This window comes from Epinephelus lanceolatus, chromosome 4 (genome assembly GCF_041903045.1).
Source record: "Epinephelus lanceolatus isolate andai-2023 chromosome 4, ASM4190304v1, whole genome shotgun sequence".
NCBI classification, from domain to species: Eukaryota; Metazoa; Chordata; class Actinopteri; order Perciformes; family Serranidae; genus Epinephelus; species Epinephelus lanceolatus.
The window spans coordinates 35,592,540-35,714,435 of record NC_135737.1 but is presented as its reverse complement, the minus strand read 5'-3'; the positions used below and the strand labels follow the sequence as shown (position 1 = coordinate 35,714,435).

The 121,896-nt window shown below is 41.7% G+C and overlaps 4 protein-coding genes across 5 annotated transcripts; 2 read left to right on the top strand and 2 right to left on the bottom strand.

Moving 5' to 3' along the window:
* Positions 1-1,632: 1,632 nt before the first annotated feature.
* On the bottom strand, positions 1,633-9,007 carry LOC117260273 (uncharacterized). The gene is made up of 7 exons (XM_033632231.2): positions 8,837-9,007; positions 8,271-8,400; positions 6,443-6,536; positions 5,714-5,844; positions 4,987-5,129; positions 2,174-2,371; positions 1,633-2,075 (listed from the first exon to the last, which is right to left on the bottom strand). Exons 1-7 carry the CDS (start codon positions 8,845-8,847, stop codon positions 1,958-1,960), a joined length of 825 nt encoding a protein of 274 aa, XP_033488122.2. The 5' UTR covers positions 8,848-9,007; the 3' UTR covers positions 1,633-1,957.
* Positions 9,008-14,704: 5,697 nt separating this feature from the next.
* Positions 14,705-47,563, bottom strand: serpini1 (serpin peptidase inhibitor, clade I (neuroserpin), member 1). The gene is made up of 9 exons (XM_033630387.2): positions 47,470-47,563; positions 31,600-31,888; positions 28,417-28,647; positions 27,943-28,137; positions 19,389-19,593; positions 18,691-18,788; positions 15,948-16,034; positions 15,739-15,828; positions 14,705-15,649 (listed from the first exon to the last, which is right to left on the bottom strand). Exons 2-9 carry the CDS (start codon positions 31,865-31,867, stop codon positions 15,573-15,575), a joined length of 1,251 nt encoding a protein of 416 aa, XP_033486278.1. The 5' UTR covers positions 31,868-31,888; positions 47,470-47,563; the 3' UTR covers positions 14,705-15,572.
* Positions 47,564-50,251: 2,688 nt separating this feature from the next.
* On the top strand, positions 50,252-64,733 carry pdcd10a (programmed cell death 10a). 2 transcript variants are annotated; one of them, XM_033630417.2, is made up of 8 exons: positions 50,252-50,405; positions 53,674-53,867; positions 57,906-57,959; positions 58,146-58,263; positions 58,838-58,964; positions 61,361-61,439; positions 61,535-61,617; positions 62,008-64,733. In XM_033630417.2, exons 2-8 carry the CDS (start codon positions 53,784-53,786, stop codon positions 62,087-62,089), a joined length of 627 nt encoding a protein of 208 aa, XP_033486308.1. In that variant the 5' UTR covers positions 50,252-50,405; positions 53,674-53,783; the 3' UTR covers positions 62,090-64,733. The 2 variants fall into 2 exon arrangements, with proteins under 2 accessions (XP_033486308.1, XP_033486309.1); XM_033630418.2 differs by having other exon boundaries at positions 50,391-50,530.
* A 982-nt stretch (positions 64,734-65,715) lies between these two features.
* On the top strand, positions 65,716-106,281 carry LOC117259221 (cilia- and flagella-associated protein 337-like). Its single transcript, XM_078167173.1, has 18 exons — positions 65,716-66,403; positions 69,130-69,240; positions 69,462-69,770; positions 72,867-73,040; positions 73,534-73,617; positions 73,768-73,860; positions 75,057-75,228; positions 79,253-79,420; positions 80,106-80,254; positions 80,895-81,128; positions 83,569-83,733; positions 88,637-88,752; positions 91,439-91,569; positions 97,804-97,939; positions 98,080-98,156; positions 100,658-100,848; positions 104,162-104,359; positions 105,344-106,281. Exons 2-18 carry the CDS (start codon positions 69,160-69,162, stop codon positions 105,548-105,550), a joined length of 2,685 nt encoding a protein of 894 aa, XP_078023299.1. The 5' UTR covers positions 65,716-66,403; positions 69,130-69,159; the 3' UTR covers positions 105,551-106,281.
* The last annotated feature ends 15,615 nt before the right edge of the window (positions 106,282-121,896 follow it).

Sequence of the window (121,896 nt, the reverse complement as noted above, 5' to 3'; positions counted from 1 at the left end):
TACAGTGACAAGCAATGGCAGAGATGATAACTCCTCCACATTGCTCACATTCTTGTGCTCCCTCTCTCTCAGTCATCATTTCATGGGTGAATTACCAGGCATGAATAATTTGAACGTGTCGAAGCCTAGAGCCGAGTCTATCTTGAGACGCATGCCCACACGACTCCTGCCACCAATTCTCAAATTTTCCATTTAACACCAGTGCAAGATTTACTTGAAAGCTGAGGCTCCGAGCTATGAAAAGATTTTTTTTTTTCCACCCACGATTTTTGGGAAAATCAACTCAAACTCCTCTCCTATTACCGCCTCACTGGCAGAGATCACAGCATCGAAATGTGCTGCAAAGATAATTGACGACATCTTGAAACCATCACTGAAAGACACCAGCTTCTCTTTGTGACCCTGGATCCTGTCTGCGGTACATGAGGATCCAGTGAGCTCATTATACTGTCTCTCTGCAGCGGTAATGATCCCTCATTCATCAGCCGCAGACTAACTTCTGTCTCTATCTCCACACACACACATACACACACACACACACACACACACACGTAACACGCAATTGCACAGACAATCTTCCACACTTAAATGAATCCCAATGAGGCATGTAACTGGCAGTTTGTGCCTGGCTGTATGCTTGTTAGAGAGATATCGTCTGCTTAAATTGTGTTTCTCCGCATTACTGTGAGGGAAGAGAAAGTGAGCGCTCTGTGTGTGTGTGTGTGTGTGTGTGTGTGTGTGTGTGTGTGTTTGCAAATGTGCCTTGTTCATACTTGAGACGTGTACGTGCATGGATGCTTGCTTGAGGACACGTGTGGCAGTATTCGTGCTTCTGTTCTGCGGCATCAGATAACAAAGTGTGTTTATGTTTAAGGTTGCAGGCTGAAAATGAAACTGTTATTAAAGAATACACTGCTGCAATGTATGAATAAATTAACTCCAGCAGACAGGAGGGGGCAATGTGTGTAACCCCCACAACTCTGCTCTTTGTATAACAGCATGCATGACACTATATGGACGCCATTTGGTTTATTTTTTTTACCCAAAGCACTTTACAAAACAACACGTACTTTTAGGTGGTATTAAGTTGTGCAGATGTGAGTGCTTTCCAAGCTACCAGGGATTACTCTTTATGTCCATGCATTGTGTGTGTGTGTGTGTGACCTGCTGCATGAGGCTCACGGGTCATTACCCAGTCAGTCAGAGGACACAAGAGGCCATTATCCCGGGCAGTCTGGACACTAAATGTTTGATAAGCCTCGAAAGCGGATGTCCTGTTTCTCTTCTCATATATTACAGATGTACACGAAAGATGCAGTGACAGATTAAACTCTCAGGAATCCATGAAAAAAATTGTAGGCTGTGTGGATTGTTATTCTGCTCAGCAAGACAAAGTTCTCCTATGTATGTCTGGTGCAGCTGGTAGCAGATAGAGAGTGTGAATGTGTTGGCTCAGCGGAGTCCTGAGAGATGTCGAGCTGCTGGAGATGAGTCATGTAGCAATCTGATTATCCGTCTCTCTCTCTCCCCTCCCATCAAAGCAAGAGTTCGTCATAACAATTCGATCTCTGGGCTGCTTGGCATTCAAGAACTGAACACAAAAGGATCCAAAACACAGCCAAAGAACTGCAATATATTTCTATTTATTATCAAAATATGGAGATAGGATGCATATAAAAAAATCTTACTCAAAGATATCAATAATGGTAACAACATGCAACTGATACTACATATAAAAAGCATTTTGCATGGCCTTGGAGCAAATTACCACTGTATTTCGTGTGACTGCATTGTCAGTGTTTTCGGCAACCGTTGTGACACAGTGTGAGTGAATAAATTCAACAGCTCTATTAAACCTTTAGTGCAACTTCAGAGTCCTTTGCTGAAGCCTTGTCATCGCTTCAAGTGTTTTAGGATGGATAACTGACTCCACACACATCCACCCGTGGAGAGAGGGTCATAAAATGTTGCACATCCTGGTGGTTTCTGGGAACTGTAGTCTGGTGGGCAGAGAGTCTTCTGGCAGCTTGGGGATTCCATCCAGGATCTCTAGCTTTGGCAAACAGAGGAAAACACTGCACAAAGACAAAAGCAGAATGACAAAGATGACACTTTCTACTGTGGCTGTCCCTTGCTTTGATGCACTCTCTCTTAACCATCTTCATCTCCTCACCGTGCACGGTAGTCCTGAGTGAAGGTCACTGGATTGCGGGTCAGGTTGAGGGAGCGGAGCGGGCTGTTCCCCAGAGCTCCCAGTCCCCCCAGGGAGCCAATGGCATTCTCAGACAGACAAAGGTGCTCCACTGCTGGGAGCTTTGGCAGCTGACGCAGACACACCAGGTGGTTACGGTGCAGGTTTAGCATTCTGCACCTGCTCAAAGGAAGCACAAAGAGGGCTTTTTGTGGTAACTGATTAAAAAAAAAACATTATATTGGATAAAGGAGGCATTTAAGGAACTATGTATCACATTCACAGCATTAATATAGCAGCAAACAGCTATTTGCTATGTAAAGATGTAGTGGAGTAATGGCGTCCCGAGCTGGAAAGGCTTTCTCTGTATGAATGTTAGTGTATGTGAGGCCCTGCAGTAACTGTCTAACCCCCCAGTTTTATTGCAGAAGCAAAGTACCCATCCTCTAGTTCCACCCAGGTTAACACCGTTAGCTCCATTAGCATTGTTTGCACTGTTAGCACAGTTAGCTGCTAGCTGCCAGCTCAGTCACCTCCATGTTGAAAACCTCATGCAGACAAGTTGGATAGAACTTTTTCACAGCAGACATTTTGACCTGTCATAGTAAGAGAAGCACAGGTGAAACTGATAACATTAACGATGGCTCAGTTCCAATTAGAGTGAGCAAACAAATACAATGTCAAAGCCTCCCATAAGTGGAATGCAGCTATTACTGATGTCATTAAATACACCTGTGTTTTTCCTACTCTGACAAGTCAAAATGTCTGCCGTGAAAAAGGTCTGTCAGACTCCTCTAAAGGAGCTCCTTTAAAGGAAGAAAAAAAGCTGCTTCAATAATTGCCTAATATCCAATTTGTGGTAAGATTTAAAAAGTAAACTTAACTATGGGTTCATGGTTTTTGTCACTGCTTCCTGAACAAGCAGGAGTATACAGTGGGGACACAATAACAGAGGATATAAACATTATTTCTTAACTAAATCTTACCTGTAGCGTATCACCCTTAACAGTCTGAATTTTCCCACGATTACATGAGCCAGTAAAGAGTGCTCAAAAGTTACTTAAACGTAAGAAAAAAACAAACAAACTCATAATTATTTCATGCGGAAACTGAAGGAAATAAAACAAGAAAATAAAGACAACATAAACCAAATACCAGGTAAGCACTCTTGTCAAAGGAACTGCTTTCACACCCCACTACAGTCGTGTTACCGGCTGACCTCTCTTCCCCTTTAAGTGCAGTGGCCTTGTGGGTAACCTGTGAGCGTGTGACATGTGCTTCACTGTGTATGTGGAGGGAAGCAGCCCTGCGTTCCAAATCGCATACTTCTACTATATACTTTTAGTATGTACTGCAGCTGCCCTTAAAAAGTATGTAGTGTAGTATGCAGTATGCATGCAGTATGCATACTATTGGGACACACTACATCCGCCATCACATCACTCCCTGAACTCCGACCCTCTTGCTCACTTCCGCCGCCGTCCCTAGCGCCACATTTGAATATTTTGTGTTGTTGTACTTCAGAGATGCAGCAAATCTCCTCTCGTCGAGCTCGCCAGAGTCGTGCATACCGTCGGAGGTGCTGGAGAGCTCTGTTGCGGTTATGTCGTAATGTATGTTGTTGTTTCTAATAAACTGACATGTTCACGTAAACAGTCCCAAGCCTATTATTAGTGACCTGTCTATTGAACTAGTCACCATTAGGCATATTAACCCCCTTCACACACAGCTCTCTGTTGCTGGCAGATGTTTGTTGTTAAATATATTTACAGCTATGCAGCTGCTGGCACTATATTCTGTCTGCACGTGAAGCAGCCTTACAGTCACATTACTTTTATTTGTAGTGTAACATACCTGCACATTCTTACTACATTACTTAATATGTATTTGACTTTTACTATTTATATATTTACTAGTCTATACTGCTCATACCTGGCCCATAGTGTATTCATATTTAGTCATATTCATTCATTATTTATACCACATTTACACCACTGCCTATACTGGTAGAATCTTCTATATTGTAGTCATAGTTGAACCCTAACACTGATTATACTATAATCACAATAAAGTTGAACGTTGTATCTGTGTTCTTGCAAAACTGTATGATATGTGACAGTATATAATCAGACCATTGTAGTCCTAATATGTAGTGTCTTAGTATCTAAAATTAAATAAACCATGTACGTAAGGAAGTGTGGGCGTTGGTTGTACACGCAGCTCAGTAAGTGTGACGTAACTTCCGCTGTGCAGAGGATTGTGGGTCAGAATGGCTAAAGAAGCATGCTGACATGCATACTGCGAAATATGGCTGGATGTAGTAGAACATCCTGGTACTTTTGGCATACTGCATCTGACATACTATGTATTGGGACACACTAATTCTTTTTCTGGCATACTAAATAGTATGGTAGTATGGGTATTGGAATGCAGGGCTGCTCTCTCAGGGTGTCATGGTGAAGACAGCAGGCAGCAAAGGGTGATGATAGCCAGCAGAATTAAGTGTCTAGATAAGCTCAGGGCTACTGTTAAAGCCATGTTAATAAATAAATCCATTGTTAGTGAACGGCACCCAAACACCTCACCATCCTTCCTTCTGCAGAGTGGTCCGGACTGCTAGAGGCTAGTTACCAGCTAATAACGAGCCAAGCTCCCAACTACGGTTAAAAGTTGGTTAGCTGTCACTGAGAGAGGTAAGAGCAACGATACTGATGTGTTTGACGAGACAGCTGCTCTAAACTGATTGTTCCCCAGGTGAGGGAGTTGTGGTGCAGTCTGGGTAGTGCGGTTTGTACCTTGGCAGACGTACAGAACTCAGGTTGGAGAGGGAGTTGTCGATCAGTTGTAGTTTCTCCACACGGATCAAGCGGCGGAGGATCCGGAGGAAATTCTCTTGCTGGAAGGGGTCGCCCAAGTCCTGGTAGGACAGATTTAACTCCTGAGGAGAGACAGGTGGTGAAATCATGAGGGTCTTCATCCCTCTGTCTCTGTCACAGCTACAGCTTCCAACATTTATGTTGCTTGCTGTGTTTACTCTGCCATGAATTTACTCACCCTGTCATTCCAGATCCAACCACTCCCTCCTGCCATTCACATCATCTGACCTTCACCTCCCACACACTCACCTGCTCCCTATTTACCTAATTAGCCTAGCAGGATATATATAACGGCCCATTTGCACTTATTCCGGTCACACTGCCTAGTTTGCATTTGCTCCAACTTTCCTGTCTGGCCCTTTGCTTCTGTCTGTCCGTTTTTGTTCTGATTGTTTGCATGATAGACAAGTTGTTGAGTCTTAGTTTGCCTGTTTACCTGGGTTTTCACCATGCGTGTTTTTGACCTCAAACACAAGAACTTTTTAGGGCGTGCTTTTGGGTTTAAGCTTGTTTCTGAGCATTACAGTCTGCTTCTTTCTCGCTCTTTTGCTCTTTCACTTTCTCCATCCCTCCTTAAGTCTTCTCCTGTACTGTATATATTTAACACAGGGACACACACACACATACACAATGCTTGCTGACTTACCAGACAGTTTTCCCAATTCTCTTGCAGCCTCTCCTCCCATCTTTGCCCTTCCTCCTCTCGCCTCCTCCTCCTCCCTCTCTCCACACAGATGTCATCCCCCTCTCTTTGAAACAGCTCCTCTTCTGATGGCCCTTTCATGATGACAGTGCCATATAAATGTTCACATCATTATCATCCATTAAGCGAAGAAAAACAATTCATAATCCTGCTTGCAGTCCTAACTTTATCGGTTCAGAGTCTTTGTCACAGCATGTAAGTCTTCATCTACTAAATCAAATCAAAGTTACATAAAATGTAAGCAACACAACAATGGAAGAGACACCACAGCTTGAATTATTCATTCTTTGCTAAATTAAATCACTGAACAGTAAGTAGGAGTCTGTGTAAAAGCTGATTTGAAGATAAGCTTTAGTAATCAGGGTCACTGCAGCATAATACAATATCCAACTTTGCAGTGACTTGTTGTAAGATTCTTTTTACTCCCACAAAAACTGACTACAATTTCCCAAAGAGATACTCTCAGTGCAGCGGTGCATGACTTAGAAAACTGTTCTCCCTCTTTTATACCACATGAAGTTCTTACATCACATTTCCTTGCTGCTGTTTCATTTAATCCAAAGTTACTGCAGCAAACAGAGCACAAAGACGCACTACTACAGAGGCTGTGTATATTTGTCATTGTCAAAGTACAAAGGTGACAGTGATGATTTTTCTCAGAGTGATCCAGACCTTCTCTGACCCTGGGGCAGGTCAGCTGGTCACCTGTGACATCAGACTGCTCCAGGCGATGCCAAGACACAAACCGGAACCGACTTGATGGAAGCTGATAAAGAAGGAAGGAGAGAGCAGGATGAACAATATGAAAACTTACAGGGTCAGTAAGAGACAACTTCTATTGGTCTATAGTTGTGGTGCCCTCCTTGAGTAAATCTGTAAAAGGGTGAGACACAGTTTACAATATCATGAACAACACGTATGCAGTGAGTACGTACACACAGAGGCCTTTGGATCATTTACTACAATGTCTCACTAGTGATGGAAGACACACTAAAGCTTAATCTACCATCATTTCCTATTAGTGCAACATAAACTGTATTCCCTCAGAGTGCAGTTAGTACGTAGCCAAAATCAATGGGTCATTTTTAAGACCATTAAGCAATACTGCAACACCTGTTAACAAGGTGAGAGCGTTAAGTTATCACTCAAACTCCTTCAGACTAGCCGATGCTCGAAAACATCCACTAATGTTTTATCATGTGATGATGGCAGCCTCCTTCTTTCTTACCTTTACTTCATCCAATATCTCTCTTTGCTTCCATACACAAATATTCTTCTACACAATTCTTAACTCCTTATGGACAACAGTTACTAACTATGGTACACGCCAAGCACATGCAGCTCCCCTTAAACAAATGCTGCCCCCCTTTGGCGGCGCCATTGTCTGTAGCTGACTAGGGTCAGCCTACACTACTGTATTTTAACACTGGTCAAAATGGTGGTACTTGTAGAGTCTAATAATTTCTGAGGGAACCACAGTTGTAGAGACATAATTATTTATCAATTAAACTGCTAATGTAACAAGTGAGTTCACTGTGTTTTTACTCCAGTGGGACTAAACTCCTCTCCCAACATGACCTTTTCAACCCCCTTACACTCATCTTGTTCACCCTTACTTTGTCTGTGTAACCTAACACCTTCCTGTTACTCTAGACAGCAGGAGTGACCCCGCTCCACTTGACCACCGCTCCTCATTGACTGGACCCTCACAAAACAGACTCAGGTCGTCTGCTAACATCATATAAAAAGCGCAGAAGATAAAATGCTTCAAACGTGACAGCCTCTCCAATCCAAATGTTGCAAAGCTGGATAAAATATGATCAATTCAGAGTCAAATGTAGGCTACAGATGAAATAATGATGGTCTGTGAATAGTTAGAACAGAAAAACTACTGTACAATTGCTTAAATAATTGGAAATGTATTAAAATAAGACACTATATTTTAAATTATACTCATGTGCAAGGCAAAATCAGCATCATTTTCATCCATTTTCTACTTTGTAAAAAAAAAAAAAAAAAAAAAAAAAAAAAAAAATTCCATAGATGTAATTTGCTTCAGGATTTACACCTTGCAGAGCAATGAGTGCATGTGAGTATTTTTACCACAGGTACAGAACTCCATATGGAACAGAGGGAGGATTAGGTGCGAAGCTATTTTTCATCTTTCTTTATTCAAATAGTCAAGAGGGTAAAAAATCTCTCTGCATAGCAATCTAGGCGAGAGGCCAGCGGCCTGAGGGTAATAGAGAGTGCGGAGAACAGACTGGGAATATTAGGTTCAGCTCAGAGAGGGAGGAAGTGTAGAGAGCAAAGAAGGAAGGAAGGAAGGGTTGGGAGATGAAAGGGTGGAGAGAAAAAGGGGGAGGACACAGGAGAGGTGAGAAAATGGAGGAGCCAAAGGTATATGAAGGGAGAGTAGGGCAAATGCCTTGAGGAGCAGCAAAGAAGGATTGCTGGCTTATTTTGTGTGTGTGTGTTTGAGTGTGTGTGTGTGACTCACTGGTGTAGATACAAGACCAGAATCAGGACTCTGGTCCACAGAGAGAGGTCTGTGTGTAACCCCGAGGTCAGAGTACTGGGACGAGTGGGATTTGGGAAAGCTGCCACTGAGAGTGTTCACACCTGAAGAGCTGAGACAGAGAGACAGGAAAAGAAAGATGGGGGTCAACCAGGACATTATCGCGTCTTTGGGCTGCTGTCTTATCGTAATGTAAGCCCTGGTGTGTGTGCTGAAACCCTGACCACCGGCCGAGTGGTTAGAGTTACGGTGAACTGGGCCTGACAATGCAGATTAGGACCCGTTGCCATGGCAGCAGCGGACACCTGAGCAGGTGCTATTAGCTTATAATAGTCGCTGTATGTGGGGGACAGCTAGCAGGACACTGGTGGTGCCTCTATAATTGATACTGCTGATAAGCCACGCTGCTATATAAATAATTATGACGTTTTAAATATAATTTAAAGCATATTATTTTAACATAAAGCTAAAGCTATCTGTTTGGAGGCTGTAGCCTGCATGACCTCCGTCGTCTCACGAGCCAATAATGTAATTAAACATCGTCTTACCTTTCTGACATGTCCCCAGCGTCTCGTGATAAATCCTCCAGGCTTTCTTTAACACATGCTGAACGGCTCGGTGTGGCCCTGTAAAGCTGCAGCTGTTACCCATGGAGCCCGCTGGGTGTGTTGGTATTCACCGAGAGAAAGTTTACCGTCCTGTCTGCTCCGGCTCAGGAGACTGACACCGGTGTGGGCCCGCTGCTGCTGCTGCTGCACGCGACACACCGCTACTGGGTTGCCTGGCAACAGTGTTCAGGTGTGTCACACAATAGAGGTGGGGACTGTAGGGCAGTGTGGCACTACTGCTGCTGCTGCACAACTCAGCCTCTTTAGACCAGGAGAAAATTAAATATCAGCTCTTAAATGAACTGACAGCTCAATTACCTTTAACAAAGAGAGCAGAGGGAAAATAAGACACGCTCTTACTTTGTGTTGATATAAAAATTTAAATTTGTCATAAGGTTTCTGTCTTTGATTGTTTAGGCCCATCTGTAGAGCAAATCTGACCAAGTGGCACACTATAAAATATGACATGCTGTTATTTTTATTGCTTAGTCAGCCATGTTTACAGTGCCATGGCCCCATGCCCATACCCAAGTGGCCCCCAAATGGGTCATGCTGGGACTACCTGGGTATAAAGTAGGTATAGGTCCAAAATGGGTGTCTTATCTGGGGCCCACTTGGGTAAATCCACCCATGTCTGTCAGGCTTTGAATGTGATGTTCTGTTTCCTGTTTTACTTTGAAAATCTGTTGTTTGTCTCCCCATGTCCTGTCACGTTTCCCGCGGCCCTGATTGGCTAATTGCTTTCACCTGTGTCTCATTATCTCCCCTGTTAGTGTATAAGTCCGTGTCTTCCCTTTGTTCTCTGCTAGATTGTCTTGCCCTTCATGTGAGCTTTCCGGTGTTCTTCCTAGTGTGTATTCCTCATGAGGTTGCCCTTTTTTGTATTTAGGCCAGTGAGTTTTTTCCTGTTGAGTTGGATACCTCTGCCTGTGCTGACTGCCTTTTGTCTACTGACTGGACTGTATTAAAAACCCTGAACTTTGGATTTCATCTTTTTTTGTGAGTCCACCATTGTGTCTGATAATGTTAGCAATTGGCATGGGGCCAATATGGAGCCTGTGGACAATCCCATATAGGGCCCATTTTTTGAGCTCGGTCTCACTCCAAAGTTGTCAAAATCCAGCGCTGGGACAGTGACTTGCAGCATGAGAGACCAACAAAAAATGTGTCCTTTAACATCAGCATGATGCAGTGTGAAAAGGACAAAAGTTAAGGTGGCAAAAGTCCGACAAGGAAACCCAATCACGTGTGTTGGCTGTTGAAGAAAAAATGTCAATTCGCAGTGTTGTACTGACCTAGTGCTTTTATTTTGAAATAAGACTGTATGTAAACGTCAAATTTCCTGTGAAAACGGAAGTGTATTTTGAAAGAAGACAATGCATGTAACAGGCAGAACTTGACAAGGCATCCCAGAGCATCAACAACCAATGCACCCAGGGTACCTTGCACATCGTATGTGGACGTGGAAAGTCCATGACCAAAACGCTAGTATGTGATGAGGTCGGAGTGAGAATGTGTTGCATATACAGCTCATTACTACCCACATGGGCCCCACATATAAATGTTGGCTCAGGCCCAGGGGCCCAAAGTGACCTTCATCTGCAAAATGTCACTTGAATTAACATGAACTGAGCAGCAAGCCTCAATATGACCGTAAAGAGACACAAACACACCACAGAGAGATGCAAATGAACTTTAGAGATACTCAGAAGAACTCTTAAGAACATGACTAAAATACACACAAAATGCTCTCAAAGAGACACAAAATTGATTAATAAATGTCATATTTGTGCAGTTAAATTCCCTCTTATGAAGAATGCTATCAGAAATACAGAGAAGTTAACACTGACTGTGAATGACAGTAACTGAATGAGGACTTCAGCCTCCTGGTGGCCATGACAGGCTACATTGGCTTTCACTGAACAAATGTGGGAATGAGGGGGTCAGTGGTGGGAAAATACGCAAATCCTTAATTAAGTAATAGTGCAGTGTTAAAACAATACTTCACAAATAAGTCCTGAACTCAAATTTATTTAAGTAAAAGCTGTAATTTTAATGGTGTGAAAGTGAGAAATGGTCCCTTTCAGAGTAAATAATTGATACATTAATGCATCAGTAATTAAATGCTGTGTCTGTTCCAAGCTGTAGCCCACTAATACCTGCTTTATTCCCTGCGTGGTTTAAACAGCAAATGTTGTGTTTTTGTTCCTGTCTTCTTGGATGTTTTCATGGGGAGGAGGATGATTTAGATTTTCAGTGGCACACAATAAAGACATAAGGCACAGCTATCATACCAGCTGGTGAAAGTAATTTAGATCTTGACTTCCTACACCCATGGGCTGTCGTTCCTCAACAATGCAGCTCGTTGTGTTTAAGATATTGCGGCAGTGAAACACACTGAGCGCACTGAGGAGATGAAAAAGCTATTAGATATTTCATCGAGGTAAATGAAAACCCCTGGTACTGCAGGGGACTGTGGAAATAATTCCTCCTGACATCGTACTAACTTGTGTTTAGCAGAGCTATCGCCTCTGCCGGTTATTTGCAGACAGAGTTGTCATCTGCAGCGTATAGCCTATCTGCTTTTGCTATTCATCATTAAAAGGGATTTGTTTTGTTCTTTTACGATCTGTTTCATCTACTGTGACAGTCATGTCATAGATAATTGGTGTTCCTAAAACATCAACTGAAGATGGGATGGCGGCTGTCACATCAAAGCATCTTTATTTTTTTATTGTGGTGTTTGTGTTTATCACACAGCACAAATGTTCATATAATGGCAGGGAACATCTGTCGGGGATGTAATCAAGGTTTATTTCCTAATGTATTACTATTACCGTGCCAGTGCCATGCAGACAGCAATAGGTGAGCTGGTAGTGATAGGAGTGTTTCAGTAATTTTGGGGTGATAGCTGTCGCTATAGTGCTATTGATCAAGCTAGATTGTTTCGGTGTTGGAGATACTGGCCTTAGAGATGTCTGTCTTCTCTCTAATAACCTAGTGAGACCCTGTGTCCTCAAAGGAGGACATCACATTTTGGGTTTACTTGACCTTATACTTGATTCTACTTAACTTAGACCTGTTGTCCTCGTTCCTCATGTTTGTGCCATCTAGTGGTAGTCAGAGCACAATACACTAATTGTGTAAAAACAAGATGGCTGCCATCTCTGCCATGTTTGTTTGCAGCCGATCATGACACAAAAGTGGACAAGGTCCAAAACCTGATCACATTTTATGGCTGAGACTTGTTTATTTATGATTGATAATGTTTGTAGTTTGATATGGCAACAAATTTGACCAACTGTAACAAGGACATTGGGACTTTATTATTGTCTCATTTGAGGACATTGGGACTTAATTGTTGTCTTGTTTAAGGTCATTGAGACTTTATTATCGTCTCATTTGAAGACATTGGGACCTTATTTTCATCTCATTTGTGGACATTTGGACCTCATTGTCATCTCATTTGTGGACATTTGGACCTCATTGTCATCTCATTTGAGGACATTGGGACTTCATTGTCATCTCATTTGTGGACATTGGGACTTCATTGTCATCTCATTTGAGGACATTGGGACTTTATTATTGTCTCATTTGAGGTCATTGGGAACTTATTGTTGTCCCGTTTAAGGACAGTGGGACTTTATTATTGTCTCATTTGAGGACATTGGGACCTTATTGTCATTTCATTTGTGGACATTGGGACTTCATTGTCATCTCATTTGTGGACATTGGGACTTCATTGTCATCTCATTTGAGGACATTGGGACTTTATTATTGTCTCATTTGAGGACATTGGGACCTTATTGTTGTCCCGTTTAAGGACATTGGGACTTTATTATTGTCTCATTTGAGGACATTGGGACCTTATTGTCATTTCATTTGTGGACATTGGGACTTCATTGTCATCTCATTTGAGGACATTGGGACCTTAATGTCATCTCATTAAAGGACATTGGGACTTTACTGTTGTCTCGCTTAAGGACACTGAGACTTAATTATTGTCTCATTTGAGGATATTGGGACCTTATTGTCATCTCATTAAAGGACATTGGGACTTTATTATTGTCTCATTGGAGGACATTGAGACTTTATTATTGTCTCATTTGAGGACATTGGGACCTTATTGTCATTTCATTTGTGGACATTGGGACTTCATTGTCATCTCATTTGTGGACATTGGGACTTCATTGTCATCTCATTTGAGGACATTGGGACTTTATTATTGTCTCATTTGAGGACATTGGGACCTTATTGTTGTCCCGTTTAAGGACATTGGGACTTTATTATTGTCTCATTTGAGGACATTGGGACCTTATTGTCATTTCATTTGTGGACATTGGGACTTCATTGTCATCTCATTTGAGGACATTGGGACCTTCAGGTCTCAGGAGGATTTAATGGAACTGGATGACACTCGGCTTGAGGTGCTCAAACTGCCAAAAAAATTAATTTGAAAAACTCAATGACAATGTCCCTTTCCAAAAATCATGACTCGGTTACTCAAGATAACAACAGACCTTGTTGTGAGCAGTTTCATGTAGGAACTATTTTCTTTCTACCGAACTACACCCACCAACTGTATCACAGAGCAGTAGGAAGTGTGCATGCACTCATGGACAAGAGGCTCTTGCTCCTGACAGTGCGAGATGTAAGCACTGATGGTGTCCTCCACTGAGCTCTAACGTTAGCTAGCTCAGTGGTGCTACATGAGCTAGCAGTAGATGCATGCTTTTTTTCTTCACTGTTCGGTAGAAAGAAAATAGTTCCTAAATGAAACTTCTCACAGCCATGTTTGTGGATTATCTTGAGTGACCGGGTCATGATTTCTGGAAAGAGACATTTCTGTTAAGTTTTTCTAATGCATATATTTTGGCATTTCGAGGCCCACAGACTGGGTGCCATCCAGTTGCATTATATGTGAGAAAAGGCAGACATCTCTACGGCTGATATCTCCAACACTCAGCAACGCACACCAGAACTAACTAGCTTGGTAAATAGTACTACAGCTAAGAGGGAAAATATGTATTTTTGATTATGGGATGAACTTTCTCTTTAAAATGAAAGATACACAACACAGAGTATCTATATACGTAAGGAACAACGTCACTTCTACTGCCACTATAGTTATGAAAATTGGATTCTAAATGATAGCTGTATGCAGTTAATAGATTGTAATTTTATTTACCTTTGAGGTTCACCAGGCCAGGATATTTTGTATTAAATAGAAAGACTTAAATAAATGAAAATAAATGTCCACACTTTATGAACATACTGACTCTTACTTTCTCATATACACACTTCCTTATGACGCAACATTTATCAGAATCAACATGCAGGTCTCATTCGTCCTTGGTCACAATATATCCTTGCCTGGCCCAGTGATATGATCTGTTTCTTTGTGTATGTGTGTGTGTGTGTGTGTGTGTGTGCGCGTGCGTGGTAGCTAGGTGATGCCACAGGCCTGAAACCACTCCAAGATGCCTTGGCAGGACATTGTCTGCCCTGGGATACTGACTTACGGTCAAACAGCCAACTTCTGCCCTGGCTGTTCAACAGTACCAGCCCTCCGTGGGGCATTATATGAAGTCTATTATATATTCAGGCATTGAATACATAATGAAGTTATTCTAAAATGGTTTCATAAACTCCTGAAGCATTGCATGGTTTTCAGTCTCACCAAATCCTTCATTTAAAGGACCTGAAAGATGCATTAGCTGTTAACGCTTAGAGTAATGCCAGGTTAAATGCTGCAGACGGTCCACATAAGCTCTACTGTCCTCACAAACACAGTAAACACAGAGACAGTTTTTTTTTAATGGGAACACATTCATGTTTTTATTGAGTAAAAGACTGAATACAGCTGGTGTTACTGTTTCTCCCTGTATGTACATCCAAAATTGGTGCAGCAGATCTTTTTCAGTGCGCCTGCATGCTCCAGTCCATCTCTGTAGCAACCCGCCTTAGTTACGCAGTCCCCTCTGCTCACCTGTGAGATGCCCAGCTGGGGCTTAATCAACCACTCAGATGTGATAAGGCATATTAGTTCATCAGCAGTTTAGCCATGTGCCTACGGTGTGTAAAAAATGACTAGAATACTGTCTGGAACAGATATATTACTAAGATTCATCGTATAGGGACAAAATGTTTGCACATGTTTATTCTGCAATAAATACTGAGTATATATGTATATATAGAACACAATGTCAAATGTACAGGGATATAATTAAAGTGTGAAACCTACAGTGTGCACGCACTGCATCTGGAGTAAGAAAGAGTAAATATATTTTTTCAAGAAGTAGAGAGAAAACTGTTTTTGTGCATCGTGTGTGGCTGCAAGTGAGTACGAAGCTGCTGAACTTAAAGGGGTTGTGCGTGGATTACATATCATGTGTTCTTCTCTCTCATATACAAACCATCCTTCACCAGAGAATATGTACAACTTCCTATTTCTGCATGTCCGTATCCAAGAGTTTAAAGCTTCCAGTATCAAAACACAGTCACATTATATGTCGTATGTCATATTTCAATATATAATATATCATATAATATTCAGTTTATTTTTATTTTTTTTCTTCCAAGAGTATAAAACACAGCTGGAGATGGCGATAGAGGATAGGTAGCGTTTATGACGTCAGGATCTGATAAACGGAGATTGAGGGACCTCACACCGCGGTTACATGGAGTCGAAGTCATGGTCGTTTGGCTCGATGACTTCAGGGGTCATGACCCTGCCCATGAAGAGGATGGACCCTGGGAGAGGAAGGGACAAAGACAGTCAGATCAAAACACACATATTATATATCAGAGTGAAATTTCCACGCTCAAATACACACACATACCTGTCCTCCGGTTTCTAATGACAAAGAAGAACGGGTGGTCAGCCATGACCTGTGGGTACAGCACCAGAGTCCTGGTCAGGGCGATCATTCCTGAAAGGAAGAGAAGAAGAGGGGGAACAAACACCGCAGTCATTTTTGTGACAGATGTGAACAGTGTTTAGTGAACCTGATCAGGGAGATTATGATGAAGGATAAAAGATAGCGTCTACCTGACCCAACAGCTCCCTCTGCGCCCTCCTCAGTCACATCCAGGTACGCCTTCTGCACCGCCTTCCCAATGTACAGGTCCTTACCATCTGTTACACACACAAAAGCCCACAGATCATCACTTTGTCTTTGGAGTATTCATCAGTCAGTGTGAGATGTGGCGATGGTGTGATGTTGAGTCCAGTTTGAGAGTGACACTCTCTTGGTCTGTGCATAAGCAACTTTTAAAGGCATACTTTATCCAGAGAATTCAAAATGCTTTAACGGGGGCCGCCTTTTAACAACAGTGAAACTATATCAAAACATATGGTTAAAAACGCTTACATAACTCATGCAGTATAATCCAAGTCTCATTTATTCACAACATATGCTCAGCACTTCCCAAACACATTTCACTAGAATGAGCAGAGTTCAAATGCATGTGCTTGCCAAGGCGTACTACAGTACTTGTTGTGAGTGAGGCTGTTTATGCAGAAGTGTTTTATATAGTAAGGTTTCAGCGAGGGAGTTGTGTGAGAGTTTGTAAACGGACGTTTTCATATAGTATTGCTGTTATTAAATGCAGCCCTTTTAACTTCAATTCATTGAGAATTTTCTCTTTCTCTAGATTCTCTCTTCACGGTGGAGGCCGACACATTCTCAATCTGACCACATCACATATCGACGTTTGGTCATGGACTTTCCACATCCACATACGACATGAAAGGTACCCTGGGTGCGTTAGTTGTTGATGTTCTGGGACACTATGTCAAGTTACGTGTGTTGTTATTTTCTGTTGATCTGTTCTGTATGTCATCTATTGCACGTCTGTCCGTCCTGGAAGAGGGATCCCTCCTCAGCTGCTCTTCCTGAGATTTCTTTCCTGAGTTTTTCCTTATCCGCTGCGAGGGTCCTAAGGACAGAGGGATGTCGTATGCTGTAAAGCCCTCTGAGGCAAATTGTGATTTGTGATATTGGGCTTTATAAATAAAATTGATTGATTGATATACTGAAGTTCTGCCTGTTACATGCTTTGTCTTCTTGCAAAATACACTGCTGTTTTCACAGGAAATTTAATGTTTACATACAGTCTCTTCCAAAAACAACACCGCAGATTGACAACTAACGTATGTGGTTGGGTTTACGCAACAAAAGCACATGGTCAGGTTTAGGTAAAAAAGAACAGGGTTTGGCTTTATAATCATACGGGACAGGAACACCACTCTCTCGGGTGAAAGTCAGTGTTTGTTGGACCCATCCACCACCCCTCCTGTCCGACCTACTCGGACTCGCGCCGCTTCAACATCCGTTCTTGTCCTGCTGCGTTTCCCCTTGACACATTAAAGGACGGCTTTCTGGTTAGTGTCTGACACTGCAAGTCTCTGCCCACATGCTGGATTTCGATGTCTTCAGAGTGACACCAGGTTGGTTATAATGATGGGAGCAAAGTCATGTGGCACAGTGATCAAACCTACAAAGTCTGCATGGGGAGGAATTCGGGGTGAATTCATGGGTCAAAGGACAGACATGTTCACATGTTCATGTCCTGTATGAAAGCACATGTTGACTTTTATGCAACCCTTAATTCAAGCACCTGTCTGTGGTCATATATGTTGTTTTGGGAGTCATCGGCAAACAACCTCTTCTGTCATTTCAGGACTTACTAGCTTTGCATGACATAGTAAAATTAATAAGATCACATTTTCTACTGTCTGCATTACAGCACTCTTTGGGAGTTGGACATCATTCTACGACCTTTTCTTGCTAGTCTAGACACCATGTATCAGCGAGTGCCGTTAACGGTGACCAGCTGTATCATGCCGACGTTTGAGGATGGCTTTTTCTGTCGGTGTCTGACGCCGCAAGTCACTGCCCAAGCACTGGATTTCGACAACCTGGGAGTGAGACCGGGTCGTGGACGCATATGAGAAAACCATTTCTTCCTGAAGTCAATGTGACACGCTGTGAGTAACTGATATAGCAATGATAATTTTTGGGGTGAAATATTCCTTTAAAGCTGAGGGTGAAGCGTTGCACACCTACATAATAGTCAAATCCACATATATACCAGGGCTGTTCCGTTTAAAAATGCTGTTTGCTCAGACAGAACATCCTTATGAGTTGATTAAGAGCATTTTAAAATACCCTCTCGTATCTACCTGCCTGCCAGAATAGACCGTGTCCTCTGAGTACGTGTTGAGCCAGTACAAGATGTGCTGAGGGCCGGTGCAGCCTGCAGACTGTTTCACAATAGAAAACTAGCTTCACATAACTGGTAGGAACAGGCTGTATAGCATGAAGCATCCTGAGTTTTTAAGGTTGTTTTTTTTTCTGTATTAGGATGTATTTTGGTCAGACCCAGATGTTCTCTAGGAAAGAGCATGTGAAGCTCATGTAGTGAATTTTATCCTCATTATTTTCTGTAGATATTTGCTTTAGATGCAACATATTTATGCCCCTCTATTTCCCTGCCTCTATGTATATCTCTCTCTCTCTCTCTCTGGATCTATTTTTACCACATGATGTGACAGCTCTGACCTGCCCACTCGGTGCCAGTTACCTTGGTTACCTGAGAAAGTACTGGAGGCAACTTCACTGCAGCCAAGATGCAGAAATACTGAATCAACTTCTCATGCTGAACCCTTCCAGGACTTAATGTCTCTTACCATTTGTGTCTGTGTCTCTGTGCTTTATATGATAATCTGTAATTGTGTGTCACATATTTCTGTGTGCGTGTCTGTGGTTTTCCATACAGCTGAGTGTCACCTGTCATGGCAGAAAGATCGGCATCATTGGTGAAGATGTTCTTTATCCCCAGCTCCTGCAGAGTGCTCCTCAGGTCGATCTTCTGCTCCACTTTGAACCTGGACGGTGCAGCCAGAATTTAAGAAAGTCAGTATAAACATTTTAATGGAAATTTGAGGTGGATAATAACTTATCATCTTGTGACAAATGATACAGATCAAGTAGGCGGACAAAAAACTTGATTGTGTATCTCGTGCTTGCACTTCTTTCTCTGTGTGTTTTAAAGGAGAAATCAACCATTTAACATTTCAGGGTCAATTACTCAGTGTTAAATATTTGTGGTGCACTAAATCTGTCCGAAGAACGGCCATTTTACATCAACTTTAACAAAGAACTCATACAAAAAGCTACAGAAAACAATGAAGGATGCAATTTAATGATAGGAAAATGTATTGCTGTTGTTATGGCTTTTTCCACTGGCTAAATTAAAAGAGGCAATTACTGCAGGGATATTCTCCATGGGCTTTGCATTCTGGGAAACATAAGCATGTGTGGGAAACAACAGCATGTCATCGTAACAGGTAATCACTAATTGATGCACAAGTAACCGAGGCATGTTGAGGTAAATCAGGGACACAAAACTACAGAAGCACAATGGTACTGCAAACAGAGGATACGGCACAGCAGGCATGTGTGCGTTTGCGAGTGTTATCTCTCACCTAGGTAAGTAGACTTCCACCTTCTGCCGTTTGACATTGTTAGCCCACTCCTCCAGCAGCGGTGCTTTGATGATGGGCTCCAGGGAAGCCAGCGGCACCTCCTGCCGAGGCAGAACGATCATCATGGACATGTCCTCCCCCTCATAGGGCATTTCCAACACCTGGTACACACCGCCGGCTTCCTGTGAGCCGTCGCTGAACTCACCTGGTGGGAAGGAAACATACACAAATGTAGGCATTGAAAGATGCGTGGAGTGCAGCCGTGCAGACACACATACACATGTATTGATGCCTCCTGTAATGGGTTGGCGAACTTTGCTGAGGAGGAGCACAAACAGCATGTTAAAGCACATTGATCAACTGTATTGATTACGGTGAGCGTGGTCATTTCCCTGATGCACTAATTAAAAAGCACAGATGCTTCACTTTAAAGGCTTTAGTTACACTTGGTGTGAGAGTGTATTACATACATACTGTATGTAGCTCAGCAGGAAAAATACACTTGACTGTCTTCAGGCAGGAAATAAAACCATACACTGTATAGAAGTAGTGGACGTAGCCACAGTGACGTCACTCACTGGTTTGTGGACTACAATTATGAAACCTAAAGTGTGGCATTTTGGTGGTCACCATCTTGGTTTTTTTGGAGCCAGTGACCATATTTAGACGAGAGAGTGGAGCTGACTGAGAACCCAGGGACACCGCTAGCCTCGCGTCACCAGGCTCTTCACTTGTGAATGGTTTCCATTCACTCTGAATTTTGTCTGGATTCTGGCTCCGGTCTAGAGAGCGGATCCGGAATTCACCAAATTCACCAAAGTAAAAGTGTTCACCAAAGTAAAACTTTAAATTCTGGCGCACCATCGTCTCGTCGCATCCTATTTCACCATTTTGACAGGTGTAACATTATCAGGCAGCGATGTTGGCAATGCCATATTGTTGTTGTTGTGGTTGATAGAGCATGCTACATGGCGAGCATCACACATGTTTCCTCTCTCTTCCACCACCCACCGCCCCAAACTTTATCAAAAAAATGCATTTACAAACTACAGGTATAATATACAGTACAGGCCAAAAGTTTGGACACACCTTCTCATTCAATACGTTTTCTTTATTTTCATGACTATTTACATTGTAGATTCTCACTGAAGGCATCAAAACTATGAATGAACATATGTGGAGTTATGTACTTAACAAAAAAGGTGAAATAACTGAAAACATGTTTTATATTCTAGTTTCTTCAAAATAGCCACCCTTTGCTCTGATTACTGCTTTGCACACTCTTGGCATTCTCTCCATGAGCTTCAAGAGGTAGTCACCTGAAATGGTTTTCCAACAGTCTTGAAGGAGTTCCCAGAGGTGTTTAGCACTTGTTGGCCCCTTTGCCTTCACTCTGCGGTCCAGCTCACCCCAAACCATCTCGATTGGGTTCAGGTCCGGTGACTGTGGAGGCCAGGTCATCTGCCGCAGCACTCCATCACTCTCCTTCTTGGTCAAATAGCCCTTACACAGCCTGGAGGTGTGTTTGGGGTCATTGTCCTGTTGAAAAATAAATGATCGTCCAACTAAACGCAAACCGGATGGGATGGCATGTCGCTGCAGGATGCTGTGGTAGCCATGCTGGTTCAATGTGCCTTCAATTTTGAATAAATCCCCAACAGTGTCACCAGCAAAACACCCCCACACCATCACACCTCCTCCTCCATGCTTCACAGTGGGAACCAGGCATGTGGAATCCATCCGTTCACCTTTTCTGCGTCTCACAAAGACACGGCGCTTGGAACCAAAGATCTCAAATTTGGACTCATCAGACCAAAGCACAGATTTCCACTGGTCTAATGTCCATTCCTTGTGTTTCTTGGCCCAAACAAATCTCTTCTGCTTGTTGCCTCTCCTTAGCAGTGGTTTCCTAGCAGCTATTTGACCATGAAGGCCTGATTCGCGCAGTCTCCTCTTAACAGTTGTTCTAGAGATGGGTCTGCTGCTAGAACTCTGTGTGGCATTCATCTGGTCTCTGATCTGAGCTGCTGTTAACTTGCCATTTTTGAGGCTGGTGACTCGGATGAGCTTATTCTCAGAAGCAGAGGTGACTCTTGGTCTTCCTTTCCTGGGTCGGTCCTCATGTGTGCCAGTTTGGTTGTAGCGCTTGATGGTTTTTGCGACTCCACTTGGGGACACATTTAAAGTTTTTGCAATTTTCCGGACTGACTGACCTTCATTTCTTAAAGTAATGATGGCCACTGGTTTTTCTTTAGTTAGCTGATTGGTTCTTGCCATAATATGAATTTTAACAGTTGTCCAATAGGGCTGTCGGCTGTGTATTAACCTGACTTCTGCACAACACAACTGATGGTCCCAACCCCATTGATAAAGCAAGAAATTCCACTAATTAACCCTGATAAGGCACACCTGTGAAGTGGAAACCATTTCAGGTGACTACCTCTTGAAGCTCATCGAGAGAATGCCAAGAGTGTGCAAAGCAGTAATCAGACCAAAGGGTGGCTATTTTGAAGAAACTAGAATATAAAACATGTTTTCAGTTATTTCCCCTTTTTTTGTTAAGTACATAACTCCACATGTGTTCATTCATAGTTTTGATGCCTTCAGTGAGAATCTACAATGTAAATAGTCATGAAAATAAAGAAAACGCATTGAATGAGAAGGTGTGTCCAAACTTTTGGCCTGTACTGTACAAAACTAGGATCAAGTGCCGATCAAGTGCTTTTCTTGTAAATTATATTCTTTAAATTATAAAGTTTCACCTCGGGGCACCGGGGGCTTAGTGGTAGAGCAGGCGCCCAATGTACAAGACTGTTGCCGCAGCGGCCCGGGTTCGACTCCAGCCTGTGGCCCTTTGCTGCATGTCACTGCCTCTCTCTCCCCCTTTCATGCTTGTCTGTCCTATCCATTAAAGGCTCAAAAGCCCCAAAAAATATCTTAAATAAATAAATAAAAAGTTTCACCTTAATTTTATTAGCTTGGTGCTTTTATTTTGACAGAAAGGCGCATCCATCGAATTCTGAATCCTGTCTCTCTCGTCCTGGTTCCGGTTGCTTACCAAAATGGCCACTAAACGGCCCCAGACTAGACACCGCTGTTGTAGCAACTTGTCAATCACAAGCTAGCCACGCCCTAAAGTATGCACTGCTTTGTTGTCTATTTTACAGAATGAACATCACACTGTGTTGAAGAAGATTTGAAACTAGCAACTGAGACCATAAACTCATGTCAAATGTCAACTGAGGTAAAAAAATCAAGTGAGTATCAGGGTCATTTTGTCATAGACTCTAAAATGAGATTTCTTTTTACCACCAGTGGAGTCGCCCCCTGCTGGCGAATAGAAAGAATGCAGCTTTAAGGTACTTCTACATTGGTTTCGTAATGCTTATGATTCCTTATTACGCATAGAAGGCATTGAACACATTGAACCTTTGGTCAGGGGGGTGACAGAATACAGAAACTTAATCAAAGCTTTTTGAATCCATCGACAGGATGCTTTAAAGTCTCCTGGTCTCAGTGAGGATATAGACTTCACATGTTTTTTGTGATATGTCATTATTCTCTACAAGCTTCACCATTTTTCTCACAGCCTATATGTTAACATAGGTGTATGCATATTTAAATTTATTTTTTCTGGATATCTTATCTGATATCACTCTTTTTTTTTTTTTGTCATTATTGTCTATTTGTTTCACCTGTCATGTCATTATGTCGGGCATGTGATGGCCTCTGATTGGTTTCTGCCTCTATATAGGTGTGGCCATACATGTGTTGTATGTTTTGAAAGCTCTGACGAAGACCTGCAGTGGTCGAAACATGTCTCTTTTAATGATTTAGCCACTACAGTACAGGCTTTTTAATATTTGCTTCCTCGTTCTTCTGTATTTTTATGGAGTGCCTAGATTCCCTTCCTCTGTGTATGTTGTTTCCCATTCTCCACCAGCACCTGACACATTTTTTTTTTTTTTTACATTTGTACAGAGCAACCAGTCCTTTCTATTTCTACTTCTACTCTACATTGGCTTCACTTTGCAGGCAAAGAGATGACCCCTTGAATAAAACCCAGTTAACCAATCTGGGATCTAGAAAGAAAAATACTTTCATGTATGTACACATACAAATACACCGGCCCATACACATTCACACACATGCACACACAAACATCTGTAAGAGCTGATATCGTCTTGCAGACACACTACAGAGGCAGAGAAAGTGATATCTCGGTGGATCTCTCACAGATCTCTCACAGGCTCGTCCCTCGTGTCTAATTAAACAAAACCCACAGATAAAGATTCTAATCAGGACGAGCCAACAAACATTTACTTGAATTAAGTGAGACAGTATTTTTTCATCAGGATGAGATAATCCTTTTATACTCCAAACAAGTCTAACTAGATTTTAAATCTAAATATAAGATTATCTCACTTACTTAGGTATTTGCAATGTGAGATGGAGATTATGGAGCAATTAACACTGCCAGCCTTTATCCCAATCTTGGCACATGATTCTTTCTTTTGAAGCTGCTTAAAAGGGAAATCACAACAAAAAGACTTGTGATCCTCCATTAACTTACATGTAGCGTTCTGCGCAGCGGCTGCTGATGCAGAGCGAGGCCACATTGCGGCAGAGAGCGGGGTGTGGCCTCCCAAAACATTTTACTTAACCAACATGATTGTGCTTCAAAATGAGAATGCAAACGCAGAGTTCTCCCCAAGGACCTGTCCCTGTTCTGCATCCACATGCATCCACATGCTACGCTCACCACACACACACACACACACACACACACACAGACACACACAGAGATCTCCTTGATCCTGGGTATGTGAGGATGAGTATGTGAGCACCCTGTGAACGTAGGTGTATGCAAGTGTGCAAGCTCACTACACACATACAGACTGCACCAAAATAACTCAAACGCGCCAACTTTAGTAGCAGTGCAGTAAGAACCTGACGTAACTGTCTTTGGCAGTACGTCAAACCAACAAAAAAAAAAAAAAAAAAAGACAAGATGCAGAAAAGACAGACAGGAATCATTCAGATGTTCCAGCGTTACAGCCAACCTGCAGAACTACAAACAGTCTCACACCTCACAGCGCTGGCAAACCATCCAATGCACAGATATCTGACACATATAGTGTTCCCAGCTCAGTGCATCCAGATTATGACTTTGATAAAATAAGCTTTAAAGTGTGTAAGGTATAGAAAAATTCAACAGGTATTTAAAGACAGTGCCAGCTCAGAAAGCAAACCCAGACAGTGATTTGCACGTACAACCTAATCATTACAACCTTTGCATCTTGGACTGATGGTATGACAAAACAAGACATAATAGGACGTCACCTTGGGCTCTGGGAATGTGCAGTGTAGATTTTTCACTATTTTGTGACATGAGTATACAGGCTAAACAGTTAGTTTCAGCTAGGGATCAGACGATATACGATTTTATCATCTTACTATATAATGATGAAAACTCTGTCTGTCTGTGGGTGTGTCTGTCTGTGTCTCTGTTCCACATTTTTCTCCTCACTGACTTGGTCAATCCATGTGAGATTTGGCACAGTGGTAGAGGGTCATGGGAGGATGCGAATGAAGCAATATTACATCAATTGGCCAAAGGGGAGCACTATAGCAACCGATTGAAATTGCAAACTTTGAATGGGCATATCTCATGCCCCGTATGTCGTAGAGACATGAAACTTTGCACAGAGATGCCTCTTCTCATGAGGAACAAATTTGTCTCAAGAACCCATAACTTCCGGATAGATTTTCTGCCATTTTGAATTTTTTGAAAAACACTTAAAATCAATCTCTTCCTAGGAAGTTTGACCGATCTGCATGAAACTTGGTGAACATAATCTAGGGACCAATATCTAAAGTTCCCTCTTGGCAAAAGTTGGAAAACTTACTAAAACTGAGCTTCTATAAGGCAATGAATATTGCGGAGGGCGTGGCTCATCACATAAAGGTGTATAACATCTCAAGGGTTTCACCGATCACCACACAACTTTGTAGGCATATGACCACACATAATCTGAGGGGACCCGTCCATTATTGACCCCATCAAACAAAATGGGGGCGCTAGAGAGCTAATTTCTTATCTAGGCCTAACCGCCCTATCGATTTTTACTAAACTTGGTAGATATGTAGAACAGGACTCCTCAAGGTGACTGGAGAAATTTAACTCTAATTGGCAACTGGGTGGCGCTATAACAACAGAAAAATGCTTAGAAATGGCTAAAATGCAACCGATCGCTGTAGCTCCCCCTGTGGACCAATGTTGTTGGTGTTTTTTCTAATTTTTGGTATGACTAAGTCATGGTATGGTATGCTGTACATGATCACGGAAACTGTCAGTGTGTCATTCTGTCAGTCATTCTGTCTGTCCCATGTTTTTCTACTCACTGACGTGGTCAATCTATGTGAAACTGCACATAGGCATTGAGGACTAGTAGAAGGTGACAAAGCTACCAATGGGTATGGACTAGTGGATTATGATTTAAAAAAAACACTCACATTGAGTTAATGGTGGTGTCATGATGCAGGGTTTTTTCATTTGTAGTCTTTTCTCTAGGATTTCGTTTATTGGGTTTTCTGTTTGTCTTCTTCCTTTTTTCATGTTCATTCATGTTTAAGCTGTTTCCTTATGTGTCATGTCTGCTTTTATTTCCTGTCTTTGTGTGATTTCCCACCTTAGTCTTTTGGCATTTCTCATAGTCAAGGATCCTTCCTTGGGAGGACGAGTCATTCCAAGGAAGGATCCCACAGAGGTAAGGCAATTCGGTGAACACACATTGGAACAGGCTAACAAGTGCCCACAAGTGTGTGTCATTAACCCTCAGCAGACTGAGGGGGTTTTAGTGTACTGTGATAATTTTGGCTCTAACAGGTAGGCAAAATGAAACTTTTGTAAAAAGTAGTTTTAGAATTCTGCAACAATGTATAAACATTGACCTTACCATTGCAAATTGCAAATTATGAGGTTTCTGGCAGTATTTTGTTATGCATGTATGATAAAAACTCCTGGAGACATTAATCCAAATAAATGACATATTTATCTGAATCCTGCCAAGCGTCAAATTTCATTGAAGAGGCCCCACCTTCATTTCCAGCAGATCATGTGCCAAGAACTGTGGGTACTTTAAACCTGCTTAGGATACACACATGCATCCTTGAAAATTCTCTGAAGGCAGGACTCAGTCCTCGGTAGAATGTGAAGGATCCTTGACATTGGACTTCGATTGCAGAATTCGATGACGTAGCCTCCTTGAAATTCGGCCGTTTGAGGATCCTTCCTTGACTTTGAGAAACACCCTGATTAGTTTCACTCACCTGTTCTCACTCCCCCAATCAGTGCCTTTCCCTCATGTACCCAGCTCCACACCTGTCCTGCGTTAGCATCATCAGTCCTTCCCTGTTCCTGAGTTTTTCCCAGCCAATCAGCTCCCTGCCTGCCTGTTTTTAGTTCAGTCTTTGTTGGATCCTTGTTTTGCCTGTGTGATGTTCAGTTGCTGTTTCCGTGGAGTAACTATGTCCAACTATTTTGGCCACAATAATCTCGACATGGTTAATGGTAAATGAACTGCACTTGTACAGCGCCTTTCCAGTCTTCCAACCACTCAAAGCGCTTTTGACACTACAAGCCACATTCACCCATTCACACACACATTTATACAGTGGTGGCCGAGGCTACCATACAAGATGCCACCTGCTACTCAGTTTCAACACACCCACACAACATCATCAGGAGCAATTTCTGATTCAGTATCTTGCTCGAGTATACTTCAACATGTGGCCTGGATGAGCCAGGGATCAAACCGCCATCTTCTGATCACTGGACAACCCACTCAACCTTCTGAGCCCGCGCCTTGCTGCAGCACCATATTGAACAATACATTATTTTATTGTTTCAGCTGTTTGACCTCTTGAAAGAATTTTGTTCTTGCATGCTGTTTGTGAATTTGTTTTTTGACAAAGTATTAAATTTGTGAAAAGCAAAAGGTCTTTTCAGTGAGATTTAATTACTATAAATCTACAATTACTCAAAATTATTGTAAATCAGCATAATAATGGGCACAGTATGATGTCCTGTAATCTAATTAGAAGTAGATGTTAATAAAACGTCCCTCAGAACGCAGGCGTGTGAAGGAGGGAAAAATGAAATTAAATACAAAAGACGTGCAAAGACAGCCTTGTTTGTTCTGCCTACTGTCAGAGTAGATTTAGCAAAAGCTAATATAGTATTACATGACTTTGGACAGACCGTCACAGTAAAGCTTATATAGCCTTCAAAATATACTACTAAATCAAACAGACATACCAGAGGAGTTTTTGCAAGTGAGGAAGATTTTAGCAGCGGAGCTCACTGAGCAGCAGAGAGGAGACTTTCCTGGGAATAACACTCAAAATATGAATATTTCAGATCTAAGATTAACATTTTAAATAACCTCAGGAAATATGAGATGAATTTTAAGGGCTCCAGCAAAAGAGCCACTAGTACAATTCTGAAAGATGCACACACACTCGCAGAGACACACACAAAGCTCATCCCTACCATAGTAAAAGTCTCCCTGCTGGTACATCATGAGCGTCTGGACTTCAGAGCCGTCGTCTCTGCTGAAGGAGAAGGTTCTGGTGTTCTCTGGTCTGAACTGGTTTTTCCAGGAGCCTCTGAAGTAGACGGCGTTCACCAGGGTCAGGCGGGTCACGCTGCTGAAGTCCTCTGCTGATAGCAACTCACGGATCTTACCTGGAGGGAGTGTGATAGGCTCCACATTAAATTCATTGGCCTGAGGACACCGCCTGCTGTGATGCAGCTTTTGAAGTTGCACACGAGGATGAGGATGGAGATTTGTGCAACTGAGGGCTGGAAATGTATTAACTAAATTTTGTTTTTGTACAAGATCATCTGATCTAACAAACAATGATGCAACTTCACATCACTTTACAGTACCCTGGGATCGTAGATGTATTTATGTATTCATCACCCATCTGTTTCTTTCCCTTTCTTCTTCTCTCTCAAACTCACTCTCGGTATGATTTTCCACCCAGCTGTTGATCTGCTCGGCCACGGCTGCTGATTCGCTGAAGTCCACCGTTTCCACGTCAGCCCGGAAGTACTTTCTCATCAGATGCAGAAACTCAGGGTTAAAGGTGACGCCTTCCTGCAGGAAGAGGCTGTTGGCAAATCGGATCACGCAGTGTGTGTCGTCCTCCGACAGAGCTGCGGTCAGATTCTGGAGCAAAGAGAACTCCACACCTGGAGAACAGAGCAGAGGGAGGCACACACACACACACTCAAACTGCAGGTGTGTATACAGTGCAATGGAACATATCCATACTGTAAAGTTAAAACAATGGCACAGCATTTAAAAAAAATGAATATTATGCATGAAATACCAATAAATGAGAAATGGCACACATGTTCCTTTCTATCTCGGAGCGTAAATAAATCATTCACAAATGTTTGATGCACATTATATATCTCTTACTGTTAAGATCTCGTGTTCACATACAGACACAGATTGTGAACATTTAAACTATAGAGTGCTCCAGGGATGATGTTTTTCTTTAGGCCAGCATGGAAGTTAGTGTCGCCCTGGTTCCCTCGTCAAAAAGCCAGTGGGATTTTTACCATCAGATCAAAAATGAACACCACTTTTGTGATTTATTTAAGCCTAAATTCAATCACCAGAAGTAAAGAGCTAAGGCTAGGCTAACATTAGACAATATCTGTAGTAATCTCACTTTGAGTTTTATACTGGTTGTTTTAGGGCTGTAAATTTTAATCTGTATTTTTGTTCTGTGTTGTCTTTCTGTAACTATAGCCCCTTTTACACTGCCAGATTTCCCGGGAATGTTGGGCCATTTTGCCGGCCAGCTGCGAGCGTTTATACACACAGAGGCGGAATGGCGCCCAATTTTCCGCCTTGCAGGATAGTCATATTGGCGGAATTCTTTTAGTTTAAACATACCAAGGCGGCCTTCTGCCACGGGAGGGGCTGTTGATGACTTGCGGGAGGAGCTGTTGATGACGCCTCACCTGCGACCCACTGGCGGTGGATAAACAGGAAACAGCTGATAGCAGGAATGAGCAGCTAGTAGCAAGAGGGAAACACAAACCTGACAGACACTGTAAAGATGAGCAACTGGGGAGACAAGGAATTGCACGCCCTCCTTGTCCTGGCAAACGAAGAGGCCATTAACCGCCAGATGACGGGGACGGTGAAGGACAGGCCGACTTATTAGAGAATCGCCGAAGGACTGACCAGCTGCGGCTGGTCGTCACTGTACGTCACTGTTTACGTCACACGGTGAGCTACACGTTTTTTTACTTGCTCACACCCCCCATTGCCCTGAAAAAGCCGCATTCTGTATGAACAAAAGTAGGTAGGCGGCATTTTGCCACACTCCCCGATTTTGTTTTTATGCTGAAAGAAGACTGATTGGGCAATTGCTATCTAAAAAGGGCTTGTTATTGCTGCCTGTCTTGGTCTGGACACTCTTGAAAAAAAGATTTTTAATCTCAAAAGGTTTTTTTTCTGGTCAAATAAAGGTAAAATAAATTAAAAGATAAATAAATAAAACAAACGACAGGCATAATGTGACGTCGCCACCACAACGAGGCTCTAAAGCTGTGTTCAGCGTGATGAAGCTCTGTCGCCTCATTTAGCCACTTGGTAGCAATCGTGTTAACGTTCAAAATTCACGGGTAACAAAACGTGAAAGTCTTTTAAGCTTGTGTTAACCACAGAATTTATTTCAGACATCCAAACAAAAAAACACTCAAAAAACCCACTGACTTTCAGACAAGTGAATGAGTGCTGAAATGCTGACTCATTTCCGAGTTTTCAAACTCATTCTCGGGGCACTCTATTTAAACCTGCAGTACTTCTGTCACAGTGGGAATTAAATCTCAGCACGCATTTATCAGTTTATTCAGTTGTGTAACTGGTAGGTTTATTCACATTTTACAAAGCACCTTTCATGTTAGCTTTCTGTTTTAGAGTGAAGGGAATCATGGTGATTAAAACCACTGTATAAAGCTTTGAATATGTAACAGATGTATGTACCTTGGAGAATAAAAATGGGCATCAGGAAACAGAAATAAATAAATGACCACACATTTTAAAACTGAAATGATAATTGGCTTTTGACTGCTAGAGAATAAATATTACTAACCAAATTTAAACAGAAATTCGGAAATAAATGCCCACATTGTGATTACATATGCTGCCACAGTAAGTATTAGCAGGACATCTTAATACCCATCTGTGAACTTTATCAGCAGCTTGGTGAATTTCTGCAAACTGGCTGGGATGCAACAGTGTCTATTACTATATGTGTGGGAGCACGCGCATGTTTTTGTGTATGTCCTATGAGACTTGTGCTTAAGGCTAATTCGTGTAATTGTAGTAAAGGGACAGCTTTCACCTCTAGTGCTATTTATCAGTCTAGATTGTTTTGCTGTGAGCTGCAGCATGTTGGTGATACTGGCTATAGAGATGTCTGCCTTCTCTCCAATATAATGGAATTAGATGGCACTCAGCTTGTGGTGCTCAAAGGGCCAAAAAATACATTTGAAAAACTCAACAGCAATGTCTCTTTCCAGAAGTCATGACTCGGTTATTCAAGATAATCCACAGACCTTCTTGTGAGCAGTTTCATGTAGGAACTATTTTCTTTTTTTGCCAAACTACATGCAGCAACAGCATCACCATGCAGAGGGAAGCTCACCTAACACCACTGAGCATGAATTAGCTCAGCTCAGCCAAAGGGGATGCCAGACATGTTTATATCTTGCACTGCCACAAGCACGAGCCTCTCACTCATGAGCAGATGCACACCTTTCTTTCAATATGGACAATATCTCCAATACTCGGCAACTCATGCTAAAACAGTCTAGATTGATAAATAGCACTAAAGTTAAGGGGGGAAATATGTATTTTTGATGTTGTGGTGAACATTTAAGGGCATATTCTAATGATTTAATGTTGCACTTTCTTAAAGTTGGGGGAGACATTATGATTGTCCCTAAAGCCCTAAAAATGCTTGATCCTATATTTCCAAAAAAGCAACTGGATAGCATCTTTCATTAGACCAGTAAAATGGTGGAGCACCCCTTTTGATTTTGTAACTATAATTTCCTTTGCCAAAGACTTTCCACTGTCCCTGATGCTGATGACCATGTGTGTATGAACGTGCGTCTCACCTGGCAGCAGGTGGCTGAATCCCACAGCTTGCCGTATCTCCTCCAGTGAAGCCCCCCTGGCTCCCAGCTCCACCATGCCCAGGGCCACAGCCACGCTCAGCGGGGAGAAAATGATATTATCCTGATCCCCCGCCGCCTGCAGCCGGTGGTACAGTCTGACTGAGAACTCTGATATAGTGTCCTCCGGAATGTCCGCCGCCCGGCAACCGTAGCGCGGCAACAGGATGGAGAGGAGGAGGAGCGGGGACAAAGCGTCCAGGATCAACATCGCAGCACAGACCACAGATAACTGTGTGAAAGAGGGATGTGTGGAGTGGAAGGGGGTTGGATGGAGAGAAAAAGAAGATGTGTTTAATGTGATGATGGAGCGATAGATGTGAGAGAAGGAGATGGAGAAGAAGAAGGGAAACAAGAGAGGATGGGGAGTCAATGAGGCAAAGAGGGATGATTGATTGGAGGGACAGATGGGGGATGGGAAGCCAAAAAGGTGGAAGGAAGGAAAACAGATGAGGATGGAGAGATGACAATTTGAAAGAGAGAAAATGATTTGGGCAGGGACGGAGCCAAAAGTAGAGAGAGGAGGATTGCAGAAAGGGGGTAGGGGGAGAGATAAAGGTAGAGAGGATGATTGCGTAAGGGAGAAAAAGAGATGAAGGACAAGTGGATTTTGGAGGGGAGGGAGACAGAGATGAAAGTAAAGAGAGCGGGGAGGCAGGAGGACAAAAAGAGAGCAGGGAGAGGAGAGAGACAGGAAACATCTGACAGTCAAACATTCTGCCAGTTTAGACTGTGAACACAAAAGAGGAATGCATTCATAAAAACAAGTCTGTAATAATTAGGCCTGTCCTCAGACGTTAGTCAGCAAGATGTTATTGGTCACTTGGTCGCAGAAGAAAAAAAAGAAAGACAAATGCGAAACTCTATTAGGAGCTGCATCTTGGTCCAAATAAATCAAAACCCATATGACTGGACCATGTGTGAATTTGAAAGGACAGACACAGAAAGTGGCCACGCTCAGCAGTCAGACAGGAGTCACGTTACAAACCAATCACAGCCGACAGATATCTTTCCCTTCTTTTGTAAATATTCAGTCTGATAAATACGGAAAAGTTGATCATGTTAGTGCAGGGCTACCCAGAGCTTTACATCTGTCCCACAGACGATAGGCCTACACACTTATAAACAGCACCTGGAAGAAGATCAACTCTGCACTCAGGGTTTCAGGTAAATAGGCTATACGGTGCTTGTTAAGGGTACTTAGCAACCTCAGATGCAACCTTCCTCTGCGTTCTTGAAAGCTGGCACAAAAAAGGCACAAGAGTAGTGCCCAGCGCCCGACCTCGCGTCTTTCAGGTGGTTAAAAACGCAGTATGTGTACGGCCCCTAATTTCCAGGGCTGGTACCTGCAGTTATTCCACAGGCTAGTTAATAACATGTCGGGCAGGAAATCCAAAGTGTGGGATCATTCTGAGAAGGTGAAGGACGAACCCAAGGTGATATGTAAACTCATCTTCATTGGTCGACTACAAACATGACGTGTCATCTGAAACATGAAAGTAGCTACATGCCCATTAGCCACTTAGCACAATCATTACTGCTTTGCCCACAGCGTAATTAACAGGCGGCTCGTTCAGTGTGTGATGTGCAAGCCCAGTCTCAGTCCAGTGACTTGTGGCATCAGAAACCAACAAAATAAGACGTCCTTTAACGTCCGCATGATATAAGGCCATTTGCCGTTATAGTTTTAAGGGTACCTGGCTGCGTAAGGGGGAAATGTTGTGGGACAAGGACAAAACCTAAGGTGGCAAAAGTCCAACTGGGGTGGGCAGGAGGGGTGATGAATAGGTCCAACAAACATTAACTTTCACCTGAAAGAGCGATGTTTGCGTAGAACATCAACAACCAATGTACCAAGGGTACCCTGCACGTCGTATATGGGCACGGAAAGCCCACGACCAAACTTCATATGTGACAAGGTCGGAGTGAAAATTTGTTGGACGTGCACTCATAAATATAAAGATAAAATACAGGCCTATATTAATGAAGGTTCATTAGTACGGTTTTGTATTCCTCTGTAATGTAGCACAGTGTTAACAATGTTACTGATATTATTCTTTCTCACACCTTCAACTCACACCATTGTGTTGCCCCGCCCAAAATATATAAATTATAATTAAATTAATATCTTAAACATGAAGGCGACTGGTTGTCTAATGGCTCTAAATGACGACTATCGGTCTTATTCGGGGGCAACCCTAGTAACAATTTCTACTTGTTAGCAGAGGTGAACTTAAATATGCAAAGAGGGACTCATTTCCCATAAAGACACTGTTGAAAAATGTTGTAAAAGAAAACAGTTGGGTAAAAGGAGAGAGATTAAACCGGAAAAAGAAAAGGATTAAATGAATTTAGATGAAAGGGCAGTGGGTCAGAAAAGAGATTAAACAAAGTACGAAAAAAGGACAGAAAGAAGAAAAGGGTAGACGTAAAGCAGACATGTCAGGAGTTAAACACATTGTGCAGAGTTACAGCAATAACAGCCAGGAGGAGCTGCAGAGAGGCACTGAGATCGTATATAAACAACATGAATGTGCGGTAACTACAGCTGTACTGCTGACTGCAGTCAGTATTGCTGTTCAGAGCACATCTGCTAAATGAGCTCATACATATTTTATGGCCATTCTTATCATCTTGAGTTAAATCAGCTTCTTTCCTTCAGAATCTGCTTCCCTTCTTCTGTGTGTGTGTGTTTGAGCCTTTGAATGTGAATGGATGAGTTTCTGTCTGGCTGTACAGAATGACTGATTAGGAAGCTGCCCTTAGCTCCCCCCGTCCTCCATCCTTCCCCTCGTGTTTCCATGCCATCACACTCCTCGCCTCCTTTTTCATCTCCCTCTCGTCCATATGTTATCTATCTTCTCCGACCTCCTTCCTCCCTCTCATCTCTCTACTTTCTTACCTTTCCAGTCTCTTTAACCCTCCCTTTATACCTTTTAAAATTAAAAGAAATATACACACACTGCGCCATCTCTCTGGTGCTGTTGTTGCCAGGCAACATTGTTTTCTGCTGCCCAAACAAAAAAAGACAAAGTCAATGACATATAGTGTGAAGAGAAACAGACAGGAGATATCGAGAGATGATGATAAAGTGTGACATAACACATGGACGTCTGTTTCTTGTTTGTTTGTCCCTCTGCTGTGCTGTTGTCATTATACAGTTTGCATAAAGGATTCAGCTGGCAGTCCCATGCAGGGCTGGAATCTGCTGGCTGCTACTGTATGTGTGGGCCGGCAGGTGACTGTGGTCACAATGTACCTGAGTGTCAACAGCAACAACAATGGGCAGCAGCCAGAGAATTAGCACCCCATCCTGTCATCCTGTCCTTTCCTCTGCTGTGCGATGGCATGTGACAAACAATTTCCCCTCCAAAATAAAGCCAGTCCAGTACGGGGGACGCATTAATGTCAAACCCATTAAAAGATTAACCTGGTGTTAGTCTATATTATTTCTTACTGTCAACTAATTCCATGAAAAGACCAAAACCATCAATGAATGGATCCTAGTATTCTGCGTCTATGAAGCCAAAGATTGTCCCTCTGTGCCACAGACCGCCATTGTGGTCCGAAAACTATTAACAAGACATCAAAGAGCCACAGTGTTACTGGGTCCCACTGTAGTTTCTTTTGACTCAATCCCTGATACACCATCCTCCTGTTGTAGAAACTCACTACAGCAGCCAAACTATTAGATTTTTGGGAAATTATTTATCCTTGAATAAGGTCTAGTAAAATTCACTTAAATTCACCCACAACGCCTATCCAAGGCATATCCAAAGTAAACTGAAAGCTGTTTTTGTTCAGTTTTTAGTATATGGACATAGTCTCATTTGAAAGGTAACCATATTTTTTCCCCCCAACAGTCAAAATCACTGCAAGTGCTTCTGTCATTTTAACACTGAATTATTTTTTGTTTGGTTGTTTCTTTTTTTTGTGAGAAAAGATGCTGCAGATGACTTGAACAGGGAGGTGGGAAATCTGCTGTGGTGTGTCAGTGTCTCATTGACAAGACCCATAAGCCATCGGGGCATTTGCTGGCTACTGGTCAGTATTAATGGAACCGCAAGGGGTTAGCTTGAGCAAACCACTTTAACACAGCAGATTGTTTACACAGCAGTTGGTTACATCATAAATCATCAAATAAAACCCTACGGGCTGTTTGATTTCTTTTTCTTTTAAAGACCATTTTTGGCATATTTATGCTGTTATTAGATAGTACAGAACAGGTGAGAACGATGGAGAGAGAGGGGACGACTTGCAGCAAAGGGCCATAATTTGGAGGCAAACCCAAGGCCAATGCAGCAAGGACAGTGCCTTTATTCATGGGGTGTTGAGCTACTGGGCACCCTGGGCTGTTGGATTTCTAACAGGTTTGATATTCTTATGGTTAATTATGGTGGCCGATGTGAAAATTTGTTGTTTGATTTGTCCGTTCTGGGCTACTATAGGACAATATGACAGACTGTGTGAGAGAGTACCTGCTTTGTATGTAGATACACAGTAAATGGCTCATTCTAAGGTAACGAAAACACAACAATTCTTATTGTCAGGTGATCCTAAACTAATGAAAACATAGTCATGAATATTACACACCATTTCTGCCAATAGATGCCCCTAAATCCTACACACTGGACCTTTACAGTAACATATCCTGATCAAATGGCTGGCCAGCCCTGCCTACATTTTACAACAAACTGCATCTAGGTCATAAGATTTAAGGGTTTCATTCCTCATTGTCTTGCAAAACACCAGCGCCACATGTCACTTCCACTTCATGTCCTTCTAAACTGACAGTCACCAACTCATCTTGTTTGTTCTCCATCTGTAAGTATTCTGACAAACTGCTTCTGACAAGCACGGCACTGACCAAACTCCAGAATGGATTTGCGTCTGCTTGAGTCAGAAAATGGAAATCCATTTTGGTTTACAGAGTTTCTTCACACGACACTTTGTTTACCAAGTACGCAAATATGTTAACAGTTTGTCTGTATAGATACAATAGGGTGGCTTCTGACTGCCCTCGTGGAATTTGTTGACAGAAGTGTAGAATAACACCAGCATCTATTGACATATTGATTAGGTCCTGATGATTAGTAAAATGTAAGATATTTCATCTGATCATAGTATCTCGGCTAGATTTGACTCTTCCAGTAGCAGGATGGTCCATCAAGGTAACAGGCAGGAAGATGTTGTTTAAGCCTTGGAAACCGGCTTGTTGCATCAATGATGCACAACTTTAAATAGATATTAACAGAAAAATCAAATGACACACAAAGGCACAAACCTGGTTAATAAACGGTGAGTCACGTGTGTTCACCTGCTCTCACATGTCGTGCATCAGACACTGAAGAGAGAGCGAGAGAGATCCAGGGAGAGCAAGAAAGGCTGAGGGAAAGGAGGGGGCGGCTGGCAGAGATGTAAATGGAGGTAATGTTCCTGACCTTCTGAGCTGTGGGAGCTGAACTTTTCTGAGACAGACAGCCCCGCTTTCTGTAAGGAAAGACCCAGCCATGCAGTTAAGCCAGGGAAAGTAGTGTGGAGCATCATTGTGTGTGCACCTGTGTGTGTCTGCGTGCGAGTGTGCATGTGTGAGTGGATAATAACACCATGGGTGGCTGGCCGTTACTTGTAACGGTGACACCGTTCTGACCTTTTGAGTTGTGGCACCTTGTCTGTGGCCATTGACGACTTTGAGCCAAACTTTGGCTCCGATCTACTCAGGTGGGGTTCTCAGCATGCCTCCCAGGTAAGCGGGGAAACCCAACACTCGGCTATAAAATGTTCTCTCGTGACTTAAAGAACCGAATAAGTCAGAAGATCTCTCGTGGTTTAAGTTGCAAGACTTTAATCCTGACAACTTGATTAATTCCGTGCAATTAAACTCGCTGGCCTTTAAAAGCAGCCTCTAATCTCTCTGTGTAATCCTAATTCTCAGACAGAATAGATCGGCAGCTGACATTTCCACAATTAAAATGTGACGTCACCCAAATCCACGGCACGTACGTTAATCCTTACTGCCATTTAAACCCAACACCTTGAGACGGCATGCTTCGGAGGCCAGGGGAATTTATTAAACATGGGCATCCTCATTCACGGTTCAAATCCACAGGCACACACACACACACACGCACTTTGAAGTACACGTTTCCACGTACACTTCCAAGCCAAGGTTACCAAGGCAACTGCAAGTGATGGACATTTTTCGTTTTGCAGAGCTGACAGAGAGACTTTTTACCCTTTAAAGATATCTTCCTCCTTCCATATAGGCAGATAAACTCTCTTTCCTTTTTTTTTTTTTTTTTACACACTACTCAGCAGTTTCTGACTAACCTCTCTCTTTGCAAGAACTCTTCACACCAGCTCCAGTTCTGTCACTCACTGCACTCCCTGACATTGTCTGGTTCAAACACACACACACTCACTCTCTCCCCAGGCACACATGGTGACTGCACTCAGTAATTTTGCGAAAAACAAGTCAAGCTCCCGCTCCTCTTCTTCTTTCCTCTGGAAGCGATCGCAGTGGAGCTGCAGCAAAGTCCCCCAACAGTATCTCCCTCTTTAACCCAATTCTCTGCTCCAGCTCAAATCACAGCACACTGGTTCACTTAGGCTCTGAGTACACTTCGAAACGGCTGAAGCTCATGGGCGCTTTGACGAAGTCTGTGCAAATGCTAACATCCCATTTCATGAAGGCCGATCCCTCTGGGAATAAACTGCAGAGAACGATGTGTGTGATTATCTCTGGCCCCGAAAAACCTTGAATTTCTGCGACGGACGCTCTGTTAAAAACGGCAAAGTAATCTGGCACCATGAGGATGTCGAACTTATAAAGGGCTCTGCAGTACAGAGATAATGGAGTCTGATTATCATTCATGAGTTTCAAGTTTTCCTCGGAGGCGCCATCGCAGCCACTCTTTACATATTGTTCTGGTCTTGAACCGAGTGAAACGCGCTCACACTGAAAATGATTAAACCTACATCATTAATCTCAAATCACTCATGCCTGAGTGTCTAACATTTTTCCCCAGTTTGATTAGACACCCGTCTCTCACCTATTGCTCACCCACTGATGTGGAGACTCCCAAGACGGAGCAACAAGATTTACACAAGGAGGCTGCAATAAAGCCCACCACTGGGTAGAGCCTTTAACTCCACTGGAGTCTAGGAAAAAGGAAGCGCTAAACTCCTATGGCGACCAGGGACTTTCATTACTGGGCCCAATAAAGTGGATACAACCCATCAATCAAGCTGTATGTTCTGCTCTTGCCCCCTATTTGCACTTCTGTAGCAACCAGGCAACAGCAGCTACGTGACTAAATGGCTATTGTGTCTCATCTAGGTTTTACTTTTCATCTATTTAGAAATTATAATTCTAAACTATTCTGATTAAAATTCCACTACTGTACCGTTTTAAAGGTAAGTTAACTTCCTCTTCAACACATTTTGTAGGGGTTACAGTATTTTAAACTGTGCATATTCATCAATTAAATAAAATCCTCTAAGGTTTAACATCTTCAAAAGCAGTACGCAACCGCTCCCCTAAAGCAACGACTACAGCCTCACACAGGTATTTCTGTTTTGAATATAAAACATGCAATGTATCAGCAAATAAACTTCAGTGAATTATTTTTTAATTAAAGTGTAAATCTTAAAATAAAATGTATAACCAGGCTCCAAAGCCAAAAAAGCCTGAAGATCAAAACAACAGTAAACTAGGCCATCTTTGTATCTGCACACCCAAGGTGACTGTAATTTAAAAACTGGCGACTGTCAATTTTGCAGCTAGTGTCACACTAACGAGGCTCTGGCTGCGATCCATCCGAGATTAATTTTATTATTTACACTCAGTGTTATCCTACTGTGATAATGTCAAAATGTTTGCTGTGCAAAAGGACTGTCGCTGTGACCAGCCGTGCAGATTTGACATTGGTGGAGGTGATGCTGAAGGAATAAAACAAGTGAGGCTGATAAAGGTAATCAGCCAGCAATATATGCTCCCTACTGTGATTCACACCACAGTGGGCTTGGGCACAGTGGCGTAAGGTAGTTACGATGGGCCCCAGTGCATGCTATCGTCCACATACACATTACACAATCAGAGACTTGACATTGGATAACATCAACATACATATTACCCAGCAATCATCATTGCATATCTGTATATAACAAAAAATACCAAAGAAAATAAGAAATTTAATTTTAATCATTTATTTATAGAACAGGATTTTTGTAGTTACAGAATAAGCGTATAATTTTGTTATAGATGCTATTGATGGAGATGGGTTTGGGTTTTTTTCAAGGCCATATATAGCAAATGGCACTGTTTTTAATTTAATGAGAACTCTTCTTTGGACACAGGCGTATTTTCAAGGCGGCAATCACTCATGAGGGCCCATTCTCCACCCAACACATTTGGAGGGCCTACTCTTTCTATGGGCCCCAATGCGACCACACTGCCTGCACTTTCTATATTTACGCCCCTGCTTGGGCGGTATCTATTTTTGCATACTGTTCTGATATTTCACATGTACATTTACACAGTACATGATGGTATCTGTGTTAAAAAGAAAACATAAAATCTATGCTGCCCACCCATAGAATAATGGACAGGAAATAGTCGCCCTTCTTGGTGAAGGACCTGATGACACTTGTTGCTGCAGCGAATAGCAACACATCAGCGGGCTAAATGGTGATAATGTGTTAAACAGAATCATGTGTCTAAAAAACTTCTTTTCTTTTCTTTCCTGTAATTATTAATGATTTTAATTCATATCATTTTCCGTAACCGCTTATCGTGTTGGGTGTCGAGGGTGTGTTGGAGCCTATCCCAGCTAACACTGAGCGAGAGGTGTACACTCTGGACAGGTCACCAGACTATCACAGGGCTGACACATAGAGACAGACAGCCATTGACGTTCACATTCACACCTATGGTCAATTGAGAGTCACCAATTAACCTGCATGTCTTTGGACTGTGGGAGGAAGCTGGAGTACCCAGACAATGCTAACCACTGCATCACCATGCCGCCATTATTTTAATTATTTAACATTAAATTAGATTAGTTTTATTTAAGATACCAGCATGTTCACTCAAGAGAGGGTCACCTCTAACCTCTCAGCCCCTTAACATTCCCTCCTTGTTGAGTTTCAGATGCTTCCATCAGGGTGGAGGTCTTGCCTCCCTAAATGCAGCACTAAAGGTGCAGACACCAAACCGACATCAAAGAATTAGCGGTGACGAAAGCCAACTGTTGCGTCGTTTACGTTGCCTCACGTCACCCCGTCAGTTGCATTTGAACACTACATGGACTACATCCGACGGCAAAGTGGCCCGTACGTTCTGCACCTGCGTGAGAGAGAGCGGAGTGACAGAGTGGTACATCCTGACAGCTGAGGGGTTCAAGTGCCTTAAAGGCCCTGACACACCAAGCCCACAGTCGGCCGTCGACCAAAGTCAGTCGGCTGTCGGTAATTGTCTGTCGCCCTAGTTTTTACGGTGTGTCCCGCACCGTCGGTACTTTGGTGTTGGCATCAGCGGCTTTTTGGCCAATTGCGCATGTTGAATCGGCAGAGCTTGTCGGTGAGAGAGATCACTCTGATTGGCTGTTCAGGTTTTATTTTCTCACCCCTGTAGCAAGTGAATCTGCCTGTAGTGAGACCGGGGCTAACCGCTGCTTCCTCCTCAGGCTCCACTCCACTCAGACTGTCCTTTGTCTCGTCTGCTTATCTTAACCAGCAGTGACCACTATTTGTCCATGATTTACCCCTGACAGTGTGTGATACTGGATTCTGTGTGCTATGTACTGTCTGTTTTGTTGTACTCATGACTACTGTCTGTATCTCAAATTGCCCCTCGGGGACTTTAAGGTTTTACCTTACCTTCGGTTGCAAACAGATCAAATTCCACAGGCCAGTAAAACCTGAGGGGGAAACACTGAGCATAATCTTATAAAGTAGAAACTGTCTCTCCAGCAACTGCAGGATTGTCTCATTTACAGCATTCCATTTGTTAAGTGGCCAATTTGATAAATTCAATTTCCTCGTGCATAGGAAATTATTATTAAGTGTGAAATGTGTTATAGATTATTATTTATTTTTGTAATTGAGAAGCCAACAAGAGATACGTGCTGCTGTGGAGAGAGAAACCCTGATTAGCTAAAACTTCCACAGTCTCATGAGTAGTGGAGAGACTATTTCATTTGTAAAGTGCCCTCCTGTATTTCCGAGTTTCAGTCACACCCTCACAGCAATGGCACAATACATGGGGTTTCTGGTGTTTGCCCATTTCATTAAACAAAGAAATTCTACCCCTGCAGTTTATATCCGTCCCTGTGGCAGATACAACACCTCACCTACAGCTCATCCTTACCACAGCAGCTTGTTAGAAAATGACACAACGTGCTACAGACCCTGCCTGAAGTCCCAGGATGCTCACTGTACACTCCACAGAGGGCAAACAGAGGTTAACAACCCTTTATTAATCCCCGCTAACAGAGACACCCAGAGGGACACACACACACACACACACACACACACACACACACACTCACAGAGCGATAAAGAGGTATAAAGACAGTTTAATACACTGAGAGAGAGAAGGGGAAAAAAAGACGAGACAGAAACCAACAAAAACAAAGACGACACATGGGTTGGACATTAGCAAAAGAGAGGCGAATAAGGGGGACAGGAAGAGCACTGAAAAGCTGAATGGAAGCAGCCTCCACGAAGACACCAGCATTGACTCGGAGCCAATGATATCTAACGACCCCCTGCATGGCATGGCAAGATGGTTGACTGCTCCCCACACTCTGCCAAGACACACTCAACAGTGTCTCTTTTCTTTCTATCAGAAAAACACACACAGACACACACACACACATACACTAGCAGCTATGGCGCTGTGGGAGCACAGCTAGGAGGTTTGAGCTGTAATTGGATCGGCCTCTATTTGGGGTCAGTGGTAAAAGTGAAAAGACTGGAGGCTTTTTCAAATGGACTAAAGACCGGGGAGACACTGGAGCACAGGAAAGGTCACTATCAACTAGTCCTATGGGGGAGACATGCACGTACATGTGTGTGTGTGTGTGTGTGTTCGATGGGGGGTGTAAAGATTGAGACAAGGCAGGTGACGCCGAAAAAGAAGTGATAGCCCTGTGAGATGGAGACGGAGAGAGCAGAGACGGCAGGGTGATAATAAAAGTGTTTGAATCGCTCACAAACTGAACTGTTCAAATTATTTTGCTCACTTCAGAGGGAGGGCGGAGGGTTAGCCGGCGAACAGGTGTGAAAATTGAGAAGAGATTGAGAGAGACAATGACGGTGACAAGTGAGACAATTAGGAGAGTAATTCAAATTGATTTGGTATTTGAGCCGTGGAGTTTGAGCGAGGGGAAAATATGGGTATTACCAAATCTCTTCAACCATCTCGCTGTCCTCCTCAGAGAGATCTGTCTCTGTCCCCGCCACCGTCCCTCGTCTTCACTCAGCCCCAGTCCTCAGTGCCATCAATCAATCTGCAGATCGATACCAGGTTGCGTGTGTGTGTGTGCATATGTGTGAACCAGAGAGTTGCTGTAGGCTGCACAGAGCGTAGAGGGTTGAAAACATTCAGTACGAATTATTGCCTTAATCTTAATCTTAATCTGACTATAACTGGACAACTGAAGTGCATGTAAACGCGTTACTCCGACTAATATCAGAGTTCTCCAACTCCGATTAAGACACCCAGATAATGCAATTGGAATTCCATTTTCTCCGGCATGTATACGCCTTAATCGGAGTTAAACTAGACAATGCATGTGCGCATGCTCCACACCCCCCACGCTGGCATGTGATCCCGGAACAGACAAGACATACTATTGTTGTAGCCCTCCAACTGCATACAGCGTTCTTGTCTGTCTCTCGAAATCACCATGACCACGAGGGATAGCGTGCACCTTATCTGTACAATCAGTAACGCGTACATTACATACGAGATGAACAAAGCTGTACGATTATCCATCTTGCTGTTGTTCGAAAATGCCGGTCTGCCGCCTGACTCCAGTTGTTTATTATTAAGTGATGTAATAGGTCAACCGGAAAGGGGGGCGTATTAACCCGCTGAAACGACGCATATCGCCACCTAGTGTTGAGGAGGAGGACATGTTCCCGTCAGTAATTCAATTTTCTCAGTTGCATGTAAACTGGGACAAGGACAGAAGTCCGATTAGACGCCAAAATCGAATTTTGAGCATAGCTCGATTAAGCTGTGCATGTAAACGTACTGACTGCTGTGAAGTGGCAGTAAGTTCCTTTAAATCTGTATAATCTTGTATAGAGTTTTGTATAAAGTTATAGACAAGTATAATATCCACCAACTCCAAAGAAGTACTGTTTCAAAATGACTGCTTTTAAATATTAAAGAGTAAACCAGTATCTTGGCAGAATATATCAGATAATGTTCTCTTTATTTTAGAGGTTTCTGTTCTGAGATAACAGAACAGAGGGCTGCAATTGTTTTAGTTTTTGTTTTATTTTATTGCGGATTCATCTGTAGATTATGTTCTTGATTAATTGATAAGTTGTTTGATGTGGTCTATAAAATGTCAGAAAATGTTGGAAAATGTCAAAAAGCATTTCCATAAAGCCCAAAATGAAGTTCTCAGATATCACGTTTTGTCCACAACCCAAAGATATTCATTTTCATGTCATTGAGGAGTAAAGAAACCAGAAAATATTCTAATTTAAGAAGCTGGAATCAGAAAATTTCAGCTTTTTTTCCTTAAAAAGTGTACTAAACCGATTATTTGATTACCAAATTAGTTGCACTGTAAAATTCAATTCAGTTTTTTATATAAAGCCCAATATCACAAATCACTTTTTGCCTCAGAGGGCTTTACAGCATGTGACATCCCTCTGTCATTTGGACCCTCACAGAGGGTAAGGAAACCCCCCCCCAAAGAAACCCTTTAACGGGGAACAAAAAAAAGGTAGAAACCTCAGATTTGGTATTTGAGACTTGGAGTTTGAGAAAGATGACTTGGATACAAAAGGATTTTGTAGGTTGGTAAATAAAACACATGCATATCATTTTAATTTTAACTTAGTATATTAGTCAGCAAGTAAAATAATTGATAATGGGTAAATTAAACCTACTCTACCGATTTGTCAACAGTAACAACTGCAACTGCTACTCCAAGATATACTGCATAATCCCTGCACTGCAATACGTGCATGTGTCAGCACCCATGCCACGCCAAAGTCAGTTTCATCTGCGGGACCGGAGACTGTTGAGCTGCATTCAAACACTGCATACTCCTCTTGGTTTCTGTTTCTCAGATGAGCTAGGAGTGGGAGTGGGAGTTTGCATGTTCTCCCCGTGTCAGCGTGGGTTTTCTCCAGGTACTCCAGCTTCCTCCCACAGCCCAAAGACATGCAGGTTAATTGGTGACTCTAAATTGCCTGTAGGTGTGAATGTGAGTGTGAATGTCTGTCTCTATGTGTCAGCCCTGTGATAGTCTGGTGACCTGTCCAGGGTGTACCCTACCTCTCGCCCAATGTCAGCTGGGATAGGCTCCAGCCTCCCGTGACCCCTAACTGGATAAGTGGTTATGGAAAATGAATGAATAAATTAATAAATTTACCTAGGAAGTTTGAGTGTGTCATAGCTTTTAAATTCAGATACGTCTTTACTCAAGACATGAGATGAAAGCTTCTCAAACAAACAGAGTGCAAATTGTTACCTCACGTTTATTAAGTAGATTCTCCAGGTTTGTTTTAACAGTAGTTGACAATTAATTGATTAATCGTTGCAGCTCCAGTATATATCCAGTGTTTTTTCCCTCCAACACTCAGTTTGGTGCATTCATTTAAATAAACAATTCATTTCCATTCTTTTGATTTCCTCTCTCTGCTCTCTGTAACTCCCTGATATAACTCCTGACCTCTTTCCTCTCTGAATCTCTCACTGCTCTCATCCTCCTATCTGGCCAGGTATAAACTAATCCCCTGTGTCTTTGCTGCAGCAGAACGTACAGGGGGACAAACCTGCTGCCTGAGTGCGTATGTGCAGGTGCTGCGCCTCAGTGTGTGCGTCTGTTTGGAAAGTGAAGGGAAAAGTGGAAAAAACAGCTAAAGACAAACTACTGGAATGTAGTTAACCCACTTCTCTTTATGTTTTTAATCATATACTGTAAATGTATTATATAACTTAAACTGCTGTGCTGTGTTTTATGTGCTTCTCATGTGGATGAATCCCATTTCTGGAAGACAAATGAGCAGTTTTTCACACCAATCACTGCTAGCCTTTTTTTCCACTGCATTTCTAGTAAATTCAGATTCAGTAACGACGAGCATAAAAATATTTCAGGAGGACAAAGACAGATTAAATTTGATTCCCCCCCCCACCTCACACTGCATCAAATAACAGGTTTCAGTCGAGCCTGAGATGACGTATCTGTAGCCAACTGCAGTACTTCACTACAAATTTCCTCTTATTCTCACAGCACAATATGTAACTGACAGGAAAGCGTCAACACTCCAGCACACACACACACACACACACACACACACACACACACACACTCATGCACGCAAACAAGGTTATGCTTGGCAGTCACACACATGCACAGGCTGTGCGCGGGGCGTTCAGACTCACTCAGTTGCTTCTCCCTTCCCTCATTTTGTTTCGCTAGACTGATTTGAAAGATTAATTATTGAAATGCAATTAATGCAGCGTTCAGTGGGAACAGGCAGAACACACACACACACACACACGAGTGCTAACACCATAGGAAGGGATAGTGAGAAAACAGCAGGATATCAGAAGAGATTAACCAATAATTCAGATGCATATGGGATTAATTCATTGAGATTATGACTGAAAGGGATGCTGCTTTTCTGAATATGGAGCTGCTGAAACTCTGCTGCCAAATGAGGATTTAGGAGGTCATTATCTTAGTTGCAGAGATAAAGAGATCATAGGTGGATTGAGAGAATGAGGCATGAGAAGGAGGAGACACTAAATTATTTTTTCTTTTTTTCCCCCCCTTTACATTAAATTCCAATGATTTATCCAGGGGCTGCAATGTCATTTTTAAATATAATTACATCATAATATTGTAGCTTTGAATTACAGGGGCTGGATTTTGTTTCTCTCTTAGATATCTGACCTGAATCTGCAGGTTCCTACATGGATTTCCACCAAAACCACCATGAACACACACATACACAGACCTGCATGAGGGAATAACAAGTGTGTGTATGTGTGTGTATGTGTGTGTGTGTGCGGGGTGGGGATAGGGTAGGACCAGGTTACTACAATCTGCCTCGTTAATTCACACACATTCACTCACTGCGCCTTTGCCTGTATTTCAAGGACAAGAACCACACTGCAACGCCTGGGCATGTTGTCAGTGGAGAATATGACAAACAAACAAACAAAAACAAGCAATGCAATCGTAAACCAAGCGATAAAAAATGAGCAGCAGTGGATGGTGGACACACGGTTAAACGGCTTTAATCAATAGGCTTGGAGAAATATGTTTGGCTCCAATGTGCGTCTCCACCGCCCCCTTATTAAAAGCCCACACATGTTGATTATAACATCATAATCCTTTTATACTAGTCCATAAAAATAATCCTATAACACCAACACATTCCCACACCTACATAAAAAACAATTCTAGACACAAACTCAGAAATAGCCCTAATTATTTTTATATCTCACAGAAGCTGAGCAGTTAAGGTTTATTATCCCATCATGCCATTCGGATAAACCAGTGCAGCCTGTGTGACTGAACCAGTTGTAGGTTATTGCATAAAAACGGCTCTTACCGATAAGCGGTGTTAGGTATGATGGATGGATGTGTGCGGTCTCTCTCTGCTGCTCTCCTCCAGCGCCGCAGCTCGCTGCTTGTTCATTTGCCGCAGACCCCGCCCCCTCCGCGTCCATTGGTCCAATGAACGTCGACCAAAGAGTAGCCAGGTGAAGCGAGAGGAGTCACCACTTCCTGCTTCCGGGTTTGCTTCAACCCAAGAGCGTCGGTCCTCCTGAGGGCGGCTTTATGTTGACCTGGCAGCTTTATTACACATTAATTAAGCCTCCTCAGCATAGTAAGTAACGAAGTAACAAATATCAAGCGCATAACAGGCTCTGACCGCTGCAATTTGATTAAATATTCTTGATACTGCTGTTTATGTGTATCGCTTATTGGTAGAGAAACATCTTGTCCTACAGTGCATCGGTTAATCTCATAGTGCGCTCATTAATTTGCTGTTATTTTAACTCTAAATATATATTTAATATATCACTGAAAACTGAATTGGACCAGAAACTGTTAACACACACAGTTTGTGCTTTCTAAACGTGGGAAAACGTAATAATGCTGTTGTGTAGCTCTGAAAGTGCCCCAGGCAGGGGTTAAAATAAACCACCCTGTGACTACAGAGACTACATCTGTGATTGAGGCCATTCCCACAGGTTTATGCCAATTAATTAAAAAAAAAAACATGTATTCATCTACAAATTCATGTAAATTAAATCACAGCCTCTCACAGAAAATGACAGATGCTTAAAGAGTACAGTGCAAAACATTACAATAAAGTAGTCTGAAAAAGCTGTAGGCTGCAGCTACAGTTTATAACACCTACCTTTTCAACCAAACAAAAACATATGTTTTACCAAAATATACTTATAGTAGAACCTGTGTTATTCATAAATGGGATAGAAATTCAAAATTCAAAATGTCAAGTGAACTTTATTTATATAGCTCTTTAAAAACAGCACTCACGGAGAAAAGCAAAACAAAAAAAGAAGATAAACATGATCATAACAATAAAAGCAATATAATAATAATAACAGTAATGATACCCTATTATTACTGTTATTATTGTTGATCCTGTAATCCATCTTATCCATCTTGCAGGGTCACTTTGCACATCACTTACTCTCATTCTCAGTTGCTGCTAATTATTCAGTTTGCTCAGATTTGTTTTTGATAAACATAGCAATGGCTGTATTCAGTTGTCCACTGTTGTTTCATTGTTTCTGCTTAATGTATTTGGTTCTCCCCACCTCCCCACAATTATTGAGTGTTTATACATGTGTTTTTTGTCCTTGCTGTGCAACTAATTGCCCTCCAGTAACAAAATAAAGTTGAAGTTGGAGCTGAAGTTGAAGTTCAGGTTGCTAAACATATGAGACAAAGCTTGTCTTCTAAAAAGAAAAACTCACGGTCACTCACAAATTGGTCTGGAAATATGTGGCTTTGAAAGATTCATTTTAAAATCTTGCACAATGTCTACCCTTCTAACATAACGCTGTCAAGATTTGCTGACTTAGATGAAAAATGTACATTTTGCAACAATGAACGTGAAACACTGGTACGTTTGTTTTATAGTTGTTTACATTCTATATAGTTTTTGAAAGTTTGGGAATATTTATTTGATCTATTTATTCAACCCATATTTAACCAGGTAAGTCCTGCTGAGATCAACAGTCACTTATACAAGGGAGACCTGGCCCAGACAGCAGCATACAAAAAGTTATGGCTAAACAACCACACACTGAAAATCACAAAAGCCATACAGTAATATGTAGAAATATTAAAACACCTACGCACAATGACAAGACCCATTTCACTCATTCATCCTTGTACATATGAAGGCTTTAAAGTCAGGCAGAGAGACCAGTTCACGTACTTTCAAATATTTTTGAAGGTTATTCCAAGTGAGAGGAGCAGAGCACATAAAAGTTTTCTTCCCCAGCTCAGTCCGTGTACTAGGAACAGACAACATTAACTAGAGATCTCAGACTATAGCTACAGTCAGATCTCTGTTCAATCAAAGTACAAATGTATGAAGGGAATTTACCCAGTATGGCTTTACAAATGAACAAATACCAGTGACTAGCTCAGTCCATTGGCACTTGGGTTGGGAACCGGAGGGTTGCTGGTTCAAGTCCCCGTCTGGACCAAATACGGAGCGTGGACTGGTGGCTGGACAGGTGCCAGTTCACCTCCTGGGCACTGCTGGGGTGCCCTTGAGCAAGGCACTGAACCCCCCAACTGCTCGGGCAGCCCCCTCACTCTGACATCTCTCCACTTTGTGCATGTATAGGTCCTGTTTGTGCATGTGTGTTAATGACAGCGCAGTGAAAAAAATTGAATTTCCCCTCAGATTAATAAAGTATATCAAATTAATGAAAAAAATGAAGTTTCAAAGATGTTATTTTTTACTTCGAAAGCAATGATAATAAATTGAATGCCCTACTTGTTAGTTTTTTTTGTTTGTTTGTTTTGTTTTTAATTTAACATGTGAATAACTAGAAAAGTATATCGACCATACATCATTTTATTGTTTAATTTCAGTCTGACACTTGTATCTTTGAGATTTTCTGCTCGCTATTATCTGACTTTGTATTAGTCACTCTGTTCAATAAAGTTGACATTAAAAAATACACCACCTGTACCTTTTTGGGACTTGCAGTCCATTGTGGTGGCCATTACAGTGACGACGCATGACGGAGAATCACCGAAAGAACTACAACCAGCCTCTCCTGTGATACCAACGCTCAGCTCTTAACACCGCCCACCCCGGCTCTCAGCTCCAGCTTTGTCTGGCACAAAACTTCCTGAATGAGACTGAAACCATAAAAGGAGGCGTAACTGAAGGGAAACAGCAGCAGCACCTGTGTGTTGTTGTGTCTTTTATATTCCCGCTGTTTCATCACCGGACATTAGCGACACAGCGCCGGTGAACTACAGACGGAGGTGAGCACCTGCTTTGAACTGCTAATCTCATGACAGCGCGTTAACGCGACCTGTGGGTGTTACTCGCTTTTTAAAACACTAAACACCTCTTTCTCTACTCTTTATTGACGACAACCTCACCACAGGTAAGTGTCGTGTATTAACTGTGACCTCTTTCTACCAGAGGGTATAGTTTTTTAGTTTTTTAAAGTGATAAACTGTGACATCACCTGGCATCACTGCCACAAAGGTGGTGTGTTCAGTGGACATGGGAAAAGGAAAGACTGTCCCAGCTGTCAAACAGAGAACTAACCTCAGTAACCTCTAAATTTCAGGAAGAAGCAAGATAGTTTGTTTCACAAATGCCACCACAGAAAAATTATGGTGCTTGGCTTGTACATGTCACAATGACTTATGCCTGTAATCTTATCAGTGGAGTGTTTTAGAGAGCTCCGATTGCCCTGTTGGCTTTGAACTCAGCTGGATGGTAATAAACTAGACATTCAAAATTGTTGTTGTGAACTTTGAGCCATTTCAATCAGGAGAGATAAATTAATGGAGTAAAGATAATACTTAATAAAGAACATGAGTGTACAGATTAAGATTTAATGGAGGTCTTAGGCACTTGGATACCAGAGGGAGATATTTTGTGATTCAGGGACATCTGAGCAGCAGACACTGGTGGTGGTGGCTGATGACTCTGAGGCAGATGAGGCTGATGAATCCATAAAGACTAGGTGGTGATGGGGAGGTGGGGCAAGGAAGAACTGCAGCTGAGAAAGAATCATATTTAAAATGAGGAGCAGTAAAATAATAGGCTGACAGAGAAGGTGTGTCACTGTGCTATTGATTGATTGTGAATCAGCTGAAAACAGGTGATGAATCAATCCACCTACCCAGACAGTGACACCTAGAGATAGTGAGCAAGCATGCGTGCAAGGAGTGAATGGCAGGGTGAGAAAGAAACTTACAGCCTGAGCATGGAAAATATCATCTTCCCGACTGAGCTTTCACTAGAGCTTCTTTTGCTGCTATGGCGACTCAAAAAGTTGTCCTGACATATTTTGACTTGTCAAGGCAGGTTAATCACAGGTGTAACTAACAAAACCAATCTCTATTCCTATTTTATTCAGGTGAGCCAGCATGCACAGTGGGCCTAACAGAGTGCCATGTGGTACACCTAAATATAATGCAGTCATTCTGCTTATTAGTTAAACCTGTGTTTGATAGCTGAAATATCTACCCGGGGGAAGTTTTATTGTGCACAGATGCATCATTAAGAAATATGAATCTAAAAAGGACTGTCTGATAATTGTATCCCTGCCTTTTTTCTCTGTTTAGAGCAGGGGTCAGGAACTTTTACTATGAAAAGAGCCATTTTTGACCAAAAATTTGTTTTTGTGTGGAGCCGCAATCGGGGGGGGGGGTAACACAGACTATCGCGTCTTAGTCTCGCCACCAGACAATCAGAGATCTCCGCCTTCTGATAGTCTGGGGACACTCCTTTCTAAACTGGAGAAAATGGCCGGCAACAAAGCAACACCTCTTGCATTTTTGAAAAGGACACGCCCTGCCGGAAACGTGCGCTCCCCCTTTTCTTGTCCGCAAGGAAACAAACACACAGAGAGCTTGAAAATGGATGCAGAGAGATTTAACTCTGTTTTATCAAACGTGTGCACAGTCCACAAGATTGTGGAAATGAAGGACTTACAGTGACTTTGTTTAAAACTTTTAACGCAGTCGGACTATGTTTACGAGCACAAGAGTTCAGCGAGCCACCGAAGGACCACCCTGCGGATTTACTATTGGTTCTGCAACATAGGGAGTTTTTTTTTAACTCTGAAATTGTATCCGCCCATCTAAACACAAAATCAGGGAGAAAGACATCAGTCTTTAGTTAAGCAAAGCATCTAAAGACTGACTTGTGAGTCTAATCGCATCTAAAATAGCCTCTCCGCATTACTAATAGGTCGAAATGAGCATTCATCAATATGCTTTAGCACAAAATGGCTGGTTAGCAGTGAGCTATTTATAGTACATTTGGTAAGAGTTGGTAGTAAAAGCAAATAAATCTGTCCACCCATCTCCATTTTCCTCTGAGACTTTTTTATTTTTAGATTTGGAGTCCATAGCGAGCCTTGCTAGGGAGTTTCAAGACTAGCCACCACAACTGAGGTTTATTTAGACATGACCCCAACAACATTCAGAGGAAAAAATGCCAGGCCGTAGACGCAGTTGACAAAATGTTAAAAACTTTTTTAAAATTCTATGTATAGGCTACGTATTTGACATACTCTTCTGTTGTTGGGAACCAACAATAAACTAGCAGATGATTGCAGTGTTTTTGGAGGCAAATAGTTAAAAAGGGAGTTAACAATGTAGCTTGGTCCTAGCCCATGTAGGGCTTTGTATACAAGGAGGAGGAGCTTAAAATCAAATCTAAATGATACAGAGAGCCAGTGCAAAGCAGCGAACTGTAGTTGCTGTCAGGTCTTTGTATGATGACTCACTGGATTCTTGAAAAGATCAGGCACACACATGAATGCAGACCTGGTATGTTAAGCAGTGACTCTGCCCTGCGATAAATGATCTGTTGTATGATGAGTTGAATGAAGACAGACGTCATATTGCATGCTTTAAAAGTGTCACCCAACAAACAATGGCAGAGGAAGAACAGGTCTTGGTGGTGTCAGATAGAGACAGAAAGAGATATCAAGGTATTAAGATGACATCATAGAGACTTTTTACTCTTATTTTAACCAGCAGGATTCACTGTTCCTCATGACAGGATTGAAGAAGAAAAATCACTGATAGTGTATGCCAAGGTTCTATATTTATCACAGTGATATTTTTATTGCAGCAGTAATATTGGAGAGGGTGTTCTTCATTCAGGTATGACTCATGCCAGTTTGTCACCATTGCACCCAGTGGGACAGTAAAGCTCACACTCCTCAGCAGTACGGCTGTTATGTGATGATCATGTCTGTGACTGAAAGGCTTTCTGGGAAGTGGTTCACACGGGATTTTATGACATGTTATGTGAAGGAATAAAGCTGGTGCATTGTTGGAATCATTATGAAATGGATTTTATGACTTTATTTCATAACCAAATTTTATGTCTCCTCTTTTCAATGCAAGCACATTTAAATACACCAAAATAAAGTGGTTGAAATGATTCCTGATTTTAACCATGGTGCATATTTAATTTCATTGTCAGTCATTTTCATCTACCGCCATCTGTCTCTTCATTCTTGTTCACTTGTCCTGCTTTCTTCGTCTTCTTCTTCAGGTCCTTGTCTGTTCCCATTCTGTCAGCCTCTGTGACTGATTGAATGAGGTGAAACTGGCATCGGTGGACAAGCACATACACAAAGGACCATTGATTGGTCAGGTATTACCATGGAGGACATGAAGAATGAAGCCGACAGAGCCTCAGTAGTCTCTATGGCTCTCTACACTGTGATGTTCCCCGTCTTTAACCAGGTAAAGAATGCAGAGTTTCAGTTGAAGTAAAAAAAAATGTGGATGTGATTGTAGTAAATTGAGGTCAAGTAGAAGAGGGTGTAATGTGTGTTTAAAGAAATGCTGTTGGAGGTTAGCTGAATGAGATTCTGTGCAAGGTTCAGATGTTTATGATGCAGCTGAATAGAGATAAGGGAACAGTAGATGTCCAGTGTTCCTTGCTAATGTTCAGTTAACAACAAGGAAGAAGTGTGAGCGAGGATATGTGCTGTCATTGTCGTTATGTGGTGTGTGTTTGAACAGTGGCCGACGAAGGCCCAAAACATTTTCATTAGGAGAAAGTTGCTGCAGCTTCAGGATCAATGCCAATTCAAAAACACAGACAGAAATCCAAAACAACTTAAACAACAGAAATGAGCTGCAAATTAAAAGAAATGCTGCAGAGAGCCAAAACAAATACATTAACAAACGATGCAGAGGCAAAAACACAAACACTGAAAACAAATGCAACAGAAAAACACTGCATAACCAGTCAACACAGCGGAAGTTCTCCAGGGCGAGCGCCTTCGACCCGACGGAGAAAGAAAGACCAGACAAGAGAGTGTGCTTGTTTTTGAAGAGGGAAGAAAAGTGAAGTAAAGAGGAGACATAAAAAGGTACGTATACTTTTTATCTGTGACCAGCAGCTCTATAGCTCGCTCTGTCAGTCTGTCGGTCAGTCTACAAAAAGTTTCCCAACCCTGGCAGCCACAGTTTTTGCCTAGTTAGTTGAAACTTGGCATGGAGATCAAGTGTGTGTGTATGTAATGGACCTGCACTTCTATAGTGCCTTTCTAGTCTTCTGACCACTCAAAGCGCTTTTTAAACCACGAGTCACATTCACCTATTCACATATGTATTCATACACTGATCACAGAGGCTACCATACAAGGCTTTTAACACACTTACACACCAATTGGGAGCAATTTGGGTTCAGTATCTTGCTCAAGGATACTTCAACAAGCGGACTGGAGGAGCTGGGGATTGAACCCCTGATCTTCCGATTAGTGGTCAGTGTGTGGAGGGCTGTTTGTGCGCGTTTGCACTTGTCTACATTTGACACTTAGTCTGTTACAGTATTATAAAAGTGCAATACATACACGTAGCTTGCATCCACTAGAAATCCAGTCTGGATTACTCGGATTAAAACAATTACAGACTCATTTCTAATCTACGTTTTCGTAGTAAGTTTTAGAGAACATTGTTTTTAATACACTGCTGGCTCATCTAACCAACAATGGCATTTTAGAGCGGCTCCAATCTGTTTATCGAGCAAACCACAGCACTGATACAGCCCTACTGAAAGCTGTAAATGACCTGAGAATTATTGCTTATGCAAACAATGTGGCTGTTCTTCTTTTAGGCTTAAGTGCAGCATTTAGTACAGTCGACCACAGTATTTTAAAAGACAGACTGAAGAAATGGGTTGGTGTCTTTGATGGTGTTTTAGCTTGGTTTAAGTCATATTTAACTGATAGACAGTCTTTTTGGCAGGCTGGGTGCTCGTATGAGACTTATGATATTCCTCAAGGAAGCATTTTTGGCCCAGTTTGGTTTCTTTTTATATATTTCCACTTGGAAACATTTTGAGCTGCCACCATATCAGTTATCATTTTTACACTGATGCCACACAATGATACATCTCTGTCACCTCTGTCACACCAAATGCCCCTAATGCACTGCACGCTCTCATTGCTTGTCTAGCTAACGTTAATGTATGGATGAGTAAAAACATTTAAAGCTAAATGAGGAAGAAACCGAGATTATTTTAACTGGACCCAAAGCAGCAAGAGAAAAACTGCACTCATTGTTTAGCTGCCTTAGCAAGCGCATTAAATCTAATGTTACAAACTTTGAAGTGGTTTTAGACACAGATTCAAATTTTAATTTGCATTTTAACAAGGTCATCAAGACATTCTTTTTTCGTTTTAGGTACATAAAGTCAGACCTTTCTAACCTAAAAAGATGCTGAAATACTCACTCAGGCTTTCAGTACCAGTCATTTAGGCTATTGCAATTTCCTTTTCACTGGATTACCCAAAAAGTCCATAAAAGAAACTACATTTAGTTCAGCAGCCTTGTTAACTAAAACAAGGAAAATGGATCACATTACCCCACTGCTTTAGTCACTACACTGACTACTTGTATGTTTTAGAATTGATTTTAAAGTTAATTTACTTGTTTATAAAGCTTTAAATGACCTTGTCCCTCCATTCATCAGAGATTTATTTTCATTTTATGTTCCAGGCAGATCACTAAGGTCCTCCACTGCTTTACTTTGAAATGTTCCTCATGTGTCCCATAAAAGTAGTGTTGAGAGTGCTTTTCAGTTTTATGGCCCTAAATTGTGGAACTCACTGCCTCTGGATATTAGAATGGTGAGCTCCTGCGGTATTTTTAAACGTAAATTAAAGACCTGTATTTTTAATTTGGAGTTTTAAGTTTTAATTACCTTATTTTGTCCGTGTTGTTATTTTTTACTCTATATTATTTATTAGTTTTTATTCTCTAGATTTTTATATACAATTATTTTGTAGTTTTTGTATGTATTTTATTGTTTTGTTGTATTGTCCTAGTCTTGCAATACTTATGTATAGTTGTATATGTTAATCCTTAAATTGTGTCTATGTCCTTTGAGTTTGCTATGTGAAGAACTTTGTATGAGGCATGTTTGTATGAAAGGTGCTATATAAGTAAAGTTGAGTTGAGCTTAACAGCTAATCCTGTCAGGGAGTCTATCCCAGTTGACAATGGTTGATAGGCAGGGTACACCCTGGACAGGTCACCAGACTATCACAGGGCTGACACATAGAGACAGACAACCATTTACACTCACATTCACACCTACGGACAATTTTGAGTCACCAATTAACCTGCATGTCTTTGGACTGTGGGAGGAAGCTGGAGTACCTGGAGAAAACCCACGCTGACACGGGGAGAACATGCAAACACAGAGGGGCTCCCCCAATCTGGGTTCAAACCAGGAACCTCTTGCTTTGAGGCGACAATGCTAACCACTGTTCCACTGTGTATGCTGATGGAAGCATTCAGCTCAAATCACTGCCATGCTTAAAGGTACACTATGCAGGAATTGTTGGTTACTGTTCGTGAACATGTAACTTCCTTTCATATGTGTGCTGCTACTACCTGGTTGCCACCTTTTTATAAAGTCCCGACCACAAGTCTGCATTGTTATTGGCTGGGGCTCCATGCCCAGAAACGTCCCTAACACAGCAAAATAGGAAGAAAGTAAGAAAAAGTGGTTATAAGTGATGATTAAGAGGGATTACTTTTTTGTTTTTGAGAAAAATCCTGCATAGTATACCTTTAACCTCACAGAGCCGCAAACATATCTGTAGAAATTAGATAAGCATAGAAGTCTTGTTTTCTATTCTCTGGCTATCTGTCTAAAAAAAATGGACAAACATAAACACATAGGGGTCAAACAACAAAAGTGACAAGACAAATACAATCAGTAAAAGATACTACTGTGCATGTGGCAGTACATACTTGAAAACAAAACAACTGGATCAATCAATCAAATAAATTACACACAACTTTTTACTGAACACAATTGTGTCCACTCATCCTGAACCTGATCGCTGTAGTCGTTTTTTATTTTTATTTTCCGATTTTAAAATATTTCATGTTCTTTTGGTTAAGTTTGAAAGGAAATTGATGATTAAAGGACTTTTTATTTTAGAGCTACACACATGTGAGTACACAGAGGGCAAAATGACAGACTGAACTTCCAGTCTGAAGTAGTGGCGAGCTCTGTAATACCAGAATATCAGCTCAGAGGAATGAAATAGATTTCAGTTCTACAGACGGACAGACTCAACACAGCTTTTCACAGCACAATAGCACAGTGTCCTTTGATACTGCAGGATTCCTGGCTTGTATGTGATGTCTGCAGAATTACATTTCAGGACAGAAGAGAGGCCATGATAAGAGCAAAGATGTGTGTTTGTGTTACAGCCACCGGCTTACGTTTGTGTGTCTGTGTTCTGTAACTTGCAGTTGGAGAAAGTCAATTCATCAGCAGCGCAGACCTTGAGAGCAGCCCTTATAAAGGTAAAAAGAAAAGTTTTCTTTTGTTAGTTGGTTTTGGATGAGCTGCCATCTTTCCTGTAATAATTGTGCCAATACTTGTACGTTTTGAATCATTTTAGACCATCAGCCGAATTTTAGATTTGATAGATTTTAGTGCCACAAAAGACCAAGGTTGACTGGGATTGCTGTGTGTCTGTGTGTTTCAAGGCAGAGAAAGAGAATCCAGGTCTGACCCAGGACTTTGTTTTGAAGATACTGGAGAAGAAGAACGTGAAAATCAACTATCATGAGTCTTTGCTTCGCATGGCTGCAGATGATTTGGAAGGTAGGATGCTCAGTGAATGGTGGGAATATGATGTGACACATAGGGCAGCCATGTAGACGTATTAAACTATCCGACATTAACTTTCTGCCAGCACATGCACTTCCAACCTAGCTTTGGTTTCTGTGATGCCTTTGCCCACATTCCATTATACCCATTCTCCACTGGGGGGAGCTGTTTCTCCACAAATCCACCACTCCCCCCTTTTTCAAATGCTCCTCCTTTCTGTCTGTAATTGAATTCCTTGTGCTGTGTACAGTGATTGATGGTAGTAATGAATTCACACATGCATACACACACACTTTGGATGAATTTTAAATGTACCTCCTGTGTGGCACAGCCCAAGTTCTGCTTTAATCCTGCCGTCGCTTAACAAACTAAACACTGTCACTTTAAAGTGTGCGCACACAGACATTCACGCAAGTATACTTGATGCTGTATTAATTTTATACATTTGCACAGCAGACCACCATTAATAATGGCTCTGCTCTTGTGTCCCCTGCAGGTATTTGCATGTGAATTGACATGCTGGGGTCTGAGGAGTTTGTGATTTTTCTCTTTGTCTTTGTGTTTTCAGAGTTGGTGATTGACAGGCAAGAGCCAGAGTTCCAGGAGCTGAACGAGAGGGCCCGCGCTCTGAAACACATCCTCAGCACCATACCAGATGAGATCAATGACAGAGTAGGCTTCCTACAGACCATCAAGTAAGACAGCTCAGTGTGTGAGTGTGAGAGTGGGTGTGCAATGTACGCCAGGTTTAATTCTATATAAAAGTTTCAGTCCAACTTCATGTATTAATTGTATATCGCTATCATGTATTAATTGTATTGTATACAAAATGCAAAATGCCTCTAGAGGATTTTGCCAACCACTGCAGTAGGTGGTTAAAATCTTTCTCTTTCATAGTTTATTTGGTGCTAAAGATTTGATACAGTGTGTGTATTTGTGTTAATGACCCCCAATGCATTAAAAATTTTTTTTTTGTGTGTGTGTGTGTGTGTGTGTGTGTGTGTGTGAGAGTTTTGGATGAAGCGCAGTGGAATACAAAATCAAAGGAAATACATGAGTATCTGTGAATCAATGCAGATTTGTTCTATGCAGCATAATGGCACAAAGACAAAGCTGAAAATCAGTCAGTAGTTCCTGGGGAGTTTTGAGGTCAGTCTGAGTCAAAACAAACACATGCACACTCCACACACTTTAGTGCATACCTTGCTATCTACAGCTAAGGTCTGTATTGTTGGTACGTTAGCAGTATGTGGTGAATAAATAGAGAATGCATAAACAGGCCAGTGGTCCTGTTCATGCTTCACACTTTGTCTGAACACACCCTAAAGGAAATGGCCACTTCAGAATGAAAATACAGACGATACTTACTGACCCTCATGCCGACAAGAAGTCTAGTGTAGTTTTTTAATCCACAGAACTCGTTCGGGGTATCGGAGGATAACAGCTAGCCGGAATAACAGCTACACTTGAAGTGCATGGAATCCACATTTGTAATGAAAAATGTAATGAAACTCTGCTAATGCATTTCAAAAATGTCAGAACAGCTCGTCCGTCTTAATCCAAGTGCCCTGAAGCCACGGCATGCAAAATTGACTTGAAAAGACGTATTTTACTCCACTTTTATAACATAATTTCTCACCGTGGTCAATTAGCCTGCCCTGCAGGCGTGCTGCATTTACATGGCAACTGGCGAAAGAGTGTTGGTGTCGTTGTGTTATCATGACATTGATTCACCCGATCTAGTATCAGTAGATGTGCTGTTTGGGCAGCAACAGAAAAGTACAATATTGTGAATGTTAAAATTAATGTGCAGATCATCCTTTGTGCACTCATGTAATAGTTGTTATTCCACTGTAACACAATTTATTTGGCTTCTTGTAACAGAAATAGGTTAGTAGTATACAGCTGTTAATTATTATTATTATTGTTATTATTATTTTTTCGCAATGGAATTGGAATTGGATACTCAGTATATTTAGGTATTGGAATCAGTATCAGGAAGAAAAAAATGGTGTCTGAACATCTCTAGAGATTGAATTTAATTGTGTACATCCACAGGTTGTTTGACATTTAATGGACATTTAATGGAATTTGCCATTTTTTTCCAACTGGTCAGTTGTGCTATATCTACGACTGGTTAAAAAATAAAAATCAGCATTTATGTCAAATACACAATTTTTCAAGTCCTATTTTTAATTTGCAACACAAGTGTCGAGCATGGCAGTTCATTGGCAACCTTGGGAACAGCAGCCATGTCAACTCAATCGGTCTTCAGCTGTTCGATACTCGATACTTAGAACTATCCATGAACAAGATACTAAACCCCGAACTGCTCCCAATGGCTGTTCCGTCTGTGTTTGAGTGTGAGTGTGTTAAGGTGGCAACTTGTATGATAGCCTCGGCCACTAGTGTGAATATGTGTGTGACTAGGTGAATGTGACTCGTAGTGTTGAAAGTGGTTTGAGTGGTCAGATGACTAGGAAGGTGCTGTGCAAGTGCAGGTCCATTTCGCAGTCTTCCATCTCACGCAACGTCTTAGTCTTCATCAGCCTGTGGAACTAGTTAAAGTGTTTAGAAATTAAATCATTAAAACATGCAATACACACACACATTTTAGTATTAGACATGTCTTTTTATGTTATAGAATAGTGATGACAAAACTGTGAAGTCCCTGCATGCCATTTTATATCCCTGTCCACTGCACCACACTATACACATACACACACTACAGAGAGAAAGTGAAAGACATTTCATTTTCTTGGCCCACTTTGCCATTATTTTGATCGAATTCAATACTCTTAGTGAGTCACTGCTTAAGTTACTTACCCAGCGGAGGGCTTAGAAATGAAGTCAATTCAAAAGGAATGCTGAAAAATTAAAGTTATGAAACGGCAGATTTCAAGTGCATACGAGGGGAGAAAAAGTTGAAGGTGAAAGCATGCTCGTGAGAAAAGGGAAAGAAAAAGAGACGACGAGCAGGATCAAGGAAACTGTAGTTATCAGGGTATCAGTGCCTGACAAGAAACAGACAGATTTGGCGATATTGTTTTGCTAACGTGCATTTATTTGTGTGTGTGTGTGTTATCCACAGAGACATCGCCAGTGCCATCAAGGAGCTGCTAGACACAGTTAACACTGTCTTCAGGAAATACCAGTATCAGAACAGACGCGTAAGTAGATACATGAGGAAGACAAAGTGCATTTAAACAAACGTAGCTTCTGTGGAATAAGTGGAGCTGAAAGGATGTCTGTGTTTATTGGTTAGGCACTGGAACAGCAGAAGAAGGAGTTTGTGAAATACTCCAAGAGCTTCAGTGTCACTCTCAAAACCTACTTCGGAGATGGAAAGTATGATACTGTTTCTAGTTATTCTCTATTTCAGGAGGTTTTTCTGTCGGTTTTCTGTCCTCGCTTTCAATCATTCAGCCTTTTCTTTTTCACATGCACACACTTCTGCCAACGCATTTTAATAGCTGCACACGCACGCACACACACACACACTGTCACCACCATGTAAATGGTTGTCGTTTGATCACAGGCCCGCTTCTATCAAATCCACCATTACTGAATAATTCCCTTGACCCATTTCCTGTGGTTTCACGCTGGATTGTATTCTCTGAAGCCTGACATTCTCCATTCCAGCCAGATCAAAGTGATCAATCCTAATATTGTTGCCATGGTTTCTTTGCTGTGTGATTGACACGTGTGTCCTTGTGTCTCTGTCACGGTTGTTTCCAGAGTAATAAACGTGTTTGTCAGCGCCAACCGGCTCTGCCACCAAACCAACATGATACTGCAGGCCTTCAAGATACTGGCGTAGGAACCCGAGAAGACGCGCACACACACACACACACACACAGATGTTTTCATTAGTGAGTAGGTGATATGAGGCTTTGTAATTTGTAAAGACATTTTGTTATTTTGGGCTGTATAATTTATGATTCTGTGGCTTTGAGGGGAGATCAGGTAGTTTGAGGTTCAAAGTGAATCAGGTTGACAGTAATTGCCAGGGATTTTTAACTCTCTTTTATGTTGTTCTTTTATCAGATTCTTAAGTCGATATTTCTTCGTTCCTTTATACATTTCCCTCTCTGTTAAGTGCTCTGTGGTGCTGAAAAAGTTTTGAGGAAATGTGATTATTTCCCATGTCCTTAAAAGTTTGGTGATTGCGCAAGTCTAAAAAAGTACAATGGAGAAAAAAAAAAGTGGGACTCAGTTTCCAAACACATTCCCACATTTTTGCGCCTTTACTCTCTTTTTATTGTCCGTTTTCCTTTTGTTAGAGGTAATCTTGATCTATACGATGGAATCACGTACCTGCCGATAATATCCTGCCGCTATCAGCATACATCACATTCGACTTAAATCTAATAGGTTCAGATTCTGTCAGGAGAAACTTTCAGGAATTTGAAATGGAGGCTGCGTTCACTGTCTGCTGTCATTGTCCTGTACTGTTCTAGAGTGCACTGCTTCACCCGGTGCATCATAAGCACAGCATATCCAGGTGAGCTGTCTAACTTTGTACTTTAGTCACAGAAATATCTACATTCCCTTAAAAACACGTACAAAAAACAAATGAAGATTCCTCTTTATTCACCTCTTTTATTGCCAAACTTTATATATGTATATGTGTATAAGTGCACCATGAGAAAAGTTGATGAAACAATCAAAAGGCATTGCTTTTCGTTGTTTTCTATGAGCAGACAAACACTCCTAGCATCAAACACTAAGTACCTGAAATCAACTCAACCATCTTTATTCAACACATAATTTCGTGATATCCTTGCAGTCATGGTGTTAAATAATAAATCCCGAGTCCTCTTGTCTGGGACCGAGACAAGACTGCAAGATGCGGTCGAGTCCGAGACACGACGGAGACCAAAAAGAGACCAAAAAGTGGTCTCAAGACCAAGACCCATCTTGAGTACTACAACCCTGGTACACTGTCAGCTTTGTTTGCCGTATATCAGTGGTTTAAACCATTTCTTTTTCTTGGGACCTCTTAATTAGCTACTTGTGCAGCCCTGTCTCCCAGCCCAAGTCATTTGAATCAGCAAACACATTTTGACGGAAACTTAATGCAGAGCAAATTATGTTTTCAATTAACATAATGAGGAAATGTTGCTAGTTAATGTATCTAGCAAGTTGCGAAAATGTTGATACTGAACGCATCAGCAAAATGCTCACTGACAACATATTTCAGTTGTTTTCTGCCAAAATAGGCAATTATGCAATACACCATCCACTTCTAGTGACTACAGCATTACTTTTTTAATTACTGTTTTTTTATTAGCAGTTAGCTTAAATCACAATCTTTCCCCAAAGTGCATTTGTGCCTGAATTTAAGACGAGAGTCCTTGCTATAACATTTTTGTTTTTTAAATGTAACCAAAATCATGATCTTTCCCTAAACGTAACCAAAGTGCTTTTGTTACCCAAACCAACGATAGGAGTCTGGACACAAACCCGAAGTTCTGGTGTCAAGGTCCTGCACTTTGTACAATTAAGAAAGCAGTTTAATTACGGACGAATGTAATTTCCAGGAGACAGACTTGACATGTGACATGGGGTGGGAGAAGTTCAACCACAGTGATTTTTTTCCCTTTTTCTGATCATTTGATGTAAAGCAAAAACAATTATGTATGAATTTCTTTCTTTTTTTTTTATCCTGTATCTGCACAAAAATTCAAATCTACCATAAAACTCTTTGAACCCTACATTTCACTTCATTGTTTGCTGGTGAAAGTTCATTTCCCCCTCCTTTTGTAAATGTGGCAAACTTCACCATCGATGGCAGGAGATCACACTGGGATATTTCCAGCAAAGCCATCACAGTGTTTGATCAAAGATTTTTTTTTTTTTTTTTTTTTTTTTTTTTTCAGAAATCCACTGACATCTGTTTGAATGTCACATATTTTACATCAATGAGCAAATCCTTTGTTTTGTGCTCCAATTTGTAGCACAGTCTCACACGGGGGAGTGCAAGGGCACAGCTGCAATCGTGGGCACAACCTGGTGCTGAAAAACAGGTCGGCTGGTAGAGTCCAAATTCAAAAGTAGTTGAAGGTCATTGCGACAAATGCCAGAAGCAGACTTGGTTCAGTGAAAGAAGGTACAACAGAGGAAGTTAAAGGACTTCAGTAATATTTCTCAGAATGATCAAGTGTAACACTCACTGGGTATTCTTTTCAACTTCTAAAGATATGAATATGTAAAAAACACAATTGTTAAATGATGGTTAGTGACTTAATTGAAGTTTTATCCAGATTTGTAAGAATTTGAAGCAGCAGATTTTGATCTTAATAAGCTTACAAGACTGTATTTGATCATGACTGTATCATTTCTCTCTCTGTCTTTCTCTCTGCCTGATACTTAAATTGCCATGGCAACATTCTCGAACCAATGTAAATAAAATTCCTCAAGGACTATTAAACAAGAGTCACGAAGGTTGACTTGAGAAAGCATTTTTTTCTCTTTTTATTTGAAATTAAAGGAGTTTTGTCACATGAGAAAGATTTTCAAAAGTGGGTCTCTCTTCGGATTTCCATTGTAGTATGAAAGTGGTTCATCTCTGCTCAGTTGCCCTTGCGTTCTCTTTCTTCACATGCACCTCTTTCCTCCCAGTACTAAGATCCGTACCCATTTTTTCCCCCCATTCCAGCAACTTCATTCTTCTCCCTGTATAATAGTGGATTTTCCATGGTGGATTTGTGGTGGGCTATTTTTGGGCTCTGTACTGGCTCCTACATGCACCACTGTAATCCAATTGTGATAGAGTTAATTTTTAAAGCTTTATTATTGAAATTGCTGAGACCTAATTTTCTGATCCTGTCAGCGTTGACGACCGCTGTAATCAGCTAATTCAAGTTATTCCAGGCCATTAAGTCACTCGCAGGGATTGGTCGTGGTCACTGAAGCAGCGGGGAGGAAGGGGAAGTGATCATATCTGTGTTGGATGTAAAGTTTCTGTCTGCGTACATGCTCGCAGTCATATTTGTCTCAATTTAAAAACCCCCAGTGAGACTTTCTCCTTTTTTTCTTGTGTGTGTGTGTGTGTGTGTGTGTGTAGCTACGAGTGACCCACAGGAAGTTCTCTCAAAGGCATTCGAATGGCACTATAAAGCTCTGGTGGTGTGTGGTTTATTTTCGTCCAGGTCCAGGTTCACATCAGTGTGTTTTTTACTTGTTTCAATGCACAAACACTTTTATGAGCAGCAGTAGAATACCAATGTACTTGTGAGTTGTGTTGCTGTAGCTATGGTGTGTGTGTGTATCTGGGTAGGGTGGTAATTGTACCCCACACAGATTATCTCCTCTCCAGTGCCTAATCTGTGAATAGAAGTAACACACACACACACACATTGTTACGTACAGACGATAGGGCCTGGACTCACAAACACAACTCTTTTTGACTACTTGGTTGCCAGGAAACTTAGTCTGAGTCTTTGAGAGTGAGGGATAATAAAAGAAAAGAATTGTGTGTGTGTGTGTGTGTATGGCCTCAGCCACTGTCTGGGCTACTGGGGGCAGTTAGTTAACTCTCTCTGGGTGTGTGCGTGCTGCAGCCAAGGCTGGTAGCATTGATTGCTTCTCAGACATCGCCGGCTTAGACAAACCTCTGGACACAAAGAACCTCCTACGGACAAGACCCAGCCAAGGCCAAGAAGGACCAAGCAGCGGCTGAGGATTTGTTTGAAATGTCATACATTTAAAAAATGGTGTTTCAACACCTCAGAGCACGGGGGATTCTGGGACAGTTTTCTGTGGACACCCGTTGTGGACTGAGAAGATGAAATTGGTCATCTTGGGTAAGTTTGAATTTGTTATTAAGTGAGAGAGTGTGCTCAGCTCGACGATATGGGCTTCATTATTAAAAACCTGCTTGACTGAAGCGTGTGTACACACTGGGAGTCCGGGGAAAGGCACAGCTAACTTGACAGTGATGTTGCCAGGCCAAGAGGCTGTCATTATGCAGTTACAGCCTGCTGCTGAGATGGCTTTTTGGACAGTTTGACTGCAGCGGATGATACTCTGTGCTACTTTAATGAATTCCGGATAGAAATCCAGCAGTGACAGTTTGGAGAGAGTTGACTGGACCTTAAGGGGCCATCGAGGAAGACGAGAAGCAGCTCTGGTAGGTGGATTTGTTCACCAGCAGATATGATAGCACTATACTACATATTTTTGCTGTTAAAGGTCCAGTGTAGGATTTAGTGGCATCTACTGGTGAGGCTGCAGATTACGTGTAGGAGGACTACAGTGGCCAATGTGCCAATGGTCCTGTCTAGAGTCAGTGTGTTTATCCATTTTCGGTTTCTGTTAAACAACATGGCCAACTCTGTGGAAGAGGAGCCACTAATGGGTGTTTAAAAATAGGTGGAGACAATGTTTGAGACATGCCGCTGCAGTATAAATGGATCTTCCGCATTGTGGGGCCCATAAAGCAAGCACACTAGAGACTTACAGTGGTTGGACAGCTAACTTCATTTTAGCCCCCTACTAACTTGAATTGGGATAAAAAATATTTAATTATGTGTCTTCTCTAGACTCAAAATGCTTTCTGACCAAATCATCAAATCCTGACAGTGAAATGAGTCACTTTGTAGGGGCTGTGACGCTCAAAAAAATGTATCCACTGATTTACAGATGTCTCTTTCACAGTGTAATCTATTCTATTCTATAAGTATTTTTGGGCCCCATGGCATCATGTGACAGACCCAGAAGTTGTAATTTCATGTTTGGCCACTTTGTAAAGTTGTCTTGTTGGCTTGGTTCTTTCTAAGGTCACGAAAATGAGGCATGGCCCGGCAACTTGAGGTGCTGCATGCATTAAAATTAGTTTAGAAATTTAGAGTGAATTAAAAGCCGACAACACCACCTAGGAATCTACAGAGCCCGGGACCCTGAACAAAGGGCTCACAGGTTTTACAAAAAAATCAGAGGAGCGGTTTTAAAAAAAAAACAAGCAGGAGGATAAAAGTCAATTAAAGGGGAAATTATTACAATTAAAGATAAGCAATGATGGTACAATTAATCACTAGTGTTAAATTATAAAACACTAAAAATGGCTGTTCAGCAGTCTGCTATAACCCTAACAATCAGTCCGGTCTCATTCAGCAACTCCTTCCGAGGTCCTCCCTTTTGGCATCACACCAACTCCAGCCTTGCACAACTTCCACGCTGACCCCAAATTGCCCCAACCATTGGATCTGCAGAAGCAGTGTGTCCCCCACTGCTACCCTAGCTTCAATAGTGTGTCCTGGCCTGCCTCATTATATACAAGAGTACTCACGGTCTTCCTGGGCGACTTCCCGCTGCCAATCCAGGCTTTAGTAGAACGACCTTGGCGGACACTGTCAACTGCACGTCTCCTTGCTGCACTTATCGGGGATGTGGCTGGTGACTCTCAGGAGGACCAGCGTGGTCGCTTCCTGCTTCACCCTGCCTCAATAAATCCATCTAATCGGGTCCCTCCGCACCTGTTGTTCATCAGGTGATTAGGTCATATGCCTCTGGGTGTGGGTGTGTCTTTCAAGTTCATAAAAAACGCACCTCAAAACAGACTAAAAACAAGCAAAGCGATTAAAAATACAGCCACAGCAACCCAGATAAAATCATATAAAAACACACAAGGTTAAATAAAAGCACAGCACACTGATTAAAAAAAATGCAAATGAATAATAAACACAGCAAAACATGACATAGACACAGATTTTTGACCCAATTCTTATTTTCAGGTGATTATTTAAAGACTAATGAAAACATATTATATACCACTGCTACCAGGAGACGTCCCTAAAACCTACACATTGGACCTTTAAGTTGTGTTGTAAAATTATGTACAATTGAAAGCAGTTTTATAAATGTTGGATATGTTTGTTTGTTCAAACACTTGTATATCTATCGTGCTTGAGCTCAAAATATGGGCCTCTTTTTGTGTTAATTCATGGAACTGTGTAATCTCATAAAGACTGATGCCAGCTTCTTGCCCCAAAACAAGTCAGGATGTCTTTTCATGCATTACTGTGACATATCTGTTTCAGCCTAACACTTTCTGTCAGTGTAAATAAAGAGGTGGATGAGCCGTCATATCAAGATCATGTTGCAGTTAATCGGAATTATAAAAAACATAATAGCTGCAGCAAAGCATTGATTTTTGCTTTCATTACACACCCTGTCATCTGAATCTCAGCTCAGTTTGATGCCCCTTCCAGTGAATTTGTCTCATAAATGTTTATACGGGGCTGGAAATGAAACCGAGGGTTTGCTGTCGTCTCCCCTTTGTAGTGCCTCATAAAAAAACTTTTTTCATCATCTCACATTTCTGCCTCAGACCTCAAACATGCTTTTAATCACCTAACAGGCTAATTTAACAAATCCTACCTTGTATTCATGCTATTATTCATGCCGCTCATCTACCTGATTCAGTATTTTATTTCACATTACCTGACACAACAGGGACTTGACATGCTTTGGCAACCTGCTGCCTCCTCGAACCGTTCCCAAGACATCATTCAGGGGACCTATTCACCCACCTTTGAAAGCCACTGAGCTGGGGTAAATTTCTGTTGAAAATGAAAGACCTTTGCACACCATTCAGCGTAGGCATGTTTGGATAGAGTGAAAAGAGCCAACAAAAGAAGTCTGCCGCTGCTGTGACTGTGCCGCATGATTATGTGACATGACAACACGCCGTGAAACAGATATAGAAGGTTACTAAGGGATTACCTGAGCTGGGAACATCTTGTTTCATCATGTAACACCTAGAAAAGCAGGGGAGCTATTATTTTACTGTGTGTCTTCAGGACAGACTCTCTCACACACACATGCTTTACCTTCCTGACCTTGTCGGGTACGTAGGTGATTGATTGACAGGTCTGAGCTGTAACCATGGGAACGAGGATGGAGGTGGCACAGCTTGAGAACAGGATGAACACTGAGGACTATAGAAAGCTACAGGGCCTTTTCGTGGTGAGTGTTTATTCATAGGCTCATATTACAACACCTTTAATTCACAGGAGAAACACCTAAAAAAGAGTGTTATAATTAATACTGTATCTGTTTGGCAGCACTGCATAGTACCACACCTCCAGGTCTCATAAGAAATGCTTTAGAAACCAGAGTCTGCAGCACCTTAAAAGAGACTGTTTATCTGTCTGCAGACATTGTGCAATGTCTCCCGTCTCCCACAGGACCCCTCGGGTGCACCGCGCTCCTTGTCCAGAGCTGAATTCATCAATCTGGCTTGGTCATCAGTCGGTCGTGGTTCCAAGGAGGAATATGGCCTCCTGTTTGACAGCGTGGTTGTCACTCAGGAGCACCGTGGCCTCCTCCTGGATATCGACGCAGTGAAGGAAGAGGGACGTGTCGACTGGGGAGGCCTGTGCTCTTTCCTGCTGCTGGAGCTCTCTGATAAAGTGAAGAACACCAGAAGCAGTAGCGTGCCTTGCTGGAAGCCACCGCGCACTTTGACCTGTCCGCATCGGGACCCAGTTCAAAAGGTAAAAAGGTCACCGATCTCTTGGAGGCTTATTAAGAACAGAAGAGTCCGTTATGAGGGTTGGAACATGTTGCCCATTTTAACAAATGATGTATTGCAGCACATTATCTGAAAAACATTTTGACATTGACTGACTGGAGAATCCAAAACTCTGCTGACAGGGTGGAATTCCACATTATTAAACATTGTGCAAGGAAAAGTGTGAAAGTATTAGGGTCTTGCTCATCAAAAAGGCCCACCTCTTTTGAGATAAATGGCTCTGGACTCCTTTAAGTTTAACATCTATCAATTAATATGTAAATGAAGCGGCCAGTATAAAGTGCCTACTGCTGTGGATAAAGTGATGGCTCACCACTTTAATCTTTCAATCCTGAGAATGTCAAAATGTCAGAATGTTGTGTAAGTTGTTTTCCAAATGGCTGGAAGGTTTTGACCCCTATAGCTCAGATTGGTCTTAGAGAGGCAGACAGACTAATGGGGCTTGGTAGACTCTAATTGCAGTTTATAACACTGTCGGTAAAGTGTGGCACAACTCATGCAGGGTAGCGAAAAATATATTTAAAGCTACACTTACTCAACTAGCTGTTGAACAGTGTTTAGTATCTAAAGACCTAATATTTCTCTGAGACTGCCCATTGTTTAGATGGCCCAAAACCCCAAAGTCACAGTAGTTCGAACAATGTCCCATTTGACTGAAAGCCCATTTTTGTGACAACCTGTTCTCCTTAAAACAAATGCCCATTGCTCCAAAGTACATTTTTTCCAAAACACGTGTCATGTCTTGGCTTTAAACGCCCACATTTGGTGGCACAAAAGCTGCTTGAAAAATAGCTAAGGGTCGATGAAAAACACCTGGATTCAGTAGCGCAAATGCTGCCAGGAAAGGCTAGGAAAAGTTGGTAAAAATGCCCAGGATTGGTAGCCCCAATACCACGGAGAAATGCCGCAAAAGTTTGGTAAATCCACCCGGGATTGGTCGCTTGATCACAGCTGAGAAATGCAGCAAAGGGTCAGTAAAAACAACTAGGTTTGGTGGTTCAACTGCCACTAGGAAACACTGGGAAGAGTTGGTAAAAGCTCCCAAGATCGGTAGCTCGAACACCGCAAAGGGTCAGTAAATCCACCTGGGATCAGTAGCTTGAACAGAGCCTAGAAACACTGCAAAGGCTCAGCAAAAACACCTGGGTTTGGTGGCTAAAATGCCGCTGGGAAACACTGAGAACGGTCGGTAAAAAAGGCCTGAGAATTGTAGCTCGAACACCACAAAGAATCAGTTAAAAAAATCAGTGATACCTTGAATGCCACTGAGAAATGCCGCAAAGGGTCAGGAAAAACAACTGGGATTGGTGGCTCACATGCCATTGGGAAATGGTGCTAAGGTTTCGGTAAAACCACCCAGGATTGGAAGCTCGAACGCTGCTGAGAAATGTCACAAAGGGATGGTGAAAACACCTGAGATTGGTAGCTCAAACACCACTGAGAAATGGGGCAAAGGGTCAATAAAACCAAACAGGATTGGTAGCTGGAACACCGCTGAGAAACGCCTTGAAGGGACAGAGAAACCAACCTGAATTGGTAGCTCGAACACAGCTAACAAATGCTGCAAAGGGTCAGTAAAAACATCTGGGTTTGGTGGCTCGGATGCTGCTAGAGATCACTGGGAAGGGTCCGTAAAAACACACGAGATTGGTAGCTCGAACGCCACAAAGGATCGGTAACACCACCAGGGATCGGTAGCTTGAACGCAGCCAAGAAATACTGTGAAGGGTCAGTGAAACACCCGGCATTGGTGGCTTAAACACTGCTGAGAAAGTGAAACTAACTGCAGGGAGTGGGCTTTTTTGGGGAATCAGGACTTCAGAGCATTAGGCATCTGTTTTGGGATAACAGAATGTCAAAGAAATTGGTCCAGTGGGACATTTTTCAGACTAATGGAGCTTTGGAATTTTGGGCCTTTGAAACAATGGCATAGCACTTGTCTCTCTGTCTCTGCTAAAATTATATAGAGGCCGCTCTTTGCTAACATGTTAGTTTAGCTTCTTTTCTACATGTTTTTGGCATGCCATGTTTTTTCGCAGTTTCTTGCATTGGTCTTACTGATTAGCTGAAATATATTGGGGTTTTTGGCTAATTGCTAATCTACTGCCATGTAATCTCATTAACAGTAGAATTTCAGCACCTTGCCACCTTTTTACCAGCTTCAGTGAGACTAAAAAATCAAGGGAACTGATTCTAAGTCTCACTAAAACAATTGTTTCATTGGGACAGGCTAGCTTGAAAAGAAGGCTGAATGTTGGCTGTTTATAGCAAAGGCAGCCACACAGACAAGTCAAACTGAGCAGCAACGTGCAGTCAGTTTTAAGAGAAGCCAGCGCTGCTCCATTTGGTACATCTGAGAAAAAAGTCACTTGAATCTCGTCGTTCCAGTGACTCACCTGCTCTTGATAAATAGGTAATTAGAATAAGTAACGATAAATACATGACATGCCAATCTGAGGGATCCAAAGCCTGCAGTCGGCTGTGGGAGAGTGACCCAGTCTGCAGTAATTACATCAGCAGTACATCTAAGCCCTGACCTCTGTTCTGTACGTATTAATAAACCTCTTCTTTCATTAAAGATATTCAGTGTCTCTTCCTCATCAGACACAGTCAGCTCAGGCATTTTTTTCTGCTGCTCTCAGTTTTTTCTCCTTGAAGCTCAGCCAATAAAATGGCACCATTCATTAATCCTTTTTGTTTTATTGGTTTTAGCGCGGGAGAACATGACGCTCTGCTCACTTTAACTCACAATGAGAGTAAGATGAAGGGTGGAGCTCTTGTTTGATGAAGTCATTATGATAGTGTAGTTTTATGGCAGGAAAGGAAACTATTTATAATATATATAAGGATGTTTTAATCTTCAAGGTTGTCGCCCCCATTTGACTAATTAATGTCACATTAAAACGCTACATGCTGAATCACAGAGAGCTTTAAAGCTGAAGGTCAGTTTCACAAGTGTAAAGTAAGCAGAGTCTTTCTGTGGGTTTGCGCCGATCCATATATTTGTCCGGGTTAAATGTTGCTGTGTTGTGATGTCCTCTGGTGCCCCCCCACCCAGGTGTTGTACCTGCAGAGTTCAGGTCAGTATCTGACCGTGAGCAAAGGAGGAACTGTGGGGCTGCGGGACAGAGAGGACATGTCCCTCCTGCACACACATCGACTGCAAAACAGCACCGTCACACCCAAAGACCTCTGGGTCACAGACATGGTGCTGCTGCACAATGTAAACAAGGTGACTTTCACATTTAGAAACACACACACAACAAACAGCTGATCAATCAGTAAAGTTATAGATTGGTGTCCTGGTTGTGTTGCCATATCTGGGTCTTGTAGCAGAGCTTACACAACTGAAAAACTGTTTATTAATTATTGATAAATATCCTGTGTTATTAGGGCAGAGGTAAACAAGCATTTCATTCAATAAATAAATCATTGATCATTCACACTGGTTAATGGCATCGCAGACATGAAGTCATTGCATAATGCTTAGAAAATAAACATGAATTTTTCAGTAATAAGACCATCAATTATTGATTTACAGTTATACAAATACAGATTTGTGGGTAACTGATATAATGCTGTTGCATAACACACGTGAAGATTTTCCAGTTACTGTCAGCATCAATTATCAGTCAGAGGAAATCATTATAGGATCACACTGATGAGTTGAACCGCTGTCTTTCTGCTCCTAATCAACACCTTTCACTCCTCTTCTGTATTCTCAGATAGCAGTTTCTTTCACAAGTAAGGAGGTGTGTTTTTATGACTTACTATCGAAAGTGGAGTTTAGCTGCAAGTATAAACTCCAGGTAAGAGCTACATCGTTCCATTGGTTTTTAGCATTTTCTACCATCGCACTCTGGATATTGAGCTTCCAGAGTATTTATAAAATAACCTGAAAAAACGTAGATGGACATGAGATATAACATTACACACACATAACTTCTTTTCCTCTGTAGGGTTTGAAGTTTACTCCGTGGTGTCTAGACTACTGGGTGGATCCTTCTCAACCGGATCTGGCCGTCCTCACCATAGGAGACATTGGAGGACAGGTGATACAGAATAACAGACTTTTGGCAATTACTGTGTCTGAAAAATGAAATATTTGTATCATGTTAATAACACACATATGATAATATTGTTGAAATAATACAGCTCCTCTTAAATAATTTCTGCTTCTTTCCATTCTTGTTTTGTCCCCCCTCCACCTAGCTTCATTTGTATTTTGAGTGTACCTTAAAGCTTCAGTTAAAAGCTGAGTCTCAATTAAACACAGAGTTGCTTCTACTGGCTGCAGTTGAAAATTAGCCAGCTGGCTATCTCTGGCACTTTTACAGAAATGTTGATTAATGTGCATTGTCCTTATAGATTGAATAAAGGAAAGTAAAGCTGGGTGTGGCTACACATTTTGACAAATAAACGCAGGTCCACATTAGATGCCAGGTCTGGTTGTCATTGGTTCTTTGAATGCCAAATAATTATCCATTTTTATTACTAATTTATCACTATTTAATACTTATCTTTATATATGAGCCCAGTCCTTGAATGCATCTGAATTTCGTTGTATGTTTGTACAATGACAATAAAGAAATCTGAAGATGTAAAACCTCTTGTAGCCCACTGGGTTGTTGGCTAACCGCTTGAGATGTTTAAACTTTTGCCAATATGGACATGCTACACATTATTAGCTCAGTTAATTCTCCACGCTTCAGTCGTTCAGTTCATTTTACCGTAACTACAAGCACCAAAGTATAATTCATTGAGATTTACAGGCATGATAAACGAGAGATATGTGTCCATTCCTCGATTATTAATGTTCCTGTAGTCCATAAGCGTCCACTAATCAAAAGAATCAAAACAGATTTTCTTCAATTAATCCAAGCTGTGAACAGGTTTTAAGACATTAAAGAGAGATGTTGTGTTCTCTTTTTTATACAAGAAATATTCATACTGGTTTAAATAAATAATTTGATAGTAGTTCCCATTTTTGCTGAGAGTTTTGTAATTTTATTATTATTATTATTCATTTATTTTAATTTTAATTTAATTTAACTTCTTTTTTTCTTTCTTTTTTTGAATGTATTTTTAGCATCAATTCTTGTGGCCACAATAATTTTATAGTGAAAACCTGATATCCTGCCAGCCATAGTCAGGGGTCTTTTTTGCATTTTGTATCTGCATCATCTGGATGTGTTCATCAGTCTATGGCTCCATAACTGTGTGTGTGCATGTATGTGTGCTGTCCCAGGTCAGTGCTTTATATTTTACCTCAGCTGAGATCTCTCTGTTTGAGAGACTCAGCCTGCGGATGGACTCAGACTCAGCAGACATCGTCCTGTGGGACGACCTGGTCAAAGGAAAGCATCACTGCTGTTACACTGTGACGCACCGAGCTCACGCACCTGCCTGGGTTAGAAAAGGTAGGAAATACACACATGCTTATAAAAAAGTTTACTTAAATGTGTCGTCAGGAAAAAAAAAAATCATAGATGAAAACTATAAAGTCTCTTTCTGATGATAGCCCGATGTACAAATGCACACAAGCATGTGTTTGTTGTAGCTTTGTCATTGTTTCCTCCGCTGCCCATTGCCCTGTCTCAATCCACACTTCTCTGTTTACACTGCTATTTCATATTGTATGTAGATGAAGCAGAAATTGAAGATGAGTTCCAACATGCCAAAGTATCAGAAAGCAAGTTTCATGTTTGCTAATGGGACTCAATCCTGCTGCTCATTCCTGTAACTGCGTTCACGTGGGGCTGCAGGTCAGAAATGAGTGGCTCTGATTACAGAGACACTCACAAACACACACTCTCACCTTGACACCTGCGATGAGAGCCACTGCCTGTGCTGGCTTGCTCACATTTTCATTATCGCTACAATAATGGCTTATGCAACACCATGGAAACGCTTGGGTGTGTCTCTGTCGCTGGTGTGCACACACCGACACACATGCAGCGAGTCCTGAGTCATCCACTTTATAGTCTTGCATAGCCAGACTTTTGACTATTGGCATAAAGTCACGGGCTTGAGGTCTGGCCTCCTGAGACTCCCCCACTTGAGCTCAGCCTGGGTAACAAAGAGGTCGCTTAGTTGTATCTCAATTGCATCATTCGCACAGAGCCCCTCTGAAGAGTCATTGGGCTGTTTGATAATGATTCAGCCGAGGCAGCGCTCTGAGACTAGCTTGGCTGAAAGGGGAGATCCTGATAAAGGGGGAAAACAAGAATAAAGTACATATAAATAACCACAACAAATGGGAAAACAAAGGGAAAACAAAAAAGGGGGAAATCAGAGGAGACAGTGCCAAAACATTAAAAGCGTTGCTTAAGTGAAATTTTGCAGGCTGTGTGTGCGCATGCATGCAGAACAACAAGAGAGGGTGCACACTAAGGTTTGCTGTGTGTGCGTGTGTATGTGTGTGTGGTGTTTTGAGAGTGTGAGAAAGGAAAGGAGGGAGCTTGTGCGACTGTATATGTGTGTTTGCATACCTCTGGGGTGCTGGTGCTGTTTCTTTTGAAGTTGCCCACCCTGCAGTATGAGTGGGCTGTGTACCATTAGACATGGCTGGTTATCCAGACCTCCAAACCTTCGGGCTCACGGGCCACCAGAGAGAGGAGGGGGAAGGTGCGGAGGGGGGAGGGGAGGAAGGAGGGAGGGCGGTGGAACCGAGAGGAAAAGTGAGAGGAAATTAGGAGGAAATTGGGATGGACACAGAGCTGAAAGGACAAGGAAGGAGAACTGTGGGAAGTGTGTGTGAGAGAGAAAGGCATTAACATATCTGCATAATGTTGCGATCAAAGAAGTGAAATGGACATTATGGAAAAACGTCAGCGTGTTGGTAAAATCTCCCAAAATGTGCGGCGATTTGGTGCAGGACAAAAGAGGCTTGCTTTGATGTAAATGACTCTCGCTGTTTAAATTCTAATCTCACAGCAATAAAAGTGTGTCATTACATACAACGCCGGCTAAAGCCGTATGTGTATCTGCATCACAGATAGCTGGATTTATGATTTGTGTGTGTCAGTGAAAGAGAGAGAAGGCCTCATTAATCAATGATGAGTCATGCAACGCTGTCTGAAAATCCTCTGATCTTTTAATTCACAGGCGGGAGAAAAGATGTGGTGTATGAAATGCAATCAGACGTAATTATTTGGCCTAGCAATGTGGCCGACCTCTGACCTGCGACTGTCACATGCCATCTCGCATCCCGCACTTATTTGTGCAGTATTTGAAAGCTCGGCAGCCTCTAATGGAGACGTGTGGCATCCAATTTAGCTGTTCTCAATCAAAGCGTTAATTGAGACGGATGGTGATGCAAGATCCATTACATTTTCTGTAATACCAGTGAGCAAATCAAACCGGCCCTAATTCTATGCTGTGCTGAGCGCCTGCGGATTGGTTGGTTTACTATACAGCAGGGTTGCGGTCAATGCACATTTAGCACAGCCATTTCAGAGAGTGGATGTCCTTCAGAGTTCTGGTAGTGAAAGCATTTTGGCATGAGAGGGATGAAGTAACTAATGAACAGTGTGTCATCATCAAAATGTGTTGCAATGTTGTTTTTACATTGAATTTGTCGGAGTTTAAACTTATTTATTCCCTCTGCTGGTAACTTCTGCTGCATTATTGCTCCACGCAGAGGGGCTGCTTGGAAGCCAGTGGCCTTCATTTAATGATTGTTTCCTTATTTCCTCTCTTAAACTGAGTTTGCATGAGGAAACTTAAAATCAGATCTGTGCAGATAAACATTTTAATTAAGTGGCAGTACTATTCTCTGTCAAATGGAGACTTTCCCTCTGCTCAGTCACACATTCCCACAAAGTCATGGTATGTGGATTTCTTTTTGAGATCAACCCTGTCTCCTATAAATTATGTTTGTATATTGCTAAATTGCATTCATAATTATGTTGTAGTGACAACTTAATTGCTGCCTGAATTATGCTCAGAGACAGTGTGTCTTTGAGTCAATTAAATTAATGTACCATGCTCGATTTGTAAGTAGGTGGTCAGGTTGGATAGAGGCAAAGTGCAGGACTGTGACACCAGAGTCTCGAGTTTGCTTCCAGTCTCCTGTGTGTGGTTAGGTTTAGGCAGCAAAAGCACTTTGGTTAAGGTTGGGAAAGGTTCTAAATCTTATAATAGAAAAATAGTGCTGGTGTCACCATGAGTGGATAATGTTTCGAGAATGTCCATATTGCCAGAAAACAACTGAGCAAGTGAACATTTTGTGTCAATTTTTTGCTACTTGCCAGCTATGTTAATTAGCAACATTTTCTCTTTTATATTGATAGAAAACATAATTTGTTCGGCAATACATTTCCCTCAAAAAACATGTTTGTATATAAGAAAAAAATTGTTGTATAAAAAAAAAAAGCCAATGCAGAAGTGCCAAAAACTGCAGTTCCTTCAATGGCCACTTGAGGCTGGCTCCTAAGGCGAGTAAATCCCCACAAGCCCCCCTTTCATGTGGGCGGGGTTGTTGTCACTCACTGCTCCATCCAGCACTCACTGTATTTCCTCCTTTGTCAGTCTGCACCTTGTTTATTGTCCACAGAATGAGGCAGAGTGACCGTCCTCTATTGACCAATCAACAGACGGCAGTGTTCACAGCTCCACCTTTTAGCACCAGATCTGTGTGCTAGGTACCCCAACAGAAGGGGGACCAAAAATGGGGACGGTACGGAACGATTCCATTGGTATCATCCACAACTTTTCACAGTGGGAACAGAAAAAAAGCGTACCGAACTGAACTGTACTGTATTGTACTGCTAGATGGAAACGGAGCTATAGACACCCATGTTAGAACTGGTCTCTATAGCGACTTTCAACATTCATAACAGCTGTATGGGAGGTGAATTTTTATATAACTCACCTGTTTACATCTTATTAAGGCTTAAAGTTGCACATATATAAGGGCGGGGCTGCTTGAGTGACAGGCTGTCTGTGAGGCATCGCAACAGTCTTTGCGTCAGATCCACCACTCACTCTCCACAGCATCAACCTTTTCTCAAATATGGTCACTTCTGGCTCCAACAAAACAACATGGCAATGGCCAAAATTACAAACTCGAGGCTCCGTAACAGCAGTCCACAAACAATGGATGATGTCACAGTAGCTATGTCCATTATTTTATACAATCTATGATATACATATAATTCCTAGGGGACAGAGCTGCCAAGAATACACACGTTAACCAAGTGATCTGTACTTTCAGAAGTTGGTTGCAGTTCTACATTTGAAACCAGCTGTTGCACCAGTGCTGATGCAGTGCTGATGCATTATTAACAATGGATTTCCAGAGTAAACAGCAACCACAACAAAGCAACAATTAAAACAAAGGAAAGACGAGACAAAAAGTTAATTAATTTCCCTAACTGTCTGTTTGTATATCTGTTAAAACTAATTTACACTCATTTTCTGATTCTCTCCTGCTCCCTGCAGTACGTTACCTGGGCTCACTGGAAGCCTTTGTGTCCTGTAGCACCAGACCGCAGAGCAGCATGGTGATCGGCTGGAGGGAAAAGGAAAGCAGGGGTCTACGAGTCACTTTGTTCTTTACAAAGAGGGGTGTGTGGGACATGGACCACCACCATGGACTCAACCTGATAGGTGGGTACCAGTCAAGACTTGTAATATTTACTAGTGAATAGTTCATCATTGGGATAGTTTGATGTATATAGGGTTAGGGTTAGGGTTGGGGGCTGCAGTAGCTCAGTCCATAGGGACTTGGGTTGGGAACCGGAGGGTTGCCTGCTCAAGTCCCCGCCCGGACCAAAATATGGAGCATGGACTGGTAGCTGGAGAGGTGCCAGTTCTCCTCCTGGGCACTGCCAAGGTGCCCCTGAGCAAGACACCTAACCCCCCAACCGCTCGGAGCGCCTGTCATGGGCAGCCCACTCTGACATCTCTCCACTTAGTGCATGTATAGGTCCAGTTTGTGCATGTGTGTGTTTGGACCTGTGTGTAATTGACAACAGAGTGAAAAATTGAATTTCCCCTCGGGGATTAATAAAGTATATATAAAAAAAATAAATAAATAAAAAAATATATATATAGCCTGAAATCCACAATTTGTTGGAGAGGGTGAAGAAAGTGCAAAAAAACTTTCCCCAGAAAAACTGTACATGTTTGGTTGGCACGGTGGAAAGGAATCTTTGCTACACTCACACAAAGACATAAAGAGGCATCAAAACTATCAAATGATTTTTTTGAAGGAGACTAAAATCAGCATGGTTTACTTTAATTAATTGCAGCTAGCGCTTCTGCTAATTTAGGACTCTCTGACTGGTTGCAGCCACAGCAGGTGTGGATCATCAGGTCTTGCTGTGGAACCCTTATGTGACTTCAGAGCCGGTTTGCAGGCTCGTCGGGCACACGAGCCCCATCACCGCAGTTCAGTTCATGCAGACCAAGCAACAACTGCTCAGCTACTCCAAAGATAAGGTAGGAGTGTGAGTCTGTGTGTCTCTGTGAGCAGCAGCGCTCTGCTAGAGACGATAATGTACTGATAAAGAGCCCTATCACTGTAATATTAATTGTAATACCTTGCAATAATTGCTGCAGAGGAAGGAGGCCACGGTGCAGATGATTGGTAGCCTGTTTCACACTGTTGCCATTATGAGAGCTGGTGTCTCTCAAAATGAGGACCGTATCTTTAAATCCTTCTTCTCTCTGGTGCAAAGAGGATGTTAGTGCTTGTGCTGCTTTTCCTCTCCCCCCTTGTAGCGCTGTGCATGTTTGCCTTCTCTTTGGCTTTTCTGAAGATAATGAATATTTTAGAAGTGATTTATGTTCCATCTGCCTTCTGCTCAAACACCATCTGCCATTGCAACAAACTCTGAAAGGCTTTACCTCGGCTTCCTCTGGAAGAGCTCCTGGAACAGCGACAGTCATCTTGTTGTGTACCGTAAAGCAATATAGCTGAGTCCTTGTGAATTTTGACTAAGTGGCACATTGTGCACAGGCTTCTAGAGTAGCCATTCTTCTTGGCACTTCATGTATTTGCTCTGTAATTATGATAACGTCTCGTGATATTAATTGGCTTTCATAGTTCTGAAGTACAATGTACTCATAAACTTTCCAGGTCCTGTGTCTATGGGATGTATCTCTTCAGAAGTGTGTTCACCGTCTGGCTGGTGTCTTCCCAAAGACGCAGGAGGACACACACACCATCCTGTTTCTCCACGAGGAGCGTCAACTCCTTTTGCTTTCCTTCAACAGTCTGCTTCTCCTGCTGGAGACTACGAGGGAGGAGAAGCGGACCAGCAGCCATGAGCACCCTGTTACCTGTGTGCTGTATAATAGTCTGTTCAGACAGGTACGCAGGTCAAATAGCTCCCTGAGACTTTATTTCTTTGATTTTCATCTCTTTAATTGTTTATGCTGATCTTTATCCAGACACATATGGCAAGTAGTAGGCAGCCAGTATGGTGTTTTAAACTGAACCGCAATTGATGATGCAATCTCAATTTAGAGTCCATTTATTAGCCACTCCAGAGCTTTCAGCTGTATCACACACTCTTCATCAGTAGATGGAGTTTGCCTACATGTTCAAACATCAACTTTCTTCGAACCATTTAAAGGCTTCCCATCCATTTTGTTTCTCCCCCTAAGGGAAATTTGTTTTGCAGCCAGGGTTCAGGTGCTCCGGCTTCCTCCCACAGTCCAAAGCCATGCAGGTTAATTGGTGACACTAAATTGCCCATGGGTGTGAATGTGAGTGTGAATGGTTGTCTGTCTCTATGTGTCAGCCCTGTGATAGTCTGGTGACCTGTCCCGGGGGTACCCTGCCTCTCGCCCAATGTCAGCTGGGATAGCTGACATTGGGGACAGCTCCAGCGACCCGCAAGAGGATATGCGTTTACGAAAATAGATGGATGGATGTATCAGTGTGTCCTGTGCACCCATTTCTGAATAAAGAGCCAAACTCTTGCTAAAAAATGTAATTTAATTAGATTTAATTCTAAAAAAAAAAACTTCACGGGGAAGCTATTTGTAACAGTTTGCACATGGGAATTTTTAGTGTGTGACACATCAAAGGCCCTGATTGGCAGCCAGTTTGAGGGATGATATCATTTAAAAGGTGAAAGCCGTGAGCGCGACAAAGGATTCCTTTATTGCACAGAGCAAATTACAACAAAGCACCAGTAAAGACGACCTACCACCGACAGAAAAGAGAGAAAAATCTGTCAGTAGACAGCATCACGAAAGCTACTCTTCTTTCTTTTCTTATATGTTTTATTTTATGTCGTGATAAGAGTGAAAACATGTTATAGAAGCTATTATGCACAGATATAAATACAGGTGTGCCTTGAGATTTTGGCTTGCCCTTTAGTGTGCCTTGGGCACAAAAGTAAAAACCACTAAATCAACAGAGCAATGGAAATTCATATCATACCAAGTAGGCTACACATGAGCAAGAGTGCAAAGTTCAAGTGTGAGAAGAACGTGCGAGGAATACAGCCAGAGTGCTACTGCTATGAAGCATATCAACAGCACTTGGGATGAAGGACACGTGAAATCTCTTGGTGCTCCTAACAGCTGCCCTGAAACAACGTCCAGGGGGCAAAACGCTTAAATTCATCCATGAGTGGAAGGTCATGGATGAGTTTAGCATTAGTCCTTCGAAGGACCTGCCTGTTATAAATGTCTAAGAGTTGGATCTGACTCCTCCCTCTGCCTCCTCTGTGAAATCTGACTGCACACTTTGACAACACTTCCAAGTCTGTTCTTACTGGACATATTTAAATTAATAAACCAAAAATTTAAAACAGATTCCATGAAACATCTGTAAAAGAGAGTCATGACCTCAAAAGCAATGTAAAAAGACTTTACCTTACTCAGACAAAAGTCTCTGGACCTTTGTGGAGGTAGTATCAACCATGGAATTTCAACGTCTGTTTTCAAGAACAATACCCAAATATTTGTAGCCACCCACTGGGTCAGTGTCAACAGCTTTTTACAACAGATGGCAGTGGGCATGGTGGTGACCTTCTGAAATTAATGACCATGCCTTTTATTTTTGACACATTCAGAAGGAGGAGAGACTCACCACACCGAGTCATCCATCACCGACCCATGATCCCGAACCTCCCCTTCAAGAAGGCCAACAATAACAGAGTCATCAGCAGACTTTAAGATGTGTCTATTTATTCTGGCTGCTGCCACAACTATCAGTGTACACGATGTAAAGAAGGGGGCAGAGACAGCATCCCTGATAGTTTGTTTATGAAGATCATATAAGCTACAGAACAGCTACTAAATGGACCTTACGTGAAATTGTTTGTATCACGTAATGTGCTGACTTCATTAAACCTTTTTGGATGCTGCCATGACATCGATGTTTTCTCCTAAATGTATGTCATTATTGTGACCTCTTCCTTATATTGTTCCCTTTAGCCCTCTCTGTGATGGATTTAAACCCGACACAAGTTTCTCACACAGTGTAGGAAGTAAGGAAATAGCTAATATATTCAATATGAACATCTTTCATTTTAAAAAGTGCATTCACTCCTGATTTTGTTTTTCTTCACCCTGCTTTTATTCCCACTTGACAGCAGCATTAGTCACATATTTTCCTCAGACGTGACTTAGCACTGAAATAAAGTGTAACGAAGTGTGGAGAATTGTTTGGCTTTTTGAGAGTCATTAAAGAATACATCAGTGGAACCTGCCGTGCTCGCAGCACAGACAGGATCAAACTCCTTTTAATGATTGATACCCTTTCTTTCTCGCTCTCTCGCTCTCCCTCTCTGCAGGTAGTTAGCAGTGACTCTGCCTCCTCTGTGATCTGCTGGCTGGCTGACACAGGCCAGAAGGTCAAGCAGTTCCACCGTTGCCACGGCAACGCCGAGATCTCTGCCATGGCCCTGGATGGTACGCAGACCCGGCTGTTTACTGCAGGCGCTGACGGAGAGGTCAAAGTAGGTGGGCACACACACACACACACACACACACACACACACACATGCACACCCTCGTTCAGCTGTGAACCGTGTAGCTGCAGGTCGATCCTCATAGAGATGCAAACTCTGAAATGAGTTTAAAGACAAGATGTGAGGCGAAAGGTGAAGTGCCAACTGTTAGAAACCACAAGAATTTCAAACTTGTAATTTCTCCTACAAACGAAACACTTCACTGAATTGTTGTAATTTGTCACTCTATGGCTAAATAAAAAGGGCACCAGCTGCATGCGGTGCAGGGTGCAGACGTTTTTTTAGCACACAGGACAGCTTATATGGCACGGCACTGCGTTTTATCAATGGAAAAGCAACGTGGAGGGCACTATTTTATTAAATTTATTTGTGTATGCGATCATGAATTGGATCACGTGGAACTTGTTTAAATGATCGAGGGAACCCTTAAGCCCAGTTCAGACCAACAATTCATGACAAGACAAAACTGTTTTAGAACATTGCGGAGAAAAGTTGCAGTGGTGTGAACTGGCCGGTCTCAGCTCGACTCAAGCCGGCTGATGGTGTCACCTGCACCTCAGCTGGTCTAATCGTCGGTGGCTGGTTTTAGAAGGTAAAGCACGTCACCTGTTTCAACAGCCAATCAGCTTGTGGTGAAGTCCGCTGATCAAGTCAAAATGACCACAGATTGCGTGTTCACTTGCTGTAGCAGGTGCTCTGTCCCCACCAAGCCCTGTGTTTCCGTCCTCATGTGTGGCAGTGTCGGACTGTGGATTGCTGCTGCTCGCTGTATGTGCTTAAGCCCCCCTCATGCACACACATTCTCATTGACTAACTAATTGGCGCTGCTTAGATATATTATTGTGGCATATTGATTATGAATACAGTCCATCTGATGCTTTTTGTTTTTCACCTTTCATCACTACTATAAATCCTGCTGTAGCCAGTATCTCACTATCACGATCCTCATTCATATTTTTATAAGCTACAAATTATATTCAGCCACAAAATAAGCCTGAAAAGCTGCAAACAGAGCGGTGGTACAGAGAGTTGTTGCATAGAGATGATACACTGTCTCAGCGAGTTGCATTGGGGTGAACCAGCAGGTTTTTAGAACGGTGCATTGCAAGTAGCTGCCTGTTTCAACCCGTTTTGTCATGGAGCTTTGGTCTGAACTTGGCTTTAAAGCTTCTGTTTATGACATTCAGAGCAAAAATATAGCAGCTATCAGCTATTTGTTATGTAAAGATATGGCTAACTAGCTAATTACCACAGCTCTGCACATCACTTATCTGGCAGGAGGGGCCGGTAACCGCTGATAATGGCGACACTTGCATTGCAATAGCATAATTCCCACCCTCCTTTGCTGCCCAGGTTAACACCATCAGGTCTGTCAGCACTGTTGACGTTGATAGCATTGTTCACACTGTTAGCACCGTTCGCTGCTAGCACCGTTAGCTGCTACCTGCCAGCCCAGCCACCTCCTTGTTGAGATCTCTGCACACCACTCCAGCTCAGGCTGTGAATCATAGATATACTCTGAATGTCGTATACAGCTCTTTTAACAATGCATGTATTAATGGATATTATTTGTTATTAACCATGCCACCGCTGTTATGATTGGCATATTGTCATTGTTAAGATAATGTATGTTTGATTACGCCAGATGTGGTTTTACAATAAATACCATCTTTGGCATGACTCTGCAGAAGGGGCAAGTTTCTACATCTTCCAGGAGGAGGCACTGTAGACCTTTGGTAATGTGTTCCCTTCCACAGCATTTACCAACCACTTATCTTTTTTTAATCTTTTAAAGATAAAAAACAAACACAACATTTACTGCACTATGTGTTGTAAAATCATATTAGTTGTATCACATTTGCATATGTATCAGACAGCTGTACTGGTGTGACAGTCTTATGTCAGTATCTGTACAGCCACAAGAGCGGCATACCAGTCTCAAGTGCTACCTCAAGAAATTGTATGTGTCAGTGAAAAATTATTGACATGTTTGTGAAGGCCGGCGTATTTGTAATCAACAGTGACGCACCACGAAGATATCGGCACATGCCTCTCAAACAGAAGTGGCACACCAGCAGCCACTCTTTGATCTTGGTGCTACTGTATGCTTTTGAATCAGCGAGATAGTGTGTTTGGTTATGCATGTTGACACCATGCATAATGAGTGTTTGTTCTCATTTTTCCATTTTAGAAAACAGTTATAGTCTCCTCTGTCTGTACCCTCTCTAATTATGTGTGTGCATATGCAAGCATGTGTGTCTTCTCTGGGCAGAATAGTGTCGAGCACAACTTTTTTTTTTTTCCTGTGAGTTTCAAATTTGGTTGGTATTCCAAACAAGTGGTGCTCTGTGACTGTATTTGCACTCCACATTTGAGCACTGCATAATGACTCCAAGCTCGGCGCAATTGTTCTCAACAGATGAGTAAAATAATTATGCATATTATAATCAATATAATCAACCACATCAGCTCTCTGACCCCATGAGCCCTTGTGAGGATGCAGCCATGTGCATCCTGTGCATGTGCAAGCAGTGTCAGGTATACACTCACAGTGCCATTTGGAACAAGTACACAAGTCGTCCTCAGCAGAAGAAGCAGGCACCCCTTGGGCCAAATTGGAACAAGATGCATCATCTCGCCAATTTTCATCAACACTGAACCCGTGGTGTAGCAGTTAGGGCCATTCAGAATTTGAAATTTTGACCTTTTAATTACAGCGTTCCCATTGGGCCAATCAGTGTTTCTTTGTTAAATGCCACAACACGCACAGATCCGAAATGCGTCATCATCCAAGATTGGACAGGCAGTGTGAAATACTACCTGAGCTGCCATGTTTGATTGATGTACAGTAGGATAGTGACTTGATCATGTGTGTTCTCACATAGGTGGCCAAATATTCTGATTTCAAAACATCTTGCTTTCACTTTTTGAAAATAACAAGCAGTTGGACTTCTCCCAGGTGTAAACACAACTGTTACTATTTCTGTTACCTCTTTGTTTCCCAGACAAGAAAATATTGGGAATGTTAGAAGAGTGACACATACAGTTTGTATGGAAACATGAAGGTGACATATTGGGTGGTGTTCTCTGTTGGCATTAACCTTTGCTTTTAATGGAGCTGTATATGATATTCAGAGCATCTATTATTAAAGCCCAGTTCAGACCAATGATTTGTGACAATACAAAGCTGTTATAGAGAGAGAAAAGTTGCATCTGTGTGAACTGGCCGGTCTGAGCTCGACATCAGAGCAAAGGAGAGAGAGTGTTGCATAGAGATGATACACCATTTTGCATTAGTGTGAACCGACAGGTCTTTGGAATGTTGCTGAACTGGGCTTTAGAGTCTGAGCTGGGATTTTCCGCACACAGCTCTCAACATGAAGATGACTGAGCCAGTGGCTAATTGCTTACAGTGTGAGCAGTAGCTACTAACAATGGCAACAGCGCTGACAGAGCTAAACTTGTAAACCAAGGGGTATCAGTGGTAACTGCTGTATGTGTTCAGTGCAGAGCTGCAGTGATTAGCTAATCTGTGGGATATACACACAGGGACTCAGGCGCACTCACATGCCTGCACAGCTGAATTGGCTTCAAGAAACTTGGATTACAACATGTGACTTCACTCTCTGCTCAGGACATTGTAACTCGCTTATATTTCTACATAGCAAATAGATTGCTGCTATATGAATGCTCTGAATGTTCTATACAGAACCTCCAGTTCAGACCAAAGATTTGCGACGAGACAAGTTGAAACAGACACCTACTTGCAATGCGCCATTTTGCAACTTTCTAAAAACCTGACGTTCACACCAATGCAACTAGATGAGATGGTGTATCATCTCTATGCAACGACTCCACTCTGTTTGCAGCTTTTCAGGCTTATTTTGTGGCTGAATATAATTTGTAGCTTCTTAAAATATGAATAAGGATAGTGATAGTGAGATACTGGCTACAGTTGCATTTGTAGTAGTGATGAAACGGCGAAAAACAGAAACAAAACGAGCATCAGATGGACTGTATTCATAATCAATATACCACAATAATATAACCACCATCCCACACCAGCACCACATAAGGCTGGAAGCAGAGGGCTCAGCGTGGATGGAGCACCTGCCACAGCAACCGAACACACCATCTATGGTCAACTTGACCAGCGGACTTTACTACAAGCCGATTGGCTGTTGAAACAGATGCTTTACCTTCTAAAACCAGCCACAGGTGATTTGACCAGCTGAGTTGCAGGTGACACAATCAGCCGGCTTGAGTCGAGCTCAGATCGGCCAGTTCACACCGCAGCAACTTTTCTCTGCAACGTTCTGAAACGGTTGTGTATCATCGAGAACTGTTGGTCTGAACTGGCCTTAAGGTTCAAGTTCCATGTGATCCAATATATGATTGGTTTCCCACAAATGAATAATGGCAACAATATGGTTAGATGGCGTTTTGTTTTTGTTATCGTTCAGTCAGACTGGCTACATGGCTAGGCTAGCTACAGCTATTTTAGCTAAGGCTAAATATGGAATCATTTTACAACCAGTGGTAGAAAACCATTGCCCATAGGCTAACAGACAAATGGACAAGAGTTACTCAATGTATTTATTTCGGGGGCATTTGTAAAACAATTCACCAATGACGGTATATTGATAATCGCTGCACAAATGCCCTCTTGTCACTATGGTTGATAAAACAAGGAAGGGCCCTCTAGGGTGCCTTCCTCGTGGATAAAATACAACAAAGAACACGGAAGTTTGGGTCAACACACATAGGGAACGTGACTTCATTGCAAACACTTGTTTGCTGCTATATCAATGACCTGAATGCCACATACAGCACCTTTAAATAAAGCACATCTAGTGCTGTGATAGCGCTTTGAGTGTTATTTGTGCTGCAGGTGTGGGACTTCAATGGCCGCTGCCTCCACAGAATGAATGCCGGCCTGGGTCGGGCTGTGGAGATCTCACAGGTCCTGCTGCTGAAGAGGAGTATACTGGTGATGGGCTGGGAGAGGTACTTAAGATGTGTGCATTTACGTGTGGTTACTTACCCTGTGTGTCACTCAAATATTGGATACAACACCAAATGTGTGATGCTGAAAAACTTCCAACTGTGTACAAATTTAAGACCCAGGTGAGCATAATGAGTTTTGATGCAGTAGCACCCTGATAGACTGTGTATGTTTACACACTGTGTATAAAAGAGACTGCACCTGTCAAAGAGTCACAATGAATATGTGTGTATGTGAGAAATACCGTGTGTGTGTGCATGTGTGTGTTTCTGTCCTCTCCTGCTCCCTCTGCCTGCCAACGACTCAAAGCCAACCAGACATCTGGACTCTAACGAGTATCGCTACCTCACATTTGTGTGTTTCTGTGTGTGTGTGTGTGTGTGTGAGAGAGAGAGTGAGTGTGTTTCTTTTTATACCCACATCACATCTGCTCTTCATCTTCATCTTCATCATTTCACACCCAGTGAGCTCAACTCAGCAGTGTGCTATCATCAAGTTATACGACTCCCTCTTTCTCTCTCTTCTCCACATGCGCACACCAACTCACACACACTGTCTTGCTCTCTGGGGTGTCACAGCGGTAAAGAGAACACAGACGACAGATCAGCAGCAGTAAAAGAAAATACTGCCGTTATGACTTTCATCACTCATATCATTTCCTGTTTCTTCACATCCACCTAGACCACAGTTTAATCCATAGTGCTGTGTCGCATGGTATCTAATTCAAAGTCTGATTGCCTTCTGCTGCTCATACAATCTCATGCGGGCTGATATATCCCCATCCAACTGATACACACATTCCTCAGTTTGAAACAACAATGCATTATCTTTTTTCAGTTCACATACACTACCTGCACAACAAGAACAAACAAGAAAAGAAAAGTGCTGTCATGAGATGTAACAAAAGACTACACAAGTAGAACATATAGCAGGTGTGCTGAAATCCCTGTTTCACATGCATGGTGTCTGTTGGTCACTGTGGTGTATGAGCACAGCTTCCATGTTTATTTCAAACACTGACTTGATGCAGAGCTGAAGCAAAGCTTGAATCTGTTGCAGGGAAAATATGATTTATACTAAAATAATCACACACATCATCCCAATGATGCATTAGAAAATAATAATAATGTATTACATAATCTGCTAAATACAGTATGTGCTGGTAATAATCTGTCTCACTTAAAATGGTCCAAAATATGAGGAAATGTGAACAGTTCATTTTAGAGTAGAAAATCTGAAAGTTCTTAGCCCAGGTTTAAAATGTCTAATCTCACAATGTACATGTTGTGCTACTACTACTACTACTTCTACTACTACTATCACTGCTAATGCAATTACTTGGATTTCTACAGCTACAGCTACAGCTACGATATTGCTATTACTCCGACTGCTCCTAGTAGGCCTGCTACATCTACTACTGCTACTATTACGTTGCTGCTCCTGCTACAGCTATTACTATTACTACTACTATGACTGCTTTGACTATGGGGCAGCTGTTGCTCAGAGGTGGAGCAGGTCTTCCACTAATGGAAAGATCTGCAGTTTGATCCCTGGCTCCTCCAGTCCGCATGTTGAAGTATCCTCGGGCAAGATACTGAAGCCCAAATTGCTCCCAATGGCAGTTTCATTATGTGTGTAATGCACTATACAGACGGGATTAGTTTTACATGGGCACGTGGGGTAATGTCACTTTACCACAGGACGTTGGTAATATTAATGGCCAATTCGCACGGGATAAGAAATATCAGTAAAACTACCACAAGTGGGAGGGGTAAATCCATTCACGTACCGCCGTCCCCTCCTGCCGTCATGTGCATATGACGTTGCTTCCTGTGCGTACCACACTCGAACACACTTGAATCGTGTTTGTCGTAGGCCCACAGTACCTGAGGTTTCACACGGACTTGTCTGACTGTTAAGTGCAAAACTGAGTGCTTCTTCAAGAGCCTCCATGCTTGAAAATCCGCGAAAAACCACGTGTAAACAGGATATGACGAAATATCTACACACATACTTACTGCTGGTCTATTTGCACGGGATTAGTATTACCTGAGGTAATTTCCCGGGACAGAAGGTAAAAGTCACGGTAATCTTTGCTGACATCGTGCGGTAATGATAACTGACATGGCACATTCGGACGGGACTAAAATCTCTGGTAATTATTACTTTACCCCACGTACCTATGTAAAACTAATCCCGTCTGAATGGGGTGTTAAGCGTGTTTGAATGGTTACTGAGTAGCAGGTGGAGCCATGTGTGGTAGCCTTAGCCACCAGTGCATGAACGTGTGTGTGAATGGATGAATTTGACGTAGTGTAAAAGCATTTTGAGTGGCCTGGAAGACTAGAAAAGTGCAGTCCATTTGCCATTACTATTATCTGCAACTGTTACTTCTAGGTCTAATATCACTCATATTACTATTACTACTACTATTGTAACAGATATCTTCTGCTAATATTACTATTACTAATACTGCCACTGCCATCACTACTATTACAGCTACTTATACTGGTGTTACTACTACTACCTGTAGTATTAAGGATAATAACAACAATGTATAAGATTAAAACAGATCACTTATTCATACACCAACATATACTGTAAAGAAAGTCTATGAAGTCTGTGTATGTATCACACCTTTTATACCTTCCCTCCCTCTCACCACCTCCTCTCTGTGTCTCTCTGTAGGATGTTAACAGTTTTCCGACTGCATTCCTTCTCGCAGTCTTTTGTCGAACCGTCAGAGTGGAAGGGAGGCGTTCAGCATCGCAGTGATGTGCTCTGTGCTGCATTCCAGCCTCCACAGACTCTGGTCACAGGTGTGTGTGTGTGTGTGTGTGTGTGTGTGTGTGTGTGTACATGATCGGCACTTTTGATACTGACAGGAAAACTAAAAAGACAGAGTAAATTTAAAGATGACACACTGTTTACCAACACACTTTGTTAAGTAACTGACTTATTGTGAGTGCTTTGTTAACTTAGATTTTAACCGAAGTGTACCAAATGACGCAAGGATGCACGTGTGTGTGTACTCCTGTGTGCCTGTGTGTTCCCTCCTCCCTGTAACACTTTTATGACTTAAATTAAGAGTGAGGGCTCCTGCAGAGGAAGGAAAGAGAGGAAACATAAAGACTAAGACTAAGAAATAAAAATGAATTAAAAAAATAACTGGGGGCAGTTATTTGCTGATTAAAGTAAGTGGTGTTGTTATCAAAGGACTGGTGCGCCGCACGTCCCTCCCTGCTGGAAATAGCTCTGTGTTTTCATGTGTGCCTGTGCACGTGTGCGGGCAGAGACTTATTATATTTTAGCCTTCACACTCAAAAGCGCAACTGTGTTTGCACGTGTGCTTTTACAGCCTTTGCAGACCTATGAGTGCGCACTGCAGCTGTGTTTGTTTGCACCCTGCATTTTATCATTTTCAGTAACATTTCAACAACATTCACATTATATATACAGTAAAAAAAACAGTTATAAGTGGATTAAAAATGATCTAATTAGAAACACCCTGTCTGTTTTTTGCACGTCTGCCAAAACCTTTTAAGTCAGAGTTCTTCCCTGCTGTCCTTTGTTCACCACACTGCAGACAGATACAGTATATTAGATGTTTTTTTAGCAGTTTATTTCATAAATCAGTATTTGCCTCCTCAGAGGAGCAACACTCTTCTCCTTTTTTCCTACTCCGAGCTGACATTTGCTTCCACCACAGGCCGAAACCTTTACATGTCAAAGCCCATTAATTGGCAAGTTCTGTCCTAATTAAATTCTTAATTAGAGCCATATTAAAGGCAGGTGAACTGAAAAGGTCAAGCAGTATATATGAAAAAAAAAGCACGTACAGTACTCAGCACTCACACTCCTCTAATAAGAGAGAGATCAAGATGTATTTCCAATAAAAATGCTACAAACACTTCCTCCTAGTTGTGTGTGTGTGTGTGTTTGTGCAGCAGCAAGAGAAAGAGAGGTAAAATAACCATGACTAAGCACTACCCACAGAGAGCTGGGAGGGACAATTACTCAGACCAACAAATTTCTTTTTTTGTCAGACCAGCAGGGGTGGGTGTTTTTTGTGTCTATATTTATTACCTGACCAAGGGTATTCCTTGAGTCAAAGTGTTGGGGGAAAAAAAGATAAAATCATACATTGCTGAAAATTATCCAGAATTACCATCAAAATGATCAGGCAAGTGATCAGCGCATGGATTCATTGGTGTGAAATGCAAATGACTCACACATGTAAAATCAGTAGTAGTCCTAAAATCGTAGCGGCGCTTATTAAAATGCAGAAATGCTGGGCCCCTCTGGCTAATGGAGGAGCAGACGAGGAGGGTTTTCTCTTCTTTCAATCATTCTATTTCTTTAATTCATCCACTTCTGAGCTCATACAAACTTTGGAGCCAGTCTCCAAAAGTTTGTGAGCATGATTTTTACAGGTTTTTTTGTTTCTTTTTGGTTTGGTTGGTATGATTTTGTGGATTTTGGCGTTTAACCCTGTGGCGATTCATCTGGTTTGCCAAGCTGTCACATCCAGCTACTCAAGACTCACATTTGCCATTAACCAAAGACACAACGTTACATAAAAATCAAGAGAAGACAGGCAGAATGTCCCAGTCTGTGAAGGTCTTTAGTATGCAAAGATGGGATACTTTAAAATACCATCAAGGCGCCTCAGTACTCATCACATCCTCAGATTTTTCTGCCTGGGGGATTGAACTGGCAATCTCCAGTCACTGGTCCACTTCTATAACCATCAGACTACAAACACTCTGCACCCAATTTGCCCCAGTATGCTCTTCAGTTTGTGAAGTTGTATCACTTTGGCTCACACACACTAAAAGTTCAGTTTCAGTTTACCTGCAGCCTGAGCGTGCAGAGCGCAGACATAAACTGCAGACCCTCTCTGGCCTTCTGGGACGCGTCAACCCCAGAGATAAGTATAGAGAGCGATAAAGTGAGGGATGGAGGTGGAAAGGTAGATAAGAGTGGGTGTTCTCGAAGCAGGAGGGAGAAATGGTTTGGAAGGAAATGAATAGCTGGAGCTGGAACAAAAGCGCAATTCAGAAGCTACTTTGTGAACTTGGAAACTTCTTCAAAGTTCGCTCCCCAATTTCTTTGTCGGTGTGTTCGTCTCCTCTCTCTGTCTGCTTCTTCTCTTTTTTTCCCCAGTCTCTAAGTGACACTCCCTGTTCACTCCTGTTTATTTTTTACCTCTTCTCCCTAGTTAGCCCGCTGAATTTCTTTCCAACACACACACATGCAGCCAAATGCTGCACCCGCCACCTCCTATTTAATCCAAATGCCCAATTTAAATTATGTTTATTAGAACTCTCAGAGTGGGAATGAGGGGAAATGAGACATAGTGCTTTCTGTCTTTAAAGCATGTGTGTGTGTGTGTGTCTGTGTGTGTGTGTGTGTATGTTATAAGGCTGCAGAGGTGGGGGTTTGTATATGCTAGAAAGAGAGAATTATGTACGTCAGTGTGTTTGAAGGTGTGTTTATTTGCGTAGCTATCTGAAATGTGACAGCGTGGTTGCATTTCCGGGCTTAAAGCGAATCACTGAATCCTTTTATTAATAGTTGATGCAAGACATTGACAAAACAAAAACTGTGATTGAATCTTTTGGAGTTTTCCAGCGAGAAATCCCCCTTTATCTGTGATTTATTTCTCAAACTCCGATGAATACAAATGTTTCACCTCAGTCTAAGCAGCACTCTACCTGATCTTTGGCTTATGATTTCATAAAAATAGACAAAAGATGATTGTTTATGAAGACTTTATGGGTGCCAAACCTGTGATCCTGCAGTTTTTGTAAAGGTTTTCAGAGGTTCTGGTAGACAAAAAAAATTATGAAATGATGTAATTCATTCATAAATTCCTCCTACGCTTTAATATTATAAACGTATTGTGCTCTTATTCTCTGGCCTTTGGGCAAATGTGAAAGAAAGATGAATCACAATCACGTCCCGATTCCCAACGTCTCCACACTTATCCACTCGCACACCATAAAGCCAAAGGTGGATGTGAGCTATCGCCGTGTTATTTTCTGCATTAACTATTTTTTGCTAATTCTTTCTTGCCGAAATCCTTCAAGCACAAAGACAGTGTCTAAAAGCGATGACGCATTAGTTTCAGTTGCCAGCGCATTTCTTCAGGGTTCTTCAGTAATGCTGTTCTCACATCAAAGCATGTGTGCTGCCAAATAATGTGTTAATTATGTGCCAAGTGAAAGCAGCAGTGGCATCAAGGCCACCAGTGACAAAAGTCAATTTAAAGTTCTGTTGGACACACACATACTCAGGACTAAGTGTGCGTGCGTGTGTGTTTTTTTTTGTGTGTTCATGCATCTGTTTGTTTGTGTCTCAAGTTGAATCAAGTTGCAGCAGAAACATTTGGCTGATGTGGGACTGAAGCCTCCTCATCCATATTCAGAGACTTTGCTAGGTTCCGCTTGGCTTCTCACACACAGACACTGTCAAACACACACTCACACACACACACACACACCCAGCAGGGTACATGTACACAGGGGTCCTGTGTACCTCCCTCAGTCACAACCTCCCCCCCTTTCCAGTCTTCCTTCTTTCCTCAGATCCCATAATCCTCCATGGCTGAACACCTTCCAAGCGACCGTGGACCAAGTCGTCTGAACTTTGATGGACAGCCAAAAATGTTTTAGAAATGGAAATGTGAGCGTAGACATCAGAACACTGAATGACAGCAAGGACATCTTTTTCAAGCAGAGGATGTTCTGATTTATATGTACCATATATTTAAAATCGCGTTCTTGACAAGTTAGTGAGTCAAAGGGGAAGATGTTTAAAGTCTTTGGAGGCCCCGGAGGGAGCTGCGTGATGTCCGATAATGTCCTCAAGTGATGTCACTTGAGTCAGCGTCTATTAGGTCTGGGTGTGGTTGTGAGCTTACCAGACTGCCTGTCGCATTCTTAGGGTTTCAAATATGGCAACCTGTTCAGTTATCTGTCGGCATCCTTTAGCATCTGTATGAGATAAACTGGGCTGTCAGCTGACTCCAGTGTAAACCCATTTGTGGCATTTAGGTAGTAGAAAGAGCTAGAAAGTCCGAGTCGGGAGGGTGGGTGCCGTGGTGGGTAGGTCAAACAATCACAGGACTTTCACCCAGGAGACCGCTGTTTGTGTCCTGTGTGAAACGTGGATTTTTTTAAAAATTCAACTACATTTTGTAGTTAAGACATAGGTCTTGTGACATACATACTCATTCACTTAATTAAAGGAGCAATGGAGGGATTTAGTGCCATCTATTGGTGAGGATTGCAGACTGCAACCAGTTGAAACTTCTCCTGGTTAGAATTGCTTCACTTTTCCTTGTTCAGGATGTTTTTACTGGGAGCTGAATTATCCGCAGTGGTCTCCTCCTGTCCAAAACAAATGGACCTGGTGATTTAAACTGGTAAAACACTTCTTGTTGTAGAGGGGCTGCTAGTTACGTTGGCTGACACAAAAATGAGAATGGCCCTATCTAGAGCCAGTGCTGGGTTTGTCCATTCTGGGCTACTGCAGAAACATGGCAGTGCAATATGGCGATCTCCATGGATGACAGTCTGCTCCCCATGTAGATATAAACAGCTCTTTCCAAGGCAATGGAAACACCTCAGCTCTTATTTTCAGAATATTTATTACATTATATTCAATATCTAGCAAAGTCCAAACCATGGTCTTTTTTCTAAACCTAACCAGGTAGTCTTGTTGCCTAAACCTGAAGTAGTTCTTTAATCTTTCCTGTGGACATGGATTTTTTTAAAAAAAGAGACTATGCACAAAAGGAAACTGAGATGAAACAGACATGCCAGCCCTGAGCATCCAAAACTGATGCTAGAGGGGTATCCAGAGCATCATAGTTGGAAGTGTAGGGCCACTGACCAAGCTGACATATTTGATGAGTTGGGAGTGAGTACGTGTTGTATCAGACCTCTGTGGCCTGCTTTTTGTCTCCGCTTGAGGCTACATTAGCTGCTACTGGCATTAGAATCTCAATATTTCCTGGTACAATGGTTGGTATGATTTCCAACAAATTAGTGCCAGATGAATTGCATCTTTACATTATATACTTACCATTACGTTAGGTACCTGAAGTAAAATAACTTAGGTTAGGTTTAGTGAAGTAAAGCTACTTAGGTAAGGTTTAGAAAGGAAACATGGTTGGGCGTCAGCATGTTACGTATTTAATGTAAAGTTACGTAGGTAGGTTTTAGGGGAAAAAACAAGGTGATTACGTACCTTAAATAAAAAAAAGCTATCCACTGTGAACATCAACATGTATCCCTGTGTCTCTAGGCCTCTGTGCTGTGTATGTGTGGTTTCCGGTTTTAGTGTATAAGAGAACTTATCAAAAGTAATGAAGGTGATGTTCATCCAGCTCCTCTTTAAAGCTTAACATTGTATAGATGATGCGGATATTTACACCCTCTCACCCCCTTTATCTCTCCGTCTCTCTCACGCACAGACACACAGCGTGATAAAAGCCACTTGAAATACAGACGCTAGCCCTGGGACGCATGAATAATGCAGGCAACCCACACTCTCATAAACTTTATACCTCCTATTGCTCCCACCCTTAGCTAACACACTCCTCACATATCTCATTAACTCCTGCTGTTCAACTGCCGAACCACCTGATGAGATTCCTGCCTCATATAATAAACACACACACACACACGCACACACACTTTCTTATATATAATGCAGATTATTTGAAAAGCACTTCCTGTTGAGGTAAATGTTGAGTGCTGGAACAGATGGTAGCTGAGGACAGATGTTGAGTTTTATCATCTTTAAAGTGGTTTTAGAGGCTGGCTTGCATGATTCAGCAGCACAAGGAGAGTAAGAGGGTGTGTGTTGACACAAAGTTTGTGTTAATTGTTTATAATTATTTTTAAAAATGCTCTTCCTGTTTCAGTGTACTTAGTTTGGCTGTTATTTTTTGTTGATACATAAACGTCAAAAAGCAGTGTTGAATTTTAGGAGATGATCATGAGCTCTGTCACTTTCTTGGGTCTCATTTCTGATGTGTGCAGGAAGCTATGACGGAGAGATTATAGTGTGGAACAACAGCACTGAAAAAGCTCTGAGGAAACTGCGGCCACATGCTGAACACAGAGAAGGCAAGAAGTCTCATTTTCACACACAGATGCGACTAAATTCAGCAAACACTTTATTCGCAATTGTAAAGCTAAATGCTTCCCGCTCCTCTGCCTGTGGTTTGTCTTTTTGCCAGTCTGTTCTTTCAATGCTTTGTTCAACTCTGATTTTCTAGGTCATTTCACCGATTCTGCTCTTTGTGTGAACAGTAAAGAAGACTCGGATAACTCTGATGCGATCACTGCATTGTTCTTCATATCAGAACGCACAACTGCTGTTGCAGCTGCAGGTGAAAAATTGAGACAGCAACTGTGTAATTCTTATCAACCTTAGAGTGTGTGTTGTTTGTTAAAATAGGCCCTTTAAGATGCATAATCTTTGAGTAACAATGTTTGGCAGCATCTCCTCAGGAGCTATCCCAAAATAAAAACAGTGATTACAAAGCAAATTCTTTTCACCCCGGTACATTCTGTATTTTGACCTGAGTCACAATGTTGCTCAAATTAACGTGTCATCTTTTCCAAAAATGTTGCCTGTTTTATTATAGCCATAAAACCTTTCCAACTCTGAAACCAGGAGGTGATTTGCCTTTTTATTTTGAGGCCAGAGCCCATTTAAACACTCATTCTGTCTGTATACTGTAGTTTGAGTTGTTATGTGAGAGCCTGCGATTTGAAGAGTTATAGTTGATGCAAACACAGTGAAGTAACTTCAGAGTTGAAAGAGTTCCACCATCAAAAGCCTTTCTTAAATGCCAGATACACTGCATATACAGCTCTGTTTTTGTTGTTGAAATACACAGTTGCACACTTGTGTTTACACATTCTAAAGAGGCTCCGGGTATCTTGTGCTAAGTTACTGTACGGTAGCTACACATCAATGATTGTTTGATGTGATGAGTTTGCTTCAAGTTTTCCCATTTTTAACTACTTTTTATATGCAGCCATTGAAGCTGTGAACTTTGTTTTTCTTTATTTTAACTATACCCGTGGTTGCTTATGCTTTTATTTAAGTTTGATTATTTTTTTTCTCTCAAGTGTTATTCCTGCAGTATCTGCTGCATCTGCTAGCTGTAGCTGTTTAGCTGCTTGGTACAAAAGAAAAAAAAAAAGCCTGGCCTTTATGCCTGCTGCTCAGACTCACTGAGGCAAGGATGTGTGTGTGTGAGTGCCTAGCAGAACAGAGTCGCTGTCAGTAGAGCAGCAAATCTAGGAGCTTCCAGTGTCCCTGATCCAACTCATTTTCGAAGCCTGGACCACCAAATTCTAATCAGTTCATTCTTGTGTCTAAGTTGACATTTGTGCCAAATTTGAGTGAACTTTTTTATTTCCTGTATTAGTTTAACACATCCAACTTTAATATATGTGTGCAATGTTCGTCACCTTAGTGAGGGGGATGCTTCCCAGCTCCCTCACAAGGCCTTCTTGAGATATGGCATTCACGAGAATAAGATGGATGCAAAGTCACAGTAACAGTGACCTTTGACCACCAAAATCTAATCAATTCATCGTCGAGTTGGAGTGAATGTTTGTGCCAAATTTGTAGATCAAGATCAAGGTGTTGAGTTACTGTATTCATGAGAATGAATGCAAGGTCACATTGACCTTTTACCTTTGACCACCAAAATCTAATGAGTTTTTTGTTGAGTCCAAGTGAGCATTTGTGCCAAATTTGAAGAAGAAAAAAAAATCCCTCAAGGTGTTCTTGAGGTATTGCATTCACAAGAATGAAGACCACAGTGACATTGATCTTAGACCTATGACCACCAAAATACAATCAGTTCATTGATGAGTCCAAGTGGACATTTGTGCCAAATTTGTATAAATTTCCTCAAGTGTTCTTAAGTTATTGGGTTCATAATGCATATGTGGTCACAGTGACCTTTGACCTTAGACCAACAAAATCTAATCAGTACACTGCTGAGTCCAAGTCAGCGTTTGTGCCAAATTTAAAAAGAAATTCCCTCGAGGTGTTCTTGAGATATAGCATTCGCAAGAATCACAGACGAGGTCACAGTGACCTTGACCTTTGACCCCAAAAATCTAATCAGTTCATTGTTGACTCCAAGTGGACATTTGTGCCAAATTTGTAGAAATTCTCTTAAGGTGTTCTTGAGCTATTGCGTTCATGAGAATGAGATGAACGCAAGGTCACACTGACCTTTGACATCTGACCACCAAAATCTTATCAGTGGATTGCTGAGACCAAGTGAATGTTTGTGCCATTGTGCCAATTTGGAAACAAAATAAAAAATAAAAAATAAAAATTCCCTCAAGGTATTCTTGAGATATAGCATTCACAAGAATCACGCAGACGAGGTCACAGTGACCTTGATCTTTGACCTATGACCACAAAAATCTAATGAGTTCATTGTTTTTTTCCAAGTGGATATTTGTGCCAAATTTGAACAAATTTCCCAAATGTGTTTTTGGGCTATCACGTTCACAAGTGTGGGACAGATAACTCGAAAACATAATACCTTCAGCCATGGCTATCACTGGCACGAAGATGTAAAAATGGGCAGAACAACCACAAAATGACTACAAAGAGACACAAAACAACAACAAGAAGTCACAAAATAACCTTAAAGATGCATAACGACTACAAAGAGACACAAAACAACAACAAAAACGAGGCAAGACGACCACAAAGTCTGTGTGTCTTGCTCTTATGTAGAAGAGGTGATGGGGCCTTTTGCATATCTGTGCCCATTGTTTTATAATCAGCCCATGCTCTACAGAAGTCCTGCACTGATTTTTCCCAACATGTATACCACTTCCTCTCCATCAGGTGGTGCAGACTTGGTGTCCTGTGGAGCGTCAGGTGTGGTCAGACTTTGGAACACCGTCCACAGCTGTCTGGTGGGGCACTTCACAGCTCACAACAAGGACCTGGGGTCTATCGTCACAACTGTCAGCCCCTGTGGGAAATATTTAGTCACAGCCGATAGGGAGGGGACACTCAAGACTTGGGACATACAGGTGAGTGTTTGTGGCTCACACATGTATTATGTCTTGTATATCGGCTGCAACGGACTGCACTGAAAGTACATAACACCATGATGTTTGCACACACTGTAAGAACAAGAGACAGAGTGATGGAGACTGATGAACACAAAGCCAGAGGGAGGTACAGAGATCAAGAGGCAGACTGTAGTACACAATAAAGAAAGACTGAACCTCCATATTTCCGTTAGATCGGGCATGTTGTTCTCTTCTCAAAGTGACAGACAGTGCTGTCATTTTGAAGCCTCAGTGGGACGCTGGAGTACAAGCAGACCAGTCAATCATTCAGGAAATCTCCACTGATACATTAGCAGGAGGAGGTGATGTCCCCATCCTCTGTGGTATTTTTTTATGCATTTTAGAAGCCGTTTAAATTGATGGGAGGAGTATTGTTTGCATTTGGCATCCCCATTTTAACAGACACTGAAATGTGTGGAAAATGCTGACACCGTCCCCCTAGATGTGAATAAAACCATTAAATTGGAATTATCAGTAGTTTCAGACAGGTTAGCTGAGAAAGATTCACTTTAACATGTGAGCACTTTACATACATAAGGCATGTTGAGTAGCTGAAGAGTTTCTGGTACCTCAGAGAGGCCTTTTGACTTTTTGACTCTTGATTATAAGGACTTAGATCGCGCCATCGGTATAAGGCGTAGCTGCATCACTGTCATGCTCCTAATCGCAGTAAAAGAACACCCTCTCGGGTATTATTGCCACAATATTCAGAGCTCAACTCTCTGTCACAGTTTATAAGAGGGGATGAATTCAGATGGGTACGTCTCGTTTGGCTTCCAGTTTAATTTATGCTGATTTATGTATATATGTAGCAGAGTTGAAGAAGTTGGACAAGCTCAGTGCTCTAGTAGAAATCCTGTCCTTTGGCAAGTTGGGAGCATGCTTTGGAATCAGCTGGATGACTAACATGATTGCTCAGTATACAGTGCTGTGCTCTCAGATGGGGGACTTTGCAGTTCAGTATCAGGTCTTGTCCTAACATGATGCAGTTGTTTGTGGTAGTTATTTTACATATTACACAACATGCCAAGTAGAATTTGTGTTAATTAAAATAAGTGTACTGTATGTTTTTCCCACAGCAAAATAGACGTGGCCAGAGGTCGTGTTTCATTTGTATTTTCATACAGATTCGTTGACTGTTCACTTAACCCCTTCCCTGAACAGTAATCGTCCAATAATAGCCTAGCAACTGTAGGCTTTGGATTTGTGCACATGTTGGAATGGGATACATGGGGCGGTATCTCTTGTAAAAAAATCTTTTTCCAAAACTAAAAAAACCCAAAGCAAAAATGTAAGAAACAGATAAAAGAGTGTGCCTATCTGCTCAAATGTAAGCTGCAAATGTTGGCATGTACAGCCAACTTGCTTACTATCACAGTAGTAACTCTAATGAAGTTTTATTCCAAAGCCAAGGACTGGAGAACATCATTAGCTAACGTTATGTTATTTTGTGGGGCTACAGAATACATTAAGGATTTGCTGTCCCCACTGTGGTTCTGAACAGCATTCAAGTTTAGGGGAAAATTGGCAGAACTGTCCTTCTTTTTATTGAAGTTAGGGAAGTTTACACTTCAGCAATCCCAGCTAAACATATTTGTTAGTCCTAATCCTCATTAGCATCCTGCAAGAGCGGCCGCTAAACCTGCACAAATATTATGTGTAATTCTCAGAGCACCCTCAAAGGGTCTCTTCTACCTGCTGTGTTCTTGGCACAAAGGCAGCATTTATATTTTCCATGTGTATAATAGCAATCAGTTGGAAATCAAGGACAAATTGCACTCAGCTACAAACTTTCTGGGTGTGTGTGCGCTGTAATATCATTAGCACTGCATCTTTATACCATGAGACAGGGCAGGTAGTGATAGTGATGCACAACTAATGTTGCTGTCAGCAGGCGAAATCCATTCTTTGTGAATTTGCCGTTACTTTATTGTCATATGATGTGTTACTTGTCCAAAAATGACAATAAAACCATAAAACTTCAATTAAAAGCCTAGCCATTAAACCCCCAGTCCTTTTTACTAGCCCGTTATGGCTACACATTTTGACAAATAAGGTCTTGTCTCCATTAGATGCCTGGTCTGGCTGCCAAGTAGTTCTTTGGATGTATAAAACAGGTTGTCGGCTACCCACTTAAATAGCTGTTTAGATTGCACATAGAGATATAAACGTTTAAACTTTTGTCAATATGGGGATGCTACACATCGTTAGCTTAGTTAGATTCAACACAATTCAATTGTTCAATTAATTTTACCGAAAGAGAGCACCAGAGAAAACTCAATTCAATCAGGTACATTAGCATGACAAAAAAAAGGTGACTCCCTTCCTCTGAAGCGGTCAAAAAGTCTGAATATATGTCCATTCCTTGATTACCCGCTAAGATTTTCATATTCCTTTAGTCCGTAAGGGTCCACTGATGAAATTAATTCTTTTTCATAAAAAATGAATCCAAGTTTAGAATATTGTTTTAACAAGATAAAGTGTGTGTCGGGTCGGTATGCTGGGTGCCATTATCCTTAAGTGCTGTAAGGAGAGTGTCATAACTCACTCTCTACCTAGATTAAATGAATGATTTGTGATTGATATGTTATCTGAAGCCTAATTTTGATACATGTAATATTCATACTGGTTGAAATAAACAATTTGATCATTCGAAGGCCTGTTCCATTTAGATGGCTGTCCCAAATATAAGCCTGCTGACTTCAGTGATTTAGGCAAATCATAGCCTGGGCTACTGACTGAAGTTTTACAGTAAATCCAGCCACTGTTCATCACCCATCCATGTTTTCCTATAGTAATCAAAGAATCCGAACAGGGCTTATGTCAGAATCAAATACTCATATTGCATTGTAATATTAGAGCTAACTATCTCTACAACGTTGTCCCAGAACAATGGTGCTCCTTTGTTACTGTCTACTGCATGGATCTTTTGCTTTTCTTTCTACGGACATGTACCATTAGTTCAGTCAGGAACACTCAAGTCAAAGAAAACTCTATTTCCATTTGCAGTATTGTATTTGGCGGTATGGCTCTGTTCTGGGGCCCCTCTGCCTTTCCTCAGCCCATGCAGAAAGCCTCTTAAACGTCCCTACAGTACATGGAAAGCCTACAGTGGAGAGAGCAAATCTCCCTGCCCTTCCATGCGCCTACATGGAGAGCATTAGTGGTCTTACAATTCTTTAAATTGAATGCATGTCTTTGTACATCTTGGTATGTTTCTTCCTGCAAAACGTAGATGAAGTAACCACTGCTTCACTCCTCTGTCCTGCAGCATTATTGTCTTGAGCCATGTGATGGAGTAACGAAAGAAACTCCAACACTACTGTGTCGTTTCCGCCCTCACCTTGATCGTGTGACCCACCTGGAGATGTGTCTCCATGGCGACACACTCCTCCTTCTCTCTGCATCGTCGGACTGCAGCGTGGCTCTGAGCTACCTGCCTGGGAGTACCATCGGCCTGTTCGGACAGGTACACAAACACACACACACTCAGGTCATTTCAGTTCACTGCAGCAGTTTGAGTCACATAACATAACCTGCATGTTTGAAACAAATTGTTTTGGATGGCAGAGATATTGTTCGGCGCGACACTGTCAACGTAATGTCCTCAGATCCTCACAGTTCAAATGTACAGCGGTGCAGGATGGCTCTAATAAAAACTTTACCTCCCACTCTGCGGCATGCTGGTGGTGGGTGGTAGCATCCAGTTGACGAAATGGATGTGAAACCCAGCATCAAGCCACGGTTGGGCGTGTGTGTGTGCGCGCTTCTGTCAAAGGAGGCCCATATTAAGTTAGCCCGGGGCGGTGTCTGCTGAGTGTTGCTTCATTTCAGTTTGCCTCGGGCTCACACTCACACACACACACACACACACACACACGTACAGACACAAAAATACAACCACACAAATACAAGCACAACTTAAAGAAGAATGTGCATGAAGGCAAACAAACATGGGTGTACACCTACATACTTGTACTATATACAATACAATGCGACAGTGTAAATTCACGTTGAGCAACACACACACACACACACACACACACACACACACACACACACAGCGAGTTTGGGTTACTCTTAGTCTTTTCTTCACCACATTTCTATTTCATTAGACACTATTGGATTCATATATTGTCTTTGTGTGTTTATCAGAGGTGAATTCTGATAATAGAAGACCATCTACATTCAGCACATCAGGTTATCAAAGAATACACTGTCAATTATGAATACATTTTGGAGTAAGGAGAACACAGAGAGACAGTAACTCACATTAAAGAGCTTCCCACTACAGTTTGATGAAGGTTCCTCAGGGCAGCTGCACGTTTAAGTCCCCAAATCCTTACAGCTAATCTGTGGATTCAAAGCAGCAATCTTGTGGTCGCAAGGTCTTCTCGCACTGATCCCAAAATGTTCCTGCTGTTTTGTTTTCACTGCCGTCTGTCATCCGCAGGAGGAGCAGTGGTGCTTGGAGAGACCTGCACCCCTGCACCCACAGCAGGAACCAGAGCGGAACCAGAGAGAACAGGGAGGCCAGGGAAGGGAAAGGACACCTCCCGTTCCCAGTGAGACACTCCCTGACCTGGGACCCAACACCCCTGCAGAGGGTGGAGAGTGGACAGAAGAAAACTTTTATTCAGGTGAAGAGTTGACGGTCTAAAGTGCAATGTGCTGGTTTTGTACAACTTTGTTTTTATTGCTTTGTTTCACTGTCTGGTAAAACTCCTCAGTGTTTTTTAATTGTCCTGGAGGCATCTAAGGGCTTACCATGATTTAATGGGATTTTGGAGGAACAACTAACATTTTATCTTTAATTTTAAGTGAAAAAAAAAAAGAATCTGGCAAGTTAAATACTAAAAACAACAACTCTTGTTATAAGAGAACTAAGCCATTGTGTGCTATGCAGTCATGAGAGTGAGTCACACAAACACCACTAAATTGCAGCTTTTTCCACATTTTTATTTCTATTCCTCAGCACAGTGTGGTGTGTAACAGTGAATAGTCACTGCTGCCACTCACAACCACAACGAATGAAATAGCATTTGTGATGCTCCCAATTCTATGATTTTTACTCTGATACTTAGAGAACAGAAACATTATTTTTTCGGGCAGTTAGAGTGTGCCTTGTGATTTGAAAGTGATTGCGCTGCTGTAATATAAAAGTCAGTAGAAGCTGGCAGTCTCTGCTGCATTCTCAAATTCAGTCCTCCCATTCATTGCCAATGGAGTAGCTTCAGGCTGGTACATACATTTGACACCACACATTAGAGGGTTTGATTCCCTGGTTTTCTAGATCTCGGAGATGGATTTTCATGTCACAAATACTGACGGGGCTGTTGTGGTCTGAATACGGCCTTTGAAATATTCAACAAAATAATCATTAAACTAAGCCTTAAAGATGTTTTTGAGTGGGCTATATTTATTCTACCATGTTTATTGATCTTGTGATTACTGGACAGGAGGTATCAGGAGAGATGGGGTTGACACGTCATTGACAATAAACCAGGATACAAATAGCACCCTGCATTTAATGTTATATGTTTCTTAATGCAGTGTTGCAGTTTCTGTCCTTGTTTTATGACTTTTTGGTTACTCACCGACAATTTACTGTCATTTTTTCTGTCAAGTGTTTTTGTATTTCATTTTTCAGCATCCTCACAGAAATGAAAGTATTCAGATTGAGATTATTTATTGTCTTCGCCAAGTGCAAAAAACGAGTGCAAAAAAAGATGATCAATTTCCTGAGCTTTGGAAAGTCTTTGTAAGAAACTAACACATTTGGATATTCCGTGGCACACATCATTACAGGTGCAGTGTGTAAACTTGAAGGGGATGTAGTGGCATCAAGTGGTGTGAACTGCAGATTCTAACCAGCTGAAACTCCCAGGTAGAATTCCTTGAGTGTTCATTGTTCAGGAGGTTACTGGAAGCCTAATTATCCCCAAAGGTCTTTTCCTGTCCAGTACAAATGAAAATTTAAAAAAAAAAGCAGATTGACATTTTAAAAATTAGTGTCTTTCCGATGCTGTTTGTTGTGCAGGGGCTGCTAACTATGGTGGCCGACACGAAAACACAAAAATGCAATTGGCAGTATATATAACCATTATCAACCTGGTCTTACTCCAAAGTTGTCGAAATCTGGCGCTTGGCAGTGACTTGAGGTGTAAGACACCGATGAAAAAAGCTGTCCTTTAATGTTGGCATGATACATGGCCATGGTCACTGTAATAGTTTAACAGCGCCCAGCAGTGTCAGGAGGAAATGTGGTGGAACAAGAACAAAAATAAGTCTGAGTGGGCGCGGCGGGCAGGGAGGTGGATGAGTCCAACAAATGACGACTTTCACCCGGAAGAGTGTTCGCGTCCAGTGAGATTCCAAAGCCAAACCCTGTACTTTTTTCCTAAACCTCGTCAACAACCAACGCACCCAGGGTACCTTGCACGTCCTATCTGGACGTGGAAAGTCCATGACCAAATGTCGACATGTCATGAGGTCGGAGTGAGAATGTGTTGCCAGTGTTTAGTTTGTCCATTCTGAGCTATTGTAGAAACTTGGTGGTGCAACATGGCAGACCTCATGGATGAGGACCTGCTCTTTAAATGGCTAATTCCAACGTAATGAAAACACAACGATTCTTATTTTCAGGTAATTGTACACCAAAGAAGACACACAAACATTTCAGGCAGTATGTCCCCTAAATTCTAACCTTTGAATAAGTGTGTAAACACAACATGGGATATTAGCAAAGACTGAGACTTTAAAATGAATGCTGTCTTTAAACAGCTCCTTTATTTGTCTCCAGAAAAACAAGGCAGCACAGTTTCTGGAACGTTGCCCCAAATGAAAATAGACGGCAAAGGGATCCCAACTCTATCTGCCATCTCTGCGACTGGTGCTCTATTGATATATTGTTACACACACACACACACACACACACACATACATACATGCACACATACACACACTCACACAACACATCAATCAGACTTCACAAGGCCTATTCAGAGTCCAGCTGGTGTAAGCTCTTGCTCAGATGCCTTACTCCAAAGACTTGAATAACTGCAGTACTTCAATGCTCAGCTTTGCCCGGAAACAGTGTGATGAAGATAATCTGACCTTAAAAACCTAGATTTTCTTTGCCATAAATTGAGTAACTGTGGCTTGAAGACGATAAAAAGTCTACAGTCATGCTAGCAGCTCTGTGAATCCATGCTTGGGCACAGTGGTGCTTTGAGCTGAATGCCAACATGCTGATTTCAAGCAAGTATAACGTTTTCCATATCAAACCTGTGTATCAAAGTGTGTTAGCATGCTAACCTTCTTTGCTTATTAGCACAAAGCACAGCTGAGGCTGATGAGAATGTCATTAGCTGTGCATGTATTTGCTCATAAATCAAAGTATTGTACAAATTGAAATTTTGACATGATGATGGCACTACATAATGACGAGCCAGGAGATTAACAAAGATGTAACAATCAATCCTGAGGGGGACATGAGTGTCTGTGTCAAATTTCATGATAATCCATCCCTTAGATACTGAGATATATCACTTAAAACCACAACTTTAATGGTGATGTTAAAGGAAATGTCAGCAAATCACTTGAGTCATTAGGATCAATCATTGGAGGACCATGAGTATCTGTACTTTAATTGAATAAATGAAGGGGATCATCAAAGTTCACCTCAGTTATTGAGATATTTTCATCTGGACCAAAGTGATGGACCAACAGACTGACCATCGGACAGACATTATCGTACACAGAGTAACTCCGCAAGTGTGGCAAAAAAAAAAAAATCTTTTCAAGACCCACCTGTCTGGGCAGCTGTGGATCAGAAGGTAGAGCCGTTGTCTATCTACCAATCAGAAAGTTGGGGTTTCAAAGCCATTGGGTAAGATACTGAACCCCAGTTGCAAAACTGAACATAGGTGTAGCAAAGAACATTTATTGTGACAAAATCAAGGCCATTTACATCATAAACTGATGCACACTGGGCAGAGAAGTTCACCAGAGTGCAGGAGATTAAGTGTTTAATGCCCCTGTATCCTCTTTCGTAGTCCTCAAAATGAAAACCCTGAAATTGAGTGCATGTGAATGTTTATGATGTGCAGGTGGTGTAATAATAGGTGCTAACAAAGATCTAACCAGCAGATAACATCTACAACATCTAGAGAGACCTTATACAGATCTTGGGTATATACAGGAAGTGGAATATGAATGTTTTGACGAGCATGACCTAACTTACAATAAACAGCCGAAGCTAGCATGAAGTTCCATCCCGCTGTCTTATTCATAGTAGAACAAGAATGTTACAGGTGGCACCTTGCATTGTAGCCTCAGCCACCTGTGTGTGAATAGGCGAATGGTGCTTGTGTTATAAAGCACTGTGAGCAATCGCTAAGACTAAAAAAAAATAAATAAAAAAATGCAGGTGTCATGTTTAGCTGTAATTAGACGTGGAATCAAAGCTGTGTTGTGGAGTGTGGCTGTAGGGAAAACTAGTGCTTAATCCTTGTGATTATAACCTAAGCCCACAAATACTCATTTCATGACCATAAAATTATAAGCAATCAAAGAACAATGTAATATTAATCTACAGTGTAATAGTTTCTTCAGGATAATGAAAGCGGTCGATGTGAAGTAGAGAGAGAGAGTTTAAGTGTCTCAGTGAGCCCAAGGGCAGGTCAGATGACAAAGGACTCCACGTTTTAAAAGAATATCTAACTTGTGAAAAGGTGCCCACCAGGGCTCTACAGAGGGGGTCAATACTGACTCTGTGAATGTGTGTGTGTGCGCGTGTGTGTGTACTGTACTGAGCTCATCAGAAAAGTTGGTGTGGTTGATTTGGTGGAAGGGCCAATTGGCAAGTCTACACTGGGCTGCCAGCCAACTACTGGGCATGAGGTGAGGAGAGGGAATGGCCTCACTCCATCACCAGCTGAGTGTTTTTTGTGTGTGTGTGTGTGTGTGTGTGTGTGTGTGTGTGTTTGTGGAAATACGTATGTACATCTGAATAGCCTCAGTCCATCAGAGTAGCCATTTACCGGCGAGTGAGAGCGTCAGGTCTGTTCCGCTCACTCCATCACCGTGTGTGTGTGTGTGTGTGTGTGTGTGTGTGTGTGTGTGTGTTTGTGAACAATACAGGAGTCATGGATATTGATGGGTCTGGGCACTCACTCTAATCTCTGCGGCAACACAAAGTACTCTGGTATCCACAGGAGAAATAAGACACGCTGCCCTCTGACACATACACACACACACACACACACACACACACACACACACTCAACAGAGGAAAGTGCTGGATTTAATCTGTGTTTTTACACAGCCATAACGATCGCTCGAAATTATAACAAACTAGATTAAAAGTGTGAACATTGGGAACACGTCTAATAACCAAACAAGCCTGTGAAATTCAGATGTCGTTAAATTTAGCACCAGCTTCACACACACACGCACGCGCACACACACACACACACACACACACACACACACACACTCACAATGTGGAGTAGCAATTAGAAGCAGGCAGGTTGATTTTGATTTTAATTGGAGCCCTTGCTGTGAGCTCCACCTGTTATCGTCGACAGCCAACAAACATAAATGTGGAGTTGTCAGTCCTGCAAAACTCTTGCGCTCAGTTTTATCGAAATTCCCGCAGCCTAATCACCCGTTCCTTCTCTGAGTTCTCGTAATTAATTGGTTGAACAGTTTTAGTACGAGGACGAGATTGGCAGCATTTAGTAAAAATGTGTTTTATTATGATTATGATTTCTGCAGAAGTTATTACCAACTCTTAGAAGAAACTTAACGGGGAATCAGATTTCCAGTCAGATCCAACCCTCTCCATTTGGATTTCACTCCACCGTGTCTTGCCTTCCTCTGTATCCGCCTCTACATCCTTTTGCATAGTGCCTGTGCCAGCCTCTGGGCTTATCCTTCCCTTATTTTCATAGAAATCATCTTTTACACTTGAGCTTCATACGCACTTACAAATGAAAGCATTTGTCAGCACAGTTCTATTTCCTAAAAGATTCAGATTCACATTTCTTTTGGTTAGTGAGGCTTTAAGGTTTGATGTGGTCCTGTGCTTCTCATCTGAAAATTCTGTGACATGGTTTTGGAGGGTTTTTGGCTGTGAGTCTGAAGAATGAAAAGTTATTTTAAGATGCTAAGATTGACATCAGTGTCGGTCAATTCGCCCATCACTTTGATCCAGGCTGAAATATCTCTACAACTATTGATTGTATTACCATGAAATTTGGTCCAGGCATTCAGGATTAATTGCTCTAACTTTGGTGACTTTGGTAATAATTAATTTTCATCTGGTGCCATTATTAGGTCCAAATTGGTATATTTACATTACTTAAATGTATGACAAAATACCTGCAAAACTAACGACATTCCGATCAGCCTCGGTTGTACTTTTTTTTTGGGTAAACTAAGACATTGAACATGGTAAGCATTAAACCTGCTTAACATCAGAATGTTAGCATCAGTATTGTGAGAATGTTAGTATGCTGACATTAGCATTTAGCTCAGTCTAGGAACCTATTATTGGTCTGACTACGATAAGCCTCAGGGAGACAACAGCCAAAATTTCGAGAGATCCAGTGTAGCAAGCAGATATCTTGGCCAAGACTTCCATTTCTGTGTGCAAATCTGTGCCCATATTAATGCAGATACATTTAAACAACAACAAAAAAGCTAATATAAAGCAAAATCATTGTCAGATCATAGCCGATGGGTTCAGAGGTTATATTTCATCCAGTGTGTTCCACCTCTTCACACGGACTGTTTACCTGCTGCTCAAACCTGATTGGTCAATGTTCTTCAGACTATTATGGGACTACAGACTACAAATGGAAACCAGCTCACCTCTGATACCAAAATCTTTTACCGTTGCCACAGATTCTGCATACATACATATCTATGCACAGTGTTGATTTTGACAGTTAGATTTAGTTTTAGTCTTGAGATGAAAATGCTTACCGGTATTAGTTTTAGTCACATTTTAGTCATTTTTATCCTATATAATTTTAGTCTAGTTTTGGTCGGCGAAAACTCAAAACGTTTTAGTTGAAGAAAATTCATGATGTTTTATTCATTACTTTTCTCTATCTTTAAACTAATCCAGTTAGGCTAATTCATGTATCAGAAATAAGAACTGAGGTGACAGGTTTGGACAATTTTTTCCACCACTACAAATAATTTCTACCTCTTACATTTTCGTCACGTCTCGTCTCATCAGTGAAAAAGGGAACATAGATTTTGTCTTAGTTTTTATCATCAAGATCTATTTTTAGCTCGGCATTGTTTGGTTTTTGTCATGGAAAAAAGGTTGACGAAAAATTTTAGTCATAGTTTTCATCAATGAAAATGACACTGTCTATGCAGATATCTGTTTATAGAGATTATATTTAGCTTGACTAATATATTATCTGATATCAACTTATTGCAGACATGTCTGTTGGTGTATATTTCAGCAGAAAAGTAACATCAAATTACCGACAGAAATGTCAAACGAGGTTTGAGGTCATTTGGAAACAAAGTCACCATGACATAGTTTGTTCATCAGAGAGCACTGACAGCTTGTATGTAAAAAAAAAAAAAAACCTAAAAGATAAATATCAAGATTTATTGTTACTGTTATGTTGTTTATGTTATGAAAAAAAAATTACACCTGATATTGCTGTCAGATTTTTTAAAACTCCTAAATATCAGTATCAGCCTCAAAAGTCCAGTATTTGTCAGGGCATGCTTTCACATTAACATCCAGAATAAATGAAAAGTCACAAACAACACTTGGCTGTTTCTGATGTGAAATGCTTCGAAATCTTTTCATTAATACCGACTTTTATGGATAAACACAGAATTGTCAGTCTGTTCAGAGTCTGACATTTTTTAGATTTTTAACCTTGTAGATTTTAAATGAGTGATGGAGAAGAAACATTCTTTGTTTTCCCCACAATACTAACTTAACTCAGTAGTTTTTACTATTATATTTACAGTGTATCCCTTCACACACACCTGCCTGCTGATCAGTCCTATAACTGTATTTTTCCACAGATACAGTGGAGCCTGTCGGCTTTATGTTATGTGCAATGTGCAAATTTACATATATGATCAATTTAATCATGAGTGTCCTCTCCTTTGCCCTCGTCATTATCCCCCTCCCTCCAAACCCAACACATCTCAGACTGATGATGGATACTAATGACTGAACTAGAGGTCATTATCATTAATGTAAGCTCTACAGCACACACACACACACACACACACACACACACACACACACACACACACACACCTCAGATAGTCAGAAATAGAGACAATGGGCACACTCTTAAATATGATGTGGTACATTACAACCAGCTCCCCTCTTCTTCTTCATGTGTTCACAGTGAGTCCAGCGTGTAAATGATGTGTGCCCAATTAATTTAATTCACTGTGTATAAAACATGGGGCCAGTACACAACTATTCTGTGTTAAAAGAGCAGTGTTAAAGTGCCAGGAAGTGAGCTGATGATGCTAGCCTGCCGCTGCATGCCCCTGAGCCTATGGCAGTGTTAGCATTTCAAATTGAGTTACACGCTAAACAAGCAAAGCGCTGCGCGAGTGCTAACTCATCTGTTTATAGCAGGGCCTGCCTTGTTTCTTCTCTTTATGTGCGTGTTTGGGTATAGATTTGTGTGTGTGTGTGTGTGTGTGTGAGTGAATGTGTGTATCTGCTTCTAATTCTTTGTTTTAGTAATATGAAAACAAATTACCATCCTCCGAGCGTGTGTGTTGGTGTGTGTGAAGGTGTTGTGTGTGTGCTTGTATTTTCTCCTTTCCCAGGAGTTTGTCTATGGGGCTAAACACCCATCATGTAAATCAGTGAGCTATTAGGAGCTGGCTCCTCTTCCTCTGCTTTCTTATGAAGATGAATAAGAACCAAGCCAGTGATAAAGGAGAGAGGAGAGGAAATGAGATGAACTCTGTGATTAAAGTGCACTGCTGTACGGGGCCTCTCTGTGCAGTTATCTTGTGTGTGTGCATGTGTGTGTGTTTTCAAATAATCTGCATGCCTTCCACCGTGACTTTATTTTAATTTAGTGGTCTCAGTCAGTTTTTGAGGTGACATTCAAGTTGGTGAAATCACATCACGCATGGGCACACACACTGTACACATTCCTATAGCGTGTGTATGCATCTCCATGATCATTCGTGTGTGTCTATACATCAAACGCATGTTTATTTAATTCGTGAAAACCATTAAATTGCAGTTCCACGGCACGAGTCCCTGCACATATTGCCTCCAGAGAATTATGTACACTTATTAGTGATTTTGTGGTTATTGCAACCATGCAGTATATTGTATGTGCGTGCAGTATGTATATATGTTCATGCATTTTCCACACATTAATTGGCCTGAAGAGCCCAGAGTTGTTATATTGCCTTATCTATTTGAATGCTGTATAAATCTCTGTTCATATACTCTATTTTTTAAGATAGCTTCATTTGTATGTATGAGTTTGGTGGCAGGTGAATTAGTCTGAGTCTGCATGCACGTTGCAGCTCCAGCTGCCTTATTGCAGCATAATTACCATAAATCAAATTTACATTTGTCATGTAATTTAGCACTCATCTTGGTGTTGCCTGGTTAATTTTAGTGTCCACCGCAAATAAGATTTATTGTCATAGGGATTAATAACTGGAACACACACACACACACACACACACATGTACCTCCCACGCATGTCTCAAGGGAGCTATCATAATACCTCGACAGTGTATGAACATTTGACACTTCAGATACAGTATTTCACCCCTCAGCGTTTGCTCTCGCAAAACCCGGCTCTCTTTTACTCTTTCACTCTCGTGTGATTACCAGCCAATTTACTGAGAGCGGGTGTTATGACTCAGATATGTAGATTGTTGGGGTGCAACGCAACACCTCATCCACAGGACAGATGTCACAACAACACCTCCAAAGTGAAAATGTTCCCATTTTAATGTTTGGATGTGAAATGTTTCAGACATGTGTCCCCAGTTCTAAAACTTTAAATTTTCACAGCAGAATCTAGAGACTCATTACCTCTAATGCTTGCCTGATATCAGACAGAATTATCAACTCATTATTTTCTGTTTCCATCCTTATTTTGACATCTCCACGCAAACTGATTTCTGTGGGGGAGGGGGATTTGATTTTCCCTAACACATCACCAACATATCCTCCTGAATCTAACTCCATTTTTTAAATGGAGATAGGAGATACACCTGCTTTTTATCCATGTGTTTGTGCGGACAACTAGCTGGAGGATTGGAGGATAATGGAGGATTTCCCCAGAGGGCACATCACAGAACTCAGTCCACATAGAACCTCTGTATAGACTTGCACGATGTAAACTAAAAACATGGTGACACTCAAGGAGGTTCCTATAGATTTAATTCTGAGATCATGACACAAAAGCCGATAGTGGTATCGTCACAGATGGTATGTAAAAGACCCCTAAATCAAGCATGGTGTGACAATGGCGAGTATGTACGTTACACTGCCTCTACTGTTCATGTGCATATTTCATCTTGCATATGTATAGCATTAACTTCGGATGATGTGCACATTTAACGCCCCAAATAGGCACAGGATATGCAAGTTAAAAGCAAGTCTCCGGTCCTAGTCCACACTGCTGCATGCTAACATGTTGGTTTTTCTGGGGTTTTAAGAGTTGAATTGTTTTCTGTTATCCTATGGGCTGTGTTTTGGAGTCTTCTGTTCATGTTCTTTGAATCATGTTATTCATTAATGTTTAATCTGTTTTATTTTGTAGATTCTCTCCTCATGTGTTGTGTCTGGTTTTACTTCCTGTCTATGTGTGTTTTCCCACCTGTTTTCTGTCACACCTTTCTCGTTAGCCCCTCCCTGTTCCCAGAGTCTTCCCTTCACACCTGTTCTGTATTAGTCTTGTTTGCTCATTGTGCTTCTCTGGTTGGTTTTCAGTTTAGTTTTGGTTCTTCTTTCATTTGGACTTTTAGGCCTTGTTTACATGGATACCGATACAAATAAAAACTGATTTTTATTTATCCCGTATTAAATAAATTCCAGGTTTACATGATCAGTTGTGAAAACGATATCCCTGTTTACATGAAAACGCAAAAACAGCAGCTTTTTGCTGCAATTTGCATGCCAGGCCAGTCGGTGGCGATACACCATATGTCAAACACCATAGAAGAATGTTCTGCGCATGCACAGTGATTAGTTTTCCTCTAGTTTCCGTTAGTAATAAAAACAATGATAAACTACATTTTAACCTCATGTAGCATCGTTAGCTGCTATGCACTTACAAATATTGGGCATAGCAAACGTCTTTGTGTGCCGATGTAGTAGTGATGTTGATGCAGCAGTGCTAAGTTCATTTGTAAGCTTGTAAGGTGTCCCAAAAGTGCTAACAAAACGTAAACAACCAGGCATATATCAGCCATTGTTGTTGTGGTTCCCGAGTGCCTAATGGGCATGCGCGAACTGGGTTGCAATGTCATCGTTTTCCAAAATCTCCGTCTATCCTGTTTACACGTCTCCATAGAAACGGATATTTTTAAAAATTTTCACTTTGGAAGCCGTTTTTGAAAATCTCCATTTTCACAGAAAAAACGCTGGTTACGTGTAAATGATAGGTGCAAACGCAAAGGTAAATACTGGTTTCTACAAATATACTGAACCGTATAAACAGGCCCTTAGCTACCTGCCTGTTCTGGATGTTTTTTGTAATCTATTAAAGCTCGCTTTTTGTTAAACTTTAAACCTACCTGCCGCTCTGCATTTAGGTGCTCCCTGAACTGATTTATGACAGGAGTAAACTTTATAAACAGATTCTACATATAGTGTGGAGAACCTGAAGGCAAGAACAAGATTTTGGTATCAGATGCATTCTGGTTTCTGTTTAAAGTCCGTTTGCTGTCTGAGTAATATTTACCAAACATGCTTGAATGGCAGGTAAATGGTTTGTGTGGTGGGGCAAACCACATCAGCATCTACAATGTATCTACATTCATATGCTGATATCTGTTCATAGAGATTGGCTAAACAACTGGTGCGCAGAAGAGGATGTCTTGGCTCAGATATCTGTTACACCAGATCAGCCTGAAATTGTCCTTTCCTCCAGAGGCTTCATCGTCGACCCACAATGGCCAAGAAAGGAGTGAAGTAAAAACAAACTGCAATGCTTGGCGATATACAGAAGGGACATCAATTAATAACAGCCTTGATAGCAGCGTCTATCATGTCTATAGCGATGGCCATTGACGTTATTACTCCTCATTAATTCCGGCACCCTGCTTGACAACAGCATGACACCAGCGTTAGTCCAGCTCGTGGTGCTGATTGACTAATTATTAATCCCCCGCTGCACTCACTGGATCAATGGATTGCTAACCGAGAAACCACTGTTGCATGTCACAGTGGCAGACTGATCAGTCAACTTGGTGGAGAGGACAGATTCAAAGGTCTCAACCCAGGAAACTTTAAAGCATTATACTGTATGTTCAGCTTTGTGTCTGAATCCCTCTGTGCCATCACTGATCACTTGAAGTCCAGACTCTTTGAGTTTAACATCTTGAGGCAGGATAAAGACAACACTGTCACATTAAGATGTGGTCCAAGAGCTCTACTTTGGAGCCAAACTGACAAGAACTGGAGCCAAAATTCAAGCAAGTGGGAGCCAGGTGGACAAATCCATAAATAAACCTCATCTTTAAATAACTGAAACCTTTTTCATACGAATATGACAACAAATTAAAGAAGACTTTGCAAACTTTCTGATCATTTCTCTTCCACTGTTTGCTTTGGTTGCCTTATTGCAGGTATCTAAAAAGCACAGGCCATTTTTTTGGGCACTGTGGCCTGTCAGTGTTAGAAATCAAATGTTTCTTGTTCTTTGTAGTGCAGGGACCAGAGAGAAGACTTGATGGATCTTACTGATGGAGCAAAAGTTGGGTATTTCTCAAGCCAAAACTTTTTTATCAAGCAGTAGCAAATAACCTTTATGTAGTTTACTCTCTATGTTGAGTCTATGTTGTGATGAATGAATACCAGAACAGATTTAAATGCTGGTGGTACTTAGAATGTGTAACTTCACTTCCTTATTAGCTGAAATGTATAAATCATACATACACATAAACTCAATACTGCTCATTAAGATGTTAACTTAACATTCACAACTAGTACTACATATGTGACCTGTGTTCGACATCTTCTGCTTTAATGAACCACTCAGAGCTGGCAGATGGTGGTAACAGCCAAGTTTATTCACCACGTAGAAAACCCTTCGTAAGTCTGGGATAAATAACGAAGGACAAAAGTGTTAAGTGACCTTGTGTGGACAACAGGCTCATGCTCTGTAAACAGATAAAGCCAGCTCTATGTGCTTTCTGAGTAAGTTAATGTAACTTACTGTCAGCGTGCCCGTCGCCAGACTCCCTCGCCACACCTTCCCTGGACTCAGACGCAGGGTTCGGGATTGTGGCTGAGACCTCGACTGCGGTTTTATTTCACAGGAGCACTCTGGAACATCTTTGTTGCTCTGTCACAGTGGCTGCTGGCATCAAATCCTCCACAGGATCCTCAACCTTACAGGGCAAGAGACAATTTTTGTAATGAATAAATCCCTGACTCAAACAATAATTAACATTAAAAAATAAAACATCATTTGAAACATAACTGTCAAGGTAAACTAAATACAACTCTCTGAAATGAGTAAATTATCAACATAAAACATACATTCTCAAACAAGCTTAACAGCTAACAGGTAAGCTAATGCTACTAATGCTAATGCTATGTCTTCTCATTAACAGCATGCTAGCCACACTCATGGCCTCATCTTTATAACATCATTAAACAGTAAAAAACAGGGTTCATTTATAGTCACACCTATGGCGGACTGTAGCCTGAAGTGTTGCTGATATTGTATTAAAACCCAGGACACTGTTACCATGCTCACTTTACAGGGCAAGAGACAATTAGCTTTGAAGAACATGGCGTCCTAACTGGAGCTAATCTCAAAGCTACGGCGTCCTGCCAGGTACAAACAGTGTGAACTGCTACCTTTGCTGCGAAATGGACAGCCCAACAGCGCCACCTATTGGCTTAAAGCGGGTAGCTGCCTTACATTAACTTTACATCAACACGCTAGTTACTTAATGGAAATCTTCTATAGCTCTAAATTACTGTTTACATTTTTAAGAAACAAATTGTACAGTACAATTATGAAGGGATACAGTCCTTGTATAGTGCATTTTAAATTTGAGGAGAAATTTCATATACTAAACTGTTACCCTTTTTGTGTATTTCATATTCACAAAAACATTCATATTTTAATACTGCATTTTAAAACACCAGAGACAAACCAACCACTAAGATAAACATTTTATTTCCCTGTTTAACCTACCATAACACTGGAGCAACAGTTCAATGACCTGGGATAATAGCAAAGGACCCTTGTGTGGACAGACCGCGCATGCTCTGTTTGAAAAGACGGACTCATGCTAGTGTTAGCCTGTTAGCTAACAGCACAACAGGCAATGTTTACTGGCGGAAAAAATAATAAAAAGGAATATTTAACTTGATAAAAACACGGCGCACTTAATTAAAAACAAGGAATATATAAACAGATAAATCCAGCTCAACTTCTATGTGCTTTTTGAGTAAGTTAACTTTATGTTTGTCCACGGACATTGGTAAAGGCGCTTTCACGTGATTGCCAATTTCCTGACGTTGCAGCGCTCGCTGTCAGCTTGACCTGACGCTGACTGTATGCACACACTGACGGCCAGCGGAAAGCGCTGCTGGCGGTGGAATCATTGGCTCTACACGGAAAGGTCAGCGTCAATCAGGGTCGAAGTTCAGCAAAATTGAACTTTCAACGTTGCGTCAAATCCCTGATAAAGCCCACAACGCGACACAAAAGTCGAAAAGTAGTAGTCAACGTTAGCGCCAGCTTCCATAGGAAAACAATGGCACAGCAGACATCAAGAGATTTTTAACGCTGGTCATGTGCAAGCGCCTTAAGTCAGTTACTTCCTGGAAATCCTCCGTAGCTCTGAAAATTACCCACAATCCACCGCTGTTTACTACCCCACGCCGATACTGACTTTTGACAGCAGGTGGCACTGTTGCTCCCTCAAATGAAACTGAAAGGAAATACAACATAGTTACACCTTAAACGCACAAAATTAATTAATTGGATCCAGAAACTGAAGCTTAATTAATGAAGTAGGAAATAAGGCAATTTACTCAGAGGTAATGATGAAAAAAAAATCCAGCTACAGATGCAATATGTGAAATGATACATAAAGACAAAGTACAAGTAATTTGAGTACACCTGTTGGGGAAAGATCAATGACATAGAAGGGCTGAATCTCCCTAGCATGGCAACTTACCATGACATGCTTTGGTAAGTTTTTAAAACTCCTCATGACTCCAAATATGAAATAATATTTTCATATGCAGAAGGGATTTAACATTACCTGCAAATTAGAAAGAGTTATTGGCACAGTATTAGTCTAACAGACCTTTCTTGTATTTTAATCAACTTTTAATGTTTTTCATGTTCTTTAATCAATATTACTGTTATTACTATTATTATTCATATTTTTTACTTTTCCACAGTGGCTGCTACTTTGATATTGCAGACTACGGTGGCCCTGAGGTGCAAAACACATCAACATTGAATGAAGCACAATTACAAAATAGAAAATACAATATTTTTCAAATGTTTTTGCACCTCAGGGCCACCGTAGTGACACGATGAAACTTCTGTAATAGCCTTGGAGGGGTTGGATTGCATACAAGTGTATTGTTTTCTTAACTTGTGGATTTGTTCTAACTTTTTGTTTGCTCATACATCCATTAGTAAACTTATCCATCTGTCTGCTCACTTCTTTCTACCTGTCTCCCTATCTGCTCTATTTCTGTGTTTCTCAAACTGGGGATTCAACACGGATGTAGCCTGAATGAGTTTTTAATTGCATTATGATTACTGCAGCAGTTGTAAAGATCGAAATGACCGGATATTGTATTTTTTATGAGAGGGAGGAAGAGAGAGGGGAATAGTGAGAGAGGCTATTCAACCCATTCTAGCATGTTATGTACAGGAACTACAGCATAATGAATGGCCATCACTCAAATCAGGCTTATGTGCTGTGTTATTGCCCCGCTGAGAGGAAGGAATGTGTGTATGTGTGTGTGGGTGAGTGTGTCCAGTCATGCACCATGTCGGAGACAGTAAATTCAAGCAGGAAAGTATCTAAAAGAGGGACCTGAGACAAAAGATTTTGATGAAAGCAATCCATCAGCATGCTTTTAAACTGTACCTACTATGCCATGTGTGTGTGTGCACAAGGGAGCACAACTATATTTATGTATCCACTTGAGTGTTTTCTGTGTGTGTGTGTGTGTGTGTGTGTGTGTCTATGTGCATATCTGGATTGAATCAGTGCAGGAGGGACATTTGACTCAGAGCAGGAAGATGCATGCTATCAGAATGCTAAGCAGCAGTTTTAAACAGTCTTAATATTGAGAAGGGTGTAGGGCAATAAATTCACTTTGACACTGTGCGCTGCTTCCCTGGGGTAAGGCTGCTACTGATCAGCAGGTACACACACACTTTGGTTGTAAATACTGATGCCCTCACTAGTCAAAACAGGTTTCTTTTCCACTTTATCTACCCTAGTCTGCCCAACTGTGGAGAAGGGAGGGCAGAGGAAAAGGGATGTGTGTGAGATGAGGGGAAGTGTGGAGAGGACGAGTGTAGACTGAGAAGAAGGACTGGAGGGAATGGGGAAAAAGTAATGGAAAGAAACAAGTAAAGGAATAGCCGATGAGAGAGGAAACAAGAGGGCAAAGATGAGAGAAGATGAAACGGAGAGAGGACAGAATCAGTAGATGGAGAGAGGAGGACGGAGGATGAGAGGTTGACTGGTGGATAGAAATCGGGGAAATGGAGAGTTGAAGGAGATGTGAGGGTGTAG

Excerpts from the sequence above, each read along its gene's own strand:
- LOC117259221 (XM_078167173.1), top strand. The coding sequence starts at position 69,160 with ATGGGAACGAGGATGGAGGTGGCACAGCTTGAGAACAGGATGAACACT. Across the intron at positions 73,861-75,056 it reads TAGGAGACATTGGAGGACAG|GTCAGTGCTTTATATTTTAC; the intron begins GTGATACAGAAT and ends GTGCTGTCCCAG. Across the intron at positions 97,940-98,079 it reads CGACTAAATTCAGCAAACAC|AGAAGACTCGGATAACTCTG; the intron begins TTTATTCGCAAT and ends TGTGAACAGTAA.
- pdcd10a (XM_033630417.2), top strand. The coding sequence starts at position 53,784 with ATGGAGGACATGAAGAATGAAGCCGACAGAGCCTCAGTAGTCTCTATG. Across the intron at positions 53,868-57,905 it reads TGTTCCCCGTCTTTAACCAG|TTGGAGAAAGTCAATTCATC; the intron begins GTAAAGAATGCA and ends TGTAACTTGCAG. Across the intron at positions 58,264-58,837 it reads GGCTGCAGATGATTTGGAAG|AGTTGGTGATTGACAGGCAA; the intron begins GTAGGATGCTCA and ends TTGTGTTTTCAG.
- LOC117260273 (XM_033632231.2), bottom strand. Across the intron at positions 5,845-6,442 it reads CTGCCCCAGGGTCAGAGAAG|GGCCATCAGAAGAGGAGCTG; the intron begins GTCTGGATCACT and ends TCATCATGAAAG. Across the intron at positions 2,372-4,986 it reads AGTTCTGTACGTCTGCCAAG|GTGCAGAATGCTAAACCTGC; the intron begins GTACAAACCGCA and ends TCCTTTGAGCAG.
- serpini1 (XM_033630387.2), bottom strand. The coding sequence starts at position 31,867 with ATGTTGATCCTGGACGCTTTGTCCCCGCTCCTCCTCCTCTCCATCCTG. Across the intron at positions 28,648-31,599 it reads ATTCAGCCACCTGCTGCCAG|GTGTGGAGTTCTCTTTGCTC; the intron begins GTGAGACGCACG and ends TCTGTTCTCCAG. Across the intron at positions 19,594-27,942 it reads GCAGGGAGACTTTTACTATG|GTGAGTTCAGCGACGGCTCA; the intron begins GTAGGGATGAGC and ends CCTTCCCACCAG.